The sequence below is a fragment of the Taudactylus pleione genome, unplaced genomic scaffold, assembly GCF_031769625.1.
Source record: "Taudactylus pleione unplaced genomic scaffold, aTauple2 ptg000209l, whole genome shotgun sequence".
NCBI lineage: Eukaryota > Metazoa > Chordata > Amphibia > Anura > Myobatrachidae > Taudactylus > Taudactylus pleione.
Window position 1 is genome coordinate 181,510 of NW_028284611.1, and position 144,179 is coordinate 325,688.

Genomic DNA, 144,179 nt, shown 5'->3' on the forward strand with positions numbered 1-144,179 from the left:
AACCAGACTAACCTTGTTAATGTTGTGTACACTGTGTTTAAAATGTACTAAGATGTAACTTCATTAGGAAAAGTGATGTTAGCCATAGCAAACAAACATATTGTAGTTTTGGATTATCAAGAACATTCTAGAAGTGAATACGTGCAGTGTGTTTTAAGGATATGGCCATCATGACTTAGGAATACACCTCCCAGTTGTTTATAAGTCATCCTAATGTATTTTTGATTATGCCACATAGTTAGGGTTTCAAAGTGTTTTTACACCATAAAAGTTTTGACATAATAATAATGTTGTGTGAAGTAAACTTTAGAACACACCCTAACATCATTGTGTCTACCCACTGTTTGGGACATTGAATAATGTTTAATGTTAAGATGTGGGTCAGTTTTTAGATGTTTTTAACCTACAAATACATTTTCTGTCCACAGATGTAACCACCATACTTGTTGGAATACGAGAGGAGCTCACTCGAGCAAGTGGCCATCTATTGGAGGCCTACTGCTGCCTACAGCGGATTGTGGGTAGTCTGGAGCGGCTTTAGTTTTTTGTTCCCTTTGTACATTTCAAAATGTTTACATTTCCAGTAAAGTTTTTGTTCTAAAAACATTTGTCCTCTTTTTTCATAAAAATTAAATGGTGTAATTCTGCATTTCAACTACTTTGTTAACAAAGCTGGGTGCCTTTCCATAGTGTAACTAATACAAAAATGTTTATTTTAACCTTAAGAACATTTGCAGTAATGTTTTTTTTGTTTTTTGTTTGGGGTTGCCCTACATTATCCACCTCAAAATGGGTTTCAAAATACATTTACACCAAACTTTTTTTTTGGTAAAACATTTATTAAATAACAAACATGTTGCCAACATGCTTTTAATTGTAAAAAGCATTTCATCACAGAATCACACAAAAAAATGGCCTCAGGTTTTTATAAAATAAAATATCTTGCTTAGTCAGACATAAATAACAAAAGCTAAACTCAAACATAATATTTCTTTTTTAACAGACAAAATACATTTTTTTTATCAAAATTAACTAAACATGTGGTGGTATATTCGGAAAAAGTATGTTAGTTGTCCTAAAACAGTACAGGGTATTGCCAATGGGTTCCATTAGTTTTTCAGTTTCGGAAAGTGTTTTGATTTTTGAGAAAAAACAATAAAAAATTAGGTTCACCTTAAAATACATTTGCTCTAAGTGTGAAATTAAAAATAAACTAAAAAATGATTACCTAAAAAATCTTGAAGCCACAGAGTCGCATCTGCCCCCCCCCTGACAGCATCACAACACCTTCCTCTGGGGGGACATCCTCTGGCAAGGCATCCTCTGGCTGCATGGGTACTCAACTCCTTATTGCAATGTTGTGTAAAATCCCGCACAGGACCACAATGCGAGAAACCATATCCGGCGAGTACATGAGTGCACCACCAGAGTGATGGAGACACCAGAACCGGCCCTTTAAAAGGCCGATACAGCACTCCACCACCTGCCTGGTGGCAGTAAACGCAGCATTATATTGAGTTTGTGGCCCTGGTGTGGGATTCAAATAAGGAATCAGCAGCCAGGGCGTGCAAGGATATCCACTGTCGTCTGATGGAAATGGGACACCAAAAGATCCATAAATTGTCAATGAAAACATGTTTACACTATTACTATAGCTACATACTGGATTTATACTTACCAAGAAGCCACGCATCACCAGCTTGCAGTGTGCTTATTTTTGGCCAAATTCCTGAATGCTGGATCATGTATGCATCATGGCTGCAGCCCGGAAATTTGGCATTCAGGGAGAGGATCTGGGGGGAGGCATCACATAGCACCATTACATTTAGCGAATGGAAATGTTTACCGTTCCTATAGATTTGTTCCCTACATGCAGGGGGCTGAAGTGCTATGTGAGTGCCATCCACTACCCCTATGATGTGTGGAAAGCCTGCAATCTCAAAAAACTTCTGCTTTACCACATCAAGGGCTTCCATATCCAAAGGCATACTAATAAAATGTGCTATATGATTGAAGAATGCATCTAGCACACACCTCAGGATCCGTGAAAATGAGGGCTGGGAGAGGCCACCCACCAGCCACACAGTGGTTTGGAAGGACCCTGAGGAACAGAAATGTAACACCGCCAACAACTGTGTAAGTGGTGTGATTGCTGTAGGAATGTTAATCTGACTTTCTAGATCATTCTTTATTATTGAAAGAGTGTCTAGGAAAATATTTGGAGGCAGGCGATAAGTGGTTACAACCACATCATCAGGCATTCCAAAAAGGGTGACACGTGTTCTATATATCTTGGCCCTTGCATGCCTCCTATGCCTATGCCCAGGAGGAGGCTGAGGAAGGTTGGTGAGGGGCCACATGCCCACTATTAGCTGGCCCACATCGCTCTGTAAAGTTCGAATTTGAAAAAATAAGTGGTGTTGAGAAAGAATTTTCAATATTTTTCAAAAAATACTTAGCTTAGTAATAATGGTGCATATTCTTACAGGGTCGGGCTGTGCCATTTTCGGGAACCCCTACATGTGTTGTTTGTGTATGGGTTTTTATTTTATGGAAGAAAAAGAAAATAATATTTTTTAAAAAAACCATGTCTATTACTACTATTATTGTTAAAACAATCCTTAACTTTGAAATTGGGCAATATAAAAAATTTAAAATATAATTATTGTTTTATCAATAAAAACCACAAATGCATTATTAAATGTAAAAAAGACAGCATAAAACACTTTATTATTAAATACAACAAACTTTTAGGTTTTTTATAAATAGACACTTACCTGAATCCAGTACAAACTGGACTGTTAAACACCTAAAACAAAACAATATAACATGACATTAATTGTTTGAATAATGTCCTTTTTTTGGTTTTAAATTCCAAAATATAAAAAAACAGCTTGCAGTAGGCTGGCACACTTACTGGAGTCTGCAAAGAACATTGTTATTTTGTTCCTCCTAAAACACATCCACCCAAACACACAAAGTAACCGGGTTTGTTAAATTTATGGACAAACAAACCCCCCCCCCAAAAAAAAAAAAAATATGGAACCCCCCAAAAAAACAAATAAAAAACCCACCCCCCCAAAAAAAAAAAAAACACAAGCACCACTCAAACAACACACACAAGCACCACTCAAACAACATAAACAAGCACCACTCAAACAACTCCAAACACTGTAAACACTAGCAATCCCTTCCTGCACCACAAATCACTCTAACTACAACCCACAAGTAAGGGAACATTTGGCTTTGCCTTAAATAAGGCCAAAAAAAACACAATGATTGAATAATGCAGGCAAGGTGTGCTTTGAACGGAGGCAAATAGGGATGCACTGGTAACCAATCCAGGGATGCGCTCACATCTCGGACAACCCACCCAGTGATTACGGAATGCAGGCAAGGTGTGCATTGTACGTAGGCAAATAGGGATGCACGGGTAACCAATCCAGGGATGCACTCACATCTCGGACAACCCTACTCAGTGACTACGGAATGCAGGCAAGGTGTGCATTGTACGTAGGCAAATAGGGATGCATGGGTAACCAATCCAGGGTTGCACTCACATCTATAAAATAGTCATCAAAAGCACTATTCTTCATGCTCTCTCACAAGTTTTGAAAATGGCAAGCAAGGAGCATGGTGGGCAGAGGCCAAATGAGGCAGATAAGTGTTAAACACATTTTTTAAAAAACACAATAACAGTTCATATATTCCAAAAATGCATTTTTAATTTATCAAAATTAAAAAAATATTGTAGGTGCTGGAAATCCACTACCACCACCAGAGGAGGAGGAGGCGGGGCCAAGCAGGCCAAGGCCCAGAAATCCACCGTTTTCAAGGCTAGAGCTTGAGACATTGGTGACCATGACAATGGAAAACCTTGTCCATGCCCCAAGAAATATGGGGGCTGGAGCCAAAGACAGTATTTGGGAGGAGATATCCAGGGCTGTTAATGCTGTGGGGACAACCCACAGAACCATGAAAGTCATCAAAAAAAGGTAAGAAAATTATATTGTGAGTGTACTGAAGTCAAAAGCGAGATCTTAATTAAATAAACTAACCCTTAAAAAATGCCAAATCACATTGTCAGATGGACTGATTTCAAATACCAGCTGAAGAGGAAGCTACGGAGCAGGGTGGACCATGCTGCGGGGACAGGTGGTGGTCCCATCCCTGAGGAGCTGACCTTGACGAGGTTGGAGACGTTGGCTCAGGGATGTGTGGCGGAAGAGGAGATAGTCGGCAAACTTCAACGCTCCACATGTGCAAGAATGTAAATATTTTTTGGACTGAAAAAAGTATAAAGCTAAAATGTGTATGCAGTTTTTTTTTTATTTTCCAGACTCAGAGGAGGTAGTGCCTGCTCCTGAGGTCAGGTCTGGGTCCAGCACAGATGGAGACTCTGCAGGGGAGGATCCAAGTACTCCATCTGGGGACCCTGTGGAGTCTACTCCAGGGCAACCATTGGAACGAGCAGTGCCTCTCCTCACCAGGTTAGTCTCCCAAACTCAGGAGAACAGATGTGTTCTTCTGAGGATGGAGACCACTCTGGTGAGGGTGGCGGTGACCCTGAAGACCATTGCTGGGGCCATAGATCATTGGGCCAATACCCAGGAGCAGGCAAACCAAACTGCCATGATGGAGCGAGACTCCCTTCCTCCCAGGACAACCACCTCTGGCAGCCCAACAGCCACCCCCGCAAGTATGGAGAGCCCTATGCATAGGCCTGAGGAAGTACCATCTACCTCTGGCCTGGCCAGTCGTCGGGTTACACGCCATTCGGCTGTCCATAGCTTACCTCTTCCTCCGAGCCAGCCCAAACGACACAAGTAGCCCTGGATATCTCCTCCCTCACCTCTTGTCCAGTCCCCATATTTCTTGTCACCAATGTCTCAAGCTCTATTTTTAATTTTTTATTTTAATTTTAGAATTGTGTTTTTTATTTTTTATTTTTATTTATAGGCTAATGTTGCCCTAACAATTGTAACTAAAATTGTGATTTAAGGCTAATTTAAAAAAAAAACTAAAATTTTATTAACAAAATGTCTATATTTAACTATATAAATGTTTACATGGTTTAAAAAGTATTGTATCTGAAACGGCTGCTATGCAAAACACAACAAAATATGTTTTAAAAAATGCCCGAAAAAAATAAGTAAAAAAAGCACAAATAAACAGTTGTGTTACGAATTCCCTAATGCACACGCAAGTGAAATCATTTACAAGGTAATTAGCAGTGTTAATAGTTACAATGCACCAATCTTAGCTGCTTGGTTTGTATGGTTCCAATTAGAAACATCACAACTAACATCGGATTAACGGTTGTACTGTTGTGGTTTACGGACGCTTCTTGCCTACCTTAGCCTGGACGATCATCCTGTTCGTAGAGAGACGTTGTCATGCATCCGCAATTCATAATCGTACGAAGCAGATAATGTATGCACTCCCCTAAAACGCCTGCAAACGCTGAAGCACGCCTCCATTTGCAGACCATCACCCCCGTATACACCCACAAATGGACTTTCCTGTCAATCAACTATCGTAAGCCACTTCCGTTTCGGAAGCCCTACGACCGACAGTATTTTGCATTGGTAGAGCTCGTACGCATATGCGCACAGCTAGCCATGCGCAGGCACAGAAAGAAAAACATCGGATGCATACGACCATGCGGCCGCTACGACCGACTCTGAATGAGGTCCACAGTATCTGTGATACTAGTGCATGGGGACAGCGGGCCATTCCGGGAGAGGAAGGTAAGTAGGAGATATCTGTGATACTAGTGTATGGGGACAGTGGGCCATTCCGGGAGAGGAAGGTAAGCAGGGGATATCTGTGATACTAGTGTATCTGGACAACGGGCCATTCCAGGAGAGGAAGGTAAGTAGGACATATCTGTGATACTAGTGTATGGGGACAGCAGGCCATTCCGGGAGAGGAAAGTAAGTAGGAGATATCTGTGATACTAGTGTACGGGAACAGTGGACCATTCCGGGAGAGGAAGGTAAGCAGGAGATATCTGTGATACTAGTGTATGGGGACAACGGGTCATTCTGGGAGAGGAAGGTAAGAAGGAGATACAGTATCTGTGAAAATAGTGTATGGGGACAGCGGGCCATTTCGGGAGAGGAAGGTAGGTAGGAGATACAGTTTCTGTGATACTAGTGTATGAGGACAGCGGCCATTCCGGGAGAGGAAGGTAGGTAGGAGATACAGTTTCTGTGATACTAGTGTATGGGGACAGCGGGCCATTCCGGGAGAGGAAGGTAAGCAGGAGATATCTGTGATACTAGTGAAGTCAGGCGCTGTCAGTCACTGTATGCTAATTATGTTGTGATGGTTGTGCCGTATGTGTTGTATTGATGGTCACATGTCATGTTTACATGGACTATCGAACAGCTTGTTATTAGCTTGATGTCAATTATCTAATTAAGAGTGTTTAACTATTGCTGTTCTTTTTATTCAGTTTTTTTTAATGTGTCAATAAACTTTATTGTTTTTTCTGTGAGGGTTTTCCCTGTTCTCATTTTTTTTTTAAAAATTCCAAAACAAAGTAATGTTTATTATCTGTGAATGTACGGCTGCTAATTGTGTTAACTTTAAAAATGCATGTGCATTTTGCGTTAGGATCATTTACACGCTTATGTTTGCAATTGCAAACAAAAAGGTAAGCAGGAGATATCTGGGATACTAGTGTATGAAGACAGCGGCCATTCCGGGAGAGGAAGGTAGGTAGGAGATAAAGTTTCTGTGATACTAGTGTATGGGGACAGCGGGCCAATCCGGGAGAGGAAGGTAAGCAGGAGATATCTGTGATACTAGTGTATGTTGACAGCGGGCCATTCCGCAAGAGGAAGGTAAGTAGGAGATATCTGTGATACTAATGAATGGGGACAGCGGGCCATTCCGGGAGAGGAAGGTAAGTAGGAGTACAGTATCTGTGAAACTAGTGTATGGGGAAAGCGGGCCATTCCAGGAGAGGAAGGTAAGCAGGAGATACAGTATCTGTGATACTAGTGTATGGGGATATCTTTGATAATAGTGTATGGGGACAGCAGACCATTCTGGGAGAGGATGGTAAGCAGGAGATATCTGTGATACTAGTGTATGGGGACAGCAGCCCATTCCAGGAGAGGAAGGTAAGTAGGAGATACAGTATCTGTGATACTTGTGTATGGGGATATCTGTGATACTCATGTATGGGGGCAGCGGGCCATTCCAGGAGAGGAAGGTAAGCAGGAGATATCTGTGATACTAGTGTATGAGGACAGCGGGCCATTCTGGGAGTGGAAGGTTAGTAGGAGATACAGTATCTGTGATACTAGTGTATTGGGACAACGGGCCATTCCGGGAGAGGAAGGTAAGCAGGAGATATCTCTGATACTATGTATGGGGACAGCAGGCCAGTCCAGGAGAGGAAGGTAAGAAGGAGATATCTGTGATACTAGTGTATGGGGACAGCGGGCCATTTCAGTAGAGGAAGGTAAGTAGGAACAGTATCTGTGATAATAGTGTATGGGGATATCTGTGATACTAGTGTATGGGGACAGCGGGCCATGCTGGGAGAGGAAGGTAAGCAGGAGATATCTTTTATGCTAGTGTATGAGGACAGCGGGCCATGCCGGGAGAAGAAGTTAAGTAGGAGATACAGTATCTGTGATACTAGTGTATGGGGACAGTGGGCCATTCCGGGAGAGGAAGGAAGAGAGGAAGGTAAGCAGGAGATATCTGTGATACTAGTGTATGAAGACAGCAGGCCATTCAGGGAGAGGAAGGTAAGTAGGAGATAAAGTTTCTGTGATACTAAGGTATGGGGATATCTGTAATACTCATGTATGGGGACAGTGGGCCAATCTGGGAGAGGAAGGTAAGCAGGAGATATCTGGGATATTAGTGTATGAGGACAGCGGCCATTCCGGGAGAGGAAGGTAGGTAGTAGATACAGTTTCTGTGATACTAGTTTATGGGGACAGCGGGCCATTCCGGGAGAGGAAGGTAAGCAGGAGATAGCTGTGATACTAGTGTATGTTGACAGTTGACCTTTCCAGGAGAGGAAGGTAAGAAGGAGATATCTGTGATACTAGTGTATGGGTACAGCGGGCCATTCCAGGAGAGGAAGGTAAGTAGGAGATACAGTATATGTGATAATAGTGTATGGGGATATCTGTGATACTAGTGTATGGGGACAGCGGTCCATGCCAGGAGAGGAAGGTAAGCAGGAGAAATGTGTGATACTAGTGTATGAGGACAGTGGGCCATTCAGGGAGAGAAAGGTAAGCAGAAGATATCTGTAATACTAGTATATGGGGAAAGCAGGCCATTCCGGTAGAGGAAGGTAAACAGGAGATATCTGTGATACCAGTGTATGGGGACAGAGGGCCATTCCGGGAGAGTAAGGTAAGTAGGAAATATCTGTGATACTAGTGTGTGGACAGTGGGCCATTCCGCAAGAGGAAGGTATGTAGGAGATATCTGTGATACTAGTGTATGAGGACAGTGGGCTATTCCGCAAGAGGAAGGTAATTAGGAGATATCTGTGATACTAGTGTATGAGGACAGTGGGCCATTCCGGGAGAGGAAGGTAAGCAGGAGATATCTGTGATACTAGTGTATTGGGACAGTGGGCTATTCCGCAAGAGGAAGGTAAGTAGGAGATATTTGTGATACTATTGTATGGGGACAGCGGGCTATTCCGCATGGAGAAGGTAAGTTGGAGATATCTGTGATACTAGTGTATGGGGACAGTGGGCCATTCCGGGAGAGGAAGGTAAGCAGGAGATACAGTATCTGTGATATCTCCTGCTTTAACTTCTTGACGAATGGCCTGATAACTTAATTTTTACAATTGCAGGTTAAAATGTGCATTTTCTCCTGCTTTTCTGAAAATCAAGTGATGAAGAATAGGCCCCTGTGCCTTTATTATATATGAATTACATATCAAAACTACTCATTTGAAACTCCTAAATTAGAACATTCCTTCTCCTAACATCAGTGCTCTAGCATTATGCATTTTTTTAGCAGTTTTCCAGATGCAGAAGTAGGGGGTCCGCTGGGACCAGATCATCATTGATGATCCACAGCGCTGACAGTCATCAGACTGACAGCTGTCAGCGCTGCCACCTCTCTGGGTTTACCTTGAACAGTGCAAACTGTCAGCAGCATCTCACTGTCAGAATCACTGTCAGACAGTGCTTGGCAATGCTGGGGAGGTGATCTAGTGTGTGCCACCCAGTGGGAGGAGGGGACCTCTTGAAGTCCTCTCAGTGACCAGTCTCTCTCTGCCACCAGCCAGACTGCAGGAGTACCTTCACTGTTACCAGGGCCGGTTCTACCATCACGCATGGTATGCAGCTGAGTAGGGTGCCACATAGTGCGACCATGCAGGCCACGGGCAGTCTGTGGCCCTCATTCAGAGGCAGTCGGAGGATGCAAGCGGTTGCTCAGAAACTGGGCGGCCGCTTGCATCCTGACCAGCCGCCTCTGTTTCGGTCATTAGGCTGTGGGTTTACACCCACAGCTCTAATGACCGCTAAGGTGATGGTCGTGATGGTCATAGACCATCGCCACCATCGGGGCTTACGACGAGACCCTAGGGTAGGATCTCACTTGTCGTAAGCCCCGGAGAGCTTCTGGCTCTGTCAGAGCTGGAAGCTCTCTACTGACATCACCCCCTTTGGAAAGAGACCTGCTACAACCGGTGCTGTCGGTCATAACGGGACTCACGCATGCGTGCGATGGAGCCAGCTCCCTTGTGCGGATGCGCACTGGACAAACATCGAGGCGGCCATGCGGTCGTAGACCATATGGCCACCTCTGAATGAAGCCCAGTGTCTCTGTGACACAGCTGCACCACACATGCAGCACTGACCAGATGGAGTTCGGTCAGCACTACACAGTGACAAACACACAGCCGCTGGCACCGGCAGCTGTGTGTTGGTTTTGAATAGTAGCCAATGAGAGTCAGTCAGACTCTCATTGGCTATTGCCCCCACTGCCAGATCTGGGCTGGAGCTTTCCGGCTCCCACATAGGGTAATGGGAGAGACGGGGGTGGTGGTTACTAGTGGGGCACTGCATAGGGGGGAACCTCCACTAGGGGCACAACAAGGGGGGGACTACTACAATGGGGTGGCTATTACTGGGGCACTGCATAGGGGGGAACCTCCACTGGAGGCACAACAAGGGGGGGGCTACTACTATGGGCACTACAAGGAGAGACCACTACAAGGTGGGGAGTACCACTGGGGGCACTACAAGGGGGAGGAGTACCACTGGGGGCACTGCATCGAGGGACCACTACTGGGGGCACTATATAAAGGACAATACTGGGGTTATTGCATAGGGGGGAACTACAACTGGGGTCACTGTTTAAAGAGGACTGCATAAGGGGTACCACTATTGGGGGCACTGAATCGGTGGACACCTACTGGGGGCACTATATAAGGGGCACTGCATAGGGGGTACCACTACTGGAGCACTGCATATGGGGGAGTACTACTGGGGGCACTATATAAGGGGCTTACTACTGGGGACACAAGGGACACTGCACAGGGGGGACCAGTACTGGGGGCACCATATAAGGGGCACTGCATACGGGGTACCACTACTGAGGGCACTGCATAGGGGGACTACTACTGGGGGTATTATATAAGGGGTTTACTACTGGGGGCACAAGGGGCACTGCACAGGGGGGACCACTTCTGGGGGCACTGTAAAAGGGGTACAACATAGGGGGACACCAAAAAATGTACTTACCCAAAAAATTGGGCTAGGGTCGGCCCTGACTGTTTCTGGCTGCTGCCTCCTCCTCCATCAGGTGTCCCTGGGAGTTCTGCACAGGAAACACTTCCTGTGTGTGCTCTGCTGTCCCATCCCCTGTCCCCTGGCACCCGCAGCTGCAGGAAACAAACATTCTTCATCTGCATTCTGCACAAAGATAGAGCACAGACATAGCCACCCACACTTTGCCCCCCAGCACTGCTGCCCACTTACACCGTACATAGGTAAGTGCAAATGGTATCAGTGTTACAGATTAGTTCTGTCACTTACCGCCTTCCATATACTGGACCTATGTATGTCAATCTGTGCCCTGTAATTACTACCAACTGACCATCACCCTCTGCCCTTCACTCTTTTCCTCTCCCTGTCAGCCTCTGCCTCTCCATTTCACCCGCTGCCCATAACTCTTTTTCTCTCCCTGTCACCCTCTGCCTCTCCTATTCACTCTCTCCCTGTCACCATCACCCTCTGTCTCTCTCCATCGCCTTCTGCCCATCACTATTTACCTCTCCCTGTCACCCTCTGGCTCTCCTGTGCACTCTCTCCCTGTCACCCTCTGCCCATCACTCTTTGTCTCTCCCTGTCACCCTCTGCCTCACCATCACCCTCTGTCTCTCCCTATCGCCCTTTGCCTCTCATTGTCACCATCGGCCTCTCCCTGTCATCCTCTGCCTATCACTCTTTCTCTCTCCCTGTCACTATCTGCCTCTCCTGTTCACTCTCTCCCTGTCACCCACTGCCTCACCATCACCCTCTGTCTGTCCCCATCACCCTCTGCCCATCACTCTTTACCTCTCCCTGTCACCCTCTGCCTCTCCATTTCACCCGCTGCCCATAACTCTTTGTCTCTCCCTGTCACCCTCTGCTTCTCCTGTTCACTCTCTCCCTGTCACCCATTGCCTCACCATCTCCCTATGCCTCTCCATGTCACCCTCTTCCCATCACTATTTGCCTCTCCCTGTCACCCTCTGCTTCTGCCCGTCACCCTCTGCCCATCACTCTTAGCCTCACCATCAACTTCTGCTTCTCCCCATCACCCTCTGCCCATTACTCTTTGCCTCTCCCTGTCACCCTCTGCCTCACTGTCACCCTCTACCTCTCCACCGTAACCCTCTGCCCATCACTCTTTATCTCTCCCTTTCACCTTCTGCCTCTCCCATTCACTCTCTCCCTGTCACCCACTGCCTGACATATTTTGAGTAGCCACACCCCACGCCTTTGACGCGCACTCATATAGGTGCTGACGCTTTGTTTCTGCTTGCCCCACTGCCATAACGTCTACATTTTCCATACGCCCGCTACAAAATTCCCACTTCGACCACTGCCTAACATGATATTGAACAATGACATACTTTGACAGGTTTTCAGGAGTAAAACCTCTTCTGTCTTCTGTTACAATTTGCTTGAATGCGCTAAAACTTTTCTCCATGGGCAGCATGTATGATGCATCCCGTCACCCTTCGCATGCATGCTGGCATTAGCAATGCCGATATGCATGAAGGACACAGCAAATGACCGCTCTCACTGTAAGAGCGGCCCATTGCGATGAAGGGGATTCCGGGTCTATGACCCAGAAGCAGAGCCGTAACTAGACTTTTTGGTGCCATGGGCCAGAAAGAGCATTGGTGCCCCCCCCCCTATTTATCAAACAGGGACATAAGACTTGCTACTGAAAGAGGGGTGTGATCTCATGGGAAAGGCATAGAGAAATCTGATTTGTCCCATATGATAATGAAGAGGTACGGATCCCATGGTGCCACTATTATCTAGGTGTTACTGCCAAATACAGAATGCAGGGGAGGCTTGCTGGGACCTTTAGTTCCACAGCAAAATACATTATTATCTCATCTATTTTTTAACACCACACTACACTATTAACCCAGCACCCATCGGCCAGGTGTGCCTAGGATAGCCCCGGGCTATCAGCCTAGATCTGAGGTGCCCTGGAGAGGGGGACTCCTTTATTGTGGGGTCTCCACCTCCCCAGGGATCCCTAGTCTAGGCTAAATAGTGGTCAGGGGTAATGCTTTGGCTGGTGGACCTGGTGAAAGGGTTTCCCTGGCTGTGGCATTACCCCCCCCCCCCCGCAAGAACAGTCCGGAGCTGGTTCTGGAATTTATAGGGGAACCCTACGCATATTTTCCCCCTGTTTTTCCAGATTCAGGACTGGCTCAGAGCCCAGTGCTGGCTGCGCTTAATACAGTGGACCCCCTAAGTCTTTTGTCCCCTGTATTTTGGCAACCAGGGCTGGTTCTGATCAGCCTTGTGCTGGTGGTGCTTAATACGGGTGGCCCCTACATTGTTTGTCCTCTGTATTTAGCACAGCCAATACTGGGGCTTCAAAGCCCGGTGATAGTTGTTCTTTTAGGGAGGGAGCCACACTGTTTTTATTTCCAATTTTACACTGGTTTTTATTTTTTTTATCACAGAAGCACAGACAGATCTCACTGATCCCACCCGTGCTTCTGTGTTTATTTATTTACACACAGATACATGTATCATGGATCTCCTTGATCTGTGCATGCATCTGTGTAGGTTGAGATGTGAAACTTGATTGGAAAAATGTGTTCTATTTGGGTTCTATTTTGTGTCTTTTGCGGACGATTTGCGCTATATTTCATCCGATAAAACAAATACGAATCCTTAGTAAATTTGCAGGTCATATTACTTTCTATGGGAAAGTGCTGCCGAGTTGTTCTGATGGTCTATGGGCCTGATTCAGAGCCGAACGCTATTTGCGCTCGCTCGACAAGAAAATAGGGGTGGCTATTCAAATGAACCGTTCGCTGTTTGCGGTCTGTTCACGCCTCTAGTTCTGAACGAGCGTACAAAACTTGCACTCGTTTTTTGGGAAACTGCACCCCCTGGCCGCTCGCATCCTACGTCATGTCCGCTATTTATTAGATTAATCGAGTACATCGACCAGGGTATGAACTGCTCGCTATTCTTGGGGTTGGTTTTTGCTACCACAATTTTGCGAGCAGTTCTGGCTATAAAATAACCCAGTGACGTGTTCAATGACGCTGCTGTTTTAATTATGCACACCCATAAAACGCCCGTTTTGACCTTTAAGCACGCCTGCGTTCGGATCTCCACTCCCCATTTTCAAGCACCTTCCCCTGTTACCACCCACAAACGCCTCATTCTGTCACTCAAAATAGCAGGCATTCGCAATTTAGCGAACAAACGATTTTCGGCCGCACTGACTGGTTCGCGCATGCGTATTATGATCCGTACGCATGCGCAGTTGGGCAAACATCGCTCGGAGCGAACGAGCAGCCACTTGCGTCCGGCTCTGAATCAGGCCCTATGTGTCTGAAAACATGTTACTGGCCACGTTACAGGTATTGCCAGCAGAGTTTTGGACATTGAATGGAGCAAAGTCGTCAGAGTTTAGCCTTTAGTAAATTCCGAATATGCATTTAACGTGCGATTTATCCACATTCGATGTCATTTGACATTAGTAAATTGGTCATTTTAGTTAGTAACACCCAGATTAAGTCATTTTAGGTCCTGTAGAAATTAAGTATTTTGTTCCCTGGTACATAAAACATAAAATGAAATTTTAATTTAATGGTAAAGTATTACAATATGTTAGAATCTATTAGACAATCTGGAAAATCGCACTAGGAGGATAATTTGCAGTTACTAGGTCTCACAGAGACCTTCCATGGGACATTGCTATATAAATTCCTAGCTGATACCAATATGGTTATTGGAAGAGTACATTGTTCCTATTAGAGAGAATTCAACTACCAGACCCAGGACAGTGATTTTTCCAGTGTCTAAATTTTCTGCATAAAATGGCATTATGGACTGCATTGGGAAAGATAACAAATCTGGAATGGGAAGGTCATCAACTTTACGTACTGTATTTCAGGACTATTCAGCTGATTTTTCAAAAGCTAGAAAATTTCCACCAAACTATGCTAAATTGATCAATGAGGGATGAATATTTTGCTTTATTATATCCTGCTGGATTAAGGATATTTGCTGATTCAGGTTTCATAGACCTCAGTTCACCAGAAGATGCTTTAAATTATTTGGAAAAGAAAACATAAGATTGTGCCTTTAGCTATTTATTAAGATCCAAAAACAAAACCCTATTGGTTTAATCACTTGCCTGACAATGTTTTCCAGAGTGCTTATAAGCAACATGGAACCTGTGTTTAGAAAAGAATCAACCTCAATTGCAATGACTAGATGATGATCTAATGGAGTATTAATGTTAATTTTATTTGTGATAATGGGCCTATTCATCATCAATAAATGGCATAGTAACTATGCAGAAACACTACTTTCCCCATAATTTAGTTACTGGGCCATTCATCATCAGTGGTCCGATAGGACCCCCTGATATTCAGTTTTTGGAGTTTTCTCATGAGAACATTCACATCTTCAGATGGTACTTGATCTCATAGCCCCACTCTATGGGAAGGAGTTCTGGGGATGCGAAGAGGGATCCGAGCGGCCTTATCACGGACTCCTCAGCAGCTGTGCGCATGCGTGACCTCATATATGTAGACGGGACGACGGGGAAGAGGTAAGTAATGCAGCTACATCTGTAGCTGCGATACTAACCGAGGGGACAGCTGCTTTTGTAGCAGCAATGCCTGCACCGGAGCAATGATGAATTGGTCTGGTGTAAACTATCCCCTGCTGCCAGTTGGATACTTAAGTACATCAGTCATTAATTAAAATCAGATATATTTTATGGATGGTACTAAGGCTTTTTCATAAATTTATCCTGATTCAATTAAGGGTCTCCGATATTGTAAAGTTAACCAACGAATTCTAGTAGTTTGCTTTAATGTACCTAGCTCAGCTTCTGATCTTCCTTAAACTTGAATTATAAAGAAAAATAATAATTGTGTGGATCAAATTGGAAAATCAGCAAAAATGTGTTTTGGTAAAAAAATTGTTTATCTATTTTCTATCTCTATTTTTGGTTATCTTTGATATTATATAAAATACCAATAGCAATAACAAACTAGGGGGTAAATTTACTAAGATTCGAGATGGTCCTGATTTTCAAAGTGATTTATCTCGCTGGACCTCGCCAAAATTAGGGTAATTTAATCCCTTTTCATTTACCAAATTTACCAACAGGCGATTTGAGGCAAAACGAGTTTGCCAATGGTGATGTAGGTCGAGATTGTCGGGTCATTTGTAAGCAAGCTCGAGCGAGTTATCTCTCCTGTGTTTTTGTTTTTTGTTTGGCACTAAATCGTCTTAAAAGGTGTCCTGTGTTTCATTGATGACTAAGCCTATAATTCGCCCTGTAAATGCAGCAACCTCGTGGGTTGTTGTTAGTAGTTTGAAGCGTGAGGGACAGTGATTAGATTTGTGGTTGTTGACTTGTTTTGGTTTTTTTTTGGTTCTTAATTTGCTTTTTAATTTTTTTCTCTGTTATTTGTATTAATATTTGTTGTGTGATGTCTGGGGACCATGAGAGCCAGGGCCAGATTGAGAGTTAGCTGCTGTCTGCAGCAGAGGCCCATGTGAGCACCAGTGAGGAGAGTGAGGTGGCAGCCCCCCAGAAGGGAAAGACCAAAAGTGGTCGTAATGTCAGGTTTATTTATGACCAGAACCTGGCACTTGTCACCAAAGTGATGAAACACCAGCATCTCTTATTTGGCCCTAAAGCTTAAAGCACCTCTGCATGTCACAAAACTGCTATTTGGTCTGGTGTGGTTGCAGCTGTTAATGCGGTTGGCCCTACCAAGAGGGATGAGGGCCATTGTAAAAAATGTTTTTCCAACATAAAACGTCATGTTAAGTCTAAAATGTCGGATGAAATGAAGGCTGCCCAAGCTACTGGTGGTAGTTCACCTTATGTCGCCTCATATGCAGAGTATGAGGAGCCACTAAAAGCACTCATTCCTCCAGAAGTGGTTCGAAGAAGCTATGTCAGGGAACAGATGCCCCTGCCAAAACTAGTAAGTTTTGTTTTGTTATTTTTTATTTTTAATATTGTTAAATTTTTTGTAATTTTTTTTGGGATAGATTTTTTTGGGGTTACAGAGGGTTTGTTTTAATTTGTATTAACACAGTGTCTTCTAAGGGGACTTAATAAAGGCTGGAGGTTTTAAATTTATACCTTACACCCATAAACCCCAAATCTGCATTTTTAACTAAAAGCCAAAGCCTGTCGTAAATTTATATCCATTTTTAAAGAGCTGTATTCAATTTGTGCTGTGCCGCAATATATTTTTCCGCCTCCTAGGCTTTACACCTACATTGCGTGTTTGGGATGCGGAAAAGTATCGCTTGTGTGGCCGAGTTGCTAAAGTGAAGTTGGTAAATTCATTAAAAATCCAACTGCCACAAGCCCCTGCAATGATAAAAACTCATGGGGCATTGTGTTTTTTTGGGGTGTCCTTAAGTGTTTTCTTTTTATTTAAATGCAGTTTACCTTTGGGGGACTGTCGGAAGGCTACACGGGGGTTCCTGCAACATTGCACCCCAAAACCCCAATTCTGACCTTTTTCTGCCTGCTATTCATAGGCGATACTTTTCCGCCTATTACATTGCATTGACTTTCTACCTAGGCAGAAAGTGTTTGAATATGGCAATACTTTTCCGCCTGTCGAAATGACATCATTGGTGAAACTTTATCGCTCATCTCGTCTTTCCCATCAAAATTGATTACGGACCAGAGTTACAACAGTATGTAAACCAACTTTGTATAAACTATTTATAGGTTTCCAAGTTTGTCTTTAGATTGTTCTATTTTTATTAAAAATGTTTGGTTGAGTAATGTAGTTTTAGAAAACTAATAATTCCGAAAGAAAATCTATGTCTTTTTTTAAAAAGAGTGTCAGAAACATACTATTAAATTTTTTAAATTTTACCAAACAAAAATTTGAAAATATGGGATATAATACTAATTAAAAAGAAACATGACTAATGTATTTTTTTTAAATACAAAAAGCAACAGCAACTACAAGAAAAAGAAGCAGAAAACAGCAAGATCCAGACTCAGAGGAGACAGGTAAGTTCATTTTGGAGAGTATGGTGTTTTTGAAAGAAATATGAAAGAAAAGAATATGACAATACACTATGCTTTGTAGGCCCATCTCACCAACCTGCAAAAAAAAGGCCAACTCGATCTTTGCCCAGGGACATGCTGACAACATCATCAGTTGAAGCCACAATTTTGGCCCCTATAACAAGTGCATCTGGTCATATGTCCCACCATATGGATGGTGAGTGTGTGATTCTTTCTTCTTCATAAACCTAACTTTTTTTAAAGTTATTTTTTTTGGGTGGATCAAGAATTGCACTCTACAATATATTGTTTGGGTCTCTTCATTTTGTTATTTGTCTGTTGGCTAATATAATTTCATCATATTGTTACATTCTTTGTCAAATAGGGATATGTCCTTATCAATGTTGTACAAATATGTTTCCTTGTTTCTCAACTTAGCTTAAAACCTGAGTTTCTTTTTTATGCAGTTTAGGTAAAATAATGTTGTCAGTTTATGGTGTCCACATAACTCGTGTTTTGGATTCAAGGTGCTTTCTATGTTTACACAATGTTACATTAGTAACATTGAGCCTCATTTGTTTGGCCATAGATAATAAGCTGAGTTTGGACATAGAAAGTGTTTTTAAATTGTTCTGGTATTTTTAAAAAAACTCAACATTGTTTAATGTTAAAAGACAGGATAGCTTTTATGGTGACAAGTAGATTTTTTGTGCAAAATAGGCAGTGTGTCTGGTTAAAGTGTTCAAGTTTTTGTTTTTCTAAAGGAAGAACAAAAACAGAACATCATGTCTGTAGCCTCTTTAAATGTGTTAACAATTATCCTAAAATTCAGACTCAAAATTACACAATACTGTATTGCAGATTCCACCGATATGGCAGGGATTGCTGAACCATTATGTTTGGGCAACCAAAGCCTACAAGAAGGACAACAAGAAGTAGATGAGGAACTTATAACCCTCACAGAAATACCATACACCCCATAAATGCCTAACACACCACTCGGACCATCTTCTCCAACACTCTTGCCAGCTAGTCCGAATCCTCCACACCCACATGAGAACTACTGGTTTGAATTGACTGCATTACAGCAGGAACAAATTGACTTACTGACCACACATTTCAGTCAAAACACTGCAATCACCAGAATTGGACACAGACATAATAGAAGTATGCAAATCACCCGCCAATCAAATACAATGGAATCTATACGTGAAGCCATTTTAAGTTTTGGACAAACAAATCTCCAACAACATAAAACTCAGAATCGCTTTACAGAGCAATTGATAAGAGTAATTGATCTGCAAAATTCGACACAGCGTGAATTTATGACAATGTTACAAAATCTAGGCAACCAAATAGTCAATCGCTTACCTGAGGCACCAGCCAGCATCCCTCAAAGCAAAACCTCACACAGTGCCACACCTGCACCAGCACACAGTGCCACACCACCACGACGCACCCTCCGTACCAGAGGTGGTACCCAAACAGGCTATGGTGGCAGGGGGAAATCTAGATATTTTTTATTTCTGTTTATAATAATTATACTTTTTGGTATGCCAACAAAATACCAAAACATATACATGTGCAAATGTGACTGAGTTAAGGTTTTTTGCCTCACAATCCACCTTTTTTCCAAAATTATTTTCTGTTTGTTATTCTTTTTTTAAAAAATGTGCTATTTTTATGCTTAAATTTTGATGTATTAATCATCTGTGTGTAAATTTAGAAGGAAAAAAAAAGGGGTTTAACTTGGGAAAAAACAAAATAACAAAACAAAATGAAAAAAAAAAAACACTCCAGGGGGGACCCAAAGTCTCCCCCACCAGTTTCCCCAGAAATTAAACATTGGGGAATTGATGCAAAGTTTCATAATTGGAGTTAACCACACTTTCGGTCGCTTCACCAAGGCTGGTCTGTTTAAAACATTTTAACTCGCCACAGCAAGTAGCATGCACATATCAGTGATATATGTGTAAGCTGCTTGTGTTGGGCCTGTAATAAAGGGGTTTATTTGTGATAAAAAATAAACATGAGGTCCCCCCCAAAAAACACTAACCAGCCCCGGCCTTGCAGCCTGTCCAGGTTCTTAACATTACAGGGAAAAAAATGTGTAGGGATCCCCTGTAATGTAAGAACCAGCACAAGGCTGCAGGGCCCGAGCTGGTTTTAAATATACGGAGAAAAAAAATTATGTTGGTTACACCGTTTATGTAAAACCTGCCTTAGATCCTTTGTAATGGGGGACTAATGCCACAGCCAGGGGTGCCCTTTCACCGGGCCCCCCAGCCGCAGCATCAGCCCTGACCATTAGTCAGCCCAGGCCAGGGATCCCTGGGGAGTGGGTGACCCCCCCAATAAAGGGGTAACCCTCCCCAGGGCACCCCTGGCCAAGGCTGATAGCCCGGGACTATCCCCGCCACCCCTTGGTGTTTGGTAGCGGTTTGATAGTGTTTGGTATAGTGTAAAAATAGATTTATCAACATTATCTTTACAGTGGAATTACAGATCCCAGCAAGCCTCCCCTGCATGCTGGTACTTGGAGAACCACAAGTACCAGCATGCGTGGCATTAAGGGCCCACTGGTACCTGTACTTCACCTGTAAATAAATGGTTAAAAAAAACACACAACACAACTGGAAAATAAAGCTTTATTACATACATAAATACATATACATACCCATACATACTCACCTGTTTCCAGATGTTCACGTCCCCTTGTCAATGTAAAGTATCCCCACGATTTACCTGGAAAAAAAGATCCAATATTTACCTTTATGTCCCACGATGTTCTCCACAGAAATCCAAGAGGTGCCCTGGATACAATGTAATAGCATGTTACTGCATGGCGTTATATTACACTACTGTCTGCTCATGGGAAATAGCAGACTTCAGTTCCGGCCCGCTGGCCAATCAGCATCGGCTAACATTAGGGGCCGCACATTGGCTGGGACCCACGTGGGCGGCTCCTCCACGTGGGTCACAGCCAATGAACGGCCGCTAATGTTACAGTAATACTGTTACATTGTATCCGGGGCACCTCTTGGATTTCTGCGGAGAACATCGTGGGACATAAAGGTGAGTATTGGTTCTTTTTCTCCAGGCAAACCGTGGAGATACTTTATGTTGACAAGGGGACGTGAACATCCGGAAACAGGTGAGTATGTATGTGTATGTATGTAATAAAGCTTTATTTTCCAGGTGTGTTGTGTGTTTTTGTAACCATTTATTTACAGGTGAAGTACAGGTACCAGTGGGCCCTTAATGCCTTGCATGCTGGTACTTGTGGTTTTCAAAGTACCAGCATGTGGGGGAAGCTTGCTATGACCTGTAGTTCCACTGTAAAGACAATGATGACAATTCTATTTTTTACACTACACCTTAAACAATCAACCGGTCACCCATCAACTAGGGGTGGCAGGGATAGCACCGGGCTATCAGCCAAGACCAGGGGTGCCCTGGAGAGGGTGACCCCTTTATTGGGGGGTCACCAACTCCCCAGGGATCCCTGACCTGGGCTGACTAATGGTCAGGGCTGATGCTGTGGCTGGGGGGCCCGGTGAAAGTGCACCCCTTGGTTTGGCATCAGTCCCCGTTAGAAAGGGTCCAGGGCTGGTTTTAAATATACGGTGAAACTCACATAATTTTTTTTATCTGTATATTTAAAACCAGCTCTGTCCCTGCAGCCTTGTGCTGGTTCTTACATTACAGGGGATCCCTATACATTTTATTCCCTGTAATGTTAAGAACCTGGACAGGCTGGCAAGCCCGAGGCTGGTTAGTGTTTTGGGGGGGGGACCTCACCTCTTTTTTTTTAAACATTATCCCTATTTTTTCTAGATGCAGAAAGAAACATACACAAATCACAATGATTTGTGTATGTATCTGACCATCTCGCAGCTCAGGGGGTTGAGAGTTTGAAAAGTGATTTTGACAGAGAGTTTGCTCCTATCTCACCCGAGCTTGTCATCCCGATTTTTGGTAAATTTCAGAGATGTATGTTTTAGGTGAAAAGTACTTCCGATTTGGCCCGATGGTGATAAGATTGGAGATTGCTATCTCACCCGAGTTTTACGAGTGAGATGAGAGAAATCTCTCTGTAACTCACCCAACTTTTGCCTTTAGTAAATTTGCAAGCAGGGGAAAAAATCAATAAATCACCCAAGATGGTCATCTCGACCTATCTTGATTTTTAGTAAATTTACCCCTAGATGTAATAATTCCTGTTATAGCACTTAGGATGATAATTCCTTTCTGGAAGTCTAAAAGTTTTGTTTTTTTCTCTTCATTTTTTCTTCTCACCTCCCCGCCCCCTTCCCTCCTTTCCCATTTTCATTTTTTTAAATGTACCCTGGTTATCTATTTTTATTATTATTGCTAAATGTCATATCTTGTGGCCCCTGCACTCTCGGAGAGCACAGTTGACTCTGTTGGATGATTTTATGTTTGTATAATATTTAGTCCGTGGACACATACAGTAGGGCCTGGTTCTGAGCCACGTACAATGCCCAGTGATCACATAGTGGAGGGATTATTTGCAACTGGGCATGTTCGAAAATGTCTGAAAACTCCTACAGAGAGTTTATTACACAGAGCAAAGGCACAAAGATGTGGTTGCGATTGGAATATGGCGTAATGGTGATGGGCGCTTCAGGGCAGTGACTACTAGTGCACGCAAATAATGGTCCATTCAGTGTTATGAGTGTTATGGGAGTGTCACAGCCATGTCAGTGCAAGAGGCTCATACACAGATGCACAGAAGCAGCCATAGGAGGCCGTGGTCAGACGCTGCACCTGCCATATGACTGGTGCAAGTTTCGATGGTGCGACCGATGGTGGCATCTAAGGATGCACCAATCTGTATTATAACATGCACAGGGTGCTAAAAGGGGGCATCTCTGTAACTGCACATTTGTCTGCACAGAGGGAAGAGGTCTGTGGGCCATTTGCTTAAACTCACATATAGGCGACCACCAATAGATGCTTTTGTTTGTGACTCAGAATCCATAGTTAGAAGATAGAAGTACTTGGACAGCATTTTAACAGAAAATACAGGGTCTCATCTACTATATTGCTTCATGTATCATTAGTCCATCTGATGTAACTTGTCCCCGGATGACAAGACTTCCTCAGACTCAGCTGTTTGCTGTGTAAGTCCCTACACAATTGGCCCCTTCATTACTAGAACAGATTTTACAAATATACAGCTAATGTCATTAAGAACTATCTTCAAGTCATCCTGGAAGTGATGATATGGCCCCTACAGAGCCCTGGTCTCAACATCATTGAGTCTGTCTTGGATTATATGAAGAGACAGAAGGATTTGAGCAAGCCTACATCCATAGAAGATCTGTAGTTAGTTCTCCAAGATGTTTGAAACAACCTCCCTGCCGAGTGCCTTCATAAACTGTGTGCAAGTGTACCTAGAAGAATTGATGCTGTTTTGAAGACAAAGGGTGGTTACACTAAATATTGATTTGATTTAGATTTTTATTCTGTTCATTTACTTTGCATTTTGTTAATTGATAAAAATAACTTACAGTATTACCCTTTCTATTTTTGAAAGCATTCTTACTTTGCAGCATTTTTTTCACACCTGCCTAAAACTTTTGCACAGTATTGTATATATATATATATATTTATTTTATTTTTTTAAAGGGAATTGACGTGGAAATTATATCTTAGTACCAAAAAACACTTCTCCATGATTTTTCACAAAACTCCTTCTAGGTAATTGGTGGAACCCTGGACCTGTATCGGCATAGGCGTATATGGTTGGTTCTCTTTCTGCAAATGTGAGATACACTACGTACACTGTCATTGTACACAAAAGATCACGTGGTTGAGTTTTCTTACACCTGAAATTACCAAGATTATGGCACATCACGACCACGGAGCACTACAGTCAGCATTTTCCATATCTTTCCAGAACTTTGTAATTGTATGAGAGCTAACAGGAAAACAGTTTGCTTTATTTGTGCATAGTATTTATTTATATAGTGCTTCTATTGATATTAAACATAAAGATATTGTGTGAGCCCAGAGAAGGAAGCAGTAAGCAGACCTTCATGGGAAGAGGCCATTCAGACTGCAAAGGAAGAGGTAAAAGATGGGAGGGGGAAGAGAAGAACAGAAAGGTGGGGCTTCTCTGTCTTTCATCTAGCAATCTGGTAATGCTTGTAGTGCTACTCAGTCTACTTTCACTGCAATCTTCATCACACTTTTCTTCAGCGAGTAGTATTGCCCTGTCCAGGTGGACCATGTCATGCCAGTTGCATACTGGGTGGTGTTGCCTTTCAGGTATAAGCCATTGAGGTTTGCATTGTGACAATCTTTGTACCAAAAGCCTCCTTTATATGTATCCGCACAGTTTTCATAATTTTTTTCATCTCTGTCATTATCATGAGTGGAGAAACTCATCCCATTATGAAATTGTAGAGAGTCTCCTGTATAGGGAGAAGAAACATTTGGTTGCTTAATTCAGACTGATGAGATGAGTGTTTACCTGTTGCTGTGGTTACTCTCAGGCACTGCGCTTCTCAGGTGACTTAGGTGATGAATTTACTTTTATAAATACATATATAAAAATGAGAGATGTGTGGGCCTGGGTCTCAGAGAATCGACAACAACTGAATTTAGGGGCTCTGAGTCAAGCCGAGTCCGAGTTTGGCTACAGAGTCGGACCAAGTACCGGGTCGGATCTTCCCGTGGTTCAGAACTTGGATTTAAAAAACAAACTCGGGTTTCGGATTGCATGCTAACAGGACAAACTGAAGTAATTTTAGCTGTTTTTTATTTTTATTTAAAAAAAAATAAAAATTAGAGATGAGCGGGCCCGGTTCTCAGAAAAGCGAGCCCACCCGAACTTTGAGGATATGAGGGGATAAGAGACACAGCTCGGATCTCCATGCCCTCCCTGGATCCCTATTTTAGGCAAAACCTCGAGATCCCGCTGTCGGATCTCGAGGTTTTACCTCGAACGGTCATTTTCAAAGTCTCATTGAATTCAATGGGCTTACCGCTGATTTGCTGAGAAAGCCACCTCTCACAGCTCTCAGTCAATAAGCACTTTCCCATAGACTGCACTGGCACTGCTTCCCCCTGCCAACAATGCTGGCACCCCCGCATTTCTGACACTGCTGGCACTGAGGACACTGCCAGCACCCTGCACTGCTGTCCCCGTACTGAGGACACCATCAGCCACTTCACACTGCCGACACTGCCAGCACTCATGCACTGAGGACACTGCCGGCACCCATGCACTGAGTACACAGGCGAACCCCTGCACCTCCAACACTGCCAGCACCCCCTGCACTGAAGACACTTCTGGCACCCCCGCACTGGAGACACCAATGGCACCCCTGTACTAAGGACACTGCCACCCCTCATACTGAGGACACCACCAGCACCCCCTGAATGAGGACACCGCTGGCACCCCTGCATGATGACAATGCCAGCACCCCCTCACTGAGGACACTGCTGGCACCCCCACACTGCCGACTCTGCCAGCATCCAACTCCGCCAGCAGGGTTGCAGACTTTCTGGCTGCCCCTGTCAGGAGGGGGCAGACAGATTGGCAATTCAAGGGGGTGTGGCTGGAATTTGTGGGTGGATTGGGGTGTGACCATGTGATGGTGTCATTTTGGCCCCTTCCCCACTACACAATGCCAGGATTGTGAAGCATGGGGCAGGGCCAAAATGATGCAGGGGGTCGGCAGCTGACGGGAGGCTTGCCTACCTTTCCAGGGGGCCGGGAGTGGCACCCGATTTTTGGGAGGCTCCCTGCCAAATCAGAAGGGTAAGCAAGCATGCACTGAGGAAACTGCTGGCATCCCTGCACTGCCGACGCTACCAGCACCCCCACACTGAGGACACTGCTGGCACCCCTGCACTGCCACCCCTCATACTGAGGACACAGTCAGCCCCCCTGCACTGCCGACACTGCCAACACTCCCAAACTAAGGACACTGTTGGCACCCCTGCTCTGCTGACACCATCAGCACCCTACACTGAGGACACTTCCAGCACCCATGCACTGCCAACACCGCTGTCACAGTAAGTTCACTATTGGTATATGTAAACCCCCTTTACTCTCTATAGGGGACACTAGGTTACTAACTTCCATGTAATCTCTTTTACCTACCCTTAACCTCTCATCAAGGAGTGTACTCTTTTTGTTAGCTGTGCCTCTATGCAAGTATTGGTAGTATTCATGGGCCTACTTGGGAAAACCCAAGTGTATTATATTGGTATACGCATAAATAAATGTCATTACACTGTTATAACCCTGAACATATCTTTATAACATATTATTTCATGAAGGCTAACCATTACTATGTTTGGCTCACTTTCCTAAATAACCTTGTATAATTTGAGTCCAGTTCTCACTTATCCCCAGAAGGGTTTATAACAGACATCCAGCGGTTTCTATGTCCCTGCCGTAAAGAGTTACTTAAACCAATTTCTCAGGGTTCATATTTATATAAAGGCTAATCCACCGGCAAGCTTATAATAGCGGTCTGTGTTTTCCAGAGATCCTGCACAAATATGTTGTTCCATTCTGGAGTAAATTACATTAACATCTACTTCTTTCTATATTATCCACACTTGGAAAGACCCAGTATATCTCTACACATAAGATGCAATCAATAGTCTCAAGGTCTGGTATATATAGGTGCCTATATAGGAGCAGCTAAATAGTCAAACAACAACCAACAATTTATATACCCAAATACTATATACAGCGCTACACCCTAAGTTTTCTGAATGTCCATGATGTTTGTGTCAATTGTGTTCTTCAAATACACTTATCCAAACAATGGTGGCAGCTGAATGTTCTCCAAAAAGGACTGTTATTGTAGTGTTCAGACAATATATGAAAAACAAAAAAGTGAGAACACAGCGCCTTCTAGTGTAGTAGTACTGAGACTACAGAATTTTCTTAAAAGATTTTATATATATATATATATATATATATATATTTATATATATATGTGTAACCTATGGATCATATAGGCGGGCACATAGCAAAATTCCTGGATCTCCACACCAGTATGTCTTTCCAGATGAGATCCCTCTTATCTGCTGCCCCTTCGGGTCCCCCATAGCATATTGATTACTATTTAGTCAGTGTATATAGAGAGAAGAGAAACTCTCATGGTGCAGTGCTAATATCATTTATTACAAACACCACACAGAAAGATATATAAAGAACATAATTACAATAGAAATCTTTAAAAAAGCTTATCTCAGATTGGCTCAACCTGGCCAGATCAGGTACTTGCGTCACCACGTTACTGTCCTTTACGCGTTTCACCCCTTATGCTCTGCTGGCTGGGCATCCTCATGAGAATAACCTTAGGTAGTTCTGATTGACATTTATACCCTTCTAACACTAATTAGATGCCTGAAACCAGCGTTTCTGGAATCGCCACTGTGCATGCTCAGTGATAATAGAAGCTGACCTTGCGGCCGCCATCTTGGTTATTGGCGCGCATGCATGATGGATTTGTTATCCACAGCCACACTTGTGAGAGAGCTTGCGGCATTACATCTAGTCAATAAGTTACTTTTACTGATGGAGCATCAGCTGACTGCACCCTTATGGCCCATGTTTCTCCTGTACATGAACGGCCATTTTTTTTAAATATAAAATGCTCATATGTCGCCAATTTGGTAGGGACTTCTGTACAAACACTAGAGAGCTCTCATGTTAATTGCGGCCATTTTCGTTTCTCAATAACTATTAGCTTACACACTTTCATACTACAAGTAATTGTTCTTATATAGTGTGTTTCAACTTTACATCAACCAGAATTTAGTAGATTACCAAACATTGAATACAGAATTAGAGATATTACCTAGCTGTCTTGTGTTTATACACATTTCAATTGTTTACATCCATCATTCCTACAGTATATTAACCACATGCTCACATGTAAACTATACCATAACAATTTTACCATACATTTGAACCATAAATACCTATACATATAATTAATATATAAATAATTAAAAAATTCCCAATAATAGAATTATAAAAATAAATTAAATATTTATATATAAAAAGGATTTAATAATAATTCATTGATTCAGAGGAAGGGTGCATTCTCATATGATTAATTTAGCCCATGCAGAACCATGGCATTGAGAGTGTAAAAGCAATACATATCTCTTTGTGAGAGTTTTTTCTCCCTATCCCCTCCCCTTTCCCCTAATTGTACCAATTCTATTGCCTTATATGTTAGACTAATGGGATCGGAATTATGGTACTTCCCAAAATGTCTAGATACTGAGTGGTTATCAAGTTTATTTTTAATACTCCGAACATGCTCTTGTATCCTGATTTTTAAATTCCTTTGAGTTTTACCAATATATTTCAAATAGCATGAACACTCGAGTTGGTATATCACCCATGGTGTTAGACAATTCATTAAATCCTTCATTTTTAAAAATGTTGTATCATTAAAAAATATAAAAAATATTTGTTGTATTACTCGTATATCTGCATATATTGCATTAATTGCATTTGAAAAAGCCCTTTGTGCCATGTATCCATGGCTTCTTTGTCCTGTCCGTAGGTCTCAAAAGACTCGGAGTAAGCTGATTTTTTGCTTTCCTAAAAGCTATATATGGTCTATCTGGTAATAGTGTATTTAAAACATTGTCTGATTTAAAAATTCCCCAATGTTTATTAAATGCCCTTTTAATCTCTTTCTCCTTAGTGTTATAGTTCGTTACAAAGATGATTTTGTCCTTATTATTTTCCTTTGTTCTATATTGTAGTAGTTCATCCCTATTTTTCTCTTGTCTTCTTTCATCTGCTTTCTTAATAACCATGTGTTTGTGCCGCTGCTCTGTTGGTTGCTGAGTTTAGTGAGCAGGCGTTTGGCTTTCTTAATCACATCCTCAGGGTATTTTCTTTCCCTAAATCTCTCTGCATATATCCCAATTTGATGTTTGCAGACATCAGAGGTACAATTTATTTTTATATGACAACTGGGAATAGGGTATATTGGTTTTCCAACCCATTGCATTACCACTCTCAAAATGAACATAGCTATTAATATCAATGTTTTTTATATAATTATGACTCACTACTTTTCCATTTTCTCCTTTTACCACTAAGTACAAATATTCAATTTCCTTCCCACTGATTTTGTATGTGAATGATAAATTATATTCATTAGTTTGAAGGTGTTCCATAAAACCACAAATTCTTCCTCTAATTCATCCCATATCATTAAAATATCATCGATATATCTAACAAACAGTTTTATGTTTCCCACATTGGGGGTGATCACCATATATATATTTCCACCCCCAGCTCCCCATATGGAGGTTGGCAAAGCTGGGAGCAATAACAGTGCAAATCGCTGTTCCCTCTATCTGTATATAATATCGATCCAAAAACTTAAAGTAGTTATGGCTCAATATGAAATGGATTAATGTACAGATTACATTTTTATGTTGTTCTTCCATTAATTCATCCTCATCCAAAAATTCATGACAACTTTGTATCCCCTTCTCATGAGGAATAGAAGTATACAATGACTGTACATCTATTGTGACACACTTAAACAATTTTTCCATTCCAGGTTGTTCAGTGTTTGTAGTATCACAGTTGTATCTTTCAAATGTGAGTTTAATTTTCTCACAAATTTTCTTAAGAATTTGTCTACATATTCAGAACACATGAAAGTAAGGGAGTCTATTCCCGCCACAATCAGTCTGCCCGGTGGATTTATAAGCCATTTATGTATCTTGGGCAGACAGTAGAAGGTTGGAATATCCGGGTTTTTTATGATCAAAAATTGGTATTCCTCCTTTGTAATTATCTCTTTATGTAAAGCTTCAACCAATATCATTCTAAGTTCTTCAACAAATATTGTGGAAGAATTATGAATTAATTTCTTGTATGACACTTCATCCCCTACTAATCTATATACTTCCTTCTCATAATCCACCCGATTCATTACCACTAGACCTCCTCCTTTATCAGCCGGTTTTAGGAGAAAAGACTCATTTTGTTTTCACTTTTTGAGGGATTCCCTCTCAAAGTTGGGTTTTTTAGAGTTTTTCTGTTCATCTACACATAAATCTCTTTTATTAAGTTCGTAAAATATCTAAATTTGTGTACTTTTAGACTCTATGGGGTAGTATTTAGATACAGGTTTTAAGCCTGATTTTGATTTCTCTTCGAAATTCTTAAAAATACCTGTATCCTTTCTCAAGAAGTGTCGTTTCAAGGTTAAGTTCCTCATAAATTTATTAAGATCAATAAATGTCTGAAAATTATTAGCTTTGGTTGTAGGGGCATATGAAAACCCCTAAGTAGTGAGGCTTCTGTTGTACTAAATTTGTGATCTGATAGGTTAAAAATACCATGTTTTTGAAGAACAGAATTACTAATGGTCACTTCAGGTTTCTTCTCTTTAGGTTTCATGTTTCCACCTCTCCTCCCTCTTCTTCTACATATCTTCTTTTTAAGGGGGGTGCTCTTATAACGTCCTCCTTGAACAGATACTTGGTGTATCTGTCCCGAGGATGTGGAGTATACCCCGGTGATGAACATTCTCCTTCACTTTCTGAGTTAATTCTGCCCAATGTTGAAAACCAATTTTTCTGTCGAAATGTTACCTGTCTAGGGGAATCCATATGTTGTTATCGTCTATATTTAGATGTGAATGGAACATTAATCCATTCAGGTCTCTTTTCCCTATATAGTTTTCTAACTTGTTTATATTAATTTTGACCTTTTTTACTCCAATCATGTATTTTACAGTTCTGGTAATCTATTTTATCCCTAAGGAATTTATTTTCTTTGATATGCATGACTTCCATCTCTACCTTCTCCAGCTTCTTGTTGAGCACTGTCAAATTGACCTTAAAATCCTCACCATTCTTCTGAGATTCTAATGTTGTTTCCTTATGTTTTAATTCTTTCTCTATTGTCTCTAATTCCCGTTTTTTTATCAATAATCAAATACATTAGTTTCTGTGAACTAGTGTGTAGGATGTGGTCCCACTCTCTTACAAACTTTTCATTGTTTAAGCCAAATGTTGTTTTTTTGTTTAATCTAAGGCCCCTAGGGACACGCCCTACTTTAGCGTATTGCTCTAGAATGGCTATGTCCCACCAGACCCGTATTTCTTTACTAAGCAGTTTTTCCAAGTCCCAGAATTCATCATCCAAATCCCTATTAGGGTTTGGTTGCTCCAAGGGATGTTCCTCATTAAAAATCCTTTGGCAAACATCAGATTTCAAATCACCCCTTGTATGAGTCCTAAACATTTATATAACAACACACGAATGATAAGGGAGCAGCTAAATAGTCAAACAACAACCAACAATTTATATACCCAAATACTATATACAGCGCTACACCCTAAGTTTTCTGAATGTCCACAATATTTGTATCAATTGTGTTCAATAAATACACTTCCCCAAACAATGGTGGCAGCTGAATGTTCTCCAAAAAGGACCATTGTTGTAGTGTCCAGGCGATTTATGAAAAACAAAAAAGTGAGAAAACAGGTCCTCATTCAGAGCTGCTCGTAAGCGGCAGTACGCTCGTAGCAGTCCGATGTTATCAAACCACGCATGCGTCGGTGTAACAGTGCGCATGTGCGTACGGCTGATTGCGATCATTTTTCAGTCATTCGTCGAGTAGCAAACAGGAAATGACATGTGAAATGTGATTGACAGAACTGTCAATTTTGGGGTGGTGACGGGGGTGGAGATGGGAGGCGTGGCGAGGCGTTTTTTGGGCGTACATAAATTATCTGATGCGAGCGGCCAATGTGAACGGAAAAAGTGATACGTCACTGTCTGATCCACTTTCCATTCAAACTGCTCGCTCAGCTTGTGGTCTGCTATTCTCTACCGCAATGATGATGGTCTCTTCCTCCTTCCTGTGCCTCTTCGATGTTTAATCGATTTATCATTTGTTGCCAGAAAAACAATCAACTTAGAATTGAAAACAAGCTTGTAATGTGTTTAGCAAATAGTTTTTTTTTAGTAGCACAAAACCGTACGCAGGTGAACTACTCAGCTGCTAATTTCTGGATTATACAATCAATTAGCGTACCAATTTTTGTGAAAATATGTGTTTTGGCATTTTGTATTTGGAGTTATTTTATTGCAACAATATTGTAATCATGTTTGTGTTTTTTCTTCATTTTTAAGGGGCCAAGAAAAATCTTGTCCTTTTTGTTTTGGCAAAGTGTTCATTAAAACTCCTAAATGGTTTTTAACCCTTTGGATTCAGAATCCAAAATAATGTTAAGATTTCTGTTCATTTGTTTTTTTTTTTTTTGCGGGATTACCTATGAACCATTTTTAGAATAATTTCACAATACAATGGAGCAGATTTTCAAGATGTTTTATTTTTTATACACATTTTTTTTTATATGTGTAATTGCCAGAATTAATATCTGGCTAACGTAAATAAATTTGAAAAATAATAAAACACACAAAGAGTGGCAGTTGCCCAAAACAAAATAACACACATTAAAAACAATTCACAAGAAAGGAGAGGGAAGTTTTGGCCCTTAAGGAATATGGGGCAAGCACAGAAGGAATGTGGGAAAATTAGCCAGTGCTGTCATGGCCTTTTGGCCCGTTTGGCCGGGGTAGGGTGGGAGCCTGACCGGGTGAGGGATGTCCTTTGGCTGGCCTGTCCAGAGGCAGATGTTGTGGCCTCTGGACTAGGCATAGGGCTAGGCACATTTGGAGGGATGGCTGTTGTTGTGCCAGAGGTGGAGGGTCCTGATGTTCCGGCAGGAAGGGAGGCCGGCTCCACCAGCTGCTCCAGGGCATTTGCTATCCTGATGTTGGCCCCAGTATTTTTGGCCAGGGCCTGAGCAATGGTCACATTGGCCGCAGTATTTTGCTCCATGGCCTCCGCCACCCATAGCAGACTGGCGTCCATCCTCAGCAGAATCTCCGTGTGGGTATCCGATTTCAAATTGAGATCTGTGAGGAGGGCCACTGCCTATGATGGGGATTGCAATGGACTGGCTTCTGCAGGGTCCCCAGCCGGATCTACTGGTTCCTCCCCTGCAGAGCCAGCAGAAATTCTGCGGCCAAGGCTCCCCTCTGGAGCAGACTCATCCGCCTGTGTCTCTGTGAGAAAAATGAGAAAAGAGTAACATTAGAATCTACAAATTGTCACAAACACATTTCAGAGTTGGTAACATAACATTTACCTGGGACAACATGAGGAGCCGCAAAGTCTGGCATGTCCGTATCCATGTTGGACACGTCAAACACCTCCTCATCCTGCACACACCCCTGTGCCAGCTCTTCCAAGTCATTAAGCTCCAATGACAATGGGGTGGGACCCCCACCTGTCCCCCTTGCATGCCTAGCCCTCTCAGCCAGTTTTTGTTTCAGCCGATATTTAAAATCGCTCCATCTGTGGGTGAAAAAGTTGGCATTATTCCTGCAGTATTTGGCCCTGTAACCACTTTTTATTAAAATGTAGTTTTTAGGTACCGGCGTTTGACCTCCCGGGTTGCACGGTCAAACTCACCCACCCTATTGGCAGCACTGGCTATATCATCCCACATTTTCCACTTCAGGCTTGCACCAATATTCCTTTCTGCCTGTGGCAGGTTGTCATGCCACATTTGGACCAAAACCTCCATCTCCTTTCTTGTGAATTGTGGCTGCCTTTTTTTTTGGTGTGTTTCTTAGGCTGACTAGGCCCAGCAGCCTCTGACATGGCATCCTCCACTCCTTTTGTAAAAAACATTGTTAAAATTTTTATGTCAAACGTTCTCCAAATTATTGGTATAAATAATCCTTTAATACAAAAGAGACAAATACGTACCGGGCACCTCTTGGCCAGTGTTTTGCTGTTCTGTAGACATTTGAGAGACTCAACTTTCACTACAGCAGACCGTTTGTGAATTTCAGTGATGTATTTATACATGCGTCCTCATTATTCATCCGCATCATTGATTGTGCGCTCCTATGATCCGTCCTTAATTTGAGCGGGTAAATAAAGAGTATTTATGGCTTGGTTTGACTTGAGTCGAGGTGGCGGATGATGAATGTTGGAGGTTTAGCTTGGAGGAGTGGATTGTTGGCGTGGTTTGTGGTTTGAGGCGGATTTTTGGATTTTGTTATTGTTTTTAGTTTTCTGACTTATTTAATTTCCATTCGCTTTTTTTAAATTGGTTATTTTCTTTTTTGGTTCATATTTGAGTAAGTCTTTTTAAAAAACTCATAAAAAAAATAATGGATCTAATAAGCAATTTTCGTACTTATTTTTTTTTTTTTTTACAGTTATTTAGGCATTGCCCAATTGACGTTTTTGGACTGTGACTTATTTGTCGGTTTTTGGTAACTGTTTTTTTGTTCATGAAGTTACAATTTCGATGTGTTGGTCTTCGCATATTTTTCTCAAAGTAATTTTTTTGGGGGAATTTAACCAATCATGTCTTAACACGAAATATAGCTAATCTTTAGCGAAATATAGTTTGAGTTGTATTAAATTTCAAAATGCGAACTATTTAGCGCACTAATGTTTCCTTCTTAACCAGTAAAAATTGCGAACTATTTAGCGCACTAATGTTTCCTTCTTAACCATTAAAAAATGCAAACTATTTAGCGCACTAATGTTTTTTGGGTGTAACAAATGTAAAGTCATGTTTTACCACTAAATGTAGCGTGCATTTCCTAACTAATGTGTGCCGCCTTCTATATTTTTTGAAATACAAAAATGTGTTTATAATACCAGTTTTTAATAAAAAAACAATATATTTTTACATTTGGAAATGAAGGTTTTTCGACTCATGACAATACCCCGGCCTGTAAGCATCATTGGATTTATTGAAAAAGATAAGTAGTTTTTTGGGTTCACATTTGTCTCAAACAATAACTACCTGGCTTACCATTTCAGGTTGATGTTGGTCGTATTATCTTGGACATGTTTCCAGAACCCGACCAACCTCAACTTCGTCCCAGGCATAGGCCTCATAGGAGTGCAAGGCCCCAGATATATAGAACATGTGTCACCCTTTTTGGAATGCCAGATAACGAGGTATTAAGACGATACTGTCTTCCTCCACAAATCATCCTAGACACTCTCTCATTAATATAGAGTGATCTTGAACGGCAAATTGACAATCCTACAGCAATACCACCACTTACGCAATTAATGTCGGTGTTACATTTCTGTGCCTCAGGATCCTTTCAAACCACGGTGGGAATAGTTGCCGGAATCTCCCAATCCTCCTTTTCAAGGATCCTGAGGGCAGTGATGGAGGCATTTTTAAACACCTCCATCATTTTATTAAAATGCCATTGGAAATGGGTTCCCTTAGTGTGGCGAAGGCCAATTTTTACCAAACAGCTGGCTTCCCACACATCATAGGGGTTGTTGTTGGCACTCACATACCACTTCAGCCTCCAGCAATGCTGGAGGCTATTTTTAGGAACCAAAAACACTTTCATTCACTGAATGTAATGGTGGTATGTGATGCCTCCCTCCAGATCCTGTCCCTGAATGCCAAATTCCCAGGGAGTGCACATGATTCCTTTGTCATCCGGCAATCAGGGATTTGGCCTAAATTAGACAACCTACAAGCTGGTGATGCGTGGCTTCTGACAACTTCAGTTGAACCCAATGCAAAGATTGTTACACAATGGTCCTGATTGTTGCATTTGTCTTTTCACAGGAGACAGTGGTTACCCTTGCACGCCCTGGCTGCTCACTCCTTATTTGGCTCCCACACCTGGGCCCCAAAGTGAGTAAAATTCCACACTTACAGCCACCAAGCAGGTGGTGGAGCGCTGAATCAGCCTTTTAAAAGGCCGATTCAGATGCCTCAACCGCTCTGGTGGCGAGCTCATGTATTTGCCGGATATGGTTTCGAAAATTGTGGTCCTGTGTGGGATATTTCACAACATCGCCATAAGGAGTGGTGTCCCAATGCAGCCAGAGGATGCCTTGCCTGAGGATGGCCCCCCCGAGGTTGGTCGGAGGTCAGTATGTGGGGGGGCCATGCGCGATGACATTGTGGCCAGATTTTTTAGGTAATTATTTTTTAAAAAAATATACGATAATTGACACAATGTAGACATGTAAGATTTAAATTGGGAAATTTAATTTGTGTTTTCTATTTTCTTGTCTTTTTTCCCAAAAAATTACCCTCCAAAACGATGCCTACTACCTGATCCACAAAATTGACTGCATGTTTACACATAGGATATAACTTTTGGAACAATGATTTCTTCGCCACATTTGTGGATTCATGTTGGCATGCTACTTCTTCAAACAGTTCTTGATTGTTGTTGTTCTTTTGTTCTTTTTGTTTTTGTTTGGATTTTTGTGTGTGTTTTCACTGTGTGAATTGATTGTGACAATTCACTTTGTGTTTATTATTTGTGTGCATTAAATTTTTGGTTTACGTTAAACAAACATTTCCTTGGCAAATTACAAGCAAATGTAACCGGGACAAAAAAAGGAAAACTTGCTTAATGGCTAATCCTGTAATGTGTTAAATGTTAATTTATTTTTCCCTGCTTTGTGGTTAAAAACCAACATCAAAGGTATTATGGTGAATCAGTATGTTTTCTAATCTAGGCCTAAGCAGATTTTAATTTTTACATTACCCACTAACAAAACAAAAACCAAAAAGGCAGTTATTTCTACAAACCTATAGGTGTTGTTAGGTCTTTAATGTGCCAGCTTACATACTTACTTGAGCTTTCTACAATCGAATTTACATTACTTCAAAACTCATGGTAAAATAGTCCATTTATGTAAGGTTCAACAATCTAATATTTACACACAAGGAATGAGACTTTAATAAATCAAAATAATTTTTATTTTTTAAATATTTGGAAAAACTAAAAAAAAATTAGTGGCGCAGGCACGCCAAAATGCCATCCAAACACACCAGCATGGCTACAACATGCCCTCTTAAAGCCGTCAAGCCTGCATACACCTCCTGGTTCCGCCTCTGGTCCTCTGTGGGTAAAAAAAATGTGTGGATTACTAAAATGACACCTTAATTTATATGTTAAAAAACACACAGAAAAACAGACTATACACAAAAAAAGGTGCAAAAAAACATTAAAAAAAACAAAGGAATGCAAAACGAAAAGATTGTTGTAAAATCCACATTTTTAAAAAATTCAAGCAAAAAAAAATAAGTTACAATTACGCAAAAAAACAACATTTGTTGGTACCGTAAACAAGAAAGACACAAGTGTGAGTGTTTGGACATATGTCATATGTGTAAGGGGAAAACATCCTAGACATTGTTGGCCAAAGATATATATCCCAAACATTTGAAAAACTTGACAATTTGGAACAGCACAGGCAAAAGGACTACATCAACAAAAAACCAAAAATACAAAAACAACCATAGTTTAAAAGGGAAACATACCGGTCATTCTTTGAGGAGCAACGAATTCCTCCTCGTCAGAGGTCGGCCAGTGCTGGTCGTCTGGAGGAGGGGTTATTTCTGAGGAGCTTGAGGGTGAGGTAAAGAGAGGGGTGGGTGGAGGGGAGGGTGATGGAAAGATAGGGGGGGTGGAGAGGAGTTTGAATTTTGAGGGCTGGGTATGGGAAGAGATGGATGGACATCAGGGTATGCCAGGTCTGGAGTGGAGGGGGAATTTGGGGAAGGTTGGGGAGTGGATGTTTGGGAGGGAGTGGGGGATAGGGGACGTGCCCGACGTCGGACCTGGTGACGTCCAAGTCTGCGCTCAGCCCCTAAATGAGTTTGAAAAAAATATAATATTAAATAATTTTTACGTTTATAAAAAAAATGACACAAAAAAAAAAAAGAATAGACTGAAAACATGCACACGCAGGTATGTCCAAAATAAAGAAACAGGCCTATAAGGAAAACATGCACACGCAGGTATGCTTACATTTAACATAAAAAAATACAATAAACTTACTTGCATGGATTTGCTCCCACAAATTGTCCAACAGGTGTGGAGATCTCCGCCTGAGATTCGACCACCTGCGATCCAATTGGCCTATATTTCGGCGATAGCTGATGGAACGCAGGCGGCGGCGTACCTCCGCATAGGCCAGATGTTTGCAGAGGTTGGTGATGGGGGGCGGCTGGTAGGTTATTCGCCGGTCCATCACAGCCGTGAGGACCAGGAGCTCACGGCGACTAAATGCTGCGGATCTCATGATGGCAATTATATTTATTTAAAAAAACAGTTTTAGTAAAGGTCCTAGAAAATTTTTGATTGGCTAATGTAGTTTGTAAATAAACAGAAACCATTCTATTGGTTATTGTATGAGTCATGTGACCTACACCCTCACAAATCTAATGTGAGTTATGATAGGATTGATGCAGTGACATGCGTAAGCTAATTTAAATAATAATAAAAAAGATGCAAAAATGGCCTATAAAAAAAATGCAAAACAATAGTAGCATTCAAACAAACTTTTAATTTTGAACAACCATCCCTTTGGTCCAACCGTACGTATTCGGCATAAGCAATGACACACACGAACAATAATAAAGTTTATTGACAGTGACAAAAAAAAAACAGGATTGCAAAGATGTGAATTCCAATTACAGTAAGCTAATTAAGATAGTGATTGCCAGTAATCGATTCCAGTATGTTTGCTGAATGAAATAGCAGGCAATCGAAAACTGACAGGGCCACTTCCGGAATTGACTTGGACGAGCGTTCCCTGCAACCAAAGAGGAGACGGACGGTCGCTATTTTGAACGCTCGCTTAGCTAGAGGAGGGGTTGGTAGAATATGGGGCGTAAGATTAGCTACGAACGAACATACGAGCGAGCGCTTGAATTTAAATATTTCCGCTCATCCGACGAACGAGTGTACGGCCACTTGCGTCCGGCTCTGAATCAGGCCCACAGCGCCTTATAGTGTAGTTGTATTGAGACTGCAGAATTTTCTTAATAGATATATATATATATGCGTACCCTATGAATCATATATGTGGGTACATAGCAAAATTCCTGGATCTCCACACTTGTACGTCTTTCCAGATGAGATCCATCTTATCTGCTGCCCCTTCGGGTCCCCTGTAGTATATTAATTACGATTTACTCAGTGTATATAGAGAGAAGAGAAACTCTCATGGTGCAGTGCTAATATCATTTATTACAAACACCACATAAAAAGATATATAAAGAACATAATTACAATAGAAAATCTTTAAAAAAGCTTATCTCAGATTGGCTCAACCTGGCCAGATCAGGTACTTGCGTCACCAAGTTACTGTCCTCTATGCGTTTCACCCCTTACGCTCTGCTTGCTGGGCTTCCTCAGGAGAATAACCTTAGGTAGCTCTGATTGATATTTATACCCTTCTAACACATACTTGGTATGCTGCAGTCCGTCTAATCCCTTTAGCGCTGCTCAATGAAATCCAGACCACCGTTGTCCTTGCTCTGCTAACTGCCATGACATGAAGACAAGGATCACCTTTTGTCTTGACAATTTCCTTCTATGCTGCTATCTTTCCTGAGCTTATAACCTGGGACAGCTCCACTATGGCAGATCTGTCTCTCCTCCGTCTGCCCATAGCTACACTTCTGCCTCACCTGTCTGGGAATTCTGGCCTCCCCTTCGGACAGCTGATGTACACCTCCTTGTAGCAGCTGATCAGCTGCCTGACAGTAGTCTGTGACTAGCTGTTCTATACTACATCTGCTCAATGGAACCTGCAGGCAGCTGAAGGAGACCCACTGACAGCATCACACTGGCATCCCTCTTCTGACTCCCAGTTACCAGCTCTGGCATACAGCAGCCTCATCAGCCACCTCTTCTGATGGGTGTCACGCTGCTGCCACTAGCATCACTGCTCCTGCTATGACATGCTCCCTCACCTGATCCACCCCCCTGTGCTTGGCAGGCACAGGGGGGTGATTTGAGCACTCTAGGAAGGGAACTCCTAACTAAATCTCAACTGCTGTTGACAGCTGTTATAAACCTCACTATTACCGGATCCACTTTTCCTGACAGGAACCAATCCACTACTAGACATATCACTCCGCCTCTTTTTGTACAGTGCATGTGTATCACATATACTGAAGCATATTTTGAGCTGAAGAGTTTATTAATACATATAATACACAAGTTACATAAATGTACATTAATTTATATACAGGTCACCTCAATAAATAAAATAGATAAATACATTAACATATATCTGTATATATAGTTTTACCTCACAACTTGCACATACAATAAATATATATTTTACCTCAATATTGTCATTAATGCAATATTTATTTTAACCCTCAAACAGGTTTACATATATCTAATCCACACTGTACCCAACCTGCACTGTAACCTGTACTGTATCCGACCTGCACTGTATCCGACCTGCACTGTATCCGACCTGCACTGTATCCAACCCACACTGTATCCGACATGCACTATATCCAACCCACACTGTATCCGACCTGCACTATATCCAACCCACACAGTATCCGACATGCACTATATCCAACCTGCACAGAATCCCACACTTTATCTAACCCGTGCTGTATCCAACACTATATCCGACCTGCACTATATCCAACCACAATGTATCCTGCACTGTTTCCAATCTGCAGTATAAACTGCACTGTATCAGACATGCACTATATCCAACCCACAACGTATTCTGCACTATATCCAACCCACAACGTATCCTGCACTATATCCAACCCACAACGTATCCTGCACTATATCCAACCTGCACTATAAACTGCACTGTATCAGACATGCACTGTATCCAACCCACAATGTATACCACACGGTATCTGGTCTGCACTGAATCCAACCACACTGTAACCTGCACTATATCAGACTCACACTATATCAGACCCGCACTGTATCAGACCTGCAATGTATTTGACTTGCACTATGTCAGACCCGCACTATATCAGACCCGCACTGTATCAGACCCGCACTATATCAGACACGCACTATATAAGACACGCACTATATCAGACATGCACTATATCAGACCCGCACTATATCAGACACGCACTATATAAGACACGCACAATATCAGACATGCACTATATCAGACACGCACTATATAAGACACGCACTATATCAGACATGCACTATATCAGAAATGCACTATATCAGACATGCACTATATCAGAGCCGCACTATATAAGACCCGCACTATATCAGAAGACCCACACTGTATCAGACCAGCACTGTATCAGACCCACACTGTATCAGACCCGCACTGTATCAGACCCGCACTATATCAGACCCGCACTATATCAGACCCGCACTATATCAGTCCCACACTATATCAGACCCGCACTGTATCAGACCCGCACTATATCAGACCCGCAATATATCAGACACGCACTATATCAGACACGCACTATATCAGACACGCACTATATCAGACTCGCACTATATCAAACACGCACTATATAAGACACGCACTATATCAGACACGCACTGTATCAGACACGCACTGTATCAGACCCGCACTGTATCAGACCCGCACTATATCAGACCTGCACTATATCAGACCTGCACTATATCAGACCTGCACTATATCAGACCTGCACTATTTCAGACATGCACTATATCAGACATGCACTATATCAGACCCGCACTATATCAGACCCGCACTGTATCAGACCCGCACTGTATCAGACATGCACTGTATCAGACCCGCACTATATCAGACCCGCACTGTATCAGACCCGCACTATATCAGACCCGCACTATATAAGACATGCACTATATCAGACATGCACTATATCAGACCCGCACTATATCAGACATGCACTATATCAGACCCGCACTATATCAGACATGCACTATATCAGACCCGCACTATATCAGACCCGCACTGTATCAGACCCGCACTATATCAGACCCGCACTGTATCAGACCCGCACTGTATCAGACCCGCACTATATAAGACATGCACTATATCAGACCCGCACTATATCAGACATGCACTATATCAGACCTGCACTATATCAGACATGCACTATATCAGACCCTCACTATATCAGACCCACACTATATCAGACCCACACTATATCAGACCCACACTATATCAGACCCGCACTATATCAGACACGCACTATATCAGACACATATATCAGACCCGCACTGTATCAGACACGCACTGTATCAGACCCGCACTATATCAGACCCGCACTATATCAGACATGCACTGTATCAGACCCGCACTATATCAGACCCGCACTGTATCAGACCCGCACTATATCAAACATGCACTATATCAGACATGCACTGTATCAGACCCGCACTATATCAGACATGCACTATATCAGACCCGCACTATATCGGACACGCACTATATAAGACATGCACTATATCAGACCCGCACTATCAGACATGCACTGTATCAGACCCGCACTGTATCAGACCCACACTATATCAGACCCGCACTGTATCAGACCCGCACTATATCAGACATGCACTATATCAGACATGCACTATATCAGACATGCACTATATCAGACCCGCACTATATCAGACACACACTATATCAGACCCACACTATATCAGACCCGCACTGTATCAGACCCGCACTATATCAGACCCGCACTATATCAGACATGCACTATATCAGACCCGCACTATATCAGACATGCACTATATCAGACCCGCACTATATCAGACACACACTATATAAGACTCGCACTATATCAGACCCGCACTGTATAAGACCTGCACCAGGGACCTCATTCAGAGTCTCTCACTAGATGCGATCGCTCGCCCCCAGCGTATGCAAATTTGTCAAAGTGATGCCACGGGATGCGATCGCTGGCCAAGGCATATGCATGCCCACCATGTCTTAGCAAGCGGCCAGCGTATGCCCAATCACACAGGCAGAGCCACCCACAAGCACACGTCATCTCCAGGAAGTGTATTAAACATTGGTACATCGAGGACGGTCAGAAGCGATCGCAGCGCATTTGGTTGCCTTACCCTACTGCAAGCACTGCGAGGACTTCAGTGTAAAAAACAGGCATGTGACATGTACTATGACTCTGCATATTAATTATGCACGCCTCTAAAACCGCATTGAAACACTCAGGCATGCCTGCGTTCACACCTTTACTCCCCCGTTATTAGTGTCCTGCCCCTGTTACCACCCACAAACGGTCTCTCCTGTCACTCATTTAGTAGTAGTAGTTTGCGCATGCACAGAACGAAGCATGAGCATGCGCGTACACAAAACATCAAGCCACAGCGAGCACACAGCTCTAGCGAGAGACTGTGAATGAGGTCCTATATCAGACCCGCACTATATCAGACCCACACTATATCAGAACCGCACTATATCAGACCTGCACTAGATCAGAACCGCACGGTGAGCCTGATTCAGACCTGCTTGCAAGCGCTCTGCACTCGCGAGCGGGTCGATGTTTGCACATGCGCATGCCGGAGCCGGCACCGACGTGCACATGTGCGAGACCAGGCTAGCAACAGGTGCTTCATCGCTCCGGGTCTCGTACCAAAAGGTCGACAGCTCACCCCGTTTTGGAGGTGGGCAAGGGGGGTGACTGGCCAAACAGAGGCATTCCCGATGGAACTCCTGCCATTTGGGGCAGCCCCACTGACATCACAAGTGATGTCAGTGGTATGCTGCCAAAAGCTCACTGGGTCTTGCGGGAATGAGACCCTACTGCATGGGTCTCGTCGCAAGCCCCGACGGTCGTGATGGTCGAGACCATCACCTGGCTGCTCACAATAGCTGTGGGTGGTCACAACACAGCTATGCGAGCGGGCTGGAGTCTGCACAAAAAAAATGCCCTGATTCAGAGCATCCGGCTCTGTATCAGGCCCTGTATGTGACCTGCACTATATCAAACCCGCACTATATCTGACCTGCACTGTATCAGACCCGCACTGTATCAGACACGCACTGTATCAGACACGCACTATGGACCTTATTCAGAGTCGGTCGCGAGCGCTGAGTGCTCGCAACCGACTCGATGTTGGTCAACAGGGCATGCGCATGACGGAGACTGCTCCGTCGTGCACATGCGCGAGCCCCCACTAGTGATGGATCACCCATCATTAGCGGGCTCGAAGCAGACGGAGCGAGCTGTCATTGTTGATTGACAGCTCGCTCCGTTTGCTGGGCGGGCAGGGGGCGTGCCTGGCCAAATGGAGGCGTTCCTTTCGGAACGCTTGCCGTTTTGTGGGCGTCCCCACTGACATTATCAGTGATGTCAGTGGGGAGCTTCCTGCTCAAACAGAACAGGAAGCTCCCTGGGGCTTAAGGTTGATGAGACCCTACCCTAGGGTCTTGTCGTAAGCCCCGATGGTCGCAATGGTCTTGACCATCATGACCATCTCCCTTAGCGGTCGTTAGAGCTGTGGGTGTTGTCCCACAGCCTAACGACCGACATGGAGGCGGCCACTCAGGATGCAAGCAGCCGCCCTGTTTCTGAGAGACCGCTTGCATCCTACAACCGCCTCTGAATGAGGCCCTATATCTTACCCTCACTATATCTGACCCACACTATGGTGTCTATGTACTAAGCAGTGATAAGAGACAGAGTGAAAAGTGATAAGTCTGTGATAAGGTGCCAGCCAGTCTGCTCCCAACTGTCATTTTTCAAACACAGCCTGTGAGATGGCAGTTGGGAGCTGATTGGCTGGCACTTATCACATACTTATCACTTTTCACTCTGTCTCTGATCTGCACTATATCCAACCTGTACTGTATCCAACCCGCACTGTATCTGACCTGCACTGTATTCAACTTGCACTGTACCCTGCTCTGCATCTGACAAGCACTGTACCCTGCTCTGTATCTGACCAGCACTGTACCCTGCTCTGTATCTGACCAGCACTGTACCCTGCTCTGTATCTGACCAGCTGTGTACCCTGCTCTGTATCTTACCAGCTGTGTACCCTGCTCTGTATCTGACCAGCTGTGTACCCTGCTCTGTATCTGACCAGCACTGTACCCTGCTCTGTATCTGACCTGCACTGTTTCTGTCCTGCATCGTATCTGCCCTGCACTGTATCTGACCTGCACTGTACCCTGCTCTATATCTGACCAGCACTGTACCCTGCTCTGTATCTGACCTGCACTGTACCCTGCATTGAATCTGACCTGCACTGTACCCTGCTCTGTATCTGACCTGCATTGAATCTGACCTGCACTGTACCCTGCTCTGTATCTGACCAGCACTGTACCCTGCTCTGTATCTGACCTGCACTGTACCCTGCTCTGTATCTGACAAGCACTGTACCCTGCTCTGTATCTGACCTGCACTGTACCCTGCATTGAATCTGACCTGCACTGTACCCTGCTCTGTATCTGACCAGCACTGTACCCTGCTCTGTATCTGACAAGCACTGTACCCTGCTCTGTATCTGACCTGCACTGTACCCTGCTCTGTATCTGACCAGCACTGTACCCTGCTCTGTATCTGACCAGCACTGTACCCTGCTCTGTATCTGACCTGCACTGTACCCTGCTCTGTATCTGACCTGCACTGTACCCTGCTCTGTATCTGAACAGCTCTGTACCCTGCTCTCTATCTGACCAGCACTGTACCCTGCATTGAATCTGACCTGCACTGTACCCTGCTCTGTATCTGACCAGCACTGTACCCTGCTCTGTATCTGACAAGCACTGTACCCTGCTCTGTATCTGACCTGCACTGTACCCTGCTCTGTATCTGACCAGCTGTGTACCCTGCTCTGTATCTGACCAGCACTGTACCCTGCTCTGTATCTGACCAGCACTGTACCCTGCTCTGTATCTGACCAGCTGTGTACCCTGCTCTGTATCTGACCAGCTGTGTACCCTGCTCTGTATCTGGCCAGCACTGTACCCTGCTCTGTATCTGACCTGCACTGTACCCTGCTCTGTATCTGACCAGCACTGTACTCTGCTCTGTATCTGACCGGCACTGTACCCTGCTCTGTATCTGACCAGCACTGTACCCTGCTCTGTATCTGACCAGCACTGTACCCCGCACTATACCCCGCACTATACCCCGCACTGTATCTGACCAGCACTGTACCCTGCTCTGTATCTGACCAGCACTGTACCCCGCTCTATACCCCGCACTGTATCTGACCAGCACTATACCCCGCACTGTATCTGACCAGCATTGTACCCTGCTCTGTATCTGACCAGCACTGTTTCTGACCTGCAGGCACAGAACACTGTTTTTATGGTTGGGAAGATTTTGGGGAACTGCTCAACAAAAAGGCTGATTGATCAGGGCTTTACATGGGCACAGAGTGCCAGTCATCAGTGGCCCAGCACCCCCAGGAGGGAAGTACAGGTTGGACACTGAGAATAGGCATGTATGTACTGGGGCAAGTGCACCTGGGTAGGGGGCAATCTTGTCTGCTGTTGCTATTTACACATGGCTTACAGTTTTTTCGTTTGCTGCTTGTTAGCTGCGACTAATTGTTTTGAGCAAGTATATTCCACGTACGATTCTTAGTAAATTTCTGTGTTGTATTGTTTTCTATTGAACGTACTTGTGAGCTAGTGTGATTGGTTATTGCTAGTACATTACTAATTTACAAATAATTTGTAAACAGAAATAACTGCCGTGTGTTTGTGCCGCTGCTCTGTTGGTTGCTTAGTTTAGTGAGGCAGCCTTTGGCCTATGGCCCTCATTCAGAGCCGTACGCTCTGAGCAGAGCGCTCGCTCTGAATGAGGGCCGTCCTCCATAACTATGGAGCGTCCTCCTGGACGCTCGTATAGCTGTGGGTCACCACCCACAGCCTATACGAGCGTGCAGTTTGATGGCCGCGATGGTCTTGACCATCGCGACCATCGAAACTGCGAGCTGGAGCCTGCAGTTGAGGTTTTCAACCGCAAGGCCCGGAGTGATTTTGGCTCTATCAGAGCCAAAATCACTCCCACTGACATCACTAGTGATGTCAGTGGGCCGGCTTCTGACGGTAGGCGTTCCCTTGGGAACGCCCCCGTCAGGGAGGCACGCCCCCAGTACGCCCACCAAAGGGGGCTTGCTGTCAATCAACATCGACAGCACGCCCCCTTTGATCAGACACAACGAGCAAAGGAAAGTCCTTCGCTCATCGCAGCTGGCGCATGCGCACGACGGAGCTCCCTCCGTCGTGCGCATGCTCAATGCAGAACATCGACCCACTTGCGAGCGGACAGCCGCTCGCGAGTGGGTCTGAATCAGGCCCTATGTCAGTGAGCAATATTGTGAGCTGTGAAGTGGTCAAAATTGACTGGAAATGTTATTGAGGTTAATTATACTGTAGGGAAAAAAAGCCTAAAGGTGCATACACACATAATGATTTTTTGAACGATTATCAATAAACGATATCGATTGTCGTTCATCGTTGAAAAAATCATTCACTTTCTAAGTTAAAATGATGAACGATTATCATTTGTAGTTTGTAGTTCAGTCAGACTGAGCAACTCAACGATCTTCATTAAGGGAATATGCAAAAATCGTTCATTACATTTAGTAAATGAATGATTTTAGCAAATGATTTTCCCCTAAAAAATTAACGAAAATCGTTTAATAAAATCGTTAATTTACAATATCGTTGTGTTCGTATGCACCTTAAGTTATGAGATTTTAGCTGTTTTTATCAATTTTTGAAGAAAATACAGATCCAAAACCAGAACCAAAACATGCCAGGGCGGTTTTTCAAAACCAAAACTGAAACCTTGAAGGAAAAACAGATCCAAAACTAAACCACGGGTGTCGGCGCACATCCCTAATAACAACACTGTATGTGAATATATTAATACATATGTAAAAAGAAGATCAAACTTTCCAAATTTTACAAGTTTTTGGCTCAGTCTTTCCACACATTTCCTTACTTTTTATTGGCCTGATTCAGAGCCGCTCGTAAGCGGCCGCTCGTTCGCTCCCAGCGATGTTTGCCCAACTGCACATGCGTACAGATCATAATTAGGGGTGAGCGGGTTCGGATTTCTGAAATCCGAACCCCCCCACGAGCCCCCCCGATCCGAGTCCGATCCGAGTCAGGCTCGACTTTTCCCGCCTGACTCGGATCTGAAATCGAGGCAAAACGTCATCATCCCGCCTTCCGAGTCTCGCGGGTTTTGGATCCTATATAAGGTACCCACGTTGGCGCCCTTTTCTCACTCGGCTGTGGACAGTAAAGAGGGAGGGTGGAAGTTAGGGCTGTGTAGTGTAGTGTAGTGTAGTGCTGCTGTTGTCCACTACTTCAAAGTCCATAGGGGCTGGCTGTGTTGTGCTGTGCTGCTGTTGTTAATAGGGGCTGTGTCCACTACTTCAAAGTCCATAGGGGCTGGCTGGACTGTGTTGTGCAGTCAGTTCTCCATAGGGGCTGTGTCCACTCCAAAGTCCTGTGCAGTGTCCCAGTCCTAAAGGGGTGCTGTAGTGTTGTCCAGGGGGTGCACTGTCCATCAGGGGTGCTCCCCCCAAGTGCTAAAAAAATAATATATTTTCTGTGTTTGTGAATTGTGTGCGCAGTAGCCGCACGTGCATCAACAAAGTAGTGACAAGCGTGCGCCTGTGTCATAAGTAAAGGGCCGGCTGGCTTGACCGTTAAAGGGTGCTGTAACCCCTAAAGTACACTCCAGTCCAAACCAAAAAAATAATTATTTTCTGTGTTTGTGAATTGTGTGCGCAGTAGCCGCACGTGCATCAACCAAGTAGTGCCAAGCGTGCGCCTGTGTCATAAGTAAAGGGCCGGCTGGCTTGACCATTAAAGGGTGCTGTAACCCCCGAAAGTACACTCCAGTCCAAACCAAAAAAAAAATTATTTTCTGTGTTTGTGAATTGTGTGCGCAGTAGCCGCACGTGCATCAACAAAGTAGTGCCAAGCGTGCGCCTGTGTCATAAGTAAAGGGCCGGCTGGCTTGACCGTTAAGGGTGCTGTAACCCCCGAAAGTACACTCCAGTCCAAACCAAAAAAATAATTATTTTCTGTGTTTGTGAATTGTGTGCGCAGTAGCCGCACGTGCATCAACAAAGTAGTGCCAAGCGTGCGCCTGTGTCATAAGTAAAGGGCCGTCTGGCTTGACCGTTAAAGGGTGCTGTAAGCCCCAAAGTACACTCCAGTCCAAACCAAAAAAAATATAATTTTCTGTGTTTGTGAATTGTGTGCGCAGTAGCCGCTCGTGCATCAACAAAGTAGTGCCAAGCGTGCGCCTGTGTCATAAGTAAAGGGCCGGCTGGCTTGACCGTTAAAGGGTGCTGTAACCCCCAAAGTACACTCCAGTCCAAACCAAAAAAAAAATTATTTTCTGTGTTTGTGAAATGTGTGCGCAGTAGCCGCACGTGCATCAACAAAGTAGTGCCAAGCGTGCGCCTGTGTCATAAGTAAAGGGCCGGCTGGCTTGACCGTTAAGGGTGCTGTAACCCCCGAAAGTACACTCCAGTCCAAACCAAAAAAAAAAATATTTTCTGTGTTTGTGAATTGTGTGCGCAGTAGCCGCACGTGCATCAACAAAGTAGTGCCAAGCGTGCGCCTGTGTCATAAGTAAAGGGCCGGCTGGCTTGACCGTTAAGGGTGCTGTAACCCCCGAAAGTACACTCCAGTCCAAACCAAAAAAAAAATTATTTTCTGTGTCTGTGAATTGTGTGCGCAGTAGCCGCACGTGCATCAACAAAGTAGTGCCAAGCGTGCGCCTGTGTCATAAGTAAAAGGGCCGGCTGGCTTGACCGTTAAAGGGTGATGTTACCCCCAAAGTACACTCCAGTCCAAACAAAAAAAAATTATTTTCTGTGTTTGTGAATTGTGTGCGCAGTAGCCGCACGTGCATCAACAAAGTAGTGCCAAGCGTGCGCCTGTGTCATAAGTAAAGGGCCGGCTGGCTTGACCGTTAAAGGGTGCTGTAACCCCCGAAAGTACACTCAAGTCCAAACCAAAAAAAAATTTATTTTCTGTGTTTGTGAATTGTGTGCGCAGTAGCCGCACGTGCATCAACAAAGTAGTGCCAAGCGTGCGCCTGTGTCATAAGTAAAGGGCCGGCTGGCTTGACCGTTAAGGGTGCTGTAACCCCCGAAAGTACACTCCAGTCCAAACCAAAAAAAAAATTATTTTCTGTGTTTGTGAATTGTGTGCGCAGTAGCCGCACGTGCATCAACAAAGTAGTGCCAAGCGTGCGCCTGTGTCATAAGTAAAGGGCCAGCTGGCTTGACCGTTAAGGGTGCTGTAACCCCCGAAAGTACACTCCAGTCCAAACCAAAAAAAAAATTATTTTCTGTGTTTGTGAATTGTGTGCGCAGTAGCCGCACGTGCATCAACAAAGTAGTGCCAAGCGTGAGCCTGTGTCATAAGTAAAAGGGCCGGCTGGCTTGACCGTTAAGGGTGCTGTAACCCCCAAAAGTACACTCCAGTCCAAACCAAAAAAATAAATATTTTCTGTGTTTGTGAATTGTGTGCGCAGTAGCCGCACGTGCATCAACAAAGTAGTGCCAAGCGTGCGCCTGTGTCATAAGTAAAGGGCCGGCTGGCTTGACCGTTAAGGGTGCTGTAACCCCCGAAAGTACACTCCAGTCCAAACCAAAAAAATAATTATTTTCTGTGTTTGTGAATTGTGTGCGCAGTAGCCGCACGTGCATCAACAAAGTAGTGCCAAGCGTGCGCCTGTGTCATAAGTAAAGGGCCGGCTGGCTTGACCGTTAAGGGTGCTGTAACCCCCGAAAGTACACTCCAGTCCAAACCAAAAAAAAAATTATTTTCTGTGTTTGTGAATTGTGTGCGCAGTAGCCGCACGTGCATCAACAAAGTAGTGGCAAGCGTGCGCCTGTGTCATAAGTAAAGGGCCGTCTGGCTTGACCGTTAAAGGGTGCTGTAAGCCCCAAAGTACACTCCAGTCCAAACCAAAAAAAAAATTATTTTCTGTGTTTGTGAATTGTGTGCGCAGTAGCCGCACGTGCATCAACAAAGTAGTGCCAAGCGTGCGCCTGTGTCATAAGTAAAGGGCCGGCTGGCTTGACCGTTAAGGGTGCTGTAACCCCCGAAAGTACACTCCAGTCCAAACCAAAAAAAAAATTATTTTCTGTGTTTGTGAATTGTGTGCGCAGTAGCCGCACGTGCATCAACAAAGTAGTGGCAAGCGTGCGCCTGTGTCATAAGTAAAGGGCCGGCTGGCTTGACCGTTAAAGGGTGCTGTAACCCCCAAAGTACACTCCAGTCCAAACCAAAAAAAAAATTATTTTCTGTGTTTGTGAATTGTGTGCGCAGTAGCCGCACGTGCATCAACAAAGTAGTGCCAAGCGTGCGCCTGTGTCATAAGTAAAGGGCCGGCTGGCTTGACCGTTAAAGGGTGCTGTAACCCCCAAAGTACACTCCAGTCCAAACCAAAAAAAAAAATATTTTCTGTGTTTGTGAATTGTGTGCGCAGTAGCCGCACGTGCATCAACAAAGTAGTGCCAAGCGTGCGCCTGTGTCATAAGTAAAGGGCCGGCTGGCTTGACCGTTAAGGGTGCTGTAACCCCCGAAAGTACACTCCAGTCCAAACCAAAAAAAAAATTATTTTCTGTGTTTGTGAATTGTGTGCGCAGTAGCCGCACGTGCATCAACAAAGTAGTGCCAAGCGTGCACCTGTGTCATAAGTAAAGGGCCGGCTGGCTTGACCGTTAAGGGTGCTGTAACCCCCGAAAGTACACTCCAGTCCAAACCAAAAAAAAAATTATTTTCTGTGTTTGTGAATTGTGTGCGCAGTAGCCGCGCGTGCTTCAACAAAGTAGTGCCAAGCGTGCGCCTGTGTCATAAGTAAAGGGCCGGCTGGCTTGACCGTTAAGGGTGCTGTAACCCCCGAAAGTACACTCCAGTTCAAACCAAAAAAAAATAATTTTCTGTGTTTAGCCGCACGTATATATCAAATTGATATAACATAAATGGAGGACCAAACTTTCTCCGATAAAAATAAAATAGAGAAAGATCAAGAACCACTTCCTCCTAGTGCTGAAGCTGCTGCCACTAGTCATGACATAGACAATAACATGCCATCAACGTCGTCTGCCATGGCCGATGCCCAATGTCATAGTAGAGGGCACATTCAATCCCAAATGGCAAAGTTCAGGAAAATGACCTTGAAAAAGACATTTAAATCAGCTGAAGAGAAACGTAAACTTGCCAATATGCCATTTACGACACGGAGTGGCAAGGAACGGCTATGGTCAATCCCTAGTATGTTCATGACTAGTGGTTCAGCTTCACATGACGATGGAAGCCCTCCTCCCACTAAAAAAATCAAAAGAGTTAAGCTGGCAAAAGCACAGCGAAGAACTGTACTTTCTAAGAAGATATCACAAATCCCCAATGAGAGTACAAGTGTGGTGGTGGTTGCGATGCCTGACCTTCCCAGCACTGGACGGGAAGAGGTGGCTCTTTCCACCATTTGCACGCCCCCTGCAAGTGCTGAAAGGAGCACCCACAGTCCACTTGCTGATATGCAAATTGAAGATGTCACTGTTGAAGTACAACAGGATGAGGATACTGGTGTAGCTGGCGCTGAGGAGGAAGTTGGCGAGGAGGATTCTGATGGTGATGTGGTTTGTTTAAATCAGGCTCCGGGGGAGACAGTTGTTGTCCGTGTGATGAAAAAGCCCATCACGGTCATGCCTGGGCAGAAGACCAAACATTCCACCTCTTTGGTCTGGCAATATTTCTATCCAAATCCGGACAACAACTGTCTTGCCATATGTACCATATGTAAAGGTGAAATAAGTAGGGGTAAGGACGTCAACCACCTGGGAACATCCTCCCTTATACGGCACCTGCAGCGCGTTCATAAAAAGTTACTGTCAAGTTCAGAAACTTTGGCTAAGACCGTAAGCAGTCCAGGGACACCTAAATCCCGTTGTCCTGTTGTATCCAAGCGCCTGCAAAACACACCTTCAACTCCCTCCTCGTCAATTTCCTCCTTAGTCAGGATCGGAAGTAGTCCTGCAGGCCATGTCACTGGCATGACTGACTCTCCTCTCCGGGATTCCTCCGGAGGATCCTGCATTGCTACGCCTACTGCTGCCGCTGCTGCTGTTGCTGCTGCTGGGAGTCGTTCATCATCCCAGAGAGGAAGTAGGAACACCACTACTTTTACTAAACAATTGACCCTCCAACAGTCCTTAGCGAGGAGGATGAAGTACGACAGCAGTCATCCTGAAGCAAAACGTATAACTGAGGCCTTGACTGCTATGTTGGTGTTAGACGTGCGTCCGGTATCCGCCATTAGTGCAGTGGGATTTAGACAAATGATGGAGGTAGTGTGTTCCCGGTTCCAAATCCCGTCTAGATTCCACTTCACTAGGCAGGCGATATCGAGACTGTACAGAAACGTCAGAAAAAGTGTCCTCAGTGTCCTGAAAAATGCCGTTGTACACAATGTCCACTTAACCACGGACATGTGGACAAGTGGAACAGGGCAGACTAAGGACTATATGACTGTGACAGCCCACTGGGTAGATGTATCACCTTACGCAGCAACAGCAGCAGCGTCACCAGTAGCAGCATCTCAGAAACGCCAGCTCGTTACAAGGCAGGATACGCTGTGTATCACCGGTTTCAGTAAGAGGCACACCGCCGACAACCTCTTAGAGAAACTGAGGGAAATCATCGCCCAGTGGCTTACCCCACTTAGACTCTCCTGGGGATTTGTGATATCTGACAACGCCACCAATATTGTGCGGGCATTACATCTGGGCAAATTCCAGCACGTCCCATGTTTTGCTCACACAATAAACTTGGTGGTGCAGAATTTTCTGAAAAGCGACAGGGGCGTGCAGGAGACGCTTTGGGTGGCCCGAAAAATTTCTGGCCACTTTCGCCATTCAGCGACTGCGTGCCGAAGACTGGAGCGCCAGCAAACACTCTTGAACCTGCCCCGCCATCACCTGAAGCAAGAGGTTGTGACGCGGTGGAACTCAACCCTCTATATGCTTCAGAGGATGGAGGAGCAGCAAAAGGCCATACAAGCCTATACATCCACCTATGACATAGGCAAAGGAGGGGGTATGCACCTGACTCAAGCGCAGTGGAGAATGATTTCCGTGTTGTGCAAGGTTCTCCAGCCCTTCGAACTTGCCACACGTGAAGTCAGTTCAGACACTGCCAGCTTGAGTCAGGTCATTCCCCTCATCAGGCTTTTGCAGAAGCAGCTGGAGAAAGTGAAGGAGGAGCTAAGACGGAGCGATTCCGCTCGGCATGTGGGACTTGTGGATGAAGCCCTTCATTCGCTTTGCCAGGATTCCAGGGTGGTCAATCTGTTGAAATCAGACCACTACATTTTGTCCACCGTGCTCGATCCTAGGTTTAAAGCCTATGTGGTGTCTCTCTTTCCGGCCGACACAAGCCTGCAGAGGTGCAAAGACCTGCTGGTGAACACACTGTCAGCTGAAGCGGAACGTGACACGTCAACGGCTCCTTCTTCTTTTTCTCCCGCAACTGGGGCTGCCAGGAAAAAACTTAGGTATCCTAAGCAACCCGCTGGCGGTGATGCAGGGCAGGCAGGACCAAGTTTGGACATCTGGTCTGGACTGAAGGACCTGGCAACAATTTCTGACATGTCTACTGTCACTGCATATGATACTGTCACCATTGACAGAATGGTGGAGGATTACATCGGTGACAGCATCCAAGTAGGCATGTCAGACAGTCGATACCTGTACTGGCAGGAAAAAGAGGCAATTTGGAGGCCCCTGTACAAACTGGCTCTATTTTACCTGAGTTGCCCCCCCTCCAGTGTGTACTCCGAAAGAGTGTTTAGTGCAGCCGGGAACCTTGTCAGCGAAAGGCGTAGGAAGGCGTAGGAGGTTGCTTCCACAGAATGTGGAGAAGATGATGTTCATAAAAATGAATTATCAGCTCTTCCAGGGAAACCAGCCTCCAGAAGGTACAGAGGGACCTGTGGTGGTGGATTCAAGTGGGGGCGAGTTAATACTTTGTGAGGATGAGGATGTACACACTGAAGAGGGTGAGGAATTGGTGGATGAGGAGGATGAGGATGACATCTTGCCTCCGTAGAGCCAGTTTGTGCAGGGACACATTAATTGCCAGCTTGTTTTGTGGGGGCCCAAACGAACCAATCATTTCAGCCACAGTTGTGTGGCAGACCCTGGCGCTGAAATGATTGATTTGTTAAAGTGTGCATGTCCTGTTTATGCAACATAAGGGTGGGTGGGAGGGCCCAAGGACAATTCCATCTTGCACCTCTTTTTTTTCTTTGCATTATGTACAGTTTGGGGCCTAGTTTTTCTAACTGCCATCCTGTCTGCCACTGCAGTGTCACTCCTAGATGGGTCACGTGTTTGTGCCGCCCACTCGTGTCGCTTAGCATAGTCATCCAGCTACCTCGGTGCAACCTTTTGGACATAAAAACACTATTGTGAGGTGTGAGGTGTTCAGAATAGACCGGAAATGAGTGGAAATTAAGGTTATTGAGGTTAATAATAGCATAGGAGCAGAAAAACCTACAAATTCTGTGATTTTAGCTGTTTTTATGCTTTTTTTCAAAAAAATACAGATCCAAAACACAAAACCCAGAACCCAAAACACGGAAGTGTGGTTTTGGCAAAACCAATCCAGATCCAAAACACGAAGAAAGATCCAGATCCAAAACCAAAACACAAAACACGAAAAGTGGCCGGTGCACACCCCTAATCATAATACGCATGTGCGAACCAGTCAGTGCGGCCGAAAATCGTTTGTTCGCTACATAGCGAATGCCTGCTATTTTGAGTGACAGAATGAGGCGTATGTGGGTGGTAACAGGGGAAGGTGCTTGAAAATGGGGAGTGGAGATCCGAACGCAGGCGTGCTTAAAGGTCAAAACAGGCATTTTAAGGGTGTGCATAATTAAAACAGCAGCGTCATCAACCACGTCAGTTGGGTGTCTTTTAGCCAAAACTGCTCGCAAGATTGTGGTAGGAAAAACCAACCACAAGAATAGCGAGCAGTTCATACGCTGGTCGATGTACTCAATTAATCTAATAAATAGCGGACATGACGTAGGATGCGAGCGGCCAGGGGGCATATTTAAAAAAAAAACGACCACAAGTTTTGTTCGCTCGTTCAGACCTAGAGGCGTGAACAGACCGTAAACAGCGAACGGTTCATTTGAATAGCCACCCCTATTTTTAGGAAGAGCGAGCGCTAATTGTGTCCGGCTCTGAATCAGGCCCTATGTTTGTATTAAGGGCCTGATTCAGAGCCGCGCGTAAGCGGCCGCTCATTCGCTCCGAGCGATGTTGCCCAACTGCGCATGCGTACGTATCGTAATACGCATGCGCGAACCAGCCAGTGCGGCCGAAAATCGTTTGTGCGCTAAATAGCGAATGCCTGCTATTTTGAGTGACAGAATGAGGCGTATGTGGGTGGTAACAGGGGAAAGTGCTTGAAAACGGGGAGTGGAGATCCGAACGCAGGCGTGCTTAAAGGTCAAAACGAGCATTTTAATGGTGTGCATAATTAATACAGCAGCGTCATTGACCACGTCACAGGGTTATTTTATAGTCAGAACTGCTCGCAAGATTGTGGTAGCAAAAACCAACCACAAGAATAGTGAGCAGTTCATACGCTGGTCGATGTACTCGATTAATCTAATAAATAGCGGACATGACGTAGGATGCGAGCGGCCAGGGGGCACATTTTTTTAAAAAACAATGCAAGTTTTGTTCACTCGTTCAGACCTAGAGGCGTGAACAGACCGCAAAGAGCGAACGGTTCATTTGAATAGCCACCCCTATTTTCAGGACGAGCGAGAGCTAATTGTGTCCAGCTCTGAATCAGGCCCTATGTATGTATTAAGGGCCTGATTCAGAGCCGCGCTTAAGCGGCCGCTCGTTTGCTCCGAGCGATGTTGCCCAACTGCGCATGCGTACGTATCGTAATACGCATGAGCGAACCAGTCAGTGCGGCCGAAAATCGTTTGTGCGCTAAATAGCGAATGCCTGCTATTTTGAGTGACAGAATGAGGCGTATGTGGGTGGTAACAGGGGAAGGTGCTTGAAAACGGGGAGTGGAGATCCGAACGCAGGCGTGCTTAAAGATCAAAACGGCCGTTTTAAGGGTGTGCATAATTAATACAGCAGCGTCATTGACCACGTCACTGGGTTATTTTATAGCCAGAACTGCTCACAAGATTGTGGTTGCAAAAACCAACCACAAGAATAGCGAACAGTTCATAAGCTGGTTGATGTACTCGATTAATCTAATAAATAGCGGACATGACGTAGGATGCGAGTGGCCAGGGGGCGTATTTTTTTAAAAAATGACCGCAAGTTTTGTTCGCTCGTTCAGACCTAGAGGCGTGAACAGACCGCAGAGAGCGAACAGTTCATTTGAATAGCAACCCCTATTTTCAGGACGAGCGAGCGCAAATAGCGTCCGGCTCTGAATCAGGCCCTAAGTTTTTACAAATGTTGTTTTCTCACACTAGGCCACCCCATGTGCTCACCACTGGATTCCTGTAGATCTCTAATGGTCTGGTTGACAACACTCCCTATTTATTATGTGAGGTAAAACTATATATATATATAGATATATGTAATGCATGAAATATATATATGTGAGTAATGCATTGTGTATGTAAACCTTATTATGGACTCTATATGGGGTAGAAATATGCCCCAGTGTGTGGGATGCACATGCAAAATAGAAGTATGGCGAGCCTGCGGGAGAATACTAAAGTGAAGAGAAAAAGAGCATATAGTGGCAGTATGACACGGCATTGAGGTCCCATTGGGGGTAATAGAATGCTTCGGTGATGCACATTAAGGGGTAGCTCCTTGCCAATGCTTTATTTATGTATAGCACCTAGGATCATTTTTTATTTCCTTTGAATCATTGTTTTTAGTTAATAGAGGAGATTGTATTATTCTGATCATTTAAATTAAATTGACAAAAATTCCACAGGGTGCACAGCTTATTACTGCAATTACTGCCCCAAGCAGCAGTCACTGGAGTGGGAACACCTATGTTAAGCTCCCTTCTCAGCTATGCTCCTACTTCACAAATATACATTGCACCTATATTAATGTGAGTACTACTAACCATGCTCTGTCTACCACCTTTATTATTATTTCAGGTTTCCTAATATTTTTTAAAGGACCTTTCAAATAACACTTTGTGGCCATGCCTGGGAACAACTCATTACTTTAAATAGCAAAGCAGTGACTTTTTTCAATCTGATACCTTATAATTGAAGTTTAGGGCTTTATCTCAGATGTGTCACTTTTAAGTCCACTGAAGCACAATGAATGAATGAGAGAAGGAGGGAGGGGATCAAAGAGGACAGGGGAGAGGAAAGTACCGATCAGAGAGGGGAGGTGAGAAGCCAATAAGAAAAGGAGAGGGGTGGTGACAGAAGCCAATAAGAAGAGTGGACAGGGGCAGAGCCAAGCACAGGGTAGAGAGGGGAGGGTATAAAAGAGGTGAGAAGCGAATGTAATCAATCTGACAGGAAAGGGAAGGTGACAGAAGATGATCACAGAGGAGGGAGGGCCAGAGGGGAGACAATCTGGGCAGTCTGGGGAGAATGAAATGATGGAGCACGAAATGTAGAAATCTATCTCAGATCCATAACATATTTAGAATATATAGCAAACAAACCGAGATAAAACTAACAGGCGGCCATCATACTGAGTAGCGCCCATGATTTCCGGAACCCTGGACGGCGCCCTCAGTCCATTTTGTCGCCCAGAGCGCATGCTCCACTGGACCACCCTCGCTACTCCCTTGATAGTGCCTAACCTTAACCCCTCCTTTATGCACCCTAAACCTAACCCTACCAGGGTGGTGCCTACCCTTACCCCCTTTCCCCAGGATGCTGACATTGGTATCTTGATCTCTTCATGATTGCACTGTCGGTTTCCTAATGGGCATCAGGATTTTGAAGTTATATACCAACGTCCAGCATCTCATTGGCCAGCATCTTAACTGCATCCCAGAGCTAGCAACCACCCGGTGGAAAGGCAGCTTGCGGTGGTGCCTGATAGCGGTGGACAGTCTGGTGGCTGGGAGTCTGTCAGTGGCAGATTACACAGTGGCAGTGGCTGACAGCAGGCAGTAGGCAGAACAGCCAGCTGAAGGGCCATACAGGCTAAAGGAGGTGTTGTGACAGCCAGAGGCTAGTCTCCCTGTCCAATGGACAGTAGTGTTGGGTATTCTGTATTACACCAGTGCCTAACATCACAGTAGTGGCCAGGCAGCAGGGACAGGTCACAGAGACAGAGCAAACTGATGGAGGTGGTCAGCACTGCTCAGGGTACAAGTACAGCAGCAGCTATCAGTAGTGGACAGGGAGCAGGGACAGGTCACAGAGACAGAGGAAACTGATGGAGGTGGTAAGCACTGCTCAGGGGACAAGAAGAGCAACAGCTATTAGTAGTGGCCAGGCAGCAGGGACACAGCAGAGTGATGGAGGTGGTAAGCACTGCTCAGGGGACAAGAATAGCAGCAGCTATCAGTAGTGGTCAGGCAGCAGGGACAGGTAACAGAGACACAGCACAGTGATGGAGGTGGTCAATGCTGCTTAGGGGACAAGGACAGCATCAGCTATCAGTAGTGTTGCTGCTTCTCAGGTACATACAGCTGAAAGGAGAAGACAGACTATCAGCACTCCCTGCCAAGCTAATTAATCCAAATAGAGGGGATAATTAAAAATGGGAGGGTCCAATTCTTTGAGAACCGGACCCACCCAAACATTGCAATTCTGAGTCAGATCCAAGACTGGCTCGGGTTTTCCCGTGTGACTTGGATCTGAAATTGAGGCAAAACGTCATCCTCCTGCTGTCGGATTCTCACAGGTTTTAAATTCTACAAAGGTCACGGTGATCAGCGCCATTTTCACTCCTGCTGTGGAGACTTTGCAGATCAGACATACTCTGTCAGTGCTGCTGTTGTTCAAGGGTGCAGTGTTGGGCTGGAAGTCTGTGCTGCTGTTGTTCAAGGGTGCAGTGTTGTCTGGCTGGGGTCTGTGCTGTTGTTGTTCAAGGGTGCAGTGTTGTCTGGCTGGAGTCTGTGCTGCTGTTCAAGGGTACAGTGCTGTCGGGCTGGGCATGCAGTACATAAAGGTGGGCAGCAGTACATAAACGGGCGCTGCTGTGTTGTCCATAAAGGGGCTAGGACTGCAGTACATAAAAGGGTGCTGTGCCATCCAGGGGTGCTCTGTCAATCCAGGGGTGCTCAACCCCAGTTTTAAAAAAAGAAAGAGTTAAATAAAATTATCATTCCACAAAAAAATAGATCTGTTTTGATTTTTTTTGTGTGTGTGCTACTGTAGCTAGTAACTGCGCTATTATTGGTCGGTGACACTGCCAGCCAGACTGAAGTTTGTCATCCACGTATTTGTGACTCTGAAGGTTGTCCATCCATACTACGCAGGGGCACTCTGTTGTTCATCAAGGGGATGCTGCCAGGTTGGGAAATGCCTTTCTAGTGAAGTGAAATTTTGATGGGATTTGGTAGCGGGGACACAGGACTTACATTAAATGTCTAAAACCCACAGCATTACTGGCAGATACTGGATGCACATTTAATACAGCATAGCTGTTATGGCAGTAGTGATCCACTATGCAACTGGGTGACTGCTGTCATACATGCTCCCCCTTGCAATGGACTATTTAACAGTCATTTGTTTTTTAAAGTACTACTAGTAGTCTTCCTGCTTCCCTCTGGGGTGAAAATCCACACATAGCAGCAGATAAAGCACTCAATGATTCTTCTGTGGCAAGGACTGATGTGGATGATTCAAATATTTTTTGTAAATGCATTACCTCCTCGCCTTCTCCCTCATAAACATTTTAACAAAAAATTAAATTACAATTTACTACTAATCAAATCTTCCTTTCCCTGCGTTCAACTACATACCTATTCCAACTCCCTTTTGCCTCTTGAATAATAAAAACATTTGTTTCCTGATGTGCCATGTTGAAAGCTGAACTGTCACAGCTGCTGCAATATTTACATGCAGTTGCTAAATGCCAAAAATGTCCAGAAATGTTTGTGGCCACAGACAACATCTCCTGCATCCACCTTTAATTTAAAAAAAAATATTTTAAACCACCAAGTTGATTTTGTGGACAAATATGGGACATATTATTCACCCATGCTCTCCCCTACTCCCTCATGAATTTGCTTCGGAATAAAAAAAATTCAATTAAATTTACTACTAATCAACTCTTCATTTCCCTGCCTTCAACTACATACAATACATACTCCAACTTGCTCTGGACTCTTGATTAATGAAAATATATGTTTCCTTATGTGCCATGTTGGAAGTTGAACTGGCACAATTTTGTGCTGCCCACTACTGCCACTTAGCTTAGTCATCAAGCTAGCTTGGTGCAAATTGTGGACCTAAACCAGATGATAACAATATAGCAAGCTCTGAGATGGTCAAAATTGACTGGAAACATGTGGAAATTAATGTTATTGAGGTTAATAGGCCCAAAATTTGCACCAAGCTAGCTGGCTGACTAAGCTAAGTGGCAGCAGTGGGTGGCACAAACACGTAGAAGTTCAACTTCCAACATGGCATATCAGGAAACAAATGTTTTTCTTATTCAAGAGGCCTGAGGGAGTTGGAGTATGTATGTAGTAGAAGGCAGGGAGAGAAAGGGATGATTTGTTATAAATTTAATTTCATTTTTGATTCCGCACATCTATGAGAGAGGAGGGGAGGCATTTACAAAAAATATTTTACTTATTCTCATCAGTCCTTGCCCCAGAAGAATCCTTGAGTGCATTGCCTGCTGCTGCTGGGAGTGTATTTTCATCCCAGAAGGGGACCAGGAAGACAACTAATAGTGCTTTCAAAAACAATTAACTATTAAAAAATCCTTGGCAAAGATTCCACTTTACTAGAAAAGCATTTTCCAACCTGTATATGGACTTTAAAAAAACTTCATTAGTGGCCACCAAAATGCCATTGTACCTACTGTCCACTTGACCACAGATATGTGGACCAGCCATACAGAGCAAATGCAAGATTTAAGGTTTAAGTCTTACTTTGTGTCTTTCTTGAGAATTCTTGAGCACTATGCCTGCAGCTGCTGCTGCTGGGAGTGGATTTACATCCCAGAAGGAATGAAGATGGTTGCTTTCTTCCCAATGGACACAGATCTGAAGGGAGGCAAAGAGCTGTTGGTAAGCAAATTTTCAGCTCCAGTGGCACATTATGCAGTGGTGGCTTCTCCTTCAGTTTCTCCAGCAAGTGCCTCCACCGAGAACAAACTAAACTTTCCCAAAAAAAACCACAACCAAGTTTTTCAGTCTTGTGCCCAGGCATGACAATGGGCTTTTCCCTATCATGGGCAACAACTGTTTCATCCACTGATGCCTAATTTACAAAAACAACATCCTCATCATCAACATCCTCATTAGCGTCAGTTACACAAATATCCTGCTCATCCTAGTGCACTTCCACAGAAGCATTCTCAATTTCTATGTCAGCTTGTTCACTTTTGCTTACAGTACATCATCATAATAAGCAGAACCACCAGTCATAAATAAAGGCCAAGGCCTTAGCCTTTCCTTGCGACTTCGTGTGGTGAAACTGGCATATTTCCAATTTTATGTCCATCTGCAGCTAACTTTCCCTTTGATGTTTTTTTCTTAACCATTGTAGAAGATTGGTTCTTGATTTTAGAAGCCCAGACCTAAGCCCTGTATGCCCTTGGGCAGCGGCTATAGTAGATGATGTAGATGGACTAGTATAGTCATGACTGATGGCACTGGCAGCAGCTCCAGCACTAGTATGTTGTTGCTGCTCTCCTCTCAAAGCTCAACTGATAATTCTCCATATCAACAAAAATGAATGAAGTGGGGTACAACACACATGTCAATTTGTACCAATCTTAAGTATTACACTGCATTATCAAGGACCTACAGCAGTGGTCAGGGAACAGGGGAAAATTACCCCACATGGGGTAAAAATGAATTTCCTGGGGGTAATGGATGGACAGCCGGGCATGCATATGGATCATTCTATAATATAGAATGATTCATATGCATGCCTGGCTGTGCCGCAGGGAGGCTCTAAGCTGGAAGCCCGCTGAGATGTTATTACCAGCGGGCGCCCGGCTCCTTCCCTGCAGCTCTGCGTTAGCCGGAGGCTGGAGTTCTCTTCTGATCTCCAGCTTCTGGCTCTCTCATAGTTCTGAGAAGCAGCTGGGTGAACAGAACGGTGGCTGATGCAGGAGCGGGGATTAAGGTAAGTGTTTTTTTGTACAAGCGGCACTACAGTGGCATTATATGGAGGCACTACTACAGGGGCATTATATGGGTGCACTACTACAGGGGCAGTATATGGGGCACTACTACAGGGCATAACTATGGGGGCACTACTATAGGGGCATAACTATGGGGATACTATTACAGGGGCATTATATGGGTGCACTACTACAGGGGCATAACTATGGGGGCACTACTATAGGGGCATTATATGGGGGCACTACTACAGGGGCATAACTATGGGGGAACTACTACAGTGGCATTTTATGGGGGCACTTCTACAGGGGCATTATATGGGGGCAATACTATATGATTTCCTTTCTTTCCTTTCTTTCAAATCAAGGGGGTAACATCGGCATATCTAAATATATTTTGGGGTAAAAGGTAAAAAAGTTCCCTGACCTCTGACCTACAGTGTCACAAGGTTATTTATGAATAAGAATAACCCAATGCGCTACCACTTAGTGTCATAAAACTATTTATGAATAAGAATAACACACTGCACTAACACTTAGGAGTAAATTAACTAAAGTGAGAGTTTTTAGAAGTGAGCTTTAAAAGTTATGTTGCTCATAGCAACCAATCAGATTTTACATAACATGTAACTAGTACCTTCTAGAAGATAATAGCTAGAATCTTACTGGTTGCTATGGCAACAGCACTTTTAAAACTCACTTCTAAAAACTCTCACTTTAGTAAATTTACCCCTTAATGGCACAAGATTAATTATTTATAAATAAGAATAACACACTGCGCTACCACTTAGTGTGATAAGATTAATTATTAAGGAATAAGAATAACACCTGTGCTACCACTTACAGTGATTTCATTATGTTTTATACTGTATGTAAAACATATTTAGCACTTTGTAGGGGTCTTGTTGTTGGTGTGTAGAGTAATAATTTATTCACAATTGAGGAAAGAAGTGAAAAGTTGAATATTAGACTGCGCTACCACTTACAGTGTCTCAAGATTAATTATTTATGAAGAAGAATAACACACTGCGCTATGACTTATAGTGTCACAATACGTGGAGGTTAAACTACAGTCTGGTCAGCAGTATCATCAAACAATAATAGCGCAGCTAAGTTGCTAATGCACACACACATAAAAATATTTTTTTTGTGGATTGATATTATTATTTTAATTTCACTTTTTTTTTCACACTGGGGAAGAGCACCCCTGAATGAGGCAGCAGCCCCTTGATGAAAAACAGATAACAACCCTTTTTGATGGACAACAAAGCACCCCTGCCAATTGCGGACAGACACCTGCAGAGTCACAAATACGTGGAAGATAAACTGCGGCAGTGTCGCCATACAATAATAGCGCAGCTAAGTTGCTAACGCACACACAAAAGCATTTTTTTTACACTGGGGATTAGCACCCCTGTATGAGGCAGCAGCCCCTTGATAAACAACACAGACAGCTCTCGTTTTTACGGACAACAAAGCACTCCTGACGAGTGCGGACAGACCACCTGCAGAGTCACAAATATGTGGATGATAAACTGCAGTCTTGCCGGCAGTGTCACCAAACAATAATAGCGCAGCTAAGTTGCTAATGCACACACACACACACACAAAAAAAATATTCTTTTTTCACACTGGGGAAGAGCACCCCTGATTGACAGCGCTCCCCCCCCAGACAACACAGCACACCTTTATGAACTGCAGCCCTAGCCCCTTGATGGACAGGACAACAACATCAGCCCTTATGTATAATAATACAGCAGCAACCCCTTGATTGACAGGACAAGTGACACAGCAGCTGCAGCACCCACTGAAGCCCCCCTTTATAATACTGCAGCCCCAGACCCTTTATGGACAACACAGCAGCAGCCTTCAGCCCCAGATCCTGACAGGACAAGTTGGCCACACACTGACACAGACTGTGACAGCAACACATCTGTTCATTTCACCATCCACAGAGGGAGTGATAAAGGAGCTGATCACCTGGACCTATATAGAATCCAATACTCGCGAGAATCCGACAGCAGGAAGATGTTTCGTCTTGTTTTGCGATCCGAGTCATGCTGGAAAACCCGAGCCTACAGTAGCTTGGTTCCCACCTCGGATCTGGAAGTTCGGGTGGGTCTGGTTCACTGAGAAACGGACCTGTTCATCTCTAGTAATTACTAGAGCATGTGTTCGTCGACCCCTGTGTTTTGGTTTTGGTTTTCGGACTGTATTTATTTCCAAATAAATTATATAAACAGCTAAAAACACATAATGTGGGCCTGTTTTTGTTCCTACAGTTATATTAACCTTAATAAGAATCATTTTCAGGCATTTCTAGGCATTTTTAACCACCTCACAGCTCACAACATTGATTTCACTATTTTTCACTAATATAGTGCCAAAGGCTGCAGCGAGCTGGCTGGCTACAGTAAGCAACAGAGCAGTGACAAACAAACAGCAGTTTAAAAAATGACATCTATGAAGCATTACCACCCACTCTTATGTGGGATATTAAAAAGGACATGTACAGTTTAACAAACCAAGTATTTCAGTGACAAGGACTGACACTTTCGTAGCTGAACTCCTTTGTTTGTTTTGGCCCCCACAAAACATTTTTTGGAAGGACTAGCTTCAATTATTAAGGAGGAGGTTAATGATGAGAGTGTTGTTGGTTGAGATTGCATGTTCTGGTCCAAACTGCTGGTAGCTGATACTGGACTTCTTGTTATTAATTTACAATTTATTATAATTTTGTTAAACAAATTGCATGAACTCGCTGCAAATTACGTAATAGGGAGGAGGTGCCTAGATGGTTAACATCCGTTCCTCTACTACCTTTGGCTTTACAAATGGAACAGATGCCTTCACAACTGTTGTCAGGATTTAGGTTAAAATAGTTCCACACCCAAGACGTGGCTTTTCTGGCTTTCTTTTTATCATGAGCAAGAAATCACTGGTGGCTGATTAACGCAAACAACATCCTCATCATTAACATCCTCATTAGCATCAGATAGGACACAAATTTCCCCATCATACTTCTTTTGCACTTCCTCCATACTATCATCCTCATTTTCTAATATTTCACCATCTAATACTAGCACAGCCATTATGGCGCCAGTGATCTGCTGTGCAACTGGGTGACAGTCATTCTTATGAAATTGTGTGCAGGACTACTTCCGATCACAATTAAGGATATTGATGATGATGCAGGTGTTGGTGGTGGAGATTGCAGGTGCATGGATCCACATAACATGGAGCAGCTTGGTGACACTGGACGGATAGTTGTTAAAAAAATTTTAACCAAAGTTTCTGAATTTGAAAAACCATTTTCAATTTGATGAATGCACTGCAAGTGATGTAACAGGGAGGAGGTTCCTAGATGGTTAAGGTCCTTATCTCTACTCACTGTTACTTGGCGATGGTTACAAATGGCTTCACAAAGGTTGTCTGGATTTGGGTGGAAATAATTCCACACATGAGAAGTGGATTTTTTGGTCCTTTGCCCAGGCATGACAACAATGGGATTTTTCCCACCAAGGGCAACAACTGTTGCCCGATTTACAGTTTTACACAAACATCTTCGACACCAATATCCTCATAATCATCAACATCCTCATCATCATCAACATCCTCATCATCCTTGTTGTTATCGCCAACTACATAAATATCCTACTCATCCTCCTGGTGCAATTCCACAGAAGCATCCTCAATTTCTACATCAGCATGTTGACTTGTGCTGTTCATCCCCACATTTGCAGAGGGAACACAAATGGTGGAAGGAGGATCCTCTTCAAGTACAATATTAGAAAGGTCAGGCTCACACATGGCAACTGAGGACACACTTGTACTCCCCTCGGGGATCTGTGACTTTTCGGAGCACACAGTTGGTTCCAGTGTCTTACTTGTTTTATCAATTTTATTTTTTTTATACATCTACTACAAGCAGAGTACTTAAATCATCACAACTAGAACCACCAGTCATAAATAAAAGCCAAGAACTTATCCTTTCCTTGCCACTTCATGTAGTGAATGGCATAATGCAAATTTTTGTTTCTCTAAATCTGACTTAGCTTCAGATTTTTTTTTTTAACAAGGTAGAATTTGATTTTACATGGCTTGACTTAAGCCCTGTGGCATCGGCCTTCAAATATGACGTTGATGGCCTTGCATCATCATCATCATCATGACTGCTGCCGTCACTGGTATGTGGTTCCTGCTTTCCTGTCATGTGGCTATCCTCCATACTCACTGTGGTCTTGCAGCAGTGTCACCAAGCAATTATAGCACAACTAAGTTGTGGCTAATGCACACAGCCATCCAAAAGAAAATATTTTTAAAACTGGAGATGAGCACCCCTGAATGAGGCAGCAGCCCCTTGATAAATGACACAGGCAGCACCCCTGAGCAGCTACATTGCTGATAATTGCGGCTAACACACAGAAAAAAAACACTTTTATTAATTAATTTATTTTTGGGGGCATTTGGGGGGAGAGCACCCCTGAACAAGGCAGCAGCTCCCTGATAAATTACACTGGTGGCACCCCTGTGCAGCTACGTTGCTAATGCGCACACACACACCCCTTTATAAAGAGCACCCCTGATGGATAGAGCAACCCCTGGACAACACAGCAGCACCCCTTTATCGACTGCAGTGACAAAGGAGCCACTGAAGCCCCCCTCTTCTCTCTGCAGCACAGCTCTTATAGAGAATAGACAACACAGCCCTTATGGACAACAGCACTGCCCAGCCAGCCCCTATGGACAACAGCAGCTATCCCCTATGGACAACAGCCAGCCAGCTCCTATGGACAACAGCAGCCAGTCCCTATGCACAGCACCAGCTCAGCCGCACAGCCCCTCCCTAGCGTCCTCTTCACTCTCCACAGCTGGAAAGAAAATGGCAGCGAGCATGGGGACCCTTTATACAATCCAAAACCCACGAGAATCCATCAGCGGGATAATGATGTTTTGGCTCATTTTGATATCTGGGTCAGCCGGGAAAACTGACGGTCTTGGATCCGACTTGGATCTGCAAAATTCGGGTGGGTTTGGTTCTCTGAGAACTGAACCCGCTCATCTCTAGTAAGTGCATGCCCACTTACTAAGAATAAGTGGCCACTACCTAATTATTGTCATGGACTGTATTATCTGGAGGCTGTATTCATCCTCTAGCAGCCAGTCACAGCACTGTCTTCCTGACATATAAGCCATCAAAGTGTAATGTAACTGGTAAAGTAAAAGAATGTAAAAGAACATATGTATACAATATTGTTAAATATCCTTTTTCAATGGAGATAAACTTTAAGTATCTAATAACAGCTGGAGTCGTACCATAGCTAGCTGCTGCAGAAACAGACTCCAACTACTCTTATACCAAGGAGGATACTGGCATAATACCCAAGGTATAACGGGGAAATTGTGCTTATGGCTCAGAGTGCAAATAACTAAGAGTTAAAAGGGACCTGGACTTATAATTACAAATGAGCAACCTCATATTAAAGGATACGCTGTAGATTCTACATAAGTTTATAATATGGATCCATACATAGATATATATCAGTCTGATGCTGCATTATAATGCATGAATATCTTGTCTGTATAAATTGCATTAAAACTAAACTATACGGGATGGTGTCTGCTCACTGGGAGGAGTGGTGAGAGTCATTGGAGAACACACAAATCCAAGCAGGACAGGATGTGATCAGGAATATGGGTATAACGTACTTATTGTGTTATCTACACCACTTTAGTTAATCGCTTTTAGCATTTAGGTTTTCCCAAGTAGGCTCATACTGACTACTGATACTTGGATGGAGGCACTGATCTGTAAAAAGCATGTACAGTACACCATTTAGGTTGGGTAAATATAAGACTAGATGGGAGTTAGTAACCTGCTGTCCCTTTAGAGAGTAAAGGGGAGTTACAATTATACTATTGAATATCAGAGAGACCCCTGAATTTGTGGGATATCACCAAGATTCCCAATAGATTTTGATACTTTCATGCAAGGGCATTTACCTGTCTGCAAGGTGGGCAGGAATGAGCTATCACAGTGAAAATGGCACCAACAACCACCCCAGAGGTATGAAAAGTACCTGGGTATGTTGGCTTATCCCTACAGCAGCCCACCTTTATTCCAGAGACATACTTACCAGCAGGCCTAGTTTTATTCCCCTCCCGAAATCCAGCAATGTGCAGTTTATAGCCATTCTCCTTAGGAGTGATTGAGAAAGGAGAGATGGAGAAGGTATCATAAGTCACATAACGTGCGTCATTGTCAAAATCCTCCAGGTTAATCCGTAGACGATAAGACTTCTTTTTGGTGAGAAGGTGAATGTTCTTCAGACCTGGACAGAATGAGAAGGAGAGTTTTTACATAACCTTTTATTTAAAAGGAATAATGATTTAACATGTGTGTGGGTGGGGGGGGGGTCCAAAGTTTCAGGAATGTGTGAAATAAAGGAAATACCCAGCCAGAACTCTCCATTTGCCTCTCCAAATCCATCTTCATACTCTATCCAATTACGGTTAAAATTCACACTTCCATCAAACCTCTTCTGGAACACCTGGAGATGAGAAGATAAAGACACTCAGGGCGAATGTGTAGTATTTCTCTATCAGCACAAACACATTGCATTGCCCACCCAGCACCAATAGGCAGAGTATGACAGTACAGTATGGCCTCCAGAACTGAGGGGGCATCTAGTGGTTGGATGAAGCTCTATAAATTGTGTTTCCCACTATGTAGGCTGCTGAATGCAATGTATAGCGCTGTGGCTCTGCATAACAATAATTAGGCCAAAATTCATCTCAGGTGGGGGGAAATAAAGCAAAATGGTACCCCCTGATCTCTTTACAGGATACAAAATATACACACAGACACACAGACACAGCGTCCACCTCCCTGCTGGGGCGTATTCACCATAACAGGGAGACATCCTGCTACAGTGCCTGATTCAGCAGAGGACGCAGTTGAATGGATCACACAGATTCCCGATGTTCGGTCTCGCACACAGTTCTGCAGCAGACTGACTGTCAGTGATTCACAGTCTGCTGCCATTTCTTGGTGTAGAGGGGGCAGCAACAATCTCTGTTTCCAAGAGCGGAGGTGTGTTGCCACCATTGGGGAGGAGTTGACGAGTCCAGTATCCTTGTCTGATGATGGGAGATTTCCTGGCCTCTTCTTTGCATCTGCGGTAGATGGCTTGCATCATCCCATGAGCCACTTAGCTAGCCAATGAGATCGCAAGGTGATCCGATGTTACATTCTACAATGCAACTCGGATCAGTAATACTTGCAGGATGCATTACCATATATGGTCCAGTGCATGTGCAGATTCCTGAACATCGGGAATCGGAGTGATCCATTTGTAACCCCACTAATCCGCAGGGGGCGATTCAGACCCGGAAACAAAGCAGCACACTTTCGCAGCCATCAGGGTGTGCAAATTCCACGATCGCGCGACAAGGCTTAAGGACGCCCTCTATGTCTTAGAGAGCGATGGCAGAGCAGCACACATCATCTACAGGAAGTGTATGCAATATCAGTAACATCGAGAGCCATCGGAGCTGCTCGTAGCCTTTGAGGTAGACCCTACCCTTCCGCAAGCACTGCATTAATTGCAGGCTGAAATACAACCAGGTGATGTGTACAATGATGCCTCCATGCTATCTATGCACGCCCATGAAACGCCGTTAGACCGAACAGGCATGCCTGCGTTCACACATCTACACCCCCATTTTCATAGACCTTCCCCAGACAACACCCACTAACGGCACTATCTGTCACTCAAAGTAGCGCTTAGTCTGGGTACAACGAGCGAACGATTCCTGGATGCAGTGACTGGCTTGCGCACACGCACTGCGACTTATACACATGTGTAGACGGGTGACAAATCGCCCCTAGAATGTGTCCGTGGCTTAGCGTCCTGGTCTGAATCAGCCCCAAAGTTCAAAGCTGTTTTCCTTAATAAGGCTACTGTGCTTTTCATACAGTTACACTGACAAGTATTTCTTTTACTCCGGTTAGCTAATCGCTTAAGAGATCATTTTGACTAACTGAGAACTTCCTGTGTTCCACCTGTATTTCATCCTTACTGTATGCTTACTCTCCTTCCCGAAACTTATATGAGGCTCACTGTAAGGTTCAGTATTTAACCTAGATTTCCATACCAATACTGCCTTAGTCTCAGGGCCAGATTAAAGGGGGTGATAGGGCTGGTCGACTCTGGGCCCCCACACATCAAGGTCCCCCACACCCATATACTATTGTTCCTTTTGGGATTCAACACACCAATCTCCGGACTGGCATCTTCATATTGGACTCCAGCACTTATTCCATTACCTATTATTTGGGACATTCACCCAGTGAGATGTGATTGCTTTTTCAAGCTGGTAAATATTATTGCTGGACATTATTCCGGGATACTCCTATAGGATCAATGACTATTATACATCATTGTCTCCTGTGTATTGGATCAATTAATTAATTGTTTACCTCATAAGACTTACTTTTAGTCTTTATATGTTTTATATGTTTTAATTAGGGGTGCGCACTCTCCACTTTTCGTGTTTTGTGTTTTGGATCTGGATCTTTCTTCATGTTTTGGATCTGGATTGGTTTTGCCAAAACCACCCTTCCGTGTTTTGGGTTCTGGGTTTTGTGTTTTGGATCTGTATTTTTTGGAAAAAAAAAAGAATAAAAACAGCTAAAATCACAGAATTTGTGGGTTTTTCTGCTCCTATGCTATTATTAACCTCAATAACCTTCATTTCCACTCATTTCCAGTCTATTCTGAACACCTCACACCTCACAATAGTGTTTTTATGTCCAAAAGGTTGCACCGAGGTAGCTGGATGACTATGCTAAGCGACACGAGTGGACGGCACAAACACGTGACCCATCTAGGAGTGACACTGCAGTGGCAGACAGGATGGCAGTTTGAAAAACTAGGCCCCAAACAGTACATAATGCAAAGAAAAAAAAGAGGTGCAAGATGGAATTGTCCTTGGGCCCTCCCTCCCGCCCTTATTTTGTATAAACAGGACATGCACACTTTAACAAACCAATCATTTCAGCGCCAGGGTCTGCCACACAACTGTGGCTGAAATGATTGGTTCGTTTGGGCCCCCACAAAACAAGCTGGCAATTAATCTGTCCCTGCACAAACTGGCTCTACGGAGGCAAGATGTTGTCCTCATCCTCCTCATCCACCGATTCCTCACCCTCTTGAGTGTTGTGTACATCCTCATCCTCACAGAGTATTAATTCGTCCCCACTGGAATCCACCACCACAGGTCCCTCTGTACGTTCTGGAGGCTGGTCTCCCTGGAACAGTTGATAATTCATTTTTATGAACATCATCTTCTCCACATTTTGTGGAAGCAACCTCCTACGCCTTTCGCTGACAAGGTTCCCGGCTGCACTAAACACTCTTTCGGAGTGCACACTGGAGGGGGGGCAACTCAGGTAAAATAGAGCCAGTTTGTACAGGGGCCTCCAAATTGCCTTTTTTTCCTGCCAGTACAGGAACGGACTGTCTGACATGCCTACTTGGATGCTGTCACCGATGTAATCCTTTAACAGACAGACGCACGCTTGTCGCTTCTGCTTTGAGGATACAGGTGCGGCTACAGCCCACACATTTCACAAAGACAGGAAAAAAGAAGAATTTTTAATTTTTTGTGGAGTGTACTTTGGGGGTTACAGCACCCTTTAACGGACAAGCCATCCGGCCCTTTACTTGACACAGGCGCCGAGAGGGGGGGGGGAGCGGGTACAGATTACTGGGGCCCGGCTTCCTGAGGGGCCCAGGTCCGGCGCCGCTCCCCCTCTCTCACAGCAGCCCAGCACATAGCATGTTCTGAGCTGCAGTGGAGACTGCCTGTGGGGGGAGAAATCACACTGATTGCACCCCCCTGGCTTTGAGCAGGGCTGAGGGGGCCTAGAGCAGCCTCCCTCCCCAGCGCGCAGCGCTGCTTTGCGGCGCTGCAAATTTTTTTTTTTCTGGGAAGGGGGCATGGCCACGTCTCCTGCGATTAGGCCATGCCCCCTATTACCCGGGCCCGCCCTGGCTCTCAGCAGGCCTGCACAGACGCATGCTTGGCGCTGCTCCTTTGTTGATGCACATGCAGCCACAGTGCGTACAATTCACAAACACAGAAAATAGTTTTTTATTTTGTTTGGAGTGCACTCTGGGGGTTACAGCACCCTTTAACAGTCAAGCCAGCCGGCCCTTTACTTATGACACAGGTGCACGCTTGGCGTTACTTTGTTGATGCACGTGCGGCTACTGCGCACACAATTCACAAACACAGAAAAAAAAAAATTTTTTTTGGAGTGCACTCTGGGGCAGCACCCCTGATGCACAGATCACCCCCTGGACAACACTACAGCTCCCCTCTAGGACTACAGCCTTTATGGGACACTGCACAACACAGCCCAGACAGCCCCTATAGACAACAGCAGCACAACACAGCCCAGTCAGCCCTTATGGACTGAGTGGACACAGGGCCTGATTCAGAGCCGGACGCTATTTGCGTTCGCTCATTCAGAAAAAGGGGCCGGCTATTTAAATTGAGCGCTCGCTCTTTGTGGTCTATTGACAACTCTATGTCTAAGCGAGTGAACGAAACATACGCTCGCTCTTTTGTAAAGACGCCCCCTGGCCGCTTGCATCTTACGTCATCTCCGCTATTTATTAGATTAATCGAGTACATCGAAAGGCGTCTGAACTGCTTGCAGTGCTTGTGGTTGGATTTTCCTACCGCAATCATACGAACAGTTCAGGCTAAGAAACAAACAAGTGAAGTGGTCGATGACGATGCTTTGTTAATTATGCACACCCTTAAAACGCCCGTTTTGACCATTTGGCACGCCTGCGTTCGGAATTCCACTCTCCGTTTTCAAGCACCTTCCTCTGCTACCACCCACAAATGCCTCATTCTGTCTCTCAAATTAGCAGGCATTCGCTATTTTGCGAGCGCTCGATTTCCGACCGCAATGACTGGTTGGCACATGCGCATTACGACCCATACGCATGCACAGTTGTGTGAACATCGCTCGGAGCAAACGAGCGGCCGCTTACGAGCAGCTTTGAATCAGGCCCCCAGCCCCTATGGACCACATCAGCACAACACAGCCCAGCCAGCCCTAGCTCCCACCCTCCCTCTTCACTGTCCACAGCCGGAGTGAGAAATGGCGCCGACGTGGGGACCTTTTATAGAATCCAAAACCCATGAGATCCGGAAGACGGGCTGATGAAGTTTTGCCTCGATTTCAGATCCGAGTCAGGCGGGAAAAGTCGAGCCTGACTCGGATACGACTCGGGTCGGGGGGGGGCTCGGATTTCAGAAATCCGAACCCACTAATCACTAATTTGTATACATGGACGATACGTCTGTATGTAACTAGGAGCAGAACATTGATGGTGAGCGCTAGGAAGTTGATTTACCCTTTTGTTGTTATCAATTATCACTTGGTGTTTTAAAGTGACAATATACATTAACTTATTTGGCTGTAAAATAGGAGCACTGTATATTTACTCTATCACATTGCTAATATGATATATTGTAATTAAACATTATGTAGCTATATGAATACATGACTTCATGATGAACATTCAGATTTAGGGGCCTATTCATCATAACAAAAATTTCTCTGGCAGTAATTAGGTATAGGACTCGCATGGAGTTCTACCTAATTACCAGAGGAATTCATCATTCTTCCTCCCCATCAGTATCTATTCCAAAAAGCTGTCATTTCTGCGATGACAGTTTTTCAGGAGATAGATACTTTTCCCTGCCTATACCTACCTTACCGCAGCTGTAATCAGTGCTGCGCATGCGCCGTTACATTCGTAAAACCAGATAATATGCAGCACTGCCTACAGCTGCAGTAATTCTGTGTCCCCCTCCCCGCTTACCTCCCCCTTTCCCCGACTTACCTGCCCGCTACAGCCGCCTCCAGCTCAGTCTGCTGTGCTGACACTGTGTTCTCCAGGCAGAACACAGTAAAGTTTAGAATAAAAAAAAAGTTTTCTTTTTCTAAACTTTACTGTATTCTGCCAGGAGAACACAGTGTCAGAGCAGCCACCGGAGCCAGAGGAGGAACCAGGGAGCGCCACAGGTAGCAGAGGAGGAGCTGCCCATGCTGACACAGGTAAGTGTCACCTACTATACACCACCTCACTTCATCAACTTCCCAAAATACATAATTTTCGGAATTTGATGAATAGCCTAATATCCACATCCCCATACTAATGTACTAATATATGCGGAGTGTGGAAAGTAAGGGGTCTATTTACTAAGCAGTGTTAGGAGACAGACTGAATAATGATAAGGTGCCAGCCAATCAGCTCCCAACTGTCAAATTTCAAATACAGACTGTAAGATGACATTTCGGAGCTGATCCCTAATGCAGGCCGACTTAACACAGGAGATATCACTGATATCTCCTGGTTAAGTGTCTTTCTGAACACTAAAATAACGGTAATTAAGGAAAATGTCCTTAAAAATTTTATTTTAGTGTTGATGAATAGGCGCCTTGGTTAGAATGCTGAATTACCTCCCAATTCTCATAGTTTACTTTCCTTGTGTTCCCAGGATTCACCCCATCTCCTGGCTCTGGCACACAGGGCCGTTGAGAGCCTGGCCGGGCCCGGGTCATGGAGGGGGCATGGCCTAATCGCGGGAGGCGTGGCCACACCCCCATGAAAAAGAAAATAAATAAACATCACTTTTTCAGCACCGGGGATGGGGGCGCTGTAAGCCTGCCAGCCCGGTGCTATGCAGGGGGGGTGCGATCAGTGTGATCGCTCCCCCCCACAGCCTTAGGAGACTGCTCCGGCTGCTGTGAGCAGTCTCACACAGCAGCCTAGCACAAGCTGTGTGCTGAGCTGCTGTGAGGGAGGGGGGGGTGATGCCGGACCCGCCCCCTGGGCCGCTCTATCAAGCCAGGGCCTGGGTAAACTGTACCCGCTCCCCCCCTCTCGGCGCCCATGCCTGCACATTCCCTGAGGTAGGGGGTTGTCACAGCACATGTAGGGATCATACAGGACATGCAGGTGCCAAAAGTGTCCAGCAGGTATCACTAGGGGGCTCCAGGTAATGTTGGGCAGGGGGAAGGTGGTTTCATGTTCCACATAAACCATACTTGTCTACTTTTAAAAAAGCATTTCAGGGAGTTTGTGAAAGCAACATCTATGAGCACGGTGGTAAAGTGGGCGTGTACTATTACATCTGAGAGGCGTGTCATAAATGAGCCCCAAAGCAGATAGTAAGATGTACTGTACTTGTTAATGAAAATACACTGATTCTTATCAGAAAATGCATGTAGCCATAGGGATCATTGTGCCTTATACCCAATGCAGGGAAATTTTACTAATGATCACATTTGAATGTATATATCTCTGTTATTTTTGTCTATGTAATATAGCTTCATAATGGGGGTAAGGTGCAATCAGGGAGATTGCTGGAGTCTTCAGGGAGACAGGGAGATTGCTACTATTTCAGGGAGTCCCTCTGACAATCAGGGAGAGTTGTCACATATGACATAAACCTGATTTTTCAGTGATTGGGGGAAACCATCTGTTACATTTATCAAAATGGAAATGATTAGTGTAACGTACAGTATAAAGGTGCATACACACGGTCAGATATGTCAGATGAACGACTGAACGATTTGCAAATGATTGAATGATTTTTGACAGTATTAAAATGAATGGAAATCGTCCAAAACTGACTGCAAACACATCAGATGTCAGATATCATTATCTGACAAACGGGAACGCACTTCGTTCATCGTTCATTGTTGCACACATGTCAGATATGTCAGATTTTTCTTTCAGATATGAACAATTGAACGACTTTTTAAATCGTTATCGTTCAGATCTGAAGAAAAATCTGACCATGTGTATGCACCAAAAGCTTACACCATGCGATAACCTTATACCCAGCATATAGTAGGAGGAACTATGAAGGGAATGAGCTTGGATGTGAGTCTAGACCCCAGGGCACATGAGAACCCAGCATTGTTCCGGCCAATTTTGGGTCAATGCTGTCACTTACCGTCCATGGTCCTCCCTCACTGGTCATGTCACAGTACACAGGTATGGCATAGGAATTCTGTCCACTTGGGTATATCATGTACACGTCATTTTCTGTAATACGCAGGAGAAAATATTCCAAGCAGTCACGTGGGTGATAGGTACATGGGCATAAAAGTCTTGGATCTAGAATATAAGCAAAAAATTAAGTGTAAAATATACAGTACACCAACAGTAAATGACAGGATATTATAAGTTGGGTCCTTTACCGGATCATGGAAAAAGGCAAAGTGCTTGTGTCCTGGATACAGACCCCTGAGGCGCAGTGTAGCCTGCGTCCAAAATAGTGTTGTATCTCTATGTGACACCGACATTGAGGGCCTCATTCAGAGATTCGCACAAATGCAGCCACATTGCAAGCAGAGATAAAAGCAGAACTTCGCCTGTATCTGTAGTTACATGTACATATGAGGCTTCTCCACCCCAAATTGTGAAATTGGCCATTATCACTATTAGTGTGCATTACACTAGTCCTATATCTGGTGCAGAGGATCCCCCTGGAATCAGACAGATCTCTGCACACAAACGTCTCAGCGTAGCCCAAAATTCTGTCTACATGCCCACGGCACTTCATCGGAACACTTAGCCTGCGTGCAGATGCCCAGTTACCGCCCAGTCACACCATTTCAGCTGCAAGTGGGGATATAACTCATATGAGCGTGACTCTGTAAAGCCCTCAGTCACGCAAAGTTGTGTATGCTCAGCGCAAATACATGCACAGTGCAACAACTGCGAGATATGTCTTAAAAAATTACTTTTATGCACCTTTAAATAAGGTTCCTAGGGGTATATTTACAAAAGATAACTTTTGTTAGATTTTGGACTTTGGGTGATTTTGCTTTCAATTTGCATTCGATTTTGAGCTTCAGAGATTCACTAAAGTCAAAATCAAATATGAAATCAAATATAAAACTAAGGGCCTAATTCAGACCCGCGGGTCGATGGTGCCCTAATGCGCATATGCAGTACGGAGGGAGCTCCGTCGTGCGCATGCGCGAGACCCGGCGAGCGACGGGGAAGCCGTCGCTCGGGGTCTTGCACCAAAGGGGGCGTGCTGTCGATGGTGACTGACTTGGGGTTGCGGCAGCGAGACCCTACCACAAGAGTCTCGTCGCAAGCCCGATGGTCGCGATGGTCTTGACCATCGAGACCATCATCATGGACGCTCACATAAGCTGTGGGTGGTCCAAGAGGCCGCTCCATTTTTAGGTAGGAGGGCCCTGATTCAGAGCGAGCGCTCTGGTCAGAGCGTCCGGCTCTGAATCAGGCCCTAAATCCCCTTCAAAATCGAATATCGTGTAACATCGGTTACATAGACCAACATATGAACCCCTGATTTACTAATATTCAAATTGACATCGAACACAAAATGAAACAAAACATCCATAAAATAATAGACCTGCTTCATGCTACTGATATTAGCAGGCTTGTTGTGTGTTAGAAACAAATACAACACAAATAGGAGCGCTATCTCTAAAGGCCTGGTGTAAATACTGTATAAGGTATTACTGACTAATAAATGATTCCACTAAAGGGTGAAGATACCATAGAATACAATTGAAATAATGAGAATCTTACATATAATAAATCAGATAAAAATCTTTACAGACATTAAAAGGATCCAAAAAAGCAAGAAAATAAATAAAAAAAACAAAACAAAAAAAACAGGTATAAATGAAACAATACACATAAAAAGCAATGACATTGGCATAAAAAATAACCTAGAAATGTGGTGTAATGAAAAAGCAAAACACTTGATAGAATACTCCTACAGGATGAACCTGTATACCCTGCTGTGATTTGCGGGTATATTGCTAGTTCTGCAGTAATGTGCAACTATGTTGCCAGTTCGTGTCAATATTGTCCTGCAATAGGTATGATATTTTAATTTGAATAGAGATTCTCTCGTCTTGTGCTTCAATAAACATCAGCAGCTGAACTGGTTCAATTGGGCATCTATAGTAGCAGCCAGTGGTCGAGGTTTTTTTTTAACACATCTCAATACTTAAGCACAGGATTTACTGATTAAAAAGGTAATATTAAAAAATAAATAAATTCCCAAATGAACACCGCTAGTTGAAAGAATTCGCTTGCAGGAAATTGGAGCCCGATTCTGATATATTAATGGTATGCACAGAGACAATGATTATAGTGCAAACACAGAAAGATGGATCATGCTGAAATAAAATAAATTATTTGTACCACTATTGGTGTTGGTATGGGCCCTTCAAAATAAAGTTTAGGGGTTCCACATCGCAGGGCCATCCAGGTTTAAGAAAAAGAAAATAATTAACGCTCTATGGTTCAGGATTGTGTTTATATAGTTCTAGTGGGTCTATGGCAGGTCGGTGCTATTTCTAAGCAGAATGTTCCTTGAGGAGTTAGGTCAAAGCTTGAAGCCTTATATCTGGTGGGAAAAAACTTTCGGCAGTATGTTCAATATTATTAGTAAACTGTAATTCCTAGTGAGTTTTATGACAGGTCGGCAATAACTATAGGCAGAGTGTTCCTGATGGTGTCCAGACAACAAGTCTTAACTCCGGTTGGGCAAAAACTTTCGGCAGTGTGTTCAATAGATGATGTAAATATATATTATTGAGTATATAAATGAGTCTTGCAAATAGTTGTAATCCACAGGTCTTTGTTTACAGAAAGCTCTGAATGTATCCTCCTTTCTTTCTTTATGTCCTCATTAATACCTCAAGATAATAAATGAGTGCAGTATCAGGGAAATTGATACTATGCGTGCAGATTATTAGTAAGTTTACAATATACTCACCAAAATATGGCATCTGCTGGTCCCCCTGATAGCTGACTTGTAAATTCATGCATGTGGGTATGAGTATGAGGATGAGTGATAAGCAATAATACTAAGGATAATCAAAATGAGACTATTTTTATTTATCCTAAAATAGAGCCCACAAAGTGCTGCTAGAGAGCAAAAGTCTATGGTGATAAAGTCACTAAGGTAAATGTCCTGGTTGTTCCAATGCGTTTCGTCCCGTTTGGGACTTTTTCAAGGGTTTATAAGGTGTCAGTGTAACTTACCCTGCTTTATACCTGCTATAATCAGTCAAAACCGTCCCTTCTGTGCGCTTGGTGGCATGGTTGCTGCTATTTCCAAGTTGGAGAAAGGACCTCTGTGACGTATCCACCACGTATGGACCGCTCCTGCGTTACCATCCACTAGGGCATAGAGGGGGAATAAATAATTGTGGCGAGCACAGCAAGCCACCGTGCCCGAAGTGTGGCGAGTGCAGCGAGCCTGCGAGGGGACACTTATCTCGTATTCTGTTGATGTCACATATGATCTGAACTTATTAATAGGTTTCATATTTTTAGAACTCAAGCACTATATAATAATGGTTAAGTGTATGAATTCTAAACCAGGAAAATATGGAATTTTTTACCCAAATCCTAAAGCTAGATGATTTTTAGAATGATGATTACAAACCATTATCCTTTGTCTGGATAATTTATATGGTTGGGGACAGGTTATATCTAAACCATAACTAACATCAGTAAGTTCCCATATATCTATTATACATTTATTTGTTTGACTATTAACTTCAACAGTTAGGGTATGAGGCCCATCCACTATAACAGCATAGATAATAGAGTCTGTAAGTGTGACTTTACAGATGTTCCAACAAACATAACACTTCAAAGACATAAACAGAATTTATTGCTATGGCAGACAAAAGACTCTTCAAAAATGGCCACCGCCAGTACAGAGACTGAAGACCTAACACTAGGCAAGTCCCATCTACCAGGCAACGCACAATCAGTGTGGAAGATAGGGACAGAAGGGACGGTTTTGACTGATTAAAGCAGGTATAAAGCAGGGTAAGTTACACTGACACCTTATTAACCCTTGAAAAAGTCCCAAACGGGACAAAACGCGTTGGGTCAACCAGAACATTTTCCTTAGTGACTTTATCAACATAGACTTTTGCTCTCTAGCAGCACTTTGTGGGCTGTATTTTAAGATAAATAAAATAGTCTCATTTTGATTATCCTTAGTATTATTGCTTATCATTCATCCTAATGCTCATATCCACATGCATGAATTTACAAGTCAGCTATCAGGGGGACCAGCAGATGCCAAATTTTGGTGAGTATATTGTAAACATACTAATAATCTGCACGCATAGTGTCCATTTCCCTGATACTGCACTAATTTATTATTTTGAGGTATTAATGAGGACATAAAGAAAGAAAGGAGGATACATTCAGAGCTTTCTGTAAACAAAGACCTGTGGATTACAACTATTTAGTTATTGCCGACCCGTCAAAAAACTCACTAGGAATTACAGTTTACTAATAATATTGAACATACTGCCGAAAGTTTTTGCCCACCAGATATTAGGCTTCAAGCTTTGACCTGACACCACCAGGAACATTCTGCTAGAAATAGCACCGACCTGCCATAGACCCACTAGAACTATATACACACAATCCTGTACCATAGAGCGCTAGTTATTTTCTCTTTCCTAATCACCAAAAGGGGTTTGGGACATCCCATTAAATTTAGCAGCACATGGTACAATCAGTAGGTTAATTTGTGTGCGCTACCTACCTATCCCTACCATCTTGCCATCCAGGATTAATCCTTTCTGAGTGCACTCGTGGCCATGTGTGTGTGTCCGTTGGAGCTCCTTTAGTAATTAGCGGATAGATTTCCCTGCATCGTTATCCGGAGACACTGATTAAGGTGCGGTGTAAAGGGAAATAACCCACAGAGGGTTCAGCTGTGCAGTATGTAGCAAGTGGGGTAGGTTTAGCTTGACGCATTTCTTGGCTCTTGCCATTTCATCAACAGTCTCCCCAGTAACAAACACATTAGCTTTAAATACCATACATATCCAATCAGAAATCATCTTTCTCACCTGTCTTGTTCTCATTAAGTGATCTGACTTAATTAGAACTAATGTGAACATATCTCTGTTTATTCAGCATGGTTAAAAAATTTACTTAGGCCTCTGAATCAGGGCGGGACGTTTTATTCCCCCCGGCCTTCAGGCCTCTCGCTAAACTGTGGGTGACCACCCACAACTTTAGCAGGTTGCCTGGCAATGGTTGTGATAATCGCGACCTTTGGGCTTGTGAGGAGACCCTTGTGGTAGTGTCTCAGGTCTCGCAAGCCCGAGTGGACTTCCTGTACTAATAGAGCAGGAAGTCCACTACTGACATCACAAGTGATGTCAGTAGGGCTACCCACAAATGGCAGGCATTCCTTTGGGAACCCCACATTTGTCCAGCCACCCCCCTACCCACCTAAAAAACAGGGTGAGCTGTCGATCAACATCGTCAGCCACCCTGTCTTGTAGCAAGCCCCGGAGCGAGTAAAGTTCTCACTTGCTCCAGGGCTCGTGCACGCACGTGCACACTAGGGCACCATCAACCCACATGCGAACGCTATGCACTCGCGAGTGGGTCAGAATCAGGCCCTTGGACAGAAATATTCATGTTCATAGGAAAAAAGATCATCATAGAGACAAATATATATATATATATATATATATATATATATATATACACTCCCTATTAAAGGTGGCACCAATTACTTCCTAGAGATGGTCTGTTCAGTAAACCAACAGTTAATAAAATAGATCATTTGTGGAAGACAGGCGCCTTCAGTGTACCAGTCAATAATCGGGTTCAGAGAGTGAGTTCAAAGGTGTCAGTCCGCACTCTTTAGGGTAATTCCTGCAGTGTCCTCAAAAGTGACCCTCACAGTATATATCTCACAAGGGAAACAAAAATAAAACAAAACATAGTGTAGCTTGTAGTGATAATTAGTAGTGCTCAATACATTAGAAAGAGTGAAAAGATATTTAGTGAATAAGCACTCCACTCGTGCTAGAAAATAAAGTTCCAGCACCAATAATATCAGTACCAACTGTATGGGGTCTATGTACTAAGCAGTGATAAGTGACAGAGTGAAAAGTGATAAGTCTGTGATAAGTGCCAGCCAATCAGCTCCCAACTGTCATTTTTCAAACACATATAATTTAATATTTTCACAATAAAGACTCGTGCATAACAAAATAGGGAACATCTTATCTGTCTAGTAGAAAGAGGTGACCAACAGGAGGTCTTTATTGTAAAAATATTAAATTATATGTGTGTTTTAAAGGTGCCACACGATTGGAGGCCTCTTTCTTTGTTCCTTATTTTTCCATATGAGTATGAATCATCTATGGAACTGAATGGAATCTGGTATGAACAAGGAACCAAATTTACACTGAGCTGAAAAGACATAGGGGTCTATGTACTAAGCAGTGATAAGTGACAGAGTGAAAAGTGATAAGTCTGTGATAAGTGCCAGCCAATCAGCTCCCAACTGTCATCTCACAGGCTGTGTTTGAAAAATGACAGTTGGGAGCTGATTGGCTGGTTCCTTATCACAGACTTATCACTTTTCACTCTGTCACTTATCACTGCTTAGTACATAGACCCCATACAGTTGGTACTGCTATTATTGGTGCTGTAACTCTATTTTTTAGCACGAGTGGAGTGCACATTCACTAAATATCTTTTCACTCTTTCTAATGTATTGAGCACTACTAATTATCACTACAAGCTACACTATGTTTTGTTTTATTTTTGTTTCCCTTGTGAGATATACACAGTGAGGGTCACTGTGTGAGGACACTGCAGGAATTATTCTAAAGAGTGCGGACTGACACCTTTGAACTCCCTCTCTGAACACCATTATTGACTGGTACACTGAAGGCGCCTGTCTTCCACAAATTATCTATATATATATATACTGCATATATATATATATATATATATATATATACTATATATATACTATATATATATATAAAAATAAATATAAAAATTTTAAAATATACCAATATACGAATAATTAAAAATAATAAAAAAATATAATAATAATAATCATAATAATTCTGATAATTGTAATGAACTTAATAAACATAAGAAATCTAATAATTATAATGGTCCAGTGACACCAGACTAAAAAGATATATATTAAATGGTTTAATGCACATAGTATGTAGAATAAAGAGGACAATTTTAACATATTAGTAGGGCACGGTCGTGCCCTTTTATTAAGGCTGCATCTAAAAAAATGGATTTCTCCATAGAGAATTCTGAAGAGGGGGCAGGGTGTTCAAGGGGCTACACCTCAAAAGCTATAGGAGGTGATTCTGAGTTGAAATTTGGTAGGGTCAGGTAGAACTGTCACTGGGTGCTGAATGCCAAATTTCAGGGCAAAAACATAAAAAATGAGGACATGGGAGTAATCTAGATCTCCAACTGTCACTCTTTTCTGACATTGTCAATTAGGAACCCTTTTCTGCTATAGTCTATGGGGATTATTGGGAAGGCAAAACTCAGGGTAGGGGTGGAATTTAGACTTGGGTTTGTTGTATTAGGTAGCTATTGTGCCAGGTTACGTGGTTTTGGGGTTCAGGTAAATTAGAAAGTTACAGTTTTTAAACTATTACCTCAAGAATGCGCCATTATAAAGATAGGACTTTTCAACTTGTTGCGCAGCCTCATTAAGAGCCTCCAGCAGGTGTAGTTATAGTGTCTTCGCTTGGGTGCAGCAAGATGGCCATCATTTGTGGGTGATAATGGGCACTGGATACCAGGCAATGGTAGCAGTGGTGGGGACACGGATGTGGCAGTGGAGACATCAGCAGCGGAGGGAACATCAGCGACGGCGGTGTCGTCGGCGGACGGCGGGTCATGGGTGTCAGCAGCGGCGCAGGTGTCGGCGGCGGAGGGTCCGGTGGTGTTGAGGGCATTGGCGCGGGACTGGATTCGAGAGGATAAAGTCCCCGCCAGCCATTCTGCTGAATATGGCAGTGGCACTCATTTAAAAAGATGAGCGCCACAGCGCCGTTTTTGAAATTCAAAGATGGCCACCACGATTGGCTCACAGCGGCCATCTCTGAATTTCAAAAATAGCGCTGAGGCACGGTTTTTGAAATGGATGCTGCTGCCAACACCTGAAGATGCGCCGGTCCCGCAGCTGCCGGGTGACACAGACTTTGACATCGCAGGCTGTGAATTTGTCGCGGTGGTCATCTTTGATTTTCAAAGATGTCCACCGTGAGCCAATCATGACTCGTGATGTCATTGTAGGTGGCAGCACCTGAAGAGGACCATAGAATCCCTGGGGTGGTGGCAGCCACCCCCCAGGCGAAGACGAAGAGAAGGAATAGAGAGAGGGACAGACAGAGGGGCAGACAGAGGGAGGAAGGCAGCTAGTATTGTAGGTGGTGAAAGAGAGGGAATCAGTGAGAAGGGCAGGGTGTGAGAGAGGGGAGCAGGCAGGGAGAAGTGGGGGGGTGAGACGTACAATGGGGTGATATGGAAGTAGGGGCCCAAGGGGGGGAGAGATTCATTCTTTCCATACCCTAACCTCTAAATTCCCACTTCGAGCTCTGATCAATCCCATACCAATAACATGTAATAGGTGTTGTATGCAAGGAAGAAAGGTATCACCCAGTTAGAGGGAATGTACATTAAAATGGAATAGAGAGGGTACAGCAAAAGCATGTTAGATCGCGCCAAAAACAAAGCACTAGCTATTCCAGAGACGGAATTATTAATGAGAAAGGAAACAAGTAATAATCAAAGTGATGCTAACAAAAGACATATTTGGGTTAATAAATGAAACCATATGAGTAATACTATCAACAAAGAGGCCAGGGCATTATGGCCCATTATCACATCAGACAAAGATCTCGAACCCCTGCATGATATCAAGTAAATTACTTGCTATTGTAGGGGGAAAAACCTTAGGGATTATTTTGTACGTAATGATATATCCCAATTAGGAAAAACTTGTAAGACTACTTTTTTGGGTTCTCCGAGGATAGGATGTTTCAAGTGCACGAATTTCACGTTTTTACATGTAGATTTTTATAGCCAGGTTCTACTTTCAGTCACTCATACAAAGGTGAGCGATTAAATATCAGGCACCACTTAACATGCACTAGTAAATTTATTATCTACGCAATCACTTGTCCATGCTCTAAGGTTTATATAGGTAAGACTGAATGTACCTTGAGAGAACGCATGGCCCAACATCAGTCTGCGATTAGGGCAGCCATTGCCACTGGGTCTGGTGAACAACCAGTGGCGAGACACTTTGTCACAGCAAGCCACAATATAGCATTCCTCAGGTACAAAATTATTGACCATGTCCCCCCATTAAGTAGAGGAGGTAACCGGTCCCGTAAATTACTATGATGTGAATCACAGACACCATGTCTCCTCGGGGGCTCAAAGAATCATTGGAACTACAGTGTTTCATCTAATCAATTTGGGTCAAGTTTTTGATGTGGGTCTAACTATGTGAGACGTTTAGTCTCCAATGATGTTAGATAGAAATAGTGCTCATATTTCAGTGATTGGGATTTGTATACAACACCTATTACATGTTATTGGTTTGGGATTGATAGGCAATATCGATATTTAAATTACTTCAGGTATTTTTTTATATATATATTTGTATTTAGTATCTTTGGCGTAATAGGTCAATGATCATAAAAAGAATAGGTTGGGCACACTGTTTTTACCCTATAGCCCTGGAAGTGTATTTATATTGAGAGGTGGATTCATGTATTTTTGATGGTGTGGGCCAGAGTCTGTGCAAGGGTTCTGGCTGCCTGGAACCAGTTGCAAACTGGTGGTTGGGGCTACAAACTGTGCACAAGGACATTAAAGAATAGTGACAGTTGTGGGGAGGAGTTAGTTAGAGTGGAGATAGCCCTGGGGTAATGGCTGAAAGAGGAGGCAGGAGAGTAATGTCAGGTACCTGATAGAGAGAAGGAGCCTATGCTCTAGAGTGGAAGGGTCTGGTGCTGGATGCAGACAGCAGGGAGCTGTTATGAATGAGAAGAAGAGGATGAGTTGACATTGAGAGGAGGACAGCTAAAGTTGTTTCCTTTTAGAGCCAATAAAGGGACTGAGAGCTGAAGTTAAGCCCCATACTGCACAAGCAATATAGACAGAGTGAGATTACCTTAAGGAGAGTGCAGGAGCACAAAGGAAAGACAGTGAGAAGAGAGTAGGTGCACTAAGGAGAGACAGTGAGAAGAGAGCAGGTGCACTGAGGAGAGACAGTGAGGAGAGAGCAGATGCACTGAGGAGAAACATTGAGAAGAGAGCAGGTGTACTGAGGAGAGACAGTGAGGAAAGAGCAGATGCACTGGGGAGAGACAGTGAGGAGAGAGCAGGTGCACTGAGGAGAGACAGTGAGAGAGCAGGTGCACTGAGGAGAGACAGTGAGAAAAGAACTGGTGCACTGAGGATAGAGCAGGTGGACTGAGGAGAAACAGTGAGAAGACAGCAGGTGTACTGAGGAGAGATAGTGAGGAAAGAGCATATGCACTGAGGAGAGACAGTGAGGAGAGAGCAGGTGCACTGAGGAGAGACAGTGAGAGAGCAGGTGCACTGAGGAGAGACAGTGAGAAAAGAACAGGTGCACTGAGGATAGAGCAGGTGGACAGAGGAGAGACAGTGAGGGGAGAGCAGGTGCACTGAGGAGAGACAGTGAGGAGAGAGCAGGTGTACTGATGAGAGACAGTGAGGAGAGAGCAGGTGCACTGAGGAGGGACAGGGAGGAGAGAGCAGGTGCACAGAGATAGACAGTGAGCAGAGAGCAGTAGCAGTGAGGAGAGACAGTGATAGAGAGAGCAGGTGCACTGAGGATAGACAGTGAGGAGAGAGCAGGTGCACTGAGGAGAGACAGCAGCCCTCATTCAGAGGCAGTCGCTAGAAGCGATCGCTCTCTCTGAATGACGGCGGCCACTTCATTTTCTTAGTGTGGCCTCCTGGTCATTAGCTAAGCTGTGGGTTAACACCCACAGCTCTAGCGAGCGACCAGGGTGATGTTCGCGATGGTCTAGACCTTCGTGACCATTAGGGCTTGCGACGAGACCCTAAGGTTGGGTCTCATCAACCGCAAGCCCCAGGGAGCTTCCTGCTCTGTTCGAGCAAGAAGCTCCCCACTGACATCATTGATGACGTCAGTGGGGCTGCCCACAAACGGCAGGCACTCCTTAAGGAATGCCTTCGTCTGCCCAGCCACCCCCCCAGCCCGCCTCCCAAACGGGGCGAGCTGTCACTCACCATCGACAGCTCGCCCCATTTGGTGCGAGACACCTAGCGATGGAAAGCCCATTGCTAGCCAGGTCTCACACATTCGCACGTCCTCATTCTAATTCAGCGCTTGTGACTGGGTCTGAATGAGACCCTGAGAGGAGAGAGCAGGTGCACTGATTAGAGACAGTGAGGAGAGAGCTGGTGCACTGGCGAGAGACAGTGAGAAGAGAGCAGGTGCACTGAGATAGACAGTGAGGAGAGAGCAGGTGCAGTGAGGAGAGATAGTGAGGAGAGAGCAGGTGCACTGAGGAGAGACAGTGAGGAGAGAGCAGGTGCACTGTGGAGAGACAGTGAGGAGAGAGCAGGTGCACTGAGGAAAGACAGTGAGAAGAGAGCAGGTGCACTGAGGAGAGACAGTGAGAAGAGAGCAGGTGCACTGAGGAGAGACCGTGGGCCTCATTCAGAGGCGGTTGCTAGAAGCGATCGCTCTCTCTGAATGAGGGCGGCCGCTTAATTTTCTTAGTGCGGCCTCCTGGTCGCTAGCTAAGCTGTGGGTTAACACCCACAGTTCTAGCGAGCGACCAGGGTGATGGTTGCAATGGTCTAGACCATCGCGGCCATCGGGGCTTGCGATGAGACCCTAAGGTTGGGTCTCATCAACCGCAAGCCCCAGGGAGCTTCTTGTTCTGTTCGAGCAGGAAGCTCCCCACTGACATCATTGATGATGTCAGTGGGGCCACCCACAAATGGCAGGCATTCCTTAAGTAATGCCTTCGTTTGCCCAGCCAACCCCCCGGCACACCTCCCAAATGGGGTGAGCTGTCACTCACCATTGACAGCTCGCCCATTTTCTGCGAGACTCATAGCGACAGAGCGCCCGTCGCTAGCCGGGTCTTGCGCATGCACTCATCGGAGCCAGCTCTGATGCATGCATGCCCAGTAGGGAAACTTCGACCTGGTTGTGAGCGCTCAGCGATTGCAACCGGGTCTGAATGAGACCCTGTGAGGAGAGATTAGGTGCACTGAGGAGAGACAGTGAGGAGAGAGCAGGTGCACTGAGGAGAGACAGTGAGGAGAGAGCAGGTGCACTGAGGATAGACAGTGAGGAGTGAGCAGGTGTACTGAGGAGAGACAGTGAGTAGAGAGCAGATGCACTGAGGAGAGATAGTGAGGAGAAATCAGGTGCACTGAGGACAGACATTAAGGAGAGAGCAGGTTCACTGAGGAGAGACAGTGAGGAGAGATTAAGTGCACTGAGGAGAGACAGTGAGGAGAGAGCAGGTGCACTGAGAAGAGACAGTGTGGAGTGAGCAGATGCACTGAGGAGAGACAGTGAGGAGAGAGCAGGTGCACTGAGGAGAGACATTGAGGAGAGAGCAGGTTCACTGAGGAGAAACAGTGAGGAGAGATTAAGTGCACTGAGGAGAGACAGTGAGGAGAGAGCAGGTGCACTGAGGAGAGACAGTGAGGAGAGAGCAGGTGCACTGAGGAGAGACAGTGAGGAGTGAGCAGGTGTACTGAGGAGAGACAGTGAGTAGAGAGCTGGTGCACTGAGGAGAGATAGTGAGGAGAGATCAGGTGCAATGAGGACAGACAGTGAGGAGAGAGCAGGTGCACTGAGGAGGGACAGTGAGGAGTGATTAAGTGCACTGAGGAAAGACAGTGAGTAGAGAGCAGGTGCACTGAGGATAGACAGTGAGGAGTGAGCAGGTGTACTGAGGAGAGACAGTGAGTAGAGAGCAGGTGCACTGAGAAAAGATAGTGAGGAGAGATCAGGTGCACTGAGGAGAGACATTGAGGAGAGAGCAAGTTCACTGAGGAGAGACAGTGAGGAGAGATTAAGTGCACTGAGAAGAGACAGTGAGGAGTGAGCTGATGCACTGAGGAGAAACAGTGAGGAGAGAGCAGGTGCACTGAGGAGAGACATTGAGGAGAGAGCAGGTTCACTGAGGAGAGACAGAGAGGAGAGATTAAGTGCACTGAGGAGAGACAGTGAGGAGAGAGCAGGTGCACTGAGGAGAGACAGTGAGGAGAGAGCAGGTGCACTGAGGAGAGATAGTGAGGAGAGATCAGGTGCACTGAGGACAGACATTGAGGAGAGAGCAGGTTCACTGAGGAGAGACAGTGAGGAGAGATTAAGTGCACTGAGGAGATACAGTGAGGAGAGAGCAGGTGCACTGAGAAGAGACAGTGAGGAGTGAGCAGATGCACTGAGGAGAGACAGTGAGGAGAGAGCAGGTGTACTGAGGAGAGACATTGTGGAGAGAGCAGGTTCACTGAGGAGAGACAGTGAGGAGAGATTAAGTGCACTGAGGAGAGACAGTGAGGAGAGAGCAGGTGCACTGAGGAGAGACAGTGAGGAAAGAGCAGGTGCACTGAGGAGAGACAGTGAGGAGAGAGCAGGTGCACTGAGGAGAGACTGTGATTTGAGAGCAGGTGCACTGAGGAAAGACAGTGAGGAGAGAGCAGGTGCACTGAGGAGAGAAGTGAGGAGAGAATAGGTGCACTGAGGAGAGACAGTGAGTAGAGAGCAGGTGCACTGAGGAGAGACAGTGAGGAGAGAGCAGGTGCACTGAGGAGAGACAGTGAGGAGAGAGCAGGTGCACTGAGAAGAGACAGTGAGGAGTGAGCAGATGCACTGAGGAGAGACAGTGAGTAGAGAGCAGATGCACTGAGGAGAGACAGTGAGGAGAGTGCAGGTGCACTGAGGAGAGACAGTGAGGAGTGAGCAGATGCACTGAGGAGAGACAGTGAGGAGAGAGCAGGTTCACTGAGGAGAGACATTGAGGAGAGAGCAGGTGCACTGAGGAGTGACAGTGAGGAGAGATTAAGTGCACTGAGGAGAGACAGTGAGGAGAGAGCAGGTGCACTGAGGAGAGACAGTGAGGAGGAAGCAGGTGCACTGAGGAGAGACATTGAGGAGAGAGCAGGTTCACTGAGGAGTGACAGTGAGGAGAGATTAAGTGCACTGAGGAGAGACAGTGAGGAGAGAGCAGGTGCACTGAGGAGAGACAGTGAGGAGAGAGCAGGTTCACTGAGGAGAGACAGTGAGGAGTGAGCAGGTGCACTGAGGAGAGACAGTGAGGAGAGAGCAGGTGCACTGAGGAGAGATAGTGAGGAGAGATCAGGTGCAATGAGGACAGACAGTGAGGAGAGAGCAGGTGCACTGAGGAGAGACAGTGAGGAGAGATTAAGTGCACTGATTAGAGACAGAGAGTAGAGAGCAGGTGCACTGAGGATAGACAGTGAGGAGTGAGCAGGTGCACTGAGGAGAGACAGTGAGGAGTGAGCAGGTGCACTGAGGAGAGACAGTGAGGAGAGAGCAGGTGCACTGAGGAGAGACAGTGAGGAGAGAGCAGGTGCACTGAGGATAGACAGTGAGGAGTGAGCAGGTGTACTGAGGAGAGACAGTGAGGAGTGAGCAGGTGTACTGAGGAGAAACAGTGAGCAGAGACAGTGCTTTAGCCTATCAGTGAGGAAGATGCAGTGTCAGTATGACAGGAGAAGCAGCTGTTATTCAGCACAGTGAGATAGAAGCAGGGGAGTCACAGAGCCTGAGACATCCCACCAACACACCATAGGGCAGAGTGATATCTGATTACAGCCAGAGGACAAACCTGCGAAGGGGATCGGGTATAGGAGCTAATCCAGAACAAGGTACTGACCAGAGCCAGCTTCGTGACTGAGACCTAAACCAAGATGTGTACATCCTTATGACAATTATCACTGAAGCACACATCAGGACCCTGGCTACCTACTACCTAAATAGCTTTATACATATACTTCAAGCCCATTAAGTGACATTTAAGCATATTGCTACTCATTAATGCAAGGTCTATTGCCAAATAAAGAAAGACCCTTCATAAAAGTGACTGGTATAACCCCTTTTCTGCTGGAGACAATTTGATAAGGAGTAGTCAGTAGGTGGCCACATTTAGCAACGTGCAAAACTTTCTAGCATTTCAGAATATTACCTCTGCCAATGTGAGGGATAATCAGCTCTAATATAGAGTTAAACAGAAAAATCCTTATCTGCACTCTGTCTGCCTGGGATTACGGCAATACTACAGTAGTGAGGGTAGAAGACATATTCCTGCATATGGCTACTTTATTAAAAGCAAAGTGTTACACATACACTGTAGTTATAGGAACCACTTCATATTACCATCAGTTACATCGTGCAGAAGATGGAACTACTTCATATTACCATCAGTTAAAAGGTGCAGATGCTGGAACTACTTCATATTACCATCAATTATATGGTGCAGATGCAGGAAAAACTTCATATTACCATCAGTTACATGGTGAAGATGATGGAACTACTTCATATTAACATCAGTTACATGGTGCAGATGCTGGAACTACTTCATATTACGAGTTACATGGTGCAGATGCTAGCACTACTTCACATTACCATAAGTTACACGGTGTAGACACTGGAACTACTTCATATTACCATAATTTACATGGTGCTGATGCTGGAACTACTTCATATTACCATCAATTATATGGTGCAGATGCTGGAAAAACTTCCAATTACAGCCAGTTACATGGTGCAGATGCTGGAACTACTTCACATTACCATCAGTTACATGGTGAAGATACTGGAACTACTTCATATTACCATCAGTTACATGGTGCAGATGCTGGAACTACTTCATATTACCATCAATTACATGGTGCAGATACTGGAACTACTTCATATTACCATCAGTTACATGGTGCAGATGCTGGAATTACTTAATATTACCATCATTTACATGGTGCAGATGCTGGAACTACTTCATATTACCATCAGTTACATGGTGCAGATGCTGGAACTACTTCATTTTTCAATCAGTTACATGGTGCAGATGCTGGAACTACTTCATATTACCATCAACTACATGGTGCAGATGCTGGAGCTACTTCATATTACCATCATTTACATGGTGCAGATGCTGGAACTACTTCATATTACCATAAATTACATGGTGTAGATGCTGGAACTACTTCATTTTACAACCAATTACATGGTGCAGATGCTGGAACTACTTCATATTACCATTAATTACATGCTACAGATGCTGGAACTAGTTCATATTACAACCAGTTACATGGTGCAGATGCTAGCACTACTTAACATTACCATCAGTTACATGGTGCAGAATCTGGAACTACTTCATATTACCATCATTTACATGGTGCAAATGCTGGAACTACTTCATATTACAGCCAGTTAAATGGTGCAGATGCTGGAACTACTTCACATTACCATCAGTTACATGGTGAAGATACTGGAACTACATCATATTACCATCAGTTACATGGTGTAGATGCTGGAACTACTTCATATAACCATCAATTACAAGGTGCAGATGCTGGAACTACTTCATATTACCATCAGTTACATGGTGCTGATGCTGGAATTACTTCATATTACCATCATTTACATGGTGCAGATGCTGGAACTACTTCATATTACCATTAGTTACATGGTGCAGATGCTGGAACTACTTCATTTTTCAATCAGTTACATGGTGCAGATGCTGGAACTACTTCATATTACCATCAACTACATGGTGCAGATGCTGGAGCTACTTCATATTACCATCATTTACATGGTGCAGATGCTGGAACTACTTCATATTACCATAAATTACATGGTGTAGATGCTGGAACTACTTCATTTTACAACCAATTACATGGTGCAGATGCTGGAACTACTTCATATTACCATTAATTACATGCTACAGATGCTGGAACTAGTTCATATTACAACCAGTTACATGGTGCAGATGCTAGCACTACTTAACATTACCATCAGTTACATGGTGCAGAATCTGGAACTACTTCATATTACCATCATTTACATGGTGCAAATGCTGGAACTACTTCATATTACAGCCAGTTAAATGGTGCAGATGCTGGAACTACTTCACATTACCATCAGTTACATGGTGAAGATACTGGAACTACATCATATTACCATCAGTTACATGGTGTAGATGCTGGAACTACTTCATATAACCATCAATTACAAGGTGCAGATGCTGGAACTACTTCATATTACCATCAGTTACATGGTGCTGATGCTGGAATTACTTCATATTACCATCATTTACATTGTGCAGATGCTGGAACTACTTCATATTACCATAAATTACATGGTGCAGATGCTGGAACTACTTCATTTTACAACCAGTTACATGGTGCAGATGCTGGAACTACTTCATATTACCATCAATTACATAGTGCAGATGCTGGAGCTACTTCATATTACCATCATTTATATGGTGCAGATGCTGGAACTACTTCATATTACCATAAATTACATGGTGCAGAAGCTGGAACTACTTCATTTTACAACCAGTTACATGGTGCAGATGCTGGAACTACTTCATATTAACATCAGTTACATGGTGCAGATGCTGGAACTACTTCATATTACCATCAATTACATGGTGCAGATGCTGGAACTACTTCATATTACAACCAGTTGCATGGTGCAGATGCTTGCACTACTTTACATTACCATCAGTTACATGGTGCAGAACCTGGAACTACTTCATATTACCATCAGTTACATGGTGCAGATGCTGGAACTACTTCATATTACCATCAGTTACATGGTGCAGATGCTGGAACTACTTCATATTACCATCAGTTGCATGTTGCAGATGCTAGTACTATTATATTGGAAAGAGGACACATTTTATCGGGAACAGTCATTTAATAAACAACCTAACAGGACCCAACACAAACCTAGGTTTGCAACTATGAAATGTGTATACCAACAAGTAAACTGGCCAAATATGACTTGTAAGTGGTTATTAGTGTGGGGTATCAGCATGTTATCTGAAATGTGTTTCATGTATGTGAATTGTAATGTTATTGTCAATGATAGAGCTCTAAATTAACCTAAAGGAGTCAAGTTAGCGTATTTTAATGTATCATGTTGCTTCTCAAGCTGTTAGAATTTTCCAAGTAACCATTTATATATGTGGTACAAAATAGCATAACCTATTTCCTTCTAATCTATAAGGGCAGTTACATTGGCTGAAATGTAATATATAAATGTATGCCTTTTGGGATAAGCTAACTTACTTTTGTTACAGCAAAGTTTAATTCTCATTGCTGCCTTATCCTGCATAATAAAACTTGTGTTTCTATGATCACAGTTAATCAGATCTCAGGTATTTTATTTGTGCAATAGAAAACAATAGGACACTGAGGGTAATTTGTTTCCCACAAATAAGACCTATACCCTAGGCTTAGGAGGTTTCCCAAGCAAGCCCCTTCGTGGAAGGCATATAGGAGAGGAAGCTTGGGTGGAGGCATTTGCTACCGGAGGACCATAGAAATAATCTGCTATAAGGAAATCCATTTCTTACATAGAACAAAGTAATTAGGGTTACATCAGTATAACCAGCATGCCCATTGACAAAAGTCAGTGTTACGAGGGTGCCCAGTGAAAAAGTCAGTGTTACAAGGGTGCCCAGTAACAAAGTCAGAGTTACCAGTTAGCCAATGACAATAGTCAGTGTTACCAGCATGCCCAGTGACAAAAGTCCATGTTACCAGGGTGCCTAGTGACAAAGTCAGTATTACCAGTTAGCCAGTGAAAATAGTGAGTGTTACCAGGATGACTAGTGACAAAGTCAGTTTTACCGGTATGCCCAGGGACAAAGTTAGTAATACCAGTATGCTCAGTGACAAAGTCAGTATTACCAGTTAGCCAGTGACAATAGTCAGTGTTACCAGGGTGCCCAATGACAAGTCACTGTTACCAGTGTGCCCAGGGACAAATTTAGTAATACCAGTGTGCCCAGAGACAAAGTCAGTGTTGCCAGGGTGCCCAGTGACAATAGTTTATGTTACCTAGATGACTAGTGAGAAAGTTAATGTTACCAGGGTGACCAGTGACATAGGGGTATATACTATTACCCACGGGACTTCTCCCGCGAGTAATTGGGGCTCGAAAGTCCCGCGGTGCAGGGTTAAGCTATTCAATAAAATAGCTTTTTCCCTGCGCCAGTAAATGTGCCCTCGCTCGTGGGAACACACTGTTTCCGTGAGAAGTGCAGAAACAGTGTGATTTTCTGACGCGTGCGAGGCCGACAAGGGCGGCTTCTTGCAGCTGTTACCTCGCACCTACATGAAGTGCGAGGTAAAGCATGACAGCGGGGGACTCGCGCGCGGAGTCTCTTGGACACCCGCGCATGGAGTCCCCATTAATTGACTCACCACCAGCGCAACAATTAGTCGCGGGGTAAACCCCACGGCTATTTGTGTATACCCCATAGTCAGTGTTACCAGTATGCCCAGTACCAAAGTCAGTATCACTGGTTAGCCAGTGACCATATTGAGTATTTCCAGGGTGCCCAGTGACAAAGTCAGTGTTACCAGGGTGCCCAATGACAGTTAATGTTACCAGGGTGCCCAGATACATAGTGTTACGAGTATGCCTAGTGACAAAGTCAGTATCACCAGTTAGTCAGTGACCATATTGAGTTTTACCAGGGTGCCCATTGACAAAGTCACTCTTATCAGTGTGCCCAGGTACAAAGTTAGTAATACCAGTGTGCCCAGTAACAAAGTCAGTATTTCCAGATAGCCAATGACAATATTGAGTGTTATCAGGGTGCCCAGTAACAAAGTCAGTGTTACCATGGTGCCCAGTGACAAAGTCAGTGTTACCAGGATGCCCAGTGACAAATTCATTGTTACTGACTTTTTCACTGGGCACACTGGTGATACTGACTTTGACACTGGGCACATTGGTATTACCAGTATGCCAGTGACAAATTCAGTATTACTATTTAGCTAGTGACAATATTGAGTGTTACCAGGGTGCCGAGTGACAAATTCAGTGCTACCAGGGTGCTCAGTTACAGTTATAACATCACTTACTTCTAGCACGGTTCCCTGGCATTATGGCCGTATCTTGGTGACCCCTCTCCAGAAACAGTAACAGGACGAGGACGGAGCAGCATATCCACATCTTCTAACTGGAGAAGAAACATTTGTTTTACTGTACCAATTATTCTTAGATCAGGGGTCGGCAATCTGTGATTCTCCAGCTGTTGTTACCTAACCCTAACCATTCCCTCTGGCAGCCTAACCCTAACTCACTTTTTGTGTCAACCATTTGAACCTGTCACATATTGCACTGTTAATCTTTTGTCAGTCAACCTTTTGTATCTGTCGACTTTTTGTCACAGTTGACCTATTGCATGTCGACCATCTGGTGTCAACACATTGACTGTTGACCTATTCATTGTCAACCTTTCATCCAGATCCCAGATAGACTATTACCTAGGGAAAGGGTTAAGTAGTTTTTACTGTGGTTTCATCCCCAAAATGTTATTAAATAATCATAATTTTCCAACTTTCTATACCCAGCTCCAAATTAGTATTTTTTAAGAAAGAGAAATATTGTCTGTATTAGTTACACATTCTAAATTGTTTGCAGTTCTCCAAAGGTGTTTTAGGGGTCATTATCATTATCAAATATACTGTAAAGTGTTGAAATCAAACAAATGTCACATTATTAGCACTGACAATCAGCTATTAAATAAATTAGGGAAAGAAACACCCAAGGTCCTGGGGGTATATTTATTAAAAGTCTATTTAGGACAATTTTTGATCGATGTTTATTCAATTTTTGGATGACTTTTTGCTTCAGGGTCTAAATCATACATTTACTGACAGAAGATTTTTGACATCTTTTTATTAAACAATGTCAAAAAATTATCTCCAAGAAAAAGTGTAATTACTACACTAAAACACAAAATCAACCAAAAATCAACATAATATCAAACAAACATTGACCAAAAATTGACCTTTGGTAAATATACAGTCACCCTAGTGTGGATCTTACTACAAATGTGTTTAATGATGTACAGTAACTACAGAGGGAGCAAGGAGTGCGCTTGCTATGGGACCCGCTGGTTTAGGTAGCCCACTGGCCCTACAAGCAATCCCCTGTACCCTGCTAAGTTTTTTTTTTTACTTTTTAAACTCCCCGGCCAAATGGCCAAGTGACTGGGCAAGTGGTCGGGGGAGGGGGGTGCGGATGTCTGAGTGGACTGTAGTGTTACTCACAGACACTGTCCTTCCGCCCACCGCACCACTGCAGTCTGCAGATCTGGCTTTCTCGCAAGATGATGTCATCATCTCACAAGACTCACTCCGCTCCGGGCAGCAGGGAACGAGTACTGGAAGGGACTTGTGTGGTGCAGGAGCAGCGTCCATCAGTTAGCAAGCAAGCGGCTGCTTCAGTGAGTAGAGTCTGAGACACAGGCAGTAATGTGAGTAAGAAACTGTGCTACTGCCATCATGAAACTGATCATTTATAAATATAATATATATGCATATATTTATTTATATATATATATATATATATACACACTCTGGATGAGACCTGAGTTGAGGGGACCCCTTAAAACATTTTCTATAGAGCACACATAGTTCTAGTTATGCGTGGATAGATTAAACTATAGTAAGTAGTGAAAATTTGACTCCAGCTGCTGAGATTGTTGGACAGACAACCACAAAGAGCATAAAAGAAGAAAATATCACAGCGCTGCCGTCAAAGATACATCTACATACAGTAATGAACTGTAAATGTATAATATTACTGATATTTCTATATAAAATGAAAATCCACTCTAACAGCAATAAAACCTCGAAATCACATCTACAAACAACATAAAAGAATGCTACTCATGAGATGAAAGAAAAGCAAATACAATATGACATAGTAATATGCAGAGACACATCATGTTCCACTTTGGGATGCAGCATCTAGAACAATGCTGCATTTATTGCTATGTTATAGTGGATTTACATAATGCAGCTTGTAAATAATACTTGTGGTTCTCCAAGTACAGTACCAGCATGCAGAGGAGGCTTGCTAGGACTTGTAGTTCTACTGTAAAGGTCAATTTATTACAATGCTATTATTATTTCTATTTACGTTATTAGTGTACTTTCAATACACAAGTAATCAGCTGCTACCTAATAATCTGTCGGACATCACACATACACATAGAAAGATCATCGCAGACCAGTTTTTCAACATTGATATAAAAGAGAATGATTTACCAGTAGAAGAATAAGGCTTTTGTGTACAATTTGATAAAATTCTGCATTATGGAGATGAGACAATGGTGGGAACTTTTGACACTAAAAAGATATCTAGGTCTGAACCTCATCCCTAGGGGTTTGTCGATTCAGAAAAATACCACCTTCATCTCCAAACATGAACAATCCACATAAAATTGGAAGAACACATTGGACCAATGTTCCAAGGCACTGATGGAGTTAATCATCAAAGACAGAGTACAGTCCCTGAAAGGTTTCCAGGAAAATATCAAATCACTGGAGGATGAATTCAAACCCTTAGGAAAAATGAAGGATTAAAAACAATTAAATAATCTGACAAATAATTTTTTTTATAATTGAATGATATAATAAAAAGAAAAATAAGGAAATTCATAATGGATTTGGAGGATATGAAATGAGGAAGTACCACAGGAATGACGACTAAAAATCAGTAATCTAAAAGAGAAACATTACAATTACCTAGAATTCCAACAAAGAACCAGAACAAACTGTCAATAGAACAACAAAGAAGAGGGGAACCCCCCAAACACAGGAAATATCTACTCAAAACACCAACAACTGCAAAACAGAGATATTACCCATCCTATAACTCAAGGAACTTCAGTTATAATCCTACCACTAACCCAAGAAAAAATTATAACACAACAAATACCAGATACATGTTAGATAGAAAAAACACGGCAAGACAATCCTTTCAAGAGGGCAGAAGGGAAGAACAAAAAGAAAGCGACCAACACACATAAAAACTCAGACAGCGATTTTGCAAATAAACAACAAAGAAAGACAAGAATCAACAAAAAAAGACAAAAAAATAAGCAGAACGATAGATTCAGAGAAAGATTTTTTTTTTAGAGTTTTTTAGAGGGGAGAGAAAAGGAGCGCATATCCCACTTACCCAAAAGAAAAAAAGAGGTGCACAGATGAAAAAAAAAGAAAAATGAGGAGATTGAAATTACTAAACCAGAAGCCATTTTCAATCTCAGTTCAGCCACCCTCACGAATGGACAATTGAATCTTCTTAGAAAGGGTTTAAAATTCACATCCCAGTCATTACCCAATAAATGTGAGATGTACATTGATAGTCACAAGTTTGTACGCAAATTATGCTTGAAGAAATATTATGTCAAGGACCCAGTTGAAAGGAACAAAGGCCCTCATTCTGAGCCGCTCGCTAGTGGCATTACGCTCGTTCCGAGCGATGTTCGCACATCTGCACATGCGTACGGTTTTTAGTACGCATGCGCGAACCAGTCAGTGTGGCCGAAAATCATTTGTACGCAATATAGCGAGTGCCTGCTATTTTGAGTGACAGAAAGAGGCGTATGTGGGTGGTAACAGGGGAAGGTGCTTGAAAACGGGGAGTGGAGATCCGATCGCAGGCGTGCTTAAAGGTCAAAACGGGCATTTTATGGGTGTGCATAATTAATACAGCAGCATCAATGACCACGTCACTTGGTTTTTTTTAACTCAGAACTGCTCGCAAAATAGCGGTTGAAAAAACCAACCACAAGAATAGCGAGCAGTTCATATCCTGTTCGATGTACTCGATTAATCTAATAAATAGCGGACATGACGTATGGTGCGAGCGGCCAGGGGGCGTTTTTATCAAATAAACGAGCGTATGTTTTGCTCGCTCGTTCAGACTTAGAGGTGTGAACAGACAGCAATGTGCGAACGGATCATTTGCATAGCCACCCCTTGTTTTTGAACGAACGAACACAAATAGTGAACGGCTCTGAATGAGGGCCAAAGTGTTGAACCAAAGAATTGGGACTCAGATCTTCACACACACTAATTTCAAACCACAAAACATTTTCACTCCATATCAATAAAAGATGCAGCTTTGAAAACTTTTCAGAAACTGGTAGAGAAGGACATAGAAGAACTACCAGAAAAACCCAAAATTAAGATGAACCTCACAAGCAAAGAACAGAAGGCCCTTGATAAATTCTAGAACAACAAGGATATCATAATAAAAACAGCAGATAAGGGTGGAGGCCTGGTCATAATGAACTCTACTGATTACAAAGCTAAAACAGAAAGACTCCTTTAGGATGAGACCACTTACAAAAGATTCAAAAGAGATCCCACAGAGACATTCAAAAGAGAACAGAACACTTAGGAGAGGGATACCATATAGTCATTTAACTAGAGAAGAATTTGATTCTATCAAATCTAAAAAGTACATAAAGACCTAAGGAACCCGCAGAGGATGCCAGATTGTGTCTGGAATAGATTTGATCACTTCAAATCTCTCAGGTTATGTGGATTTTTTTCTGCAGCCTCTGGTGGTACAACAAAAAAGTTTTATAAAAGACACCACAGCAGCATTACAACTGCTGTCCAATATACAATGGAAAGAAACATTTTTGCTTGTGATGTCAGGTCACTATACACATGCATAAGACACAGAGATGGATGCACCCATACACCATTACCTGTGCCAACAATCGGACCTTCCCAACATCCAAGTAAACTTCTTCATGAGCAGTATTGAAATTATACTGGAACACAATTTTTCTGGTATGATGGCCGATTCTACAAGCAGCTTACCGGGATCGAGATGGGTAGTCATTTTGCTCTGAGTTACACGAACTTGTAAAAATGGGAGGATGATCATATCTGGAAAAATAATCCCTACAAATGTACATATTTGGATTCGATATATAGACAATGTGCTACTCATTTGTACATCAAAGACATGGTTTGTATCAATTATTTATTGGCTTCCAGCAACCATAACCCTGAGTTTTAAAAATACATGCAACAAAGGATTCTATTATTGCAATAACTGTAAGGGATACCAAGACGTGGATACAGTAACTACCAAGGCAATGAAAAAAATCCAATCAGAAGCAACCACTAGAGAATATGCAGTGAAAAAGTTTCTGACTTGCAATACTTAAAGGGTGATCTATTTATTTATTTATTTATGACCAGTTACTGATATAGCGCACACATATTCTGCAGTACTTTACAGAGAATATTTGTCCATTCAAATCAGTCCCTGTCCCAGTGGAGCTTACAATCTATATTCCCTTTCACATGCTCACATGCATACACACTAGGGTTAATTTTTGTTTGGAGCCTATTAACCTACCATTATATTTTTGGAGTGTGGGAGGAAACTGGAGCACCCAGAGGAAACCCACGCAAGCACAGGGAGAATATACAAACTCCACAACCGCAGTGCTGTGAGGCAGTAATGCTAACTATTACACCATCTGTGCTGCCCAATATTTGCTGCAATGTACAGTATTTGTAGCCTTCAATACGTGGGACGTAGAAAAAAGAACTAAGAACACGTGTTGGGGAACATATTAACAATATAAGAAAGGGATTAAGAACGCACGTGTTTCAGATAAATTCTTTTACATCACAAAAGAAATCTCACAGGGCTCAATTTAATACCCATAGAAAAAGTAGAACCAAAGTGGAGAGGATGAGACTAAATAAAACAAATATTATGAAAAGAAACAGAATGGATTTATAAATTAGAAATCCTCCATCCAGGAGGTTTGAATGTGGACTTCGAAATCTGCTCCATCTTGAAAAAAAAACTGATTTTATGACACCTTTTAATGTTTTCAGATTATTTATTGCTACTTTTTTTCCTTCAATCCAAAAATCACATCCATGTACAAGTGTGATTTCATTGCATCCCTTCCATATGCTGAAAGTCATTATTAAAGCTACTAAATTACAGCTGATTTATTTCTGCACACTGTATACACAACACATCGCTCACTTCTAACATATGGCGGCATATTTTTTTAATATATATTTTTATGTTTTTAATATATATTTTTATAATCTTTATTATTAATATTTTTTAATATTCTGCACTTTAAGTACTTTCAAAAATGTTTACCTATGTAAAAGCAGCAATGTACCTTACCACTACACAGGCTTTTAATTTATGTACACATATGTTTTTAAAGGAACCAAACACAGAGGATCTTTTACTTAATAAAGGACTGGCTGTGCACTCACTCTGGGAACCCATACAGGGATGAAACTTGTTGGAGCCTGCATCTATTTACAAGCACCAAGCCACTGGCAGGTCTGGAAAATCACAGTGTGAAGTTCTAAACAGACCGCCCGAGCAGCACGCACCACGTATGTCTTCCACCACATCCATCACACCGAAGATCACACATCCATCACACTGCACAGCATCATTGTCTTTTAAGATACAAGTGCCGGGGAGAGAACCAAAGCAGCGGCAGAAGTACCAGCTATACTACCAATGGAGGCGAGAAGGCATCAATTAGGGTAAGGTAGGGATCGTCTCCTAAGGCATGGCACTACAGCAGCAGGAATCTCACCACTCCGCAAAAAGAGCTATAACATTATATACCTATGGTACATTTCCTAGGAATCAAATAACAAGTTGTTTTATAACTTTGATCATTTTTTATACTTTTAGAAGTAGATTTTATGAGTATTTATTATAAAAAAATCATATTGCATTTTTCATGACTGCCAGTTCACTCACTACCCAATCTCTCACTTAAATCTTTTTACACACTTGAAATATACCACATATACACATTATTTTAATCATTTTTTTAACCAGTTAGTGACATACTATTATAGGTCACACCCTCTAATACACTCGTAATCATATAATATGTATCCACCAGTGCAGAGGGGGCCCCAACCGTAATATCGGGAGCTGCTGGGCACAGAGTTGTCCAAACTCAGAGAATAAGTAGTACAGAGAAGGGTTGTGTGTCCAGTGCTAACCTTGTGAATCTATAGTATTGGAAATAAGGGATGTAGTGCGATATGAAAATACAAGGAGTGGGTTATATTAAACAATAATTGTTTATTGGAATTGATGGATTAATAGGTAAATAATATGGAAATGCTCTCATGGGAAATGTCCTGTATCTACAATGGTAGATCTATGAGAGAACAATGTAAAATGTGTTAAATACACAAATAAGAGAACTCCTTGAAAGTGCCTCTTTCCGTAGGTCACCAATGGGTGCCTAGGAGACCCTCCAGTCAAGCTGGGTGATGCCCCTGCAATGTAGGGAATACCTCTGAGTGAGGATAATGTCCTTTGCTTGGTATGTGGATTGCAGGTTATGTAAGGAAACACTTTTAGGGGGTCCCTTTCCATATGGCACTTACTCCCTCATTCAGAGTCAGTCGTAAGCGGCCACTACCCAGCGATGTTTGCTAAACTGCGCATGCTTAAGATTTGCAATGCGCGTGCGCAAACTAGCTGTTGTATTTGGAAATTTCTATCTCCTTGAACACAGCCAGGACGTTAGTTTGAGTGACAAAATGAGCCATTTGAGGGAGGTAACAGGGGAAGGTGCTTGTGAACGGGGGAGTGGAGATCCGAACGCAGGCGTGCCTGACTATGCGAACGGAGTATAATGGGAGTGCATAATTATAAAAGTAGTGTCATGGCACATGTGACATGGGTGTTATTACACTGGCTAGATCGTAATGCTTTAGTGAGGGTATGGTCAACCTTAAGCTCTGTGAGCAGCTCGATGGTTCCCGATGGTCTCGATTAATCCTTATATCCCTGGAGATGATGTGTGTTGCGATCGCGAAGGGGGCATGTTTTTAATCTTATGGCCGCTTCTTACCCTCGCTCATTCAGCTAGCGAGCCCATCTTAGTGACGCAACTTGCGATCGCTTCATTTGCATATCCGCCGACTTTTCCCTTATGAGATCGCGGACCTAACAACCGACTCTGAATGAGGTCCTTAGTGCCTACGTCCACCTCTTATCACTAATGTGACAACTCATGGTGGTATATACAATCTCCAGCAGGTTGCAGGTTACATAAGAAGACCCTTTTCGTATAGCACTTTAGTGACTACGTCTCCCTCTTATCACTATTGTGACAACCCGTTTGTCCGTGATAGTAAATGCAGTCTCCAGTAAGTATGTAATAGGGAGAGTGCCGTCCTGGATTAATTAGTGAAGGGTGTGGGTATACCCTTGATGAGGGCATACCTAATGTATGAGGATATCGTACATCCCCTTACTAATAGGTATTGACAATATCAAATAGGTGCATGCAGGTGACAGTGTAAGACACGGGTGGCGTCCCTCACTCCTGTCCTTACCGTAGATGGTATTCAGATTCACTGGTGCGGCATCTCCGATTGCCTCCCCCTGGTACTCATGGCTTCAGGTCACATCTCCTTTTGCGGGGTGCCTGTTGCCGGGATAGATGGTAACCTCCACAATGTGTGTGTGCATCGGCGCTCTGTAACTTCAGACCAGGAGTTTGTGAATGTGCTAGATGGCTGCAATGAATAGCGTTTAAGCACAACGCGTTTCACCCTGTCGGCCTTTTTCAAGTTTACACCTGATGTATTGATTGGATATTTGTCTGCTGATCCACCAATCAGGTCATCAATGGGCGTGTTCCTCTTCTCCTCCTCCTTACGATGTCATGGGGAACATAGTGCTGTTGATACACATAGCTGTATCTATTATCATTATGTAGCATAATGTGCAACTTCAGATAACACCTGTACTGTATATTGGTGATGTGGACCACATGATCTGGTCTTCAAAGTACATATGTGGACATAGTTATATATTTAATAATTAAAGGAATGAATGTTGTTGTATATAATAAAGTAATATATATATATTGTATAGTGTATATGATAGGAACCAGAGAGGTTCAAAGGGAGGGAAAAAAGGGGGGGGCAACAACATAAAGTGGCATTAGGGGAGGGAAAGGGGGAAAGGGGAAGGAAAAAGAGGGGGGTTGAAGGTGGGAAAAGAGGGGGAGGGGGAAACTTGGACAAAGGAAAAGGAGGGGAGAGGGAAAGGGATAAAGATAAGAGTGGGGAGGGATATGAGGAATCTCAATGTTAGGGGAATGTGTATTTTGTCAGTGCACACCCTAATATATATCTACTCATTATCTTATGTCACGATTAGCCACAGAATTTGTATAGTAAAATTTCCATCTGTATCCCCTGTGTAGTGTATGGGGATCTCCCAAATCAACTAAGTCGTTCTATGTGTTGAACTTTCTGATCAATATGGTAGTGTGTGGTCACATCTACTATTATTGGTACTAATGAATGATATATCGGCATAAGTCTAATGGTAGTTGTTATGATCTTGTTAGTGTGCTTTTATTGAAATCTACATTTAGGCCTTTTGGTGTCATTGGTTTCAGTGTAAAAGTCCACTTCATCTCCTGTTTTGTCTAGATGAGCCATCTGGTTCCCACCTCTCCAATTTCTGCTGCATTGTTCTATGGCTATAAAATAGAGATCTGATGGGTTGGAATTATGTATCTCCTTGAAGTGTCTAGAGACACTATGGTTGTCATATCCAATTTTGATATTTCATATGTGTTCATATATTCTAATCTTAAGAGGTCTTATGGTTCTGCCAATATACTTCACACATCCACACCTTAACATGTAGATGACACCTTTGGTCTCACATGTCATATGTTGTTTAATTCTAAGTTTCTTCTTCACCGTATTGGAGTGAAATTCCATTTGTTTCTTTGTGCTCATATTTAGTATGTTTTTGCATCCTACACACTTGTTACAATAATGAAATCCACTGGGATGTGTGGCAAATGGTAGTATTGTCTATTTGAGAGACGTCGGTTTTATGTGATTTCTCACTAGTTTCTTATTAATATCTGGAGCTTTCCTGAAAACAATATCTAGTCTGGTCTTCAGGATTTTATTGAGGTCATTATCTTGCAAAAGAATATCCCAGTGTCTTTGTAGTATCTGTTTAATTTTGTTTGCTGACTTATTATATTGTGTAATGAAATATAGATGTTCCTTGTCCCCTTTGTCATTGTTGACTTTTTTCTCTAATAATGTTTGTCTATTTAGATTGGCAATCATACTCCTTTTCTATGAATTGTTGGCTCAGTTCCTCTCCTTGTATAGTGTAGTCCTCTATCCTCGAGCAATTCCTTCAGATACGTCTGAATTGGCCCTTTGGGATGTTGTTGAGCCATGTTTTATGATGTCTACTGGATGATAGTATATATCTATCAACATCTATGTTCTTTCTGTATGTTTTGGTGTGTATTTTGTTATCGCTTATGAAAATTTCTAAATCTAGAAATTCTACATTCTACTTCAGGGTCCATAGGGGGTCCACAGGGTTGACCTTGGGGTATAGCTGGATCTGGATCCACGGGCACCACGCAGTTAAAGCTTTTGCTGCTCCCTCCTCTATACCCAGCCCTGAGCTACAGGCACCTCAGTTTTAGTTGGTGCCCGGCCGGAGTCGGGTCACCCTTGCGCAGGAGGGCTGCAGGAGCAGCCCCATAGCTTTATTTTTAAAAAGAAAAGTTTTTTTATTTTTTTCTCTTTTCAGAGTGGCAGCATCAGACAGTCCATTAGGAAGTCTATGCTGCCGCTCCTACACCCCGCTGGTGCCACAATGCCAGTACGGAACCCAGAGTCTGTACTAGCCAGGCTCTGGGGACTTCCTACGACTGGTTCCGGAAGCGCCGGGGAACAGTTAAGCCGCGGGTCGCTGCATGCAGTGACATGCGGGTATTATGCAGTCGGCTGCCTCCGGTCTCTGGGGACAGACCGGAGGTGCTAGCAGCATCGGCAGGCTCCCCCTCAGTAGAGGCGTACCCCGCGTGACTGATAGACCACCAGGGTGACAGGCTGGCAGCGGGAACTGGCAACCCTGGGGTTAATTGCTAGCCAAGGGAGGCAGCCTTACCTGTCTAGCGGCTCCTCCCATCAGCTCAGCACGCCTTTCCTCAAGTGTACTGGCGTCGCTGAGCTGCTCTTATCTTGCGGCCACTCCTCCTTTGAGCTCTCTGGCGGCCATCTTCTAACTGGCAAGCAACACAGATCTCTCAGGCGGTGCGTGGACCGGTCCCCCTGTGTACCTCTCCCCTGCTAAAGGACAGTGTACACAGAGCTATAGCCCTCCCAGATACTGAATCTGGGCAGATGATTGTAGCGAAAGGTGCAGTGAGTATAAATTTTCTGCATGGTATGTGACTTTTGCTAGTGCTGCCCATATGTGCTAATTTTTCAGCTGTCAGCTTATACCAATCCCTTTCCTTCTCCTACGGCCCGGAAGGTGTGTGGGGGAAGGGCAATTTCTTGGACCTCACCTATATAGATCAAGTATTTGTGAGGTCGGTCACATACAGTTGTGTGCTACGCAGTACCATATTGTTGGCTGTTGTGTTGCATACTTGTGAGTGTGCAGGTGTTACACGCCATACTTCTTCTGGTGATACATATTCATTGAGTATTTACTGTATCATGTCTGATGAGGAGACTGAGCACTCCGTGGCTCCTGTGTTGTTTTCCTGCAGACGCTGTTCTGCGGGAGTTGATAGGGAGGATCTATCTCAGGATGGTCTGTGTGGGCGGTGCCAGCTGGTACCTGGACCCTCTAAAACCCCTATGTCACAGGATTCTCCTAGGGAAATGTTTTTGCAGGTGCTGGCGTCAATCGCGGACTGTTTAGCAGTCCCGACTATGGTCCCATCTAGGGCGTTGCCCCAGCCTACCATCCCCCATTCCCCGGGTATTCCACAGTTATTGCAGTCTCCCACCGGATCTCAGAATGTGGGTCCTTATACGGGGCTGCCTGTGTATGTCCAGTCTTCCCCTGTGATGCAGCAGTCTGTGGTGCCTTTTCTGGGTTTTCCTCAGGCGGCTCCTCCACCGTGGGTGGATGTACTCTCCAGCTCTGTACAGAGTCTGGCGGCCTCATATTTGGCTTTTCAGTCAATGTTGCAAAGTGACATGTCCCCGAAGGTGTCCAAATGCCACATTATGGGTTCATTGGCTGCAAAGTTGTCAGACACGGATGAGTCTTCAGATGACGGAGAAGTTCATGAGGACTCTGACTCGGATGTCACGGCCCAGGACGAAGAGACTAAGTACCTCATTCAGAGTCGGTCAAAGCGGCCACATGGTCATACAGAAAAGGGGCCGGATATGCAAAAGATTTCCTCGCAAGTTGCGTCCCTAAAGTCGGATCGTTAGCTGGTCGACCAAGGGGTGGATGCAGTCGGGCCGCTAAAAATACGCCCACATGTCATACGCATAGCACGTCATCTCCAGCTACATAAGGATTAATCGCGAGCATCGACAGCCATCGGAACTGGTTGTAGAGCTAAAGGTTGACCTGACCCTCTCTTAAGCTCTACGATCATTTCAGTGTAAAACCTCCCATATCACGTGTGCCATGACACTACTTTGTAATATATGCACTCCCAGAAAACGCAGTTCGCATAATGAGGCACGCCTGTGTTTGGAACTCCACTCCCCCGTTTTCAAGCACTTCCCCTGTTACCACCCACAAACGCCTCAATCTGTCACTCAAACTACCGACCTGGCAGTGTTCAAGGAGAGAGAAATTTCTGATCGTAGCGTCTAGTTTGCGCACGCGCATTGCGAACTTTACGCATGTGCAGTATAGCGAACATCGGTGGTGTACGACCGTGTGGCCGCTTTGACCGACTCTGAATGAAGTCCTAAGTCCTCCGTTAATGTACCAGCATTGGTTAGGGCGGTGCGGGCTATCCTTCATATAGAGGATGATGCGGCGGCTCCTAGGTATCCTAATTTTAAAAAATCGAAGGTAACTTCGAATGTTTTTCCCCTGTCTGACCAATTATCGGATCATATGGCAATGGCCTGGCAGTTGCCCAGTAAGAGATTCCAGCCATATAAATGGTTGGCGTCTAATTATCCCTTTCCTGAGGCTCATTGCAGGAAATGGGAAATCCCCGGCGGTGGATTCCCATGTCACCCGCTTGATTAAAAGCGCTACGCTGCCATTACCATCTATCTCCTCTCTCAAGGATCCCATAGACAGGAAGGTGGAGACCTTTTTGAAGTCCATGTACTCTCTCTCAGGGGCAGTGGCTCATCCGTCCATGACCATCTCCTGGGTGGCTAAAGCCATTGAGAGCTATGCCAACACCTTGGAGGATACTTTTCCTGAGGATGCTCCCGATATCCAGAGAGCGTTAAAAGGACAGATGAGGGATGCTGCTTCCTATATTGGGGAAGCCTCATTGGATGCCAGTCTGCTGACCTCTAGGGTTTCGGCTGCAGCTGTGTCTGCTCATCAGTCCTTGTGGCTGAGGTCCTGGAGAGCAGATGCAGACTCTAAAAAGAGCCTGTAGGCCTTGCCTTTTAATGGAGAGTTGCTATTTGTCCAGACTTGGACAAGATAGTGGATACTCTGGCTATATCAAAGTCAGCCTTCCTCCCTTCAGCTTCAGCGCCGCCTAATGTGAGGAGCTCTGCTTTTCGGTAGTTTTGGGTTCAGGGTAAGGCCAAGGGCCAGTCCTTCCCGAGGCAATCGGCGTCCAAATCCACCTCTAAGTCCAAGAAGCAAGCATGGAGTGCTAGGCGCCCTTCTTCCAAGCAGGAGGATAAACCTTCTGCCTGATGAGATGGGCCTCCCTCTGGGGGACCTCAAAGTGGGAGGCCGACTTCTTCAATTCACCCAGTGCTGGCACAATACCACCACGGATGCCAGGGTTCGAGAAGTAGTCTCCCAGGGTTACTCCCTGTCTTTTCGGCTCAGGCCGCCCCACCAGTTTATTCTGCATGAGTCCTTCTCTGGACAAGACCAAAGCTTCACTGATTCAGATAGCTATAGAGTCATTGCTTCAGGCAGGGGTTGTTGTTCCTGTTCCACAGTCTCAACGTGGGATGGGGTACTACTCTACTCTGTTTCTGGTGCAGAAACCTAATGGTTCTCCTCACCCTATCCTCAATTTAAAGTCTCTGAACAAATACCTCAGAGTTCCCAGATTCAGGATGGAAACATTACATTCCATCATTCTGGCGATGGAACCCGGGGATTACATGGTCTCCTGAATATCCAGGATGCCTACCTCCACGTGCCCATAGCACCTTCCCACCTGCGGTACCTGAGGTTTGCTGTTTTGTAACATCACAACCAGTTTCAGGCACTGCCTTTTGGCCTTTCCACGGCAACAAGGGTGTTCACCAAGGTGATGGCGATTATGGCTGCTCACCTTTGGAGCCAGGGTATACGGCTGCTGCAGTTTCTGGATGATCTTCTTCTGCTGGCGAGCTCCCTGGAGGTGCTGCTTCAACATCTCCACCTGACCATTGCTTGTCCACAAGCACACTGGTGGTTGATAAATTGGAAGAAGTCCTCTCTGATCCCATCACAACGGATGGTCCATTTGGGAGCCCTTCTGGACCCTCGTCAACAAAGGATTTTCCTGACTCCGGAAAAGGTTTCCTCTCTGCAGCTGAGTATACACAGTTGCTTGAGCAGTTGCAGGGTGTTGGTCCACTCGGCAATGAGAGTTCTAGGGTCCATGGTGTTGGCATTTGACAGGGGCAGATTCTATCCGATTGGAATGGGTTACCTCGCTGGATCCGATCTCAGAGGCTGGTGTTGTCTCCGGAAGTGCACCTGTCTCTAGCTTGATGGCTTCAGACAGCTCATCTCATCAAGGGTTGCCCCTTTTGGATCCCGGACTGGGTTCTGCTCACAACAGATGCCAGTCTCCGGGGTTGGGAGGCAGTGACCGGCTAATTGTCTCTTCAGGGCCGTTGGTCTGTGGAGGAAGCAGTTCTTCCCATAAACGTTTTGGAGCTGTGGGCTGTGTATAGGGCTCTGCTGTCATCAGGCACCGTTCTTCATGGAATGGCAGTACAGGTGAAATCCGACACCACCACCACGGTGGCATACATCAATCACCAGGGAGAAACTCGCAGTCGAGCGGCGATGTCAGAGGTGTCTCGCATCCTGGCTTGGATGGAGTGCCACCTTCCTGCAATCTCTGCAGTCTTCATCCTGGGAGTCCTCAGTTGGGAGGTGGACTTCCTCAGCCATCACGACGTGCATCCTGGGGAATGGTCGCTTCACCCGGAGGTATTTCAACTTCTCATGGACAAATGGGGACTGCCGGAGTTGGACCTGATGGCCTCCCGTCACAATTACTAGTTGCCCGTGTACGGCTCAAGGACAGAGATGCAGGCGCAAGTCTGGTGGATGGATGCGCTGTCGGTAAAATGGACATTTTGCCTAGCATACCTATTTCCTCTGATCTCCTGCTGCCTTGGGTACTACGAAAAATCAAACAGGATGGAGGCACATTTCTGCTGGTGCCTCCAGCTTGGCCCAGATGTCCTTGGTACTCCGATCTCAGTAGCCTGTCCATAAACGTTCTGTACCTTCTGCCTCTGCGTTGAGACCTGCTGTCTCAGGGGCCCTGCCTTTTGCCGGATCTGGGTCGGCTGTCTTTGATGGCATGGTTCTTGAGACAGCCGTCTTAAGGTTCCGGGGATTATCATGCTCTGTCATCAGTACCATGCTGAGGGCGTATAATCCTGCTTCCGAACGTATTTACCACAGAGTGTGGTACACTTACTTTCAGTGGTGTGAGTCCAGAAACCTTGATCCTCAAGTGTTCTGGGTTTCTAGGATTTTGGCATTTCTCCAGTCAGGTTTGGACGTGGGCTTATGTCTTGCTTCTACAAAGGTTCATGTGTTGGCTCTGTCAGTGTGGTTTCAATGTAGGATCGCTACACTGCCTGACATTCACACCTTTTTCCAGGGAGTTATTAGAATCCAGCCTCCCTTTGTGACTCCGGTGGCTCCATGGGATTTGGCTGTGGTTCTTCAGGTTCTGCAGGGTCCTCCTTTTGAGCCCCTTGAGTTGGTTGACCTCAAGTGGTTAACACTTAAGACTGTTTTTTTCCTGGCAATTGCTTCAGCCAGGAGGGTGTCAGAATTAGGGGTGCTTTACTGTAGTCCCCCCTTTCTGATTTTTCACCAGGACACAGACATGCTTCTTACTCGTCCTGAGTTTTTGCCTAAAGTGGTTTCTAAGTTCCACATTAATCAGGAACTTGTGGTGCCAGCTTTTCAGTCACCTGATCTTTCAGCTGGTGAGGCTTCATTGGATGTAGTCCGTGCTCTCAGAATTTATGTGGACTGGATTGCTTCTGTTAGGGAGTCTGATTCCTTGTTTGTCCTCTTTGGTTTTCACAAGAGGGGTTGGCCTGCCAACAAACAAAATTTAGCCCTTTGGCTTTGTTCTGTTATTTGTGAGGCTTATATATAGGAAGGTTTACCTGTTCCAGCCTCTGTTAAGGCTCATTCCACTCGGTCTGTGGGTACTTCTTGGGCTGCTAGACATGGTGCCTCTGCTGTCCAGCTGTGCAAGGCAGCCACTTGGTCTTCCATTCATACATTTTTGAGGTTTTATGCGTTTGACACCTTTGCCTCTCAGGATGCATCCTTCAGGCACAGGATTCTTCTTTCTGCACAGTAGCATCCCCACCCTTAGTTGAACTGCTTTGGGACATCCCCAAGGTCTAAACTGTGGACCCCTTATGGACCCTGAAGTAGAAAACAAGAGATATGGTAAGATCTTACCTTTGTTATCTCTGTTTCTACAAAGTCCATAGGGTCCACAGAGTACACACCCTGACGCATCTGGCTTCTTAGGGTCTATGTTCCTGGTCACCAGTTTTCCATCTCCCATTCCTGTGAGTATGGTTTCTTGTGTGTTCCAGTCTTCCTTCTCTCTATTTCATTTCCTCTTCTGGCCTTGGCTGCTTACCAGCTGAGGTGCATGTGGCTTGGTGGTGGGGTATAGAGGTTGATGGACCCAAGTGCATCCTGGGAGCAGCAAAAGCTTTAACTGCATGGTGCCCATGGATCCAGATCCAGCTATACCCTGAGGTCAACCCTGTGGACCCTATGGATTTCGTATAAACAGAGATAACAAAGGTAAGTTCTTTTATATACTGTAGTGCAACTTTGGCTCATTTTTGGGGCGTGGGTCCCCCTGGATTGCCTTTGTTGATCTGTTTCAGGGCACCGCATTATAACACATTTTTCTTTTATAACATATTTTAACCCTTCACTGTTTGTTTATTATATATTTACCTCACTTTTTATTTTCATTCTTTATATGCAGCAGTAGCTGCTCCTAACTATCTCTTTCACACTGCACTTTTCTTACTATGGTGGTGCCCTGGGGTGGCTTAGCTGGGCTAGTTTGGGGGTGTCCTGCACTCTGGATTTGAATCGTAGCATGTTAGGGACCTACCCTACAGAGGTTACCTGGATATGGTGGGTAGGCCCATAACCCTGGCCAAGATTATGCTAAAAACCTCTATTGATTGCAAAATTGTATTGCATTTATATATTATTAATAATTTGTAGTTGTGCACCTGAGATTTGTCTGTTTTTGTGCCTACAATTTGTCTCATCAGGTAGCACCTCCCATTATATATATATATATATATATATATATTTAGGGTGTGCAGTCCAGAAATCTTTCCCATATACTCTATTTAATGTGCTTTATTGCACACCTGAGGGAAAGGAGACGCCCTCAGTCTGGATTAGCACCCCTACCTTATTGGTTTAAAAGCATGGAGTCTTGTAATGAATATGCACACTAGTAATAGGCACAATTCTAGGTAAGTCCTACAAGTTTTATATACTGTAGTGAAACTGGTTCATTTTTGGGGTGTGGGTCCCCCTGGATTGCCTTTGTTGATCTGTTTCAGGGCACCGCATTATAACACATTTTTCTTTTATAACATATTTTAACCCTTCACTGTTTGTTTATTATGTATGTACCTCACTTTTTATTTTCATTCTTTATATGCAGCAGTAGCTGCTCCTAACTATCTCTTTCACACTGCACTTTTCTTACTATGGCGGTGCCCTGGGGTGGCTTAGCTGGGCTAGTTTGGGGGTGTCCTGCGCTCTGGATTTGAATCGTAGTATGTTAGGGACCTACCCTACAGAGGTATTATTAATAATTTGGAGTTGTGCACCTGAGATTTGTCTGTTTTTGTGCCTGCAATTTGTCTCATCAGGTAGCACCTCCCATTATATATATATTCAGGATGTGCAGTCCAGAAATCTTTCCCATATAAAGGTAAGTTCTTACCATATCTCTTGTTTTATCCTGGCTGCTATTGGTGGTGAATTTATGGTTTTGGTTATTGTTCTCCATATGTGCTATGAATTCCTGTAATAATGAATATGTGCCTTTCCAGATTATAATGATGTCATTAATATATCTCCCCCCTAGGATGAGGTTTGTGACAAAGCCATGCCCACTCCAAATCCTGGCTTCCTCCCATTTGCCCATGAAGAGGTTGGCATAGCTTGGCGCAACCCTCGATCCCATTGTGGTCCCGGTTGTCTGCAGATAAAAGGTATTGTTGAATAATACATAGTTATAGAGTAATATGAAATGAATGATGTCCTGAATTATATAAATTTGCATAGGGTCCATATCTGTCTTAGTTTGTAGGTAATGTTGCATGCCTTCTATTCCTTGTGTATGATCTATAATACTGTACAATTATGTCACATCGCTTGTGACCAGCCAATCATCTGATTGCCATACTATTATTTGGAGGGTGGTGAGAATATCTGTTCCGTCCCTGATGTATGAAGGAAGTGATTTAACTTGTTCCTGTAGAAATGTATCTGCATATTGGGAAAGATTTACTGTGAGTGATTTAATTCTTGAGACTATTGGACATCCTGGTGGGTTAGTGTTGTTTTTATGGACCTTTGGCAAATGATAGAAGACTGGTATTATTGGGTGTTCATTGTACAGAAATGTGAACTTTTGTTTTGTGAGTATGCCTGTGTCCTGACCATGTTTGAGTAATGTTTCTAATTCAGTTTTATATTGCACCATGAGGTCATGTTTAAGTACGAGGTAGGTATGTGTGTCACTCAATATTCTGGTTGACTCTTCCATGTATTTGATCTTATCCAATACCACTATATCCCCCCTTTATTTGCTGGTTTGATAATTATGTGATCATTGTTTTCTAGTTCCTTTAGGGCTTTGATCTCCTTGTTGGTTAGATTATGCTTGCAATTAGTGTTATGTTCATCCAATAGTTCAATGTCCTTCATTACCATTGATTCAAAAGGTTTGATATGATTGCTCTTGAGGTGACTGGGGTAGAATTTTGATGGAGGTCTGAAGAAGTAATTTAGAATTAAACAACATATGACATGTGAGACCAAAGGTGTCATCTACATGTTAAGGTGTGGATGTGGACTCGAGTATATAGGCAGAACCATAAGACCTCTTAAGATCAGAATATATGAATATCAAAATTGGATATGACAACCATAGTGTCTCTAGACACTTCAAGGAGATACATAATTCCAACCCATCAGATCTCTATTTTATAGCCATAGAACAATGTAGCAGAAATTGGAGAGGTGGGAACCAGATGGCTCATCTGGACAAACAGGAGAAGAAGTGGACTTTTACATTGAAACCAATGACACCAAAAGGCCTAAATGTAGATTTCAATAAAAGCACACTAACAAGATCATAACAACTACCATTAGACTTATGCCGATATATCATGCATTAGTACCAATCATTGTAAATGTGACCACACACTACCATATTGATCAGAAAGCTCAAAACACAGAATGACTAAGTTGATTTGGGAGATCCCCATACACTACACATGGTATACAGATGGATATAAAAAAACTTACTATACAAATTCTGTGGCTATTTGTGACATAAGATAATGAGTAGATATATATATATATATATATATATATAATACACATCCCCCCTAACATTGAGAATCCTCATATCCCTCCCCACTCTTATCTTTATCCCTTTCCATCTCCCCTCCTTTTACTTTGTACAAGTTTCCCACTCCCCTTCTCTACCCCCTTTAACCCCCCCTCTCCTTCCTCTTTCCCCCTCCCCCTTTTCCCTCCCCAAATGCCACTATATACTTTGAAGACCAGATCATGTGGTCCACATCACAGATATGCAAGAGTCATCTGAAGTTGCTCATTACACTACATAATGATAATAGATACAGCTATGTGTATCAACAGTACTATGTTCCCCATGACATCGTAAGGAGGAGGAGCAGATGAACATGCCCATTGATGACCTGATTGGTGGATCAACATACAAATATCCAACCCAATACATCAGGTGTAAACTTGAAAAAGGCCAACAGGCTGAAATGCGTTGTGCTTATACTCTATTCATTGCAGCCATCTAGCACATCCACAAACTCCTGGACTGAAGTTACAGAGCGCTGACACACACACGCATTGTGGAGGTTACCATCTATCTCAGCAACAGGCACCCCGCAAAAGGAGACGTGAACAGAAGCCGGGTGTACTAGCGGAAGGTGATCGGAGATGCTGCACCAATGAGACAGAATACCATCTACAGTAAGGATAGGAGTGTGGGATGCTGCCCCTGTCTTACACTGTCACCTGCATGCACCTACTTGATATTGTCAATGAAATCAAAAAGGGAGAAGATGCTGCACAGAACAAAAATAGATACTTAATAATTAGATTCCAACAATATTACATCAAACCATAGTACCTCATCCAACATCGCTTGTGGTGCTCTCACAGCCCATAATATAACATGGAACACAAAAGAAAGAAAAAGGAGGGCTCACTGCTGGGGCACTCTTAGGTGGATATTCACATAGAGATACAAATGTAAAATATAACCTTTAATATATATATATATATATATATATATATATTTATTTAAAATTCATAAGTCCATAAGAACATCCAGGAACCACCGGGGAGACCAATAGTCACAGAACTGAGGGGATTATCTGATAAAGCAAGCAGATTTGTGGACCTCCATTAATGACAACATGTCCTGGGCCTGTCGTCATACATACAGGACACATCGGACATATTACAAAAACTTCAGAATGTGAAACTTGAGAATCATCATTATCTTGTAAAACTGGATGTTAAGGCATTGTATACATGCATAGACTTTAACCTAGGAGTTCAAGCAGTTAATTATTTCCTACAAATGGAAGAACCAAGTTCTTTTCATCAATGTCTGCTGGTTCTATTGGAATTCATTCTAACCAAAAATTATTTCACCTTTGGGGACCGCATCTATCTGCAAACAATGGGAATGGCAATAGGGGCAGCATGTGCCCCCACTTATGCCAACCTCTTCATTGGCAGATAGAGCGGAAAACTGTATTTGGAGAAACCATGGACCAATATACACAGCATGTAGTAGGATGGTGGCTATATATCGATGATATATTGATGAAATGGGAGGGAGATGAAACATCTTTGTTATGCTTCATTAATGATCTGAATAAAAACTCCATCAATTTGAAATTAACTCACCACTACAGTCAGAATTGGGTACCATGCTTAGATTTGAAAATTTACAAAACAGATAAAGGGATAATACATACAGAAACAGCTACCAACAGTATTTTGCACCAGATGAGTGAACACTTCCCACCTACAGTAGATAATTTACCCAAAGGGGAATTTCTACGTTTTAAATGTAACTGCTTGGAAGAACATGTGTACAAACAAAAATGTGCAGATCTGACTGAGAGAATGGTTGAGCATGGATACAGTTAGAGAAGTATCAAAAAGGCTAAAAAAAAGCATCTCCCATATACAAAGGGAATCTCTGATTTTTGTGGAAGGAACGCATAGGTCAAATAAAAACAAAACAGAGTCAAAAGAACTAAGATTCATTGGAAACTTCTGCAAGGAGTGGAAAAACATACAAGAAATAATTCAAAGACAATCATCAATTCTCCATTTCTATAAAGACCTATCTCAGTCTCTAGGAGATAAGGTTGCGATGGGATGGTGTAGATCCAAGAACCTGAAGGACACTTTAGTTAAAAGTCATTTTATTAAGTGCCCAAAAAAAGAGGGAGTGGACAAAGGATCTATTTCATGTGGGTCCTGTAAGGCCTGCCAGTATATGGTTAAACGTGACCACATAGTGGCTAAATATGGCAAAAAAATTCAGTTAAAAGATTTTATTAACTGTAATTCTGCCGGTGTCATATATTGCATAACGTGTAGTTGTGAAAGGAGGTATGTAGGCATGACCACTAGAATCTTCAAACAACGAGTTTTGGTACACACGAGGTCCATTAGGAATGCCACCTCTGATTTAACCAAGTTTAAGCAACTCACTTCGGTGGCACATCATTTCCATACCCACCATGAAGGCAACCATCGAGATTTACAGATCTTTGGACTAGAGAAGATTAAGCTTGGCATTCGGGGAGGAGATCTAACACAGGATCTTATCAAATGTGAATGGACATTCAAATTGGGTGCCCTCACTCCAGATGGCATGAATGAATATATTAATTAGAGTGTATTCTTATAAATTTTCATAACCTAGTTTTGATACTCTATTTTGATTTCATAATTTCCATTTTTTCTTTAGAATAACTGATCATAACATATTTTGGGATGTTTTTCCACTAACATTAACAATGGACAATTTATTTATATATTACCCGTTTTAGGTTACACTGTAATATCTAACACATTGCGCTCTTTTCATAAACTATTAAGTGTATACACTTTGTGGCATCAGTCTCACCAACACATAGATTACCCTACATTTTCATGAGTGGTTTCTGTTTTCATTTTGGTTTTAATTTTATTTTATTTTCATGTTTGCTTTTGGTTGCAGTCCTACACTTACACTTATTCATCAGTTCCTGTGCTATTAGTGTAGGTCAGGGGTCAAGGAACTTTTTTACTTTTCACAGCAAAATATATTTAGATACACCATTTCCCTCTTGATTTGAAATGAAGGAAATCATATAGTAGTGCCGCATATAATGCCCCTGTAGTAGTGCCCCCATAGTTATGCCCCTGCAGTAATGCCTTCATATAATGCCCCTGTAGAAGTGCCTGTATATAATGCCCCTGTAGTAATGCCCCCATAGTTGTGCTCCTGTAGTTGTACCCCCATAGTTATGCACCTGTAGTAGTGCCCGCATTGTTATGCGCCCATATAATGCCCCTATAGTAGTGCCCATATATAATGCCCCTGTAGCAGTGCCACCATACTTATGCCCCTGTAGCAGTGCCCCCATTGTTATGACCCCATATAGTGCCCAGGTAGCAGTGCCCCCATATAATGCCCCTGTAGTAGTGTCCCATTTTTATGCCCCCATATAGTGCCCCAGTAGTAGTGCCCCCATATAATTCCCCTATAATAGTGCCCATATATAATTCCCCTGTAGCAGTGCTGCCATACTTATGCCCCTGTAGCAGTGCACCCATTGTTATGCCACCATATAGTGCCCCTGTAGTAGTGCCCCCATATAATGCCCCTATAGTAGTGCCCTTATATAATGCCCCTGTAGCAGTGGCACCATACTTATGCCCCTGTAGCAGTGCCCCCATTGTTATGCCCCCATATAATGCCCCTGTAGTAGTGCCACTTGTACAAAAAAAATACTTACCTTAATCCCCGCTCCTGCTTCCGACACCATCCTGTTCACCCGGCTGCTCCTCAGCATTATAAGAGAGACGTCATGACGTCTCTCCCATAGTGCACATGGGGAGAGCTGGAAGCTGGAGTTCAGAAGAGAACTCCAGCCTCCGGCTAACGCAGCACTTCAGGGAAGGAGCTGGGTGCCCGCTGGTAATGACATCTCAACGGGAGTCCGGCTTAAAGCCTCCCTGCAGCGCCGGGCAGGAGATCACTGGCGCCGCACCCGGCGGCAGTGACCTCCATTTCTGGGTGTAATGGATGGACAGTCGGGCATGCAATGATTAATATGCATGCCCGGCTGTCAATCCATTACCCCCAGGAATTTCATTTTTACCCCATTTGAGGTAATTTACCCCTGCTCCCCGACCAGTGGTGTAGGTTGTTAGAATAGCTTACACTCAGATGATATTAATTCCTAACACTAATCAGGTTTTCACTTTGATCACTTTTAGAACATCCTATGGCCTTTTGGTCACTTATTTGACCCAACGATTTAGAATACCTAAAATATATATATATATATATATATATATATATATAAATATATATATACAGTCATGTCCATAAATATTGGGACATTGACAGAATTTTCATATTTTGTTCTCTATTCACTACCACAATGGCTTTGAAATGAAACAAACAAGATGTGATTTAACTGCAGACTTTCAGATTTAATTTGAGGGTAATTACATCCAAATCAGGTGAACGGTGTAGGAATTACAACGGTTTCTATATGTGCCTCCCACTTTTTAAGGGGCCAAAAGTAATGGGACAAACTAAACAATCCTAAATCTAACTTTCACTTTTTAATACTTTGTTGCAAATCCTTTGCAGGCAATTACAGCCTGAAGTCTGGAACGCATAGACATCACCAGACACTGGGTTTCATCCCTGGTGATGCTCTGCGAGGCCTCTACTGCAAATGTCTTGAGTTCCTGCTTGTTCTTGGGGCATTTTCCCTTCAGTTTTGTCTTCATCAAGTGAAATGCATGCTCAATCGGATTCAGGTCAGGGGATTGACTTGGCCATTGCATAACATTCCACTTTTTAGCCTTAAAAAACTCTTTGGTTGCTTTTGCAGTATGCTTCGGGTCATTGTCCATCTGCACTGTGAAGCGCTGTCCAATGAGTTCTGAAGCATTTGACTGAATATGAGCATATAATATTGCCTGAAACACTTCAGAATTCATTCTGCTGCTTTTGTCAGCAGTCACATCATCAATAAATACAAGGAAACCAGTTCCATTGGCAGCTATACATGGCCATGCCATGACACTACCACCACCATGCTTCACTGATGAGGTGGTATGTTTTGGATCATGAGCAGTTCCTTTCCTTCTCTTCTCTTCCCATCACTCTGGTACAAGTTGATCTTTGTCTCATCTGTCAGTAGGATGTTGTTCCAGAACTGTAATGGCTTTTTTAGATGTTGTTTGGCAAACTCTAATCTGGTCTTCCTGTTTTTGTGGCTCACCAATGGTTTGCATCTTGTGATGAACCCTCTATATTCACTCTTGTGAAGTCTTCTCTTGATTGTTGACTTTGACACATATACACCTACCTCCTGGAGAGTGTTCTTGATTTGGACAACTGTTGTGAAGGGGTTTTTCTTCACCAGGGAAATAATTCTTTTGTCATCCACCATAGTTGTTTTCCGTGGTCTTCCGGGTCTTTTGGTGTTGCTGAGCTCTCCGGTGCGTTCTTTCTTTTTAAGAATGTTCCAAACAGTTGATTTGGCCAAACCTAATGTTTTTGCTATCTCTCTGATGGATTTGTTTTGATTTTTCAGCCTAATGATGGCTTGCTTCAGCTAGTGACAGCTCTTTGGATCTCATATTGAGAGTTGACAGCAACTGATTCCAAATGCAAATGTCACACCTAGAATCAACTCCAGACCTTTTACCTGCTCAATTGATAATGAATTAACAAGGGAATAGCGCACACCTGTCCATGAAATAGCTTTTCAGTTGATAGTCCCATTACTTTTGGCCCCTTAAAAAGTGGGAGGCACATATAGACACTGTTGTAATTCCTAAACTGTTCACCCGATTTGGATGTAATTACCCTCAAATTAAATCTGAAAGTCTGCAGTTAAAGCACATTTTGTTTGTTTCATTTCAAAACCATTGTGGTGGTGAATAGAGGTCAAAATCTGAAAATTCTGTCAACGTCCCAATATTTATGGACCTGACTGTATATATATATATGTATATATATATATATATATATATATATATATATATATATATATATCTATCACTTCATGGTGATTTATATACACAGATTTTTTTCAGTTATAATTAAAATTTCTTCTTTTTCACATAGGATTATTTTGTCAGTCCTTATAATCTATAAACTTACAAATATTTATAACACCTTTCCATCAAGTTTATAACACATTTACTCACATACAATTATCTCACCACATTTATCATCACTATCTTTCATATGGTGATCACACACCTTTTTGGTTTTATCCCACTTATTTCCGCCCCCCCTTTTCTCCTTCTCCCCCTATAATGGACATTAAGAATCAATTCCCCTGAATAAGATTATATAAAATTACTTTTTTAAATTTCTTGACCTTATATATTATATGGAGAACCCTTATTAAATATGGAGCAATGAATTCCTAATAAGAGACTAATTACATTTGAATTTTTTATAACTCCACACTATATTTTTAATATTCGGAGCAGAGTCTCAAAAACTATGTAGAATTTAAAATTAACCCTGCGTATAAACAGCACGAAAGCTTTTCACTTTGTTTTTAACTTATTTAGGTCATAGCATCCTAAATATAACGCTCCTACTTAAGTCATTTATGACCCACAATGTAATATATTACCTCCTATTTACATGACATGTCATGTTTTAAGGATTCACCTAATGAGCTGTAGCCTCCTATTGTGTTGTATGCATTTTGAATCTCCGGTATTATTCCGTATATATATATATATATATATATATATATATATATAATTAACCTCTTATGATATTAGGAATTGGAAGTTTCTATCTAATTATTCACTTTACAAAAGCATCTTGACTATATCAGCATTTTTCCTTAGAAATTTTCCCTAATTCCTGCTACAAATTCTCCTTCACTGACCAGGTATATGTAAGCTAGAGCAATTAACCTCTCTTACACTGGCTGAGAAATATGACAATCAAAGGGAGCCTCATTGATAAGGTAATATGGGACACCATACGCTCTGTGCATTCATTGGATCAGGCTGAGTGTCTATGATTGAGATTAAGCACACAGCCAGAAGGGAAGACAGAAGGGAGAACCCTATAGTCTGTCCAATGGTGCAAGAGGGAACACCCACCGGCCCCACCGCTATAAGGAAGTAATCTAATATAAAAGATCTAACCCACACAAGATGCGGCAATGGATAGGTGAACAAGCCACTAGCAGGCGAAACGCGCGTCCTCCTACTTCGGATGTCTGACTAGTGACTGACCGGCCTCCAAGAAGATCCAGCCCTGGGATCGTATGTATGTCTGTAACTGACCTCCATGTCAGCACAGACATTTTATTTTCCAATGAGTGGACAGATACAACTTGCACTTGCATTAAGCTTTAAACCACATCAACAGTCTGTTTGGACTGTCTATAGTTAGGGAACAATTTCCCACTCCTTATTGGTACATACTGGGCTGGCTACCTATGCTTAAGAGAAGCATGCTCAGCACATACTGTAGAATAACTGGTATGCTGGCACCTGTTGTCATCTTTGCATTTCTCTCTGTCTTATCTGGTTCATTCTACCTATAAAACGAAATATGCAGTAATCTTACAGACATATCCTAAGTGTGCAATATTTTATTTATACCATTTTTGTGTAACCGAGACCAATACTTCCTCTCAGTTCACACACTTCTGATCTCCTTTGTTGTGTAATCGTTGCAAAATGAATAATGCAGTTATATCACATAGGCTTTTCCAGTAGAATACATGTGGCATAATGTTTCTTTATATAACAGATAAATACTGACCCACAGCGATAGACCTGAGGTGCAGCCATGTGGTGACACTGTGCCCATATTTGTATGGTTGGTGCAGATGGCACCATGTGGGTTTAGTATATAACTCATCTGATGTTTGTTATTTTGATATTTCAACATTTTGCGGCAAAGAATTCCTAGCAAGACAAGGTATAACTGGCACTATGTGGGTTGCAACACACAATTCATCATATGTTTGATGTCTGACATTCTATCTGGACATATTTTACATTTGCTGCAAGTGCTGTAGCCAGAATAGGTTTGAGCCAGACAAATATAATTGGTAAATGTAGAAACTATTAAGTTTAAACATTATCTATTAATTGGCATACAAACTGCTCGCTACGTAGATAGTCAGAGATAAACATTGATGTGCTAATAACATAACAAAATGATTTACCTTGTAACCAGCCAAAAAATATGTGACTGTGTTTGAAATGCAATATATGACTATAAATTTGTGACAATTGCTTTTGAAACAATTAAAGTACGCTCATGCAATACTTTTGTTGATATGGTGTATTATTTAATAAAGTGGACTCCTCACTTGAGTCAGTCCTACACACACTCTGGCATTGTGTATACCTGGGCATTCACACCCTCCCACTTGGGTAAATATACCATACTGGATATGCCCAATCTCGTCTGATCTTGGAAGCTATGCAGTAATGGGCTTGGCCAGTACCTGGATGGGAGACCACCTGGCAATACCAGGTGCTGTAGGTTATTAATATTGGAGGAGAAATGGGATGGATTGGCAACACAGCAGTGTGTCTATTCAGTACAACAATTATATTTGCATTTTATATATCTAGGGATCATAATATTCATGATATTATTTACTATCTGACACATGACCAGGGCTATCAGGGTATTGATCCATCCACATACATGTGGTGATAAAATATAATAGCACCATTAGGGTGACGTGGGGGTTCATTTACCCGATACATAATATTTTCGCCCCACTCAATAGTTGGAGATATATATCTAATTAATTTTCTGACTATACAATTTTGCTTAATGTAGGGGTATTTATCAATTTTAAATATATATATATATATTTATATATATAATTTTATTAAAGGTTATATTTTACATTTGTAACTCTATGTGAATATCCACCTAAGAGTGTCCCAGCAACGAGCCCTCCTTTTTATTTCTTTTGTGTTCCTTGATATTGTCAATATATTAGTAAGGGGATGTACGATACCCTCATACGTTAGGTACGCCCTCATCAAGGGTATACCTACACCCTTCACTAATTCACACACTACGGCACTCTCCCCTATTACATACTTACCGGAGACTGCATTTACTATCACGGACAAACGGGTTGTCACAATAGTGATAAGAGGTTGATGTAGGCACTATAGTGCTATATGTAAAGGGACCCCCTAAAAGGGTCTCCTTATGTAACCTGCAACCCGCATATACTCTCCTTTATTATACACCTACTGGAGACTGTATATACCGCCACGGGTTGTCACATTAGTGATAAGAGGAGGACGTAGGCACTGCCATATGGAAAGGGACCCCCTAAAAGTGTTTCCTTACATAACCTGCAACCCGCATACCAAGTTATGGACATTGGGCCTGATTCAGACCCACTCGCGAGCGGCTGTCCGCTCGCAAGTGGGTCGATGTTATGCACTGAGCATGCGCACGACGGAGGGAGCTCCGTTGTGCGCATGCGCCAGACGCGACGAGCGAAGGAAAGTCCTTCGCTCGTTGTGTCCGATCAAAGGGGGCGTGCTGTCAATGTTGATTGACAGCACGCCCCCTTTGGTGGGCGTGCCGGGGCATGCCTCCCTGACGGGAACGCCTCCCGTCAGAAGCCGGCCCACTGACATCACTAGTGATGTCAGTGGGAGTGATTTTGGCTCTGATAGAGCCAAAATCACTCCGGAGCTTGCGGTTGAAAACCTCAACCGCAGGCTCCGGCTCGCAATTTCGATGGTCGCGATGGTCTCGACCATCGCGGCCATCACAAAGCACGCTCGTATAGCCTGTGGGTGGTGACCCACAGCTATACGGGCGTCCAGGAGGACGCTCCTTGAAAATGGAGCCCGGCCCTCATTCAGAGCGTGCGCTCTGCTCAGAGCGTACGGCTCTGAATGAGGGCCATTATCCTCACTCAGAGGTACTTATTCCCTACATCACAGGGGCATCACCCAGCTTGACTGCAGGGTCACCTAGGTACCCATTGGTGATCTACGGAAAGAGGCACTTTCAAGGAGTACTCTTATTTGTGTATTTAACACATTTTAGATTGTTCTCTCATAGATCTACCATTGTAGATACTGGACATTGGACATTTCCCCTGAAGGCATTTTCATATTATTTACCTATTAATCCATTAATTCCAATAAACAATTATTGTTTTAATAAAACCCACTCCTTGTATTTTCATATCGCACTACATCCTTTATTTCCAATACTATAGATTCACAAGGTTAGCGCTGGACACAACCCTTATCTGTACCCTCTAATACACGTTAAACACACAGCTCTTCCCCATTACCTTTATTGTTTACTTACTATTATGTATAAGAATAAAGGAAGCAGCTCAAAACATTAAAGGTTCACTATAATTATTTATATTTATGTAATAGACAATATTAATTAATCTAATTTTTAACACAATCAACCCAGCACCCAACACTCAGGGGTACCAGGTATATCTCTGGGCTATAAGCCCAGGCCTGGGATGCCCTGGAAAAGAGGAACCTCTTTCCCAAGGACTCCCGGCCTGGGCTGACTAGTGGCCAGGTGATAATACTTTGGCCGAGGTACCAGGTGAAAGGGTCCCCCAGCTGCAGCATTAAATCCCTGCTAGAAAGAGTCCAGTGCTGATTTTATAAAATATGGGGGACCCCTACTCATTTTGTCCCCTGTATTTCCAAAACCACTTCTTACTCACTGAGCCTGGTGCTAATTGATGAAAATGCAGGGTAATCCTACATCCCCCCCCATATTTTCACAACCAGGACTGGCTCAGAAAAGCTGGTTTTGCATTTTGGGAAAACTCCAACATCCGTTCTTTAATAGTATTTTTCACACAGAAACATGTATGGAACTGGCTGATTTCTGCATGTTTCTGTGTAACTGGCACCTTCTCCTGCTAAAATTGCCAGCATGAAGCAAGTCTATTATTTGGGGATTTTGTGTTCTATTTTATGTTCAATTTTGACATGGACATCCAAAACTGAACAAGAAATCACTAGTCAAAATCGAACCACATTGAATTCGATTTAGAAAAGGCTTTCAAAAATCAAACTTTTGTAAATGTGGGATTTTGACAGTGATATCTACATTCAATTTAATTCAATTTCAGGTGAGCTAAATCAAACCTGTAAAATCGAATTATGATAAATATACCTCCAATAGTCAAAGCCTAAACAGTCTGAGCAGCTCCAGACACTATCTGTAACTCTACTAATTTTCTTTCCTATCATAAAATTCTAATTATTTAAAAAATATGAAACAAATGCGCAGCCCCTGATCTAGGCACTTGAAGGGCTTTATTTTCAAAGCAGAGGCTTTTGCAAACTTCTGCTTCCCGGAGGGTTGCAGGTGAAAATATAAAACATCACCTGTAGTCAGTGTAAAGCACGGCAGTCTATACACTGACTGACTGTGGGTGCCATTTACATTTTCACCTGCAACCCACCATAAAACGGCAGCTTACATAAAGCCTGACAGCTTAAAAAAATTGAACATTTTGGGCAGTATGTACTGAGCATCACATAGTGGATGTGGTATATCCTGTCACTTATCTTGTACATACCGACATTAATAACGCCAGCATGTACATAGAAATGTAATTGAAACTGCAAAAGTGAGCTCTCCCAATAAGAGCTGTCCTTTGCAATAGAGGTCACTCTGCACATACGTTGTATGACGCACGGTCCGCCAGGGGTATTGGGAGGGATCCAAATGGATCACTCACAGCATACTGCAATAAGAAACACATAGGATCTATTGTGTATAGCTTACCGGGTTCAAGCACTGGAATGGACCTCATTCCAGAGTTCGGCAAACATGGGAATGCATCCAAAGCTCTGAAAATGCTTTTTTTGTAAAATTTTCGAACAGAGCAGGAAGCTCCTTGGGGCTTGCGGTAGACGAGACCCTACCTCAAGGGTCTCGTCGCAAGCCCCGATGGTCGCCATGGTCTTGACCATTGTGACCATCACCTGGCCGCTCGCTAAAGCTGTGGGTGGTCACCCACAGCTTAGCAAGGGGACAGGAGGCCGGCTCAGTAATCCAAAGCGGCCGCCCTCATTTAGAGCGTGTGCTCACTTTTTGCGAGCGCCTCTGAATGAGGTCCTCAGTACATTGAAATGAGGGTATATAAACATGCAAAAAAAGTAATTTTATAAAAAAATGAATCCTTCTTTAGTATAACAATTACAAAGTGGCCATAATAAAATGTCCCCTATTCAGATCTGTCTGCAGCTATAACTAAAAGACAGACTCCCGCCAAGTAGTAAGTACCTGTATACCATACATGGCATAAGTAAGGGATTCTGTGAAAGAAATAAAAATAAGTTCCAGAATCTGACAAATAGGGGAAAATATGGCACCATACAGAGTAAAATGCATGAAAAGGTAACAAAATAGTAACTAAGAGAAAGCACAATTACATTTCAAATTAATTTTTTCATCTTTGTAATAACCAAAGTAGAAATTAAACTAACATGTCAGAGGAAAAGAGCAAAAAAAATTTTTGCTCTCAATTGCAGTGTGGGCTTTTTGTAATTAGAGTGGAATAAACATTTTCAAGTTCCGTTTTTTTTTTTTATATTTTAATTTTTAGGTTTCTCTCAGTAATTTGTTGGGCCCTTTCAGAGGCGGCTGCAGCGCAGTCAAAAAATCAAATAGGACAGAAAAACCAGTTGCCATTTCACACGCTGCCAAACATAGATGGCTGGGACTCACTGGCAGTTTGGTGAGGCTCCTATATTTTCATTTTAGACTTCACTGCAGCCCCAACCATGGAGCCACCACTGGTCCCTTTCCATTAATTCTACCTTGTATGGCGCCATATAATCACCAATTGGCAAATTTTGGAACTGCGTCTTTTTCCGGAGATTCCTTCCCCCCATGCCATGAATAACAGACTTACTGAATTTGGTGGCATTCCACCTATTGATTAGAGCTATAGACAGGCATGGATAGGGGAACATTAATGATGACCACGTTGCATATAGCTTTGATTGGAAGGGCGCATGACAATGTTTCTTAGTCCTGAATTTGTTTTCGAAAAGCCCCTTTTGGACAATGCCTCCCCCATAAACATTACAGTGGCGATAACAGAATGACGCAGAAACAACTATAATTCTTTGAAACCCTGGAGATGATTTATATGTATGTACCAAACTACCCATTATATTTATTGGGGTAACTAAAGTACCATTTCCAGCTACAGTAACCTCACCCTTATCAGCGTACCTCAGATAGCTTCAGGCTGCCGCTCAGAATTCTCCCTCCTGGTGCATAGATGAAGATTTATAAATGTGCTTGTGCTATTTATACCATGTGCTGAGGACGTGACAATGTGGAGTACCAATAATGGATTGACCAATCGCAATGATGTCACTTCATTTGCATATCCTGCATATATATATTTGTGTCCTGTTTATTGAGACATCATCTCATGAGGGATCAGAGTAGCTGCCAGTACTTTCATTGTTTGTTTTATTGGGTAAAACAATATTTGAATAAACATATATCACCTTTTAAGAATGGGGGAGGGGGGATTGTCTGTAATATCTGGTGACTGTAGCCTGTTATATATTAAATTTTATGATCTATAAGCATGATAATCTGTTTTCCATTTTGTCTCTTTTTGGGATAGAATGTAATGCAATTTTTTTCAAATAAGATCATTATTCACTTTCACAAATGGAAACAATATAATTTAGAGACAAGACTTTACTATAGGCTCTCATGTCCTGTACACAGCATATGTGACTAGGTAGTTGCTGGTACTGTATCTGACTTTATTAAATCCTACACTGGCAACTAGTTATACTGTAACTCTAAAACTATATATATACTGTGTCCACAGTCTGAGGGGGAGATGTAGCAAGATTTGGACAGAAATAAAGCAGATAAATTGGCCAAAGCAAAAAATCAGCGTCTATCATTTCAGAGACTGTGCTATATAAATGAATGTTAAAGCTGACTGGTTGCTTTGGGGAACTTCTCAACTTAATCCCTCTCCAAGGCTTGGTACATCTCCCCCTGAGTGTTAGAGTGTATGGCAAAGTCAGATATATATACGTTTTTCATTAGTGCTAACTACATTCTACCATAGATCTATAGTCAGCTACATAAAAGGACAGGACTACTCTATCAATTAGGTGAGATGTCACAATATCAAGTATTTACCTTTAGTTACTGTACAGAGAAAGGTGAAATGCGTGAAGTGAAAAATATTAAAGTGAAAAACTTCCCTTATTCCAAACTGTTAGTTTTGTTGAACAATAATCCATAGTCTGGTCAGACCTGTTGGCTGTTACCATTGTGATGAAATTTGTGAAACATTATTACATTTATGTTATTAAATAGTGACACAGAACCTCCTGTATTTAGTCAAATATATGCAGCGTTTAGACATGTGCTATCAGTAGTGATAACAACATACATCAGCTACACAGCCTGGTGCCAGGGTCTATGCTCATCTGATTGTGGATGTGCATGATGGGACAGTAGTATTGTGATGTGATAGAGGGATGATGAGACAGTAGTAAAGTGATGTGACAGAAGGATGATGAGACAGTAGTACTGTAATGTGATAGAGGGATGATGAGACAGTAGTACTGTGATGTGATAGAGGGATGATGAGACAGTAGTACAGTTATGTGACAGAAGGATGATGAGACAGTAGTACTGTGATGTGATAGAGGGATGATGAGACAGTAGTACTGTGATGTGATAGAGGGATGATGGCACAGTAGTATAGTGATGTGATTGAGGGATGATGAGAAAGTAGTACTGTGATGTGATAGAGGGATGAAGAGAGAGTAGTACTGTGATGTGATAGAGGGATGATGAGACAGTAGTACTGTGATGTGACAGAGGGATGATGAGACAGTAGTACTGTGATGTGATAGAGGGATGATGAGACAGTAGTACTGTGATGTGATAGAGGGATGATGAGACAGTAGTACTGTGATGTGCTAGAGGGATGATGAGACAATAGTACTGTGATGTGATAGAGGGATGATGAGGCAGTATAACTGTGATGTGATAGAGGGATGATGAGACAGTAGTACTGTGATGTGATAGAGGGATGATGAGAAAGTAGTACAGTGATGTGATAGAGGGATGATGACACAGTAGTACTGTGATGTGATAGAGGGATTATGAGAAAGTAGTACTGTGATGTGATAGAGGGATGATGAGACAGTAGTACTGTGATATGATAGAGGGATGATGAGACAGTAGTACTGTGATGTGACAGAGGGATGATGAGACAGTAGTACTGTGATGTGATAGAGGGATGATGAGACAGTAGTACTGTGATGTGCTAGAGGGATGATGAGACAATAGTACTGTGATGTGATAGAGGGATGATGAGGCAGTAGTACTGTGATGTGATAGAGGGATGATGAGACAGTAGTACTATGATGTGATAGAGGGATGATTAGACAGTAGTAATGTGATGTGATAGAGGGATGATGACAAAGTAGTACTGTGATGTGATAGAGGGATGATGAGAAAGTAGTACTGTGATGTGACAGAGGGATGAAGAGAAAGTCGAACTGTTATGTGATAGAGGGATGATGAGACAGTAGTACTGTGATGTGATAGAGGGATGATTAGACAGTAGTAATGTGATGTGATAGAGGGATGATGAGACAGTAGTAATGTGATGTGATAGATGGATGATGAGACAGTAGTACTGTGATGTGATAGAGGGATGATGAAACAGTAGTACTGTGATGTGATAGAGGGATGAAGAGACAGTAGTACTGACATATGATAGAGGGTTGATGAGACAGTAGTACTGTGATGTGATAGAGGGATGATGAGACAGTAGTACTGTGATGTGATAGAGGGATGATGAGACAGTAGTACTGTGATGTGATAGAGGGATGATGAGACAGTAGTACTGTGATGTGATAGAGGGATAATAGACAGTAGTACTGTGATATGATAGAGTGTTGATGAGACAGTAGTACTGTGATGTGATAGAGGGTTGATGAGACAGTAGTACTGTGATGTGATAGAGGAATGATGAGACAGTAGTACTGTGATGTGATAGAGGGATGATGAGACAGTAGTACTGTGATGTGATAGAGGGATGATGAGACAGTAGTACTGTGATGTGATAGAGGGATGATGAGACAGTAGTACTGTGATATGAAAGAGGGATGATGAGAAAGTAGTACTGTGATGTGATAGAGGGATGATGAGACAGTAGTACTGTGATATGATAGAGGGATGATGAGACAGTAGTACTGTGATGTGATAGAGGGATGATGAGACAGTAGTACTGTGATGTGATAGAGGGATGATGAGAAAGTAGTACTGTGATGTGATAGAGGGATGATCAGACAGTAGTACTGTGATGTGATAGAGGGATCATTAGACAGTAGTAATGTGATGTGATAGAAGGATGATGAGACAGAAGTACTGTGATGTGACAGAAGGATGATGAGACAGTAGTACTGTGATGTGATAGAGGGATGATGAGACAGTAGTACAGTGATGTGATAGAGGGATGATGAGACAGAAGTACTGTGATGTGACAGAAGGATGATGAGACAGTAGTACTGTGATGTGATAGAGGGATGATGAGAAAGTAGTACTGTGATGTGATAGAGGGATGATGAGACAGTAGTACTGTGATGTGACAGAAGGATGATGAGACAGTAGAACTGTGATGTGATAGAGGGATGATGAGACAGTAGTACTGTGATGTGATAGAGGGATGATGACACAGTAGTAATGTAATGTGATAGAGGGATGATGAGAAAGTAGTACTGTGATGTGATAGAGGGATGAAGAGAGAGTAGTACTGTGATGTGATAGAGGGATGATGAGACAGTAGTACTGTGATGTGATAAAGGGATGATGAGACAGTAGTACTGTGATGTGATCGAGGGATGATGAGACAGTAGTACTGTGATGTGATGTGATAGAGGGATGATGAGAAAGTAGTACTGTGATGTGATAGAGGGATGATGAGACAGTAGTACTGTGATGTGATAGAGGGATGATGAGAAAGTAGTACTGTGATGTGATAGAGGGATGATGAGACAGTAGTACTGTGATGTGATAGAGGGAAGATGAGACTGTAGTATAGTGATGTGATAGAGGGATGATGAGACAGTAGTACTGTGATGTGATAGAGGGATGATGAGACAGTCGTATTGTGATGTGATAGAGGGATGATGAGAAAGTAGTACTGTGATATGATAGATTGATGATGAGACAGTAGTACTACTGTGATGTGATAGAGTGATGATGAGACAGTAGTACTGTGATGTGATAGAGGGATGATGAGACAGTAGTACTGTGATATGATAGAGGGATGAAGAGACAGTAGTACTGTTATGTGATAGAGGGATGATGACACAGTAGTACTGTGATGTGATAGAGGGATGATGAGAAAGTAGTACTGTGATGTGATAGAGGGATGAAGAGAGAGTAGTACAGTGATGTGATAGAGGGATGATGAGACGAGAGTATTGTGATGTGATAGAGGGATGATTAGACAGTAGTAATGTGATGTGATAGAAGGATGATGAGACAGTAGTACAGTGATGTGATAGAGGGACGATGAGACAGTAGTACTGTGATATGATAGAGTGATGATGAGACAGTAGTACTGTGATGTGATAGAGGGATGATGAGACAGTAGTACTGTGATGTGATAGAGGGATGATTAGACAGTAGTACTGTGATGTGATTGAGGGATAATGAGACAGTAGTACTTTGATGTGATAGAGGGATGATGAGAAAGTAGTACTGTGATGTGATAGAGGGATGAAGAGAGAGTAGAACGATGATGTGATAGAGGGATGATGAGACAGTAGTACTGTGATGTGATAGAGGGATTATTAGACAGTAGTAATGTGATGTGATAGAAGGATGATGAGACAGTAGTACGATGATGTGATAAAGGGATGATGAGACAGTAGTACTGTGATATGATAGAGTGATGATGAGAGAGTAGTACTGTGATGTGATAGAGGGATGATGAGACAGTAGTACAGTGATGTGATAGAGGGATGATGAGACAGTAGTACTGTGATGTGATAGAGGGATGATGAGACAGTAGTACTGTGATGTGATAGAGGGATGATGAGACAGTAGTAATGTGATGTGATAGAGGGATGATGAGACAGTAGTACTGTGATGTGATAGAGTGATGATGAGATAGTAGTACTGTGATGTGATAGAGTGATGATGAGACAGTAGTACTGTGATGAGATAGAGTGATGATGAGACAGTAGTACTGTGATGTGACAGAGGGATGATGAGACAGTAGTACTGTGATGTGATAGAGGGATGATGAGACAGTAGTACAGTGATGTGATAGAGGGATGATGAGACAGAAGTATTGTGGTATGATAGAGGGATGATGAGACAGTAGTACTGTGATGTGATAGAGGGATGATGAGACAGTAGTAATGTGATGTGATAGAGGGATGATGAGACAGTAGTACTGTGATGTGATAGAGGGATGATGAGACAGTAGTACTGTGATGTGATAGAGGGATGATGAGACAGTAGTACTGTGATGTGATAGAGGGATGAAGAGAAAGTATTACTGTGATATGATAGGGGGATGATTAGATATTAGTACTGTGATGTGATAGAGGGATGATGAGACAGTAGTACTGTGATGTGATAAAGGGATGAGGAGACAGTAGTACTGTGATGTGATAGAGGGATGATTAGACAGTAGTACTGTGATGTGATAGAGGGATGATGAGACAGTAGTAATGTGATGTGATAGAAGGATGATGAGACAGTAGTACTGTGATGTGATAGAGGGATGATGAGACAGTTGTACTGTGATGTGATAGAGGGATGATGAGAAAGTTGTACTGTGATATGATAGAGTGATGATGAGATAGTAGTACTGTGATGTGATAGAGGGATGATGAGACAGTAGTACAGTGATGTGACAGAAGGATGATGAGACAGTAGTACTGTGATGTGATAGAGGGATGATGAGACAGTAGTACTGTGATGTGATAGAGGATGATGAGAAAGTAGTACTGTGATGTGACAGAAGGTTGATGAGACAGTAGTACTGTGATGTGATAGAGGGATGATGACAGTAGTAATGTGATGTGATAGAGGGATGATGAGAAAGTAGTACTGTGATGTGATAGAGGGATGAAGAGAGAGTAGTACTGTGATGTGATAGAGTGATGAAGAGACAGTAGTACTGTGATATGATAGAAGGATGATGAGACAGTAGTACTGTGGTGTGATAGAGGGATGATGAGACTGCAGTACTATGATGTGATTGATGGATGATGAGACAGTAGTACTGTGAAGTGATAGAGGGATGATGAGACAGTAGTACTGTGATGTGATAGAGGGATGATGAGACAGTAGTACTGTGATGTGATAGAGGGATGATGAGACAGTAGTACTGTGATGTGATAGAGGGATGATGAGACAGTAGTACTGTTATGTGACAGAGGGATGATGAGACAGTAGTATAGTGATGTGATAGAGGGATGATGAGACAGTAGTACTGTGATGTGATAGAGGGATGATGAGACAGTAGTACTGTGATGTGATAGAGGGATGATGAGACAGTACTACTGTGATGTGATAGAGGGATAATGAGACAGTAGTACTGTGATGTGATAGAGGGATGATGAGACAGTAATACTGTGATGTGATAGAGGGATGATGAGACAGTAGTACTGTGATGTGATAGAGGGATGATGAGACAGTAGTACTGTGATGTGATAGAGGGATGATGAGACAGTAGTACTGTGATGTGATAGAGGGATGATGAGACAGTAGTGCTGTTAAGTGATAGAGGGATGATGAGACAGTAGTACTGTGATGTGTTAGAGGGATGATGAGACAGTAGTACTGTGATATGAAAAAGCTATGATGAGAAAGTAGTACTGTGATATGAAAAAGCTATGATGAGAAAGTAGTACTGTGATGTGATAGAGAGATGATGAGAAAGTAGTACTGTGATGTGATAGAGGGATGATGAGAAAGTGGTAATGTGATGTGATAGAGGGATGATGAGACAGTAGTACTGTGATGTGATAGATGGATGATGAGAGAGTAGTACTGTGATGTGATAGAGGGATGATGAGACAGTAGTACTGTGATGTGAGAGAGGGATGATGAGAAAGTAGTACTGTGATGTGATAGAGGGATGATGAGACAGTAGTACTATGATGTGATAGAGGGATGATTAGACAGTAGTACTGTGATGTGATAGAGGGATGATGAGAAAGTAGTATTGTGATGTGATAGAGGGATGATTAGACAGTAGTACTGTGATGTGATAGAGGGATGATGAGAGAGTAGTACAGTGATGTGATTGAGGGAGGATGAGACAGTAGTACTGTGATGTGATAGATGGAAGATGAGAGAGTAGTACTGTGATGTGATAGAGGGATGATGAGAAAGTAGTACTGTGATGTGATAGAGGGATGATGAGACAGTAGTACTGTGATGTGATAGACTGATGATGAGAAAGTAGTACTGTGATGTGATAGTGGATGATTAGACAGTAGTACTGTGATGTGATAGAGGGATGATGAGAGAGTAGTAGTGTGATGTGATAGAGGGATGATGGGACAGTAGTACTGTGATGTGATAGAGGGATGTTGAGACAGTAGTACTGTGATGTGATAGAGGGATGATGAGACAGTAGTACTGTGATGTGATAGAGGGATGATGAGACAGTAGTACTGTGATGTGATAGAGGGATGATGAGACAGTAGTACTGTGATGTGATAGAGGGATGATGAGACATTAGTACTGTGATGTGATAGAGTGATGATGAGACAGTAGTACTGTGATGTGATAGAGGGATGATGAGACAGTAGTACAGTGATGTGATAGAGGGATGATGAGACAGTAGTACTGTGATGTGATAGAGGAATGATGAGACAGTAGTACTGTGATGTGATAGAGGGATGATGAGATAGTAGTACTGTGATGTGATAGAGGAATGATGAGACAGTAGTGCTGTGATGTGATAGAGGGATGATGAGACCGTAGTACTGTGATGTGATAGAGGGATGATGAGACCGTAGTACTGTGATGTGATAGAGGGATGATGAGACAGTAGTACTGTGATGTGATAGAGGGATGATGAGACAGTAGTACAGAGATGTGATAGAGGGATGATGAGACAGTAGTACTGTGATATGATAGAGTGATGATGAGACAGTAGTACTGTGATGTGATAGAGGGATGATGAGACAGTAGTACTGTGATGTGATAGAGGGATGATTAGACAGTAGTACTGTGATGTGATAGAGGGATAATGAGACAGTAGTACTGTGATGTGATAGAGGGATGATGAGAAAGTAGTACTGTGATGTGATAGAGGGATGAAGAGAGAGTAGAACGATTATGTGATAGAGGGATGATGAGACAGTAGTACTGTGATGTGATAGAGAGATTATTAGACAGTAGTAATGTGATGTGATAGAAGGATGATGAGACAGTAGTACGATGATGTGATAAAGGGATGATGAGACAGTAGTACTGTGATATGATAGAGTGATGATGAGAGAGTAGTACTGTGATGTGATAGAGGGATGATGAGACAGTAGTACAGTGATGTGATAGAGGGATGATGAGACAGTAGTACTGTGATGTGATAGAGGGATGATGAGACAGTAGTACTGTGATGTGATAGAGGGATGATGAGACAGTAGTACTGTGATGTGATAGAGGATGATGAGAAAGTAGTACTGTGATGTGACAGAAGGTTGATGAGACAGTAGTACTGTGATGTGATAGAGGGATGATGACAGTAGTAATGTGATGTTATAGAGGGATGATGAGAAAGTAGTACTGTGATGTGATAGAGGGATGAAGAGAGAGTAGTACTGTGATGTGATAGAGGGATGAAGAGACAGTAGTACTGTGATATGATAGAAGGATGATGAGACAGTTGTACTGTGATGTGATAGAGGGAAGATGAGAAAGTAGTACTGTGATGTGATAGAGGGATGAAGAGACAGTAGTACTGTGATATGATTGATGGATGATGAGACAGTAGTACTGTGATGTGATAGAGGGATGATGAGACAGTAGTGCTGTTAAGTGATAGAGGGATGATGAGACAGTAGTACTGTGATGTGTTAGAGGGATGATGAGACAGTAGTACTGTGATATGAAAAAGCTATGATGAGAAAGTAGTACTTTGATGTGATAGAGGGATGATGAGAAAGTAGTACTGTGATGTGATAGAGGGATGATGAGAAAGTAGTAATGTGATGTGATAGAGGGATGATGAGACAGTTGTACTGTGATGTGATAGATGGATGATGAGAGAGTAGTACTGTGATGTGATAGAGGGAAGATGAGACAGTAGTACTGTGATGTGAGAGAGGGATGATGAGAAAGTAGTAATGTGATGTGATAGAGGGATGATAAGACAGTAGTACTGTGATGTGATAGAGGGATGATTAGACAGTAGTACTGTGATGTGATAGAGGGATGATGAGAAAGTAGTATTGTGATGTGATAGAGGGATGATTAGACAGTAGTACTGTGATGTGATAGAGGGATGATGAGAGAGTAGTACTGTGATGTGATAGAGGGATGATGAGACAGTAGTACTGTGATGTGATAGAGGGATGATGAGACAGTAGTACTGTGATGTGATAGAGGGATGATGAGACAGGAGTACTGTGATGTGATAGAGGGATGATGAGACAGTAGTACAGTGATGTGATTGAGGGACGATGAGACAGTAGTACTGTGATGTGATAGAGGGATGATGAGACAGTAGTAATGTGATGTGATAGAGGGATGATGAGACAGTAGTACTGTGATGTGATAGAGGGATGATGAGACAGTAGTACTGTGATGTGATAGAGGGATGATGAGACAGTAGTACTGTGATGTGATAGAGGGATGAAGAGAAAGTATTACTGTGATATGATAGGGGGATGATTAGATATTAGTACTGTGATGTGATAGAGGGATGATGAGACAGTAGTACTGTGATGTGATAAAGGGATGAGGAGACAGTAGTACTGTGATGTGATAGAGGGATGATTAGACAGTAGTACTGTGATGTGATAGAGGGATGATGAGACAGTAGTAATGTGATGTGATAGAAGGATGATGAGACAGTAGTACTGTGATGTGATAGAGGGATGATGAGACAGTTGTACTGTGATGTGATAGAGGGATGATGAGAAAGTAGTACTGTGATATGATAGAGTGATGATGAGACAGTAGTACTGTGATGTGATAGAGGGATGATGAGACAGTAGTACAGTGATGTGACAGAAGGATGATGAGACAGTAGTACTGTGATGTGATAGAGGGATGATGAGACAGTAGTACTGTGATGTGATAGAGGATGATGAGAAAGTAGTACTGTGATGTGACAGAAGGTTGATGAGACAGTAGTACTGTGATGTGATAGAGGGATGATGACAGTAGTAATGTGATGTGATAGAGGGATGATGAGAAAGTAGTACTGTGATGTGATAGAGGGATGAAGAGAGAGTAGTATTGTGATGTGATAGAGGGATGAAGAGACAGTAGTACTGTGATATGATAGAAGGATGATGAGACAGTAGTACTTTGGTGTGATAGAGGGATGATGAGACTGTAGTACTATGATGTGATTGATGGATGATGAGACAGTAGTACTGTGAAGTGATAGAGGGATGATGAGACAGTAGTACTGTGATGTGATAGAGGGATGATGAGACAGTAGTACTGTGATGTGATAGAGGGATGATGAGACAGTAGTACTGTGATGTGATAGAGGGATGATGAGACAGTAGTACTGTGATGTGACAGAGGGATGATGAGACAGTAGTATAGTGATGTGATAGAGGGATGATGAGACAGTAGTACTGTGATGTGATAGAGGGAAGATGAGACAGTAGTACTGTGATGTGATAGAGGGATGATGAGACAGTAGTACTGTGATGTGATAGAGGGATGATGAGACAGTAGTACTGTGATGTGATAGAGGGATGATGAGACAGTAGTGCTGTTAAGTGATAGAGGGATGATGAGACAGTAGTACTGTGATGTGTTAGAGGGATGATGAGACAGTAGTACTGTGATATGAAAAAGCTATGATGAGAAAGTAGTACTGTGGTGTGATAGAGGGATGATGAGAAAGTAGTACTGTGATGTGATAGAGGGATGATGAGAAAGTAGTAATGTGATGTGATAGAGGGATGATGAGACAGTAGTACTGTGATGTGATAGATGGATGATGAGAGAGTAGTACTGTGATGTGATAGAGGGATGATGAGACAGTAGTACTGTGATGTGATAGAGGGATGATGAGAAAGTAGTACTGTGATGTGATAGAGGGATGATGAGACAGTAGTACTGTGATGTGATAGAGGGATGATTAGACAGTAGTACTGTGATGTGATAGAGGGATGATGAGAAAGTAGTATTGTGATGTGATAGAGGGATGATTAGACAGTAGTACTGTGATGTGATAGAGGGATGATGAGAGAGTAGTACTGTGATGTGATAGAGGGATGATGAGACAGTAGTACTGTGATGTGATAGAGGGATGATGAGACAGTAGTACTGTGATGTGATAGAGGGATGATGAGACAGGAGTACTGTGATGTGATAGAGGGATGATGAGACAGTAGTACTGTGATGTGATAGAGGGATGATGAGAGAGTAGTAGTGTGATGTGATAGAGGGATGATGGGACAGTAGTACTGTGTTGTGATAGAGGGATGTTGAGACAGTAGTACTGTGATGTGATCGAGGGATGATGAGACAGTAGTACTGTGATGTGATAGAGGGATGATGAGACAGTAGTACTGTGATGTGATAGAGGGATGATGAGACAGTAGTACTGTGATGTGATAGAGGGATGATGAGACATTAGTACTGTGATGTGATAGAGTGATGATGAGACAGTAGTACTGTGATGTGATAGAGGGATGATGAGACAGTAGTACAGTGATGTGATAGAGGGATGATGAGACAGTAGTACTGTGATGTGATAGAGGAATGATGAGACAGTAGTACTGTGATGTGATAGAGGGATGATGAGACAGTAGTACTGTGATGTGATAGAGGAATGATGAGACAGTAGTGCTGTGATGTGATAGAGGGATGATGAGACCGTAGTACTGTGATGTGATAGAGGGATGATGAGACCGTAGTACTGTGATGTGATAGAGGGATGATGAGACAGTAGTACTGTGATGTGATAGAGGGATGATGAGACAGTAGTACTGTGATGTGATAAAGGGATGATGAGATAGTAGTACTGTGATGTGATATAGGGATGATGAGACCGTAGTACTGTGATGTGATGGAGGGATGATGAGACAGTAGTACTGTGATGTGATAAAGGGATGATGAGATAGTAGTACTTTGATGTGATAGAGGGATGATGAGATAGTAGTACTGTGATGTGATAGAGGGATGATGAGACCGTAGTACTGTGATGTGATAGAGGGATGATGAGACAGTAGAACTGTGATTTGATAGAGGGATGATGAGACAGTAGTACTGTGATGTGATAACTTGATGATGAGACAGTAGTAATGTGATGTGATAGCGGGATGATGAGACAGCCGTAATGTGATGGGATAGAGGGATGATGAGACAGTAGTACTGTGATGTGGTAGAGGGACGATGAGACATTAGTACTGTGATGTGATAGAGGGATGATGAGACAGTAGTACTGTGATGTGATAGAGGGATGATGAGACAGTAGTAATGTGATGTGATAGAGGGATGATGAGACAGTATTATTGTGGTATGATAGAGGGATGATGAGACAGTAGTACTGTGATGTGATAGAGGGATGATGAGACAGTAGTAATGTGATGTGATAGAGGGATGATGAGACAGCAGTACTGTGATGTGATAGAGGGATGATGAGACAGTAGTACTGTGATGTGATAAAGGGATGAGGAGACAGTAGTACTGTGATGTGATAGAGGGATGATTAGACAGTAGTACTGTGATGTGATAGAGGGATGATGAGACAGTAGTAATGTGATGTGATAGAAGGATGATGAGACAGTAGTACTGTGATGTGATAGAGGGATGATGAGACAGTCGTATTGTGATGTGATAGAGGGATGATGAGAAAGTAGTACTGTGATATGATAGAGTGATGATCAGACAGTAGTACTACTGTGATGTGATAGAGTGATGATGAGACAGTAGTACTGTGATGTGATAGAGGGATGATGAGACAGTAGTACTGTGATATGATAGAGGGATGATGAGACAGTAGTACTGTTATGTGATAGAGGGATGATGACACAGTAGTACTGTGATGTGATAGAGGGATGATGAGAAAGTAGTACTGTGATGTGATAGAGGGATGAAGAGAGAGTAGTACTGTGATGTGATAGAGGGATGATGAGACAATAGTATTGTGATGTGATAGAGGGATGATTAGACAGTAGTAATGTGATGTGATAGAAGGATGATGAGACAGTAGTACAGTGATGTGATAGAGGGATGATGAGACAGTAGTACTGTGATATGATAGAGTGATGATGAGACAGTAGTACTGTGAAGTGATAGAGGGATGATGAGACAGTAGTACTGTGATGTGATAGAGGGATGATTAGACAGTAGTACTGTGATGTGATAGAGGGATAATGAGACAGTAGTACTGTGATGTGATAGAGGGATGATGAGAAAGTAGTACTGTGATGTGATAGAGGGATGAAGAGAGAGTAGAACGATGATGTGATAGAGGGATGATGAGACAGTAGTACTGTGATGTGATAGAGGGATTATTAGACAGTAGTAATGTGATGTGATAGAAGGATGATGAGACAGTAGTACGATGATGTGATAAAGGGATGATGAGACAGTAGTACTGTGATATGATAGAGTGATGATGAGAGAGTAGTACTGTGATGTGATAGAGGGATGATGAGACAGTAGTACAGTGATGTGATAGAGGGATGATGAGACAGTAGTACTGTGATGTGATAGAGGGATGATGAGACAGTAGTACTGTGATGTGATAGAGGGATGATGAGACAGTAGTACTGTGATGTGATAGAGGGATGATGAGACAGTAGTACTGTGATGTGATAGAGTGATGATGAGATAGTAGTACTGTGATGTGATAGAGTGATGATGAGACAGTAGTACTGTGATGAGATAGAGTGATGATGAGACAGTAGTACTGTGATGTGACAGAGGGATGATGAGACAGTAGTACTGTGATGTGATAGAGGGATGATGAGACAGTAGTACAGTGATGTGATAGAGGGATGATGAGACAGAAGTATTGTGGTATGATAGAGGGATGATGAGACAGTAGTACTGTGATGTGATAGAGGGATGATGAGACAGTAGTAATGTGATGTGATAGAGGGATGATGAGACAGTAGTACTGTGATGTGATAGAGGGATGATGAGACAGTAGTACTGTGATGTGATAGAGGGATGATGAGACAGTAGTACTGTGATGTGATAGAGGGATGATGAGAC

General features: G+C 43.2%; 1 protein-coding gene across 1 annotated transcript; it reads right to left on the minus strand.

Moving 5' to 3' along the window:
• Nucleotides 1–23,949: 23,949 nt before the first annotated feature.
• Nucleotides 23,950–97,060, minus strand: LOC148517794 (microfibril-associated glycoprotein 4-like). The gene is made up of 6 exons (XM_088478172.1): nucleotides 96,979–97,060; nucleotides 86,235–86,244; nucleotides 76,946–77,102; nucleotides 69,348–69,444; nucleotides 69,031–69,225; nucleotides 23,950–24,206 (listed from the first exon to the last, which is right to left on the minus strand). The coding sequence occupies exons 1-6, from the start codon at nucleotides 97,058–97,060 to the stop codon at nucleotides 23,950–23,952; spliced, it is 798 nt and encodes a 265-aa protein (XP_088334298.1).
• Nucleotides 97,061–144,179: the final 47,119 nt, after the last annotated feature.

Bases quoted from the DNA above. Each gene is read 5' to 3' on its own strand.
- LOC148517794 (XM_088478172.1), bottom strand. From the start codon at position 97,060: ATGTGGATATGCTGCTCCGTCCTCGTCCTGTTACTGTTTCTGGAGAGG. The intron at 69,226-69,347 runs GTATTTCCTTTA...CATTCTGTCCAG, and splicing joins AAATGGAGAGTTCTGGCTGG to GTCTGAAGAACATTCACCTT. The intron at 24,207-69,030 runs GTAAGTATGTCT...CTCCCTATACAG, and splicing joins GAATAAAACTAGGCCTGCTG to GAGACTCTCTACAATTTCAT.